This window comes from Microtus oregoni, unplaced genomic scaffold (assembly GCF_018167655.1).
Source record: "Microtus oregoni isolate MIOR12 unplaced genomic scaffold, Mior012 000001F_ref0000356, whole genome shotgun sequence".
In the NCBI taxonomy this organism is placed as follows: domain Eukaryota; kingdom Metazoa; phylum Chordata; class Mammalia; order Rodentia; family Cricetidae; genus Microtus; species Microtus oregoni.
The window spans coordinates 86,756,738-86,900,916 of record NW_024543060.1 but is presented as its reverse complement, the minus strand read 5'-3'; the positions used below and the strand labels follow the sequence as shown (position 1 = coordinate 86,900,916).

The window sequence follows — 144,179 nt, the reverse complement described above, 5'->3', positions numbered from 1 at the left end:
CTCCTACTTGTGACCCCCCCACCCCCCCAACCCCCCACACACTCACACATATGATCACACACATCATCATACACCATGAGCACACATGCACAGACAATTGTACATAGGTGTGCACGCATATGCCCACATGCATACACTCCCGCACATACATGCACACGCAAAGCACACATGTTCACACATGCATAAGCATGCACACAGGGTGGAGATTTCAGATGAGAGCTACAACACAGAGACATAAATACAACTTTCCACTTTCTCCCAAGGTATTTCTCATAATACCCCCCCCCCCATTCTAAAGTTGCTTTCTAAAGGAAGGTGAAGTACCGCTCATGTTCTGGGAGACTGTCACAATCAGTCATGTGCCTATGTCAGTCATAAGGATGCTACGGGCTCTCCCTGGGATTCTAATGAGAGCTGGCTTCTTTCTTTGGGAATTCTAAGTCTCACTATGTTAGCTTCCAGGAAAGAGAAGTAGAAGCAAAACACAAATGGCCCTCAAACGATTTCAACTTGATTTGGCAATGATCAGCAAAATAGAATTTGGCTTAGGATTCAAATATTTGCTACAGGAAGTCGGGTAACATTTGACACTCCTTGGTCCCTGTTACATATCTGTGAAATGGGGGAAGATCACCACAGGGGACTGCTGTGAGAATACAATGGATATTATTCATAAAACTCTTAGAAGACACATACAATGGAGTAAATAGAGAATAATCAATACCTGTGAGCCAATCAATATGCTGTGATTATTGCTGAATATCAATACATTAAGATCAAAGAAAGCCAGTGACTCTCGCATTTCTCAGGCATTAGACCCTGTTACATGATGACTCTTACCCTGACATCCCTGTCCCTTACTATCACACAGCTCACCTTCCCAATTATATTTGGCTTAGAGTAATCCTGAAGTCATTCGTATTCACTCGGCATATACCTGCTGGGCAAGCATGAGTGGCATTGGCAAGAATAATTGTACTTGGCATTTGCAGAATACCTTATACATTTCAAAGTCCTTTTGCATATGTTACCTCATGTGGGATTAAGCATTTGCCATAGATACGATATTCACGGATAATCAAAGTCAGGATTTTATTCCGGTTATTAGATTTGACTTCCGCTCTGCTTCTGAGAGACACACAAATCAGTTTATGTAGTGTAAAGCATATTCATCATCATCATTTTTTAGAGAATTTAGGTCAGCCAAAATTGGGAATTTGGTTAGCATACCTTGGATAAAATGAAGTATCCCAAGAATTGCTTTGCAGAGGGAGGAGGCGGGTGGTGAAAAAAGAAGGGGCTGTGGATGCAATCCAGAACTTAAACTCTTACCAGTGTCCTGATAGGCACTTGTAAGACATGCGATGACTTTACAGAAGCCTGAGAGCTCCCTCTAGGCTGGAAGCTCCTCCAGCCAGCACAGGTCATGTCAGAAGGACGGCCACTTCCTTACATGCTCTTCCTTTACGGAAAGGCTATACGTTGGTGGTGATGCCTTTTTGTTCATGAGAAAAGCAATTTAAAAATAAAGGAGGGTTTATTTTGTCTCAAAATTCAAAGGCATAGTCCTTCTTGGTAGGGAGGACACGGCAGTAAGAACTGGGACAGGTGGTCACATTGCAGCTATGGCCAAGAAGCAGAGCGAGAAGACCACTGCTACTCATTTTGCTTCTGTTTTTATCACTTGCAACAACGGGCATAGGCACAGGGTTTCAGCCTGCACCTGGGTGGGCGTTCCTGCTCCAGTTAAGCCTCTCTGGGAACACTCTCACAGCTGAGCTCAGGAGTGTTCTGGTGGTGATTCTAAATTCGGTCAAGCTGACAGTGGCTACACAGGAGACTGTTTAACAAACGTAAGTTTGGTAACTTAACCGACAGCGGTTAAGTGGCACAGCTTTGAATTCAAATGCTTACCACGTTGTAACTTTGAGCAAATGATTTGTCCTGTGTGATCCTCATGATTTAGATGTGTATTGGGTGCACACACCTCGCAAACACACGATAAGGTTAAATAAGCAAGAACAGGCGTACATGTGGGAAGTGTCTAAAATGGTAAGCTTTGCTAAATGTTGTTCTCCATAATCCTGTTACCAGGAGTAAATTATCAGAAGTAGCTACTGTTTGGGGTCCAGAAGGTTGGGGTGATGTTCTTTCTCACCACAGTGTTAGAGAGTTCCGGAGAAATGCGAGTGGGAGAAGCTTTCTTCTGGGATGAGGCTGGGGATGTACTTTGGGTCTTCAGGAAAGCTGGGGAGATTTGGAAGTTGGGCATTTGGGAGGGAGGGAGCTCATTGCCTCCACTCTAGGAAGTTCATGACCACTGTTATGGAAAGTTGCCCCAGGAAGGGTCCTGCACTGGATGGAAAGTTACAGGGACAGGCACCGTCTTGGGAACTGAGACCTTTGCACAGGGTAGGTTTGCAAGCAAACAGCAGCGCTCTGAATGGATGGCGTATTCATTGCTGTAGGAAGATAATCTCAGCTGGGGAAGTGTGCCTGTGTGTCAGGTGTGTGCATTTGGAGGGAGCTTGTCAGAGAAATTATTTTAGTGTTTCTGTGCCCCACTGGGAGACGGGAAGGAACAGCAGACTCAGATGAAGCCCGAGACATCTGAAGAGATCCTCAGTGATCACTTGCCCATAGGGTAATGAATAAATTCATTCATAGGTTCTGATAAAGGGAAGTTGTCATTATCAAAGGAAATGAGAGTGCTTGATTCTGGTTGATGGGAAATGACACAGCATTCTGCAAGGGCAAAGAGAACATAGCTCTGAACTGAAGTCTCCTGCAGCGGCATAAGGCCAACCAAACTCATCACCTGAACTGTGTAGAGCAATCTTGCACACTATAGAATAAAGAGGAAACCCATGGAATAAGAACACGGAAACTATAAGGAGGAGCAGTTTGTTCTCTGAGCTGTGGCTTGCTGTGTTTCAGTTTTTGTGGTATAATTTGGTCATCTCCTTGAAGTGATTTTGGAAGCTAGAAACTCAGATCTGTTTCTCCCCTGGGCCTAGCAAGATGGCAGCCCTCAGAGATTCTGTAGGTGTTTACGTTTCCAGCTGTGTCAGGACCATGGCTTACCCCAGCATGCAGTTTCCTTAGGGTCCTAGCCTCATAGAAACTAGGTAAGGAATTTGGTATGAATGACCACTTTCTAAATTTGGTATGGTAGTTTAGTGGTGAGAAAGACAATAGCCAGGAACTTTTTTCAATTGACAGTTATGTCTTTGGGTGAAATGGAATCCCCTGCTGTCTTCCACAAACAAGTTCCGACGTTGTTGCATTGATGATCTGTCAAGGTAAGACTCCTTAAGATAGGGACCCAGGAACCGCTCCAACAGAAATGCTGGTTTGGTCAAGGATCCTGTCTCCCAATGACCTTCGGTTCAAGGACAAGTCTAAGCTCTGTCTGCCAAGCAAACACCATTCCATAACTACACAGCATGATGAACAATAAATAAGATGACTATGCTCACAACTCAGGTCTCCTCCCTGCACCCCAGAATTAAAAACAGAATCCATAGCTTTTTGTCTACTTTTCAATAGCCACAGAGCTTGATGCCTTTTGGGCCCTTTTTTTTTTTTTTTTTTTTTTTTTTACAATTTTAAGATGGAAATCATACCTCTAGGCAGGGAGTGGAGACTGATTCAGGACTTTGCGGACAAATCAGCTAACCCTGGTGATGGTTTTGGCAAAGGAGCAAGGCTTGCCTATATCCCATAAGCGACAGAGCCAAGCTTCCCTGTCTCATCTCAGAATCTCTGCTGCCAGCCCACTCAGCAGTACCTGGGCCCAACAACCGTGGCCATATTGAAATCTGATCACTTAGCTCCAACTTCTGGGGTGTCCTACAGATGGTCTTATGGACATAGCAAAGCTAAACTAATGAAAATCCATTCTGAGGAGTAGGGGAGGCTTTTTAGTTCTCAGACAATTAACAAAACCAACAGGCAGCTGATTAACTGTCAGTGCACTGAGCCACTGTCAGGCAGGGATAACGCGCAAAATATTTCAGAGCCTTCGTGAAGAAGCAAAGGTGAAGAAGCAAGCCCTGGTCTAGCTCCAGTGGGAGCAACCGGCTACCTCAAGGCAATGCCTCCCGTCAACTATGTTAGGCAGCTGTCTTCCTTCGGTTGGCTACTCTCAGGCAAGGTTCCCCCATAATCCCCTTTAGCCAATATATGAGTCAGAGCTCTTCATAACGATCCTCCAAGCCATTGATCTACCATCCACTGTGTGTTCTTGCACGGAGAGCTTTGGAGGAGAGTTAAGAGGCTGAGTGGAATATCAGAGCCCCTACCTGGCACCTGTGAGACCTCGGCCAGTGTTTAGGTTTTAAAATTTTGTCTTTCTTATCTACAGATTGAAACTTACTAAACTTACCAGATAGAACAATTAATAAAAATGAGTATCTGGAAAGTGCCCGGCAAAGGGTCTCACCCTTGGTAAGCACACAGAAATAATATGATAAAGGACTTTAGCCATGACATTCTATACCAGAGTACTGTAGAAGACAAAGCAATGGAAACATACAATGACAGCCTTTGGTGACTCTGGAGAGATACAGAGGCATTCTGAGGAAGGATGAGGTCGCCCCTTCTCACTAGGTTATTTTGGAGAAGCTCTCGAGATGGACTGTGGTGGCTGTGTAAGTTGTACTGTGCAGAAACAAGGGGAGGCCATTACAGGGAGTGGAAGAATAATCAGAAAACAAAGTGGGGGAGGGATGAGTCATCGAGTTTGGGAAAATAAAACTTCCAAATAGTCCAGAGCCAGTTGTTCAATGGAAGCCGAGAGATTTTAGAACAGAAGAATATGCTAAAACCACGCCATGGAAGGGGGAGGGGTTTGTAGATTATTTTCTTCTCTTTTGTTTTGTTTTTCGAGACCAGATTTCCCTGTGTAACAGCCCTGGCTGTCCTGGAACTCACTCTGTACACCAGGATGGCCTCAGACTCACAGAGATCTGCCTGCCTCTGCCTCCCAAGTGGTGCTTGTAGATTTTTTTTAAAGAGAGAAGTTGCATTATATACCACTACAGAAAATAATGACAAGCTCATAGACCATTTGCTAAGGAGGTAGGCAGCAAAGATTTCTCTGTTTCTCATGCACTTACAAGTTAAAGGTACTGAGGAACACAAGAACCAAGGTAGCCTGGGTTCTAGCAATTATGATTTGTGCTATAACAAATCATAGCCAATCTCAAGGCATGAAACAAAAACCATTTTCTTAGCTGTAGAGGTTAGTAACTGGGGCAGGACTCAGCTGTGTCTGGGATCTGCAGCCAGGATATCTGGGTTTATTGGAAGTTGATCCATAACTGTTCTCCATGTGGTTTCTTATCTTCTGGTAGGCAAGGTTGAGATTGTTCCCCTGTGGTGATTCCTTACAAAGTGGCCTCTGGAAACCCAGGCGTGTGACTGGCATATAAACTTCTACAGTGTATCATTTCCTAATGCAAGTCCCTGGACAGAACACAATTGGTGGGGAGGGAACTATCCCCACCTCAAGGAGCTGCAGAGTCAGGTTGCCAAGCGAGTGAAATAAGAAATGCTAACTTAGCCAGGAAAGAATACTAATACACGACCATTTTCATAATCTACAAGATAACTATTGGGAATTAACAAATACGGCTACACCTTCTCTACTTACACCTCTTCCTGGTTAAATATTCAAGCAAATACCAGCAATAAATCCCTACAGACGGCTCCCTAACCTCGAATGTGGGGCCGAGTTTCGAAAACTCCCATAAACACAGGGCATTCAGAAATCCTAATATGAGCCTATTGCTGGAAGTTCTGAAAAAGGCTCATGGCCTGCTGACCAAATGTAACTAAATGTGTTTGTGACTTCTTACTCAGGACAAAAAAGCAAAGTGTAATGGGCTATGTGGGAAGAATTGATCCGTGAAGCAATTTGGTAGCAATTGCCAACAGCTTACCAAGAATTAAAGTAATAAGAGAGAACGGCCTGCAATGGTTCGAGAGAATAGCCTCCCAACACCGAAAGAGAGATCATTTAGCAAGGAATAAAGAGAAAGAGTCAGCCAGCCCTGGAGTGCTGAGCCTGGACATTTAGAAGAAAATTCCAGGGATTCTTGATTCCCAAGCTTTTTCTTCCCGTCTCCTCCTCCCCCTCCTCCTCCTCCTCCTCTTCTTTTTGCTCTGCTTTTAATGCTTGAAGAAAATCAGACTCAGCAGCACTAAACAGAGCAATTAAAAAGGTAGTTGGGACCAGGCATAATTTTCCTAAATTGATTTTTCTCAATGCTTGCAACTTGTCTGGTGTTTAGGAAGGAAGTCTGCTTGGTTTGCCCTCTCTCGCTTCACGCGTATCTGCATATCAAGATCAGTATTGCGGGGTATCTTATGAATACTAAATGCCAGACACTGGTTTCTTTGGGGGGAAGGGGCTGGGTGAAAGCATTTCAGTTGACATGTTGGTGGTCTCCATCCAGCTCCTCGTATACTGGTACCCATAGTCCTACTGTGCCACAACAATGGAACTCTTTGTCCGACAGTCTTGGCACGGGCACTAAGGATTAGCTGGGCACTATGCCTCAGGGACTCTCAGCTACAGCTCTGTCCCATTGAACACACAACTAAGGTACAAGGGCCAGCGAGCCCGAGAAGGCTTCATTTGTCACTGCCTACGGCTCACCAGCACTGGGGACAATCTGTTGTGCACTGGGTTTTTATTTCAGACATAAGCTACCCGTGGCTCTTTCCTTGTGACTGAGGGTAGCAACTCCACTATTTTCTTGCCAAGAGATAGTTCCAGTCCACGGGATATACAGCAGCAGACTTTGTTACATGACCCATAGCCAAGAAATTAGCTCCTTTATGGCTTGGCATTTCACTCTAAAAAATGTGCAAGGCTGAAACTTAACGCTGTTTAGTGGAGGATGAGAGAAAAGGGGTAAATTCTATCAGGGTAAAAACCAGTGTATATAGAATTTTACTAGATGGGTTTTCCTCTCTCTCTCTCTCTCTCTCTCTCTCTCTCTCTCTCTCTCTGTGTGTGTGTGTGTGTGTGTGTGTGTGTGTGTGTGTGTGTGTGTTTGATGACCTTAGCCATGATCTAACTCTTTCAAAAAAATATTTCAAAGTACTTTGGGGAATTACCCAGCAATGTGACTGCATTGTATCCAGACTCACGTTAGGTGATGTTGATCCAATCTCTCAGCTCCCGTGTTGCTCATGTGACTTACGAGGAACTGCACTCTTCAAATTACTTCATCTCAGCTGTTTTATAATGAGCAAGTCCTTGATTCAAACCAGGGCTGTCAGAGTCAATCATAGGGTTTTGCTAGTATTCTGGGAGTGGGGCATTATTATTTCATTAAATTTGCTTAAGAGGTGGAATACATTTTGGATTGTGGTTGAATAATTTAATAAATACAAAAAGGAATGAAGGACTAGGAGATGGTGTCGTAAGGAGAGCTCTGTCTGAGTCTGGACACCATAATGTGTGCCTGTGGTCTTAGTGTCCCCAGTGTGAGATGGCGAGATGGGGACAGGAGAATTCCGGAAGACCGTGGTCCAGCTAGCCTGGCATCCGTACTAGCAGAAACAATAACAGAACCTATCTCAAACGCAGTGGTGGGTGCTAACTGGCATCTTGGGTTGTCCCCTGGCTTCACCTGCACTTCCTACTCATACACTAGACACAGAAAAATTAAAAATTAGGAAAGAACGGGAAGAGGATGGAGAGAAATTAAATCCGGATGACACGGTTTGTCACTGGGTTGAGCCAGCCCCACTCAATGCTATGTCCATTGTTTGACATCGTAGTTAAGTGAACCATAAGGTCTGCCTCATCGAGGTGCATCTTTCTCTCTGGAGCTTCTGTTTGGTCTTCAGCCTTTGAAGCAGGTTACTAGAGAAGCCATTGGGAGTGATGGGTTTTCTTGGAAGTTTCCAGAGCTGGGACTAGCTAACTATGAGATGATTCATTCCTGGGTCTTCCTTACAGAAAAAAAAAATGCCTTAAGGGTCAGACAAATTTCCTCCCAGCATAAAGCAAACTCATTCCTCAGAAACTCAAGAAGAGTACCATGTCCCTCTTTCTCTGACCTTCCTAGGAGGAGTGAGAAAAGTTGTTATCTCTTCAATCTTTCTGTTTAAGACAGCTGCCTTCATTTGGTTTCAATTTATTATCTATTTTACTGTCTTAGCTACTGTATTTGTTAGCAGGTATGGGAGTGTGAAATGGTGTGGTGTTTGGATATATATATATATATATAGATAGATAGATAGATAGATAGATAGATATATAGATATATATATATAAATTTTTTGAGAAGAGAAGAGGGTTTCTCTGTGTAACAACTCTGGCTGTGCTGGAACTCACTTTGTAGACCAGACTGGCCTCCAGTTCACAGAGTACCACCTGGCTGTGCCTCCAGAGTGCTGGGATTAAAGGTGTGCGCCACCGCCACCAGGCCTATGTTTGTACTTTTTAACAATGATGGTTATACTGTGTAGCCCAGGCTGGTCTCAAACTTGAGAACCCCCTACTGCAGATTCCCAAACGTTAGAATCACAGGTGTGCACCATACCTGGCTCATTTTTAGTACTTTAAAGTAAGGTGTTTCTACTGCAATCTAATGGGGCAATTTACCTGCCTAAATCCCAAACGGCAGTCATGTGACCTTGGTGTAAAGCTACCTTCCTCGTAAACTGTTTCAGTCCATCTTCAGCTGTTAAAACAAAATGCCTATGATGTTTGTTATGAATTTTGCTGGTCCAATATGATGTACACATCAGATATCACAACTTAATTTAAAAACATTGGAGTTGGCATCAGAGTACCTAAGGTCAACTCCAGCAGCTGTGGAAAACATCAGTGTGGCAATGTATTTCATCTCTAGTCTCAGAGCTAGGGTATAGGGGTAGAGTTGGGCGGGCAGAGACAAGATTTGGGAAGGTCATTGGCCAGCTATTCTAACCAAAAGAGTGAACTCTAGGATCACTGAAAGACCCAGTCTAAAATAACAAAATGGGGAAGCTATTGAACAAAATAATCTGAGGCCTGCCTATAGTCTTCATGTGTGTCTTGCACCCAACACACACACGCACACACACACACACACACACATACACACACACACACACACACACAGAGAGAGAGAGAGAGAGAGAGAGAGAGAGAGAGAGAGAGAGAGGACAAAAAGAAGTACTCAGAAATTAGTAAACAAATGGTCAATGTTAGTAACTGTGCTGATTGAGTGGTTTGGTTTGTCTGTTGTCAAGTTGATATTGTCTGGAGTTATCTGAAAAGGAAGCACAATTAAAACTATACATCCAGCTGCAAGAACGGCCTGTAGCCAAGCTTGAAAGTGCTTCAGCTCAAGCTGGTTGAGCTGGGTCAATCCCAGAACTCACAGAAAAGCCAGATGCAGTATATGGTCACGTATCTGGTACACCTGTGAACCTGTGTACATACCCACCCAACACACACAGACGCACACACATAAAAACTGTGAAACTTGATTTATCTGTCACCGCAATAACATCTGAAGTTGAAACAATGGCTAAAAGCACAGGAGGTTTCAGTTTATTAGTCAAGGTTATACATGAAAGCATTCGTTAGCCAATATTCAATATGATTTTCAGAGGGGCCTTATGTTTATAGCCCAGGGCTGACACACAGAAGCCCCAAGCGCGTATGAGCTATGAAACTCATTTTTCTCTCGTTGTATAGCTTGTTTACCACCTTGGACTGCCTTTTTCCCCTCTGTGCTGTTATTAACATAGTTAATGTTCGGTTGTATTTTTGTTCTTGCCTCCACATTACACACTATTGGAGATTAATCTTCTGGCTGGAATCGGTAAATACATCTGGAAATCTCTAATGAATGCTTGCTGCAAAAAGACAGAGCCCTGTTTGTGTTGCAGCTGATGTTGTGATTTGGCTTGTGAGGTCCTCCCGAGGAAAAGAAGAAAACCCAAAGAAGGAAATGAAGGCTGCCCTAATCCCTTCAGGCTGATCAGTCAGACAGGCACACTACTGCCCCTCCGATCAGAGAGCCATCAATGCTCACCTGGTTTGTCCAGGCAAACCCATTCATTGCCTCTAACAACGTCTTTGCTCCTCCCCTTTCTGTCACTTATGGTGTCTCAAGTTTGATTGTCCAACAATAAATTCTGGGTCAGTTCCCTCCTGTCTTCAGTCAGCATCCTCAACCCTCACACTAATGGGACATTTAAAACTATCTTTTCGTAAACCCTCAGAGATTACATTATGAACATCCTGAGAAGACCAGGATGAAATTCTCTATGCAACGTTTTCTCCCTCAGAGCGCTCTTCTGTCTTTTTTTTTTTTTTTGACAAGAACTAACTATCTTCCAAATCCTCATTATTGACCCCTTCCTCTATATAATGGGCCATTATCAACTTGATTTTAAAGGGTAAATTCTGCCATGAGTTGACCTTTTCTTTGAAGTGACATCTTTTAAAACACAAAGCAAGAGCGCAACTCATCCGAAACAATTAAGGCGTTAGATTTTCTTCATGCTGACGATGTCACCAACGACAGCATTAGCAGACGGCTATTTCTTCACCTTCAATTAAATACTGAACTATTTCCCTCGGAACCTCTGGGACTGTGTTCCTATTAGCTGGTAGAAGTTGGGGGAATGTGTGGTGAGTCTTTGTAGTTTTTTTGCCATTGAAGTTTATTGCCTTGAATAATATTCATTAATCAAGACAGGGAAGTCAAACAGTAATTTGTGGGCTCCCATCCTGAGCACACAGGCCAGGCTCTGGTAAGCTAGTAGAATTGCTGTTTTTCAAGGATCTGTGTGTGGAATGGCCAGTTTACCTCTAAGCCTATGTGGCTAACACTGAGTGAAATAAATGACAGGGATGTCCTGGCCTGTCAAATGCTGCAACTAAATGTTAAATGTTACGATTGCAGAACAGCAGGTGAAGCTCAGTTCCATACAGGGTTAAAGGTGCATGAGAACATCAATGCCATCATTTTGGGTTTTTTTTTTGTTTTGTTTTGTTTTTGCCTGAGAAAACTGGGTTCATGAATTCACAGGTTTTTTTTTTTTTTCATTTTCAGGGTCACACAAATACTGTACCAGTTCTACATGACATTTAAGGTCTGTCTGCTCTCTCCACTCTGTTGGTACAATGGTTCTCTGCCAAGGCTCCCATTGTCACGTCATTCCCCTGCTTGGAAACCTCCTGTGGCCCCCATTGTTTCTAGTGTCTGAGCCATGAGCAGTGATCAGCTGGCAGAATCCCAGGGCACTGTCAGAGATCAGGTTACCTGCAATGAGGAATAAATGGTCAGCTCTGGCAGCAGCTACAGAAGTCACATGACGGCCACGCAGAGAATCTGGGTTCAGCTCCCAACGGCTTTTCTTTAACAAGCTGTTTGACACTGTATGACTGTTCTCCAGTCTAGACCTAGACTTCCTTGGGTTGTGAAGCCACTAAAGATCTAACTGCTGTCAATGGTCTCTCCAACTTGGGGGTACCATGACCTATATCTTTCTCCAGAGCTGCTGACTGAGATTTAGCAGCTGCACCATGCCTATTCCTCTGAGCACTTTCTGCACGTTCCGTCCTTCCAGACACGGAATGTGCTATTCCAATTTGAACGCAAGCATTTTCCATTTCAGGAAGACACAGACACATGAGATGATTGAAATCCCACCAAATCCTCCATTGATTGCACTTATTTCGTCCAAACCTTGTCCACTCGGAACAAACTGCATTCAGATTGTTTTTCCCCTAGCCCCTCTCTCTTCTACAGTTCTCTTCTTCCCCATAACTTAATCTGTTATTGCTGCCATCTTTCCCTTTCTCTTGCCAGTCTCCCCTCCCCCTCCCCTCTTTCCCCTCCTCCCAGTCTTCTTTCATCTTCATATTCTAGTGACCAATTTTCTCTTGTCTACCAACACCAGGCCTATTCTGCACACTGGAAAAGCAGTCAAGCAAGAGTTTTCCTTAGAGTTTGAACCTGTCCAGATTGATGCGAGACAGAATAGGTATTCCCAGAGGCAATTTTTCCCCAGAGCAAAGAAGGGAGCTTGCCTTGAAGAAACAGACCTTGGGCTTTTCCCTCTACCTTAACTGGGTCCTTAGCCACACTGCTCTGTTCATCCAAAGAGAATGGCAAGTGTAATTCTGTAGCTATATATTTGACTGAAATATTCATCACCTCTCATGATGTCTTAATTCTCTAGTTCCCCACTGAAGGAAAAGGGAAGGAGAATGATGAAGAAAGAAGAAGGAGGAGGAGGAAGAGGAGCAAGGAGGAAGAAGGAGGAGAAGGAGAAGAAGAAGAAGAAGAAGGAGGAGGAGGAGGGGGGAGGAGGAGGAGGAGGAGGAGGAGGAGGAGGAGGAGGAGGAAGGAAGGAAGGAAGAAAGAACCAGTCTTATTTTGTGTCAAGAATAGTTAGGAAACCGAAGCTTAAGGCAGGTCTGTAGGCACTGAACTCCACAGAGATTATCAATCATCCAAAGCCTATAGCTTTTGGGATTCCCAAGCCTCTGCAACTGCCACCCTTTTGACCCCTTAGCAAAAAGCTTTTCTCTGCAGGGAGAGATGAAAGAGAAAAGGGGGCAAAGCAAGAAAATACAAAGGAAGAGGGAGATGGAGGGGGGCAATAGAGCAGGAGAGAGTGGATGGCAGAAAAAATAAAGAAGCAGCTCTTGTTTCACTGGGTTTCCAGAAGGTGCTCGCACACAGGACACATGGCAGGCCAGTCAGCCCAAGTCCCAGGGCACGGCTTTTATTAAATGCAATTTCCTTTCTCCGGGCCTCACATTTGCAGCAGCCCTAGTTATGGTATGGGATATTTCATCTGTGTGTGACCTTTCGCTCCTGGAACCCTACTTACAGCCAAGTGTTTATGCCAGTTAACCTCCCCCGTGCCCCCGCCCCCCATGACCTTATGCGTTTCCAACAAGAAAAATACAAACTCACCAATTTGTTTTCTCATTACCCAGAGGACAGACATGAAGTGGGGGAAGCCTTTTTATCTCACTGCACCTGCAAACCTCCTCATTACTCAGCACCGAACAAACATTTGTTAAGAGTTAATACATCCAGTTCTTAGCTTTCTTTGTGTAGGGAATGTCCTAGCGTCCTAGGCAATCTCTCATTAGGAAAAAGAAATAGAACACACTCATATTTTATTCATGGTCTCAGAATCCCAGGGACAAATTTCTAGGAATTTACACACACGGAGAAACCCAAGACAAAAAGGCTCCTATCTTCTTACTTCAAATGCTACCTTCCGACTCCCAGTGCCTTTGAGAAGACACGGGTCCTCTCCCAGGATGGTCCCAGCATCATCGCCATGTCATTCAGCCCAGGTGAGCGCTCAGAGTTTGCCTTGTGGCTTTTCACCGGATCCCACAATTAAAAGAGAGCCAGGTTCATTGAAGCATTGCCAGGGATGCACCCGATGGGTCACATGCTAATGTTGTCATCCATTACAAATACCCTCTCAAGACTGCTTCTGCTTCCTTTCCCAGCTTGCCTCGACAGAGGTGCCTCGCCAAAACGGCACATCAGAGGCATCAGCATAGCTACTCCAGCAAGTTTTAATTTACCAGCGATTCCTATGTCTGCCAGTTTAGAAAGGCTTCAGTGATTTATTGGACCTGAGCAGAGCTCTCATCCATTATACTTTGTCTTAACTTAATCAAAGTTATCTTCCCCGCTTTGCAACACCTCACCCACAGTCTCCACGGCCACGGTGATAAATGTGGCTGCTTGCATCTTTTCCTGATTACGGTGAAGGAAGCCTTGCAAGCAACTTAATACATTCTGTTAATGCCACGGCTCGGGCATGGAGGGGTTGGGGCTGGACTGTGTGGGGATCCAGAAGATGATTGCATTGGGGTTTTGATTGAGCAACGGGATTGATGGTTGGGAAGCGTAGCTGAATTTACAGGGATTTCGAGGATCTTCGAGAGATCAAGGAAAGAAAGTGAGCAGAGACTTTTCCACCTCTTTATCTTCAGCAATATGCATTGTCACTCTCTACTCATCTACAACACACACACACACACACACGTGCGCACGCACACACATGTGCACACACACACATACACAAACACATGCACACACCACACCCTACAGAAAGTATAAATAACTTCGGACAGAGATCACTGTGAACCCTCCCTAACTAGAAAACAGGAAGGTAACGAGGATATACCTGTGTGCATAAAAGAAGGAAATCACAGAAATTAGGTTTTAATTTTTGAAACAAAGATTGCAATCGGAGAACAACCTTGAAATAGCCAATTGTTTCTTTTTCCTATGTGGTAGAAGAGTCTCCCTTTGATTTTTGAACAATGTGTGGTAATTGTGCAGAAATTTCTAGACTTTTCCTGTGAACTTCTGTTAATAGGAAATTCTTTGTAATGGATAATCATGAGTTTAAGTGTGTAGTTTCGCCCATGCCATCTAAATCCTCTTCCTTTTTAAATTCTGTGGTCCGGCTCAGACTTACATCCCACTGTGGTTTGGATAAGCATCCCCCAGAGTGCCAGATCTGTGATGCTCTTGAGAGGTAGTGGAACCTGTGGGAAGCATAGCTTTGAGGAATGAAGTCATATCCCTGGAAACATCATTAGGAAGGGATTACGGAGACGAGAGCTTCTCATCTCTGCTTCCTGGCTGCTAGGAAGTGAACAAGCCTCTGATACCTCACTATGATGTACCGGGTACAGCAGATTCGAAGTGATGGAGCCAAGCATGCATGACTGAAATCTTTTGAAACTTTAAAGCAAAATAGGTCCTTCTTCCTTGGAGGCTGATGATCTCAGTTATTCTGTCACAGGGATGGAAAAATGGCTATCCCACAATTCTGGCAATTAACCCAGTGTCTCCATCTAACCAATCACAATCCCAGAAGAACTTAGACAACAACGAGGACACTAAGAGAGAGTTACATAGATCTAATCTACATGGGAAGTAGAAAAAGACAAGATCTCCTGAGTAAATTGGGAGCATGGGGACCTTGTGGGGGAGGGCTGGAGAGGGGGAAGGTAGGGAGGGGAGCAGAGAAAAATGTAGAGCTCAGTAATATCAATAAAAAAGAAAAAAAGTGTCATTAGATGTGATGGTAATCCAGTTTATTCATGATTCTAAAGAGAACCCTTTTTTCTTTACATTGTCAAGCATATGTGAACCTACTTCCAAGGGTGAACACACACTGATAAATTCTCCTGTTGAGTCTTCATTTCTGAATCGTAGCCCTGTTGAGGAAGAACCTTTTTGAAACCCACTAACAGCTGTCAGTCCTTTCTCCACCAGCGCTGTAACGTTTAGCACAGCCCAGAATGAGAATCTGTAGTTTGTGGTGAATATAGTTCATTCTATTGAATGACTCAGAACAAGATTTTCCCTTGTAGCATAATATTTGTAAGAAATTATGCAAGAAGGTGTCATAGGACACTGAAGGACAAGCTTAGATCTGTGGGTAGCCAAAGACATCTCAAGCAAATGTCTCCTACTGCCTGTTTCTGTAGAACACACATACTATGACTGTTCTGAAGGCTTTTTAAGGGATATAAACAGCAGTAAAAGAAGAATATGCAGGAGAAATGTATGTAATCCACAAACCTAAACAATGTCCTGAATATTTAAAATATTTTGGACAAATGCTTTTGAGTCCTGATGTTATGGGAGAGCAAACCCTTGGGAGTTTTTTAGTGAAAAGCAATATGATCAGGTCTCATGAAACGGGACCGGAACCACAGCTATTCCAGAGGCAAAGCCAGGAGAATCACAAGTTCAAGGCCCATCTGGACATTGTAGTAAGATGCTATCTCAAAGTAAAAAGTGGAAGAGGAGTGGAGATTTAGCTCACTGGTTATTCTACTTTGCTTTCTGTTGCTCAGATCAAAACTAACTAAAAACTTGGGAGGAAAGGGTTTATCTCATCGTATAAAGTACAGTTCATCTTTAAAAGAAGCTGGGACAGGAACTCAAGCAGGAACCTGGAGGTAGGAAATGAAGCAGAGACCAAAAAGGGAGTATTGCTCACAAACGTGCTGACTCTGTGTCTGTTTTCTTCTACAACCCAAGACCACCTGCCCAGAAGAGGAATCAACCTCAAGGGACTGGGCCCTTTTGCAATCAAGCTCAAATCAAGAAAATTCCTGACAGGCTTGCTTACAAGCCAAACTGAAGGCAGCATACTCTCTATTGAGGTTCCTCTCCCCTCCCCCCCCCCCCAGAATAACTCTAACCTAGGTCAAGTCAATAAGAAACTAATCAATGTAATGATAGAGTACTTGTCTCTCGTGTGCAAGGTCGTGGGTTCAGTTCTCAGCAACCAAGACACACAAAATGAAGATAAATTTTGTTGTTTTGGTACCACTGCCCTACAAATGTAAAACCTCACTCCTTTTAAACAAACGTTCTACAGCTGGGTTCCAAGGCCAGCCAAATGTTAACTTTTACCTGTGCCAATCAGAAAACAAACTGGGGAAAGGAAGAACTTTACTACAATAGACCTGATATAAAGTAAGACGTCGGTGAAAATAAGCAAGAAAATGAATGTGTCACATTTCCTTGGAGTATGGAAATTACCAGGAAATAAAAGAATACACTCAAAATTCAGAATGTTTCAAGGGAGCAGCATCATTTTATGCCTTTCTGTGATTTTTATGAATGGTTATTTATTTTGATTGTAAATTTATAGAAGACTTGAGAAGGGAGTAAAATTTTAGGTTGATTGAGGACGTTACTCCTTTATACTTTATCATCTATTGTGCACACAATTCTTAGAGGGAAGCCAGCTATCTTTTTATCTTGTTTTACATCACATTTTCTGTTAGTTCTTTGTGCTCTGTAATTTCATAGAATTCAATGTAGAGGAGTTAGTTTTGTTATTTTTTGGACACTCTTTATTGCGTACTCTTTGAATTTATGTGGGATTTTCTTTTCTTTCTTAGTAAAAAATTCCAACCATTTTATTAAATTTAATGTCACCCTTTTGTCCCCCTTATTGAAACTCATCCTATCTATGGCTCTCGCCTCTTTCTAAGGTTCTGCTTTATCATTCTTTGGCAACCTGGAAAATTTTCCCAAATCAGCCTTCTAGTTACTGATTCTCTTATCAGCTGGATTTCATTTTTTCATTAGTTTTCCTCTAGATTTTGATTTGAGAATTCTGCTTGAGTCTCTTTCAAACCTTCCCCATTATTTCCCATATTGTTCTTTGTTCGGTTATTTTTAGTATGTTTATTTTATTGTCTCAGGTTATAGTCTATTATTTATAGGATCCAAATGGTATTAGCCACGAGAGAAGATTATAAAGCTTATACAGTGGAAAGAATAATGGGAGCAGAAGAAACACAGTATGCTGTCTGGAAGCAGCTGATCATTCATAGATCCAATGATTATTAAAAAATATAATAAACACAAGATAGGATACAAAGAATATTGACTTAAATTTTACAATACTACAGTTTATAATGTAGATAATGAGAAACCCTAGAATGCTCAGGATGGTGACATAGTAGAAAGAATACTTTAGGAATTATTGATGGTTAATTTCAAGATAAAACATCAGCATTTGTCTCTAACACAAGTGTTTTAAGTACATGGAAAGAAATAAAATTTGCGAGATAAGTCATTTTGCACCAGAACACAAATCTAAGGGGAAAGCACCGCACAGAAATAAGACACATATAATTGAAAGAGATAAGAAGACTGCCTGGGAAGCTGTAGCAACTCGGATGTGTAATGGAGAGATTTTATATCAAGGCAGGAGCAATTGGAATAACAGGGAAATAATACCGGCATGATCTTTAGTCTCCTGAACAAATCTTTGCCAAAGTGCAAGGCAGTTCACAGTGGAAAGATGATTCTAAATTGAAAGCTCAGGCAAGTGTGTGCCCACAAACACTACTGTAGATGTAAGATCGTTAAAGATACATTAGGATTTTTTTTTTTTAAATACAAGATACTGGCAAGTGGTAAGGAAAGAAGTGTCATGACACATGGAAAGCATCCCAGACACATGTAACATCATTACTGTTGTCATTTTACCTCGTATGGAAGAAGAGCATGCCAATAAAGATGGCATAGACAGAATAAGAGGAGGTATATAGGTTTCTTGGCAGGCTACAGCCTACTTCCCTTCTTACTGCAGTAGAGGTGCTGTGAATCAAATTTTAAAAGGCATTATGATGGACTTCATAGATTACAACACACGGTTAATCAATTGCTCACATTTAGAGTCTTCCTAGCATAAGACTTGGAATAAGAAAGTTTAAGAGGCGGGACCCATGGCTCAGAAGTTAAGAGTATTTACTGTTACTGTAGTGAGTTCCGTTCCCAAGACCCATATCAGCTGGCTCATGACCACTTTTAACTCCATCCTCATGGAATCTGATGCCTTCCTCTGGCCTTCATGGGTACCTATGCGCTTGCACACCCCCACATTCACACCCACAGACACTCAAAAAGAAAATATTTTTTACTTAAGCAAGAAGACCCTTTTGCCTGCTCTCGGGACTCTTTTTGTCCTATTTGGTTGCCGTATTCAGCCTTGATATGAGGGCTTTTGCGTTGCCTTACTGTGTTTTGTTTTGTTGTGTTTGTCTGTTGTCTCCTGGATGCCTGATCTTTTCTGAAGAGAAACAGAGAGGGAGTGGATCTGGGGGAGAAGAGAGGTTAGGGGCAGCTGGGCAGAGTAAAGGGAAGGTATTCTAGGGTCAGGATGTATATCAGGAGATAATATGTATCAGGAGAGAAGAACCTATTTTCAATTAAAAAAACAAACAAATTTCTACATTCAAAATAGCCATTGTAAACCCTGTGACAGCCAACACTTGCTTTTCCCTCTTATAACTAAGTTTATGAATGTGCAAAACATGGATAGTTATAGTTTAGATAGATTTATTGATTGGGTAGTAATTGGATAGTACATGGAAAACCCATGCTGGGTCTACTCATTGATACACAATTATTAGTTATTTTCATCACCATGGAAGAGCATGGAAACTTTCTATAACCGTGAGGACCCAATAACCATGCAATACTGTGGTTAGTAAAGCAGAATTCTGACTGAATCTGAAGGGCCCAAACATTGGAATGCTTTCATAGTTAAGGATAAAAATAATTTAATCAAGGCAGAAGAAATGAACTTAAATATATTTCTTAGTCTGCCAAATGCTAGGAAATGATAAAAAAGGAGAATATTGCTATTTGCTCAACTTTTGTGGTTGGAAGTGAAAAAGGTGTATGGAGAGTGCCTGCTTCTATTTTCCGTTCTATCACCTTGCACAGAGCACATATTACTTCTCATAAAAGATTCATTTCCACAGCCTGCAGCTCTCTCTGAGTCCGCTGCTGCCTATTCTGTGACGAGCAGGCGACGCTCACCCTGACTTTTCTCAACCTCGTCAGTTAGAAAAACGCAAGCCTCAAGTAGGAAATGCTGAAGAGAACCACCGTGGCTACCGTGCAGCTGGGCAGAGATTTGGGAAGTTCCTGCAAGCTTACGAACAAGGAAACTATTAATTTCTGAGGCTCTATATTAACCTGGCAACTGTATACACCTAGCAGGTGTTGGCCAGGAAGCTGTGTTTCCTCAGAATTAATGACATGCCATTATTGTAGCAATTTTTCTAAGTCCCTAGAGTGTCTGTAATTAAGAAGTTTAACTGTACTTAAAATGATATAAAGTGCCATTAGTCCCATGCTAAATCATTGCAGATTACTGATTTATTCACCAGTGAAATCGTCCAGGTAATTTTCTCTGCCTGAATAATGTAGGGTTTCACACATGAGCACTTCTACTGGATAAAGCTTTGGGTTTTCTATGCAGTTAAAAAAAAAAATAGTAGGGCAGGGGCAGAGGCTAGGGCTGGGGCTCATGGGCAGAGCACTTGACTGGCCTGTGCAAAGATCTGCATTTCATCCCTTGCCGCGCAAGAAAAGAGCATATTCATTAGAAGTCGCACATCGCGATAGAATGAAACTTCTGTCCACTGCCCTCCATCAAAATGAATTTCTTCATGGAAGGCGTTGGACGAGTCTAGTAGTGGCCATCATCTTTGAAGTCTTTCTTTCTATATTTATGTAACCAGGGGACATCTTAGTTCAAATGCATGGCTTTGACTGAAGGAGAAGTTCAGCAGACCCTGCCTGACCTCCTTCCTGCCCCTTCTCCACACTTTTAGAACCTCCTCAGCCTTTAGATCCTTCTAATTTTACTATTTTGGTTCCAAATAATAAGCGTAGCCTGAGTGTTTAGCTCATTATTAAACTTGTAATCTCAGTACCCTTCTCCTAATAACATTCAAAGGAGAAATGTTTTAATAATTGGGGAAAATATTTGGATGAAAATTTATCTTAAGTATATGGTAGACTCTGTTCCTTTAAAGTAGAAATATTTAAGGACAAAGTACTGAGAATTAACATAGTGTTCTCATTTTTCATTGGTTGGACAGAGTTAAAAATTTCAAACAAAAATAATTATTGCTTTTCCTGATCTTGTGCATCACTCGGCTGCATCGATTGTTCTGAGTGTGTGGCTTTTGTGATAAATATGTGATTATAGGGGCAAATCTTACTCCATGCCCAGTATTGTGGGTGGATTTGTCCCAGCTTCTGCTGGTGTGGTAAGAGATACGGTGTTAAATTCAGTTATACCAAAATCTACGATACCATATAAAGGGAGTGATAGGATTTGACTCCAGACACCTGCACTGTGCGCCTTCAGTTCTCACCACTCTTTGATATTTACAAGACATTCAGATTTTCAAATTTCGCCCCCTCTGGTAATGTTTATTCCTCTGACGCCTTCATGCTTCACAATGCGCTGCCTAAATCCTATAAATCTTTTTATCTGCAGAAGCGACTACTTTTGTATTTCCATGCAAATCTGCCGTTTTGACTTGGTGTGTAAAATCATCTCATTGTCTTCAGTTGAAATGGATAACTTCACATTGGTGTAATATTCTACATTGGGACTAATTCTTCCAGCCTGTTAATAATGCTCCGTTGCCTTCCCCACTTTCATCATGGCTAACATGAAGTCAGCTGTAGTCCTGAAGTGGCTACCTTAAATTTAAAGCATCTTTCATATTATTAAGAATAAAAAGCATGAGATAAATCCGGACTAGCTGAACATAGCGGACAATGAGGAATACTGAGAATTCAAGAACAATTGCAGTGGGTTTTTGATCCTACTGCACGTACTGGCTTTGTGGGAGCCTAGGCAGTTTGAATGCTCACCTTACGAGACCTGGATAGAGGTGGGCAGTCCTTGGGCTTCCCACAGGTCAGGGAACCCTGATTGCTCTTCGAGCAGATGGGGGGGGGGGGACTTGATCGGGGGAGGGGGAGGGAAATGGGAAGCGGTTGTGGGGACAAGGCAGAAATCCTTAATAAATAAATAAATTAAAAAAAAAAGAATTTCTGGTTTGAGCCATAAGTAGTTTTCTTCCATTTGACTCATTTGAAATGTTTAAAACTTGTTGACCCTGGGTTGAAAAGAATGCCATCGATTTAGAAAATGTCCAGTTTCTTCTCTTGATGCTTTACATGAGGTCACAGCAGAACAAAAACATATTTGTAAATTATTAGACATACATGTGAACACAGCGGCAATGTCGAGAAAGAAAGGGCAGCTGGAAGTGGAAAGATCAATTAGAAGTACAAGAAGCTGACAATCAAGATCAAGGGCTTGATTTTTTTTTGATGGCTATTTATTCTATTCTACGCATGGAAAGCTACCTGTATATTAATTAGGCATTTGCTAGAAAAAAAAATTCTGCTTCTCTATGGCTTTGGCAGCCATTGGCTTATTTGTCAGGGCTAGAGTGGTAAATGTGACCTATTTCCTAGATACTCTTATTTAAAGGCGGGTGGTGCATTCCTCTATAGTTCAGCTCCACTATGATTTCTGCTCTCTGCAGAGGGCAGCTCTCACTCACTGTAAACTCCAGTAAATAGTGGTCCGTATCCCACTATTCTGTGTAGAACTCAATTTTACCACAGCAAAAAATTAACACGACCCCTCCTGAGCAGCTACACCAGCTCTGCCCTTGGGTTTTCCCAGCTGCAAAAGAGTCATCTTTGATTCTGCCGTTGGCCTACCATCGTCTGAGATGATGTAGACGATGACGCCTTGGTGACGGTCACCTCCTTTGTCCCTTTCATCCTCCTTCCACTCCCTTGGAGAGCATCCCGCTCTCCCTTAGACTGCTAATTTGAGCTCTTCACTTTCGACTCTCCTTTCTCAAAGCTGTCAGTGTTTCCTCTTGCACATTTCATAGAACACAAATTTATTAGCCTGGTACTAGAGGTAATCTATATTATGTTCTGGTTCTATGAAATTCGTCTTGTACCAGATACTAGCAGTCAAAATACATGATTACATTTTGATCTCCACTCTAATTTCATATAAAACACATCCTCTAGAACTGTATTGTCAAACACCGTAGACACCGATCAATCATGTATAACTTCGGAAAACTCTGAGACTAGTACAATCTAAAATGCACTACACATGTAAAATACTGAATTTTGAAAATGTACTATATGAAAATAATGTATTATATGGCAGTAGTTTTACATTGATTATGCATTGAAATGATCCTACTTTGTTATAATAGGTTAAATTAAGAATCATATACATTTTCTTAATTTATAATGCAGATTTTGGGGAATTTTATAGATAAATATATAAAAATATGTAAATATATAATTTTAAAATTATATGCATGGTTTGAGTTTGTGGCGCACATTCTATTCCTATTGAAGAATTCTGCTTTAGTATGACAATACATGGGTAGACAGAGAGTTTCTGTTAAAAAGTATATGATTAGAGAGTTGGATTTGCTTTTGTTTTTGAAAAAATTATTTTTGAATTTTGATTGTCTACAATAAAAACATAAAGTTTAAAGATGCTCCCGTTTCTCTCTAAGCTAACTCTACAGGAAGCCTTCCTTGGAAATCACAATGTAAATATTTTTCTTCTCAGTGGATTTATTCTATCTCTGAGGGTTCTGAAGCTTACTAAGTAGAGGAGAGCCAACCAGAATATACTTCAGGACTTGTGAGATACCTATGTCACACTGATTTTATAATCAATGGATTATAAAATCTGCACTGGAACCAGCAATAGACGATACCTGTGGCCCTGAGCAGGGGCTTCCTCTTAGTGAGGCAATATGCCTATTACCACACTCAAGTCCTGGGTCCTTCACTTTCCATCATCCCTTCTGCAAGGTCTTGTGCCTCAGTGCTACTCAGCAGGTTACAAAACAAATATGGAAAACCAGAGATGCATTTCTGCAACGAAACCTTCCAAGGTAAATTCAGGGAGCTTGGTGTGACAATTACTCCATTAGATTCCTCCCAGTTCATTTACTCTTTAACCCAGTTCTACCAGGTAGGTGCTATTGTTACCCCTGTTTTGATGAAGATGAAACAAATGTGTGCTCTGAGGCCTTAAAAAGTTCACATGACCTTTGGCTACTAATAAAGTACAGTCAAAAGACAGCCAAGCCGGTAGGGTACACAGAAAAATGTGCTCTTTCGAAACTAGAGGTCAATGGATGGATGCGAACATGCAAAGTCTAGCTAGGATTAAACAGAAGTGCACACTTGACTCTGTCGCAGGAGCCTTATATTTTATGATTTTTCTCACCATACAGAGAAATATCTGTAAATAATAGCAAACTAAGTCATGTGCCCTCCACCATGCTAGGACCTCAACAAAGAACTGGTGTCTGACATGTGGCAGACACTAGCAACGTTGAGTGTGTGACTAAATTCACAAATGTCTAAGCAATCAGTTTACAAGGTTCTTACAGAGAGAAACTCATAGTCACTGGGCAGTGGTGGCACACTCCTTTAATCCCAGCACTCAGGAAGCAGAGGCAGGTGGATCTCAGTAATTTCTAGGTCAAACTGGTCTACAGAGTGAGTTCCAGGACAGCTAGGACTATACAGAATAACCCTGTCTCGAGAAAAACAAATAAACAACCAACAACAACAAAATAAAGAAACTCAAAGTATGGTGGCAAAAATTATTAAAGAAAACAACAATAACAGGCTGAGCTGAGACGTATTGCAGAGCCCCTAAATTCAGAGGGAAGGATGGACATAAGAACATAAAGTGCCCTTCAAGGAAGACCCTTTATGGAGGAGAAAGGTCATAGACTCTAATCTCTTGCTTAGAAAGAAAGGTTTCCCACTGAAACATGACCTGAATGCCTTTATTTCAGCTGTCCAGTATCCAGGAGTATGCCCATTTTTTTTGTTTTGGTCTGGTTTTTTATTTATTTATTTATTTTAATTAGCACTGCCATCAGGGAGCTCACGTTATCTTTCAGACTGGAATTCCATCCACGTAGGTTCCCACAAAAGTCAACTATTGTCCTCTACCCCACGTCCCTCTTCCTACCTTGTTCAATCTGTTACAAAGTCCTACCTAATATCACTCCTTGATGGCTTTCTAATCTGTCTCCTGTTGTCTGCATCTCTGTAGCCACCACTGTAGTCGGGCTTCTGATAAATTCTCTCATGGGTGACGGTGTCAACCTCCTAATGGGTCTCCCTGTCCACATCTTATCTTCTGCTTCCACTGCAGCTGGAGAGAGCTTCCTGCGGAGCAAGACCCATCAGTGCTCCCTTTCTCTGAACTGCACACACATAATACATAATGCCTTTGATGGTCCATTCAGGTGTCTTCTTGTGCTTCTTCTTTTACACTTGTGCCTGTGAAGGACCGACTTGATTACCTATCTTGACTCTCATAATAGTGGATGATGCGCCCAAGCTTACCACTGCTACTGTTCTCATGCTGAAGATCCTATATTCCTCCTTTGCCGGATTTCCTTCTAGCCAACCCTCCAATCTCAGCCTAGCTGTGACATTTCTGACATTTGGGGATCAAATCCTTCAATTGAGTCTGAGCACCTTGTGCTCCAGAGAAGCCAGTCTCTATGCCTGAACTAGCACAGCTCTCATCCCACAGGAAGGGTAGAGTGGATGGTTCGGTGGAGCGTCCTTTGTACTCAACCTGCCCTGTAAAAAATATCCCTGCTCTTCACATGCGTGAGCCTCTGATGAGAGATGCTGTGCTGAAGAACTTTCTGGAAGTTAGTGGCCACTTGGGGTCCATAAGCACACATCTGTGGGGGTCCCAGCAAATAAAGGACAATTGTGCAATATTTAGATAACCAGTGCTAACTGAATAGATGAGAAAATGAGCCTGGAACCATTAAGCTACCCCCTAGCCAATCTCCTCAGTATGGATGCTGACCAAAGCATTGCTTAGCTGGACACCTGGAGTACGTAGCGTCTCAAAGGACACAGCAGCAGCCAGAACTGAAGAATTTTTCTATTGCCATTGACAGTTTTCTTGTTTTAAAATTCCTCACTCCAATGAAAAGAAAACAGAACCCCATAATTTTCCATACAAATGACAAGAATACAAAAGTCTGAATGTAATATGAAGTTCATGTCTCATTATGCATTATATTTTAATTAGGTGAAGTGATATGAAAGTTAATAATGGAAACTTTTGTGTAGGAATTGCTATTATTACCAGTAAAAAAATCCAACACTGAAACAAAATTATGGAAGAGAAATATCATGCCTTTGTTTCTAAAAAAAATCTGCATGTTTTCAAAGAGCAAATAATGAAGAATGAAAAAGTCTTTGTTATTCACCGATTTCTGTGATCTGCCAAAATGTCAAATAATCCATTTAATCAATCAGAATATGAAAGACTGTGGCAGACCTCAAGCTCATTTGAGATTACAGCTGTGCAACATCCTTCAGCTCTCGCGTGAAGTTATGTCACAATATCAGTTACTCAATGCCATTTCCCTATAACATAGTTGATGCATGAATACAATGTAGGTTGCAAATTAATTACAGTTGTACTGACATTTGAACCTTGCACAGTTTATCTGAAGCTGTTTACATGAATTCTTCCAACTTTTAATTTAACAAATGTCATTTTTATGGGAAGATCATATCTATTAAAGTGGAAGTTGAGCCAAAATTAAATCTTAGCCAAAATTGCAATTACGAGTATCAGTTCTATTGCTTTGACTAGTTCAAGTTAGGAAGATGATTTTGGAGTATTGAAAAGAAACAAAATCCTTTCCCCCATCCCCTCCCCTCTAATCCCACACCAGTTTAAAGGGGAGCGACAGAGAGGGAGAGCAATGAAAGAGATATCTTGATAGAGGGTGCCATTATGGGGTCAGGGAGAAACCTGGTGCCAGGGAAACTCTCATAAATCCACAAGGATGTCCCCAACTAATACTGCTAGCAATAGTGGAGAGGGTGCATGATTTGCCTTCTTCTCTAACCAGATTAGTGACTACCCTAATTGTCATCATAGAACCTTCATCCAGTAACTGATGGAAGCAGATGCAGAGATCCCCAGCCAAACACTGGGCCAAGCTCCATGAGTCCAGTTGAAGAGAGGGAGGAGGGATTATATGATGCAGGTGGGGAGGAGCTTGGTCTTGCCTTAACCTGATGCGCCATGCTTTGTGGACTCCCTTGGGAGGCCTTACTTACTCTTTCTGAGAAGTGGATGTGGGGTGGGTAGAAAGGAGGTGGGGGGAGGGAACTGGAGGAGAGGAGGAAGGGGAAATTTTAAAAATTAATAAAAAAGAAAAGAAACATAAATTCTTTTAATAACTTATCCTGGGATCAAGAAACTATTAATTTCAATTACTGAACATACTTTGAGTACCTTCTGTAACACGAGGCCCTGCTTGTTGGTGTTTTTGTCCGGCCCAGTTCCCACAGTTATCAGATCCCAAAGAAAAATCACACAGTTGGTTATAAACTAATTGGCCCATTAGCTGAAGCTTTGTATTAGCTCTTATAATGTATATTAACCCATTTTTTTAAAATCTATGTTAGCTTGGTATCTCTTTTAGTGGGGCAGATTACATTCTGCTTCTTCCGTGATCTGGGCGGGACTGGGAGGAATGGGCTTCCTCCTTTTTAGAATTCTCCTGTTCTCATCGCTCCACCTCTCCTTTCTGTCTGGTTGACCCACCTATACTTCTTGTCTGGCCAATCAGCGTTTATTTAAAACATGATTGACAGAATACAAACAATTCTCCCGCACCTTGCTTCTATGGACCAGGCCTCTCTCTGGTAAGCATTGAGGAAAACCAGAGAAAACCAGCAGCAGCCCGTGGTTTGACAGAGCATGAATGCTTACAACTGAAAAGAAGACCACAATCAAATTAATGCCACAAATGAGTAATTAATGAAAGGCTGAGACAAATGTCCTGAAAGAAAAAAAAATAAGGTACATTGGTGGGAGCAGAAATCAGGTGAATCTTATCCTCCGGTGTGGACAATTGGGGAGGAGGGATACGAGATAAGGAACTGAAGTTTGAACAGAGTAACCAGCTAGGAGAGTAAGGTGGTATGTTTGGAGAAGCTTCCGATGAGGAGCAGCTGAAAGACTAGCGATGAGACCAGAATGCCCATCTATGGACCCAGAAGATGTGGAGGTGATGCCTAAAGCAATAGGGATGGGCTTCAGATCGTAACAGACCATATATCCCATGCTGATGTCTTTTAGTTTAGCAGCATTAGAAAAACATCAAAGTGGAACTCGGACCATGTATAAGTTGGTAAAGTGCTTGCCTGGCAAGAAGATGGCTTAAGGCTGATTCTTAGAAGCAAAGTAAAAGATGTCAGGTGTTGCAACGTGTAACTATAATCGTGACACAGACGAGAGGATCCCGGGGCCTTGCTGACCAGTCAGCTGGCCTTAGCTTGCAAATTTCAGGATGGGGGAGGCCATGTCTTTAGGATGACCCCTAAGGATTTCCCCCTGGCCTCCACACGCATCTTTACAGATGTGTGAGCACAGTGCCCTACAGCCACAAACACTGCAATCATAAGGAAGACTTGAACTAGAGAATCCTGGCATGTTGTTATCCAATCTGATGAGCTGTGCAGAGTAGCTCCGGGAGGCTGTAGGCATGGAGGGCATGGAGACCGGAACTGTGGTGTAGGACAGCAACTCTGCCATCATGAACTTGGGAAGACACAGAGGACCCAGATAAGATGTGTTGTTTAATAGATACCAAAGATATTATTTTTAAGGCCATCAATTAATTATAAGTGGATCAAGAGCTATGCCACAGATTATGTCCAGGCTTTGATTTTGCACAATTGGTCTATGAAAGCATACAGAAGATATTTCTTTGGAATATAGTGCAGTGACATGCACATGGAATGTTCTAGTCAGACTGTCTAGAAGGCAGTTGCTTACAGAGGTAGAATTGAGAAGGAAGGCTGTATTAGTCACCTGTCTTTGGTGATGACAAAGACCTGAGAAGAAGCAGCCTATGGAAGGTGGGATTGAGTTTGGTGTTTGGTTTAAGGAGAGATCAAAGCCAATATGAATAGAAAGACACGGGTCAAGAGCTAGTGGCACCTGGTTCAGGTGTGTCTACAGTTGTCTCAGGAGGCAGAGAGGGAAATCCCGGTGCTCAGCCCTCATCTCTTAGTCAAGGAATCCAGCTCACAGAATGCTATCGCCCAAAGGTAGAGTGCCACCTCTACCAGGCGTCTTCTCACCTCAGTGGAACCAGTGTAGAACCTGCACCACAGACATGCTTTTGAGGTTTGTTTCCTGTGCAATTCTAGATTCTGCTAAGTGTGTCATTGCATTAACTATTACACAGACCAAGAAGAAGTTACTGTCGTCAGAGGCCTGAAGGAGATTTTTATGGAGAGAAGATTGATGTTTAGGAAAAGGTCGAGAATCTTGAGAGCTTCAGCTCAAAATAAATAAATAAAAATAAAAATAAACCTACAAAAGATGTGGCAAGCCAGCTATGGTGGCTCACCCCAGTAATCCTGGCACTCAGGAGACTGGGAAAAGGGTATGGCAGCAAGCTTGATGTTTGCCTAGTCTACAGTATGACACTCTGTCTTAAAGGGAAGGATAGGAAAGGGAGGGAGGAGAGAGGGAGGGAAGAAATCTATAGCTACATGGATCAGAAAAAAAAGATAAAACATAGTTATGGCATTAGCTTCAACATGACACAGAAGAGAATATATGTGTTTGGTTTTTTGTAAGCTATGGATCAACGGGATAGGTTGTTACAGGGAGTCAGCAAAATGAAGACTTAAATAGCTCATTAGATTTAGCTAACACGGAAAGCGGGATGTCTTTACGGGTATGAGTCATATTTTATGGGCAAATTGGACTGAACAGAGAGTAAGCAGAAAGTAAGAAAATGGAAATGAAGGTTGCAATCACAACACCAGCTTACACTTGTCTAAAATGTTCTGAGTTCCAGGCACTATTTCAACTCATTTTTCACCAATGCGAGAATCCCCCTAGGATTCTTGAGGTATTAATATTTTTCCTTCTGGAGGTTAAATTATTTGGTCAGGGTCATACACAATGACAGTCCTCAGAAGTTTTACATGTGAGGAAGAGAGATTTGATTAGGAAAGTGGCTGAAGTCATCAGGGCAGCTTTGGCTTGATTTGTGTTTAACCTTTAGAGGGAAGCCCTTGGCTTGCATATGTAGAGATAGGAAATGTATATCCTAATCCCCTCAAGGAAGGAGAGATACGGTTTCTGCTTTTACATCCGCCAGGAGAAATGAAGCTGTACTTCTCTTATGCATCACCATGATGAGGCATCTGGCCCTGCTCAGCGACCCAGGGAGGATCAATCAACATGGAAGATTCTTTGTGGAAAAATTACCACCCTTTGGCTACAAATTCCTTTTGATTTCATTTTTACACCTTTATGTGTATGTGCGTGTGTCAGGGGGCGGGCAGGAATCAGAAGACTGAACTGCCTTGAATCCTTAAATAAGGTATGGAAATTGCAACACAGTGGGTTATGGACTCTGTGCATTCTAGTTTCTCAAGTAAGAAACCATTGCCTTTAAAGCCAGGGTGTCATGATTCGGATCACAAAGGTCTTCCAAAAGCTTAAGTGTTCATGGGCTCAGCCCTCAATGAGGTGGGGCCTTTGGGAGGTGGCTGGATCACAAGTAATAACCTGGTGGATCAGAATCAATGGATCAGCCCAGGTATGGACTCATAGTCTAATGGGCTATTGGAAAGCTGTGGTAGCTACTGTAATCATCTTGATAGACTTGAGGATGATCTAAAACATAAGCATCCAGACAAATCAATGAGAGGATATCTAGGTTCAGTCAGCCTCTGGCCATGCCTTTGAAAGATTATATTGACTAGGTTTCTTGCTGTAGAAGACCCACCTCAAAAGCAGCCAGTCCTGTTCAGTGAGTCTGAGGACAGATCTAGCTGAGCTCTGGATTCTTCGCTCTTGCTGCAATATTTCCAAGTGGGCCTTTTCTGCCCTTGAGCTTCAAGTAAGTTTAGGTTCCTCAACTGAATGGCTCTCTCTCCCTTCTTCTCTCTCTCTCTCTCTCTCTCTCTCTCTCTCTCTCTCCCTCTCCCTCCCTCCCCCCCACCTGTGTCACACACACACACACACACACACACACAAACACACACACACCTGTCCGCACAACCATACTAACCCATAGTCAAATCATTCCTCATGGCTTCTGATGGGTACACCTGCCAATCTGAGTCATCTGTTCTACCTGGGCTCTTACATTTTCTTTAGAGGCATTAATGCTGGCCAGTAAACAATATTGTGCTCTGGGTAAACAGCTCAGAATTTTAGACCTCTTGCATTTCATACAACATGTCATGAGCATCCTTCATCTCTCAGCATCAAGAGATAATTCTTTGGACACTTTGACACTCATTCTCATAAGGGCAGGGAGCTATTGACATTTTAGGGTGGCGTTGTATACTCCTATTCTTTTTAGCTAACTCATGGTTTCCACCATTTTCAAGCACTGCTTTCCTTAACTATCCCAAGTCTATGGCCCTAAGTTCTGTCAGTAGAATGGTGACAAGCTACAAGTCCTCAGAAGGATAGTGTGGGGATGAGGGTTGGAAGCAGTGCTGAAGTGGAATCTTGGGCTTCCTTTGACTTCTAAAATAATCAATTATTTCTAGAAAATTTCTTAAATTGAAAAAATAAGGCAAAATGACTCAAAGGAAGTTCAGAAGATCTGGCTAACTTTGTAGAAATCAGCCCAATGTTGACATTTAAGTAGTCAATGGAGTCCTCTGCATTTTACTTCTCTGAAGAGTAGGGTTAGCGTATCATATCTAGAAAGTAGCTTGTTCACATGTGTGAAGACACACACACACACACACACACACACAAATGAATATAATGCTTTTTAAAAAAAATCTTGAGGCAACAGCTATGTAACCCAGACTGGCCTTGAATTTGTGAACCTGTGGCCCTCCTGCCTCAGCCTCCTAAATGCCGGGATTACAGGCCTATGACACCTACCTACCTGTTAACTTCTAATTTTGAATTTATTCCAAGAAGGACATGGATAAAATCTTGAATGGGTAAAGATATAGTGGAGCAAGGGTCTTAGGTGGGAAAGCGAGGTTCTATGTGTGACAAGATGCACACTTAATTCATGCAGTGAGAACTGTGCTCATTTCATTGTGGCACTAAATAACCACAATATCTGGAGTCCTGAATGCTAGGAATTTTCAGATACACAGTAACTCCAGCCAGTTTTTGTCTACCTGATGTGGATGTGATTCTCGGCTTTGGGAAAGAACAGTCATCAACAGAGACAGATTCATTCCTGATCTCCTACCACTTATGTTCTGCTCTGGCAGAATAACACAGAAAACAAGCAAACAGGTAAATATGTAGCAGTAGTATACCAGAGAAAAGTCGGTTTTATCCATGGAAAGGAACCAATCCGGATAAGGAGTCTGGAATCCAGAGGAGGGGCAGACACAATTTTATAAAAGGCAATCAGACCAAATATCAAGAGATTTCTGAAATTTTTATCAAAAGAGTCCTGAGGCAGTGAGACATCATGAGACACATAGGTAGATGTCTCAGAAAATTAATCAGGGTGAGAAACCATACCATCAAAGGCTCTGAAGAAGAAGTCAGTTTGGTATATTCCCAGAATAAGATAGCATGAATAGATGAGCTGGGAGAATGTGGTAGATAATTCAGAAAGATGCCTGAGAATAGGCCATGAGGACCTAGGTGTGACTTATAAGGACTTGGAACTCAAGCAAAGACCCATGAGCTTTCATTGTGAGGACTAATTTTAAACTACAAATTGCTTGTGTATTCTCTGCTAAAACATGCACCTGTGTAATTACATGTCTTGCCTAAAAGCATTTGGCATTGCTCAAACACAAGGATGGGAGGGAAGCTGACCGAATACAATAATGAGTGTTACCTTAAATCAACTCTGCTTCTTTCTGATAAGGACTAGAGGCCAAAGGCAAGGCTGGAAGGCCGGGGCATTACTATCTTTACCTGTGGTTGAACTACCACAGGTCTGTGAGTTTCCTTCAGAGGAGATTTATAGGGGAAAAGGTCATCTAGTAGAAGGGTAACAGATATTCTTAAACCTGGCCCCACTTCACACTGCGGCCATCAGCATTTTCACGCCAATGACACTGGAACCTGTACTTTCTGTGACAACCCTCCCTAGATTCTAAGCTTTGGTTTAGAGATGAAAAACCTGGATTTCATGCCCAAGGTTCATGTTCATTGTTACACACAGTGTTTCTAGGTCCTTGCTCTCCTGTGTGGATCTCCATCTCAGTCTGGAGTTTCAGATTCCTCCTCTGTAGGTGATATTGGTAAAAACAATAGTAGAGAGTAAATCAGTGTGTGTGTGTGTGTGTGTGTGTGTGTGTGTGTATGCATGTGTATGTGTGTATTTTATGAGGCTCTTTTCTGCTATGTGAAGCATGGGGTTAGAGTTTGTTCTACTAATCAAAGGAGAAGAGAATTCTGGACTCTTTATTTCATCTTCTTAGGAGATCCCACAAACCCACGGATTTGAATGTATTGGATAATGGCAACTTTCTTAAGCTACCCAAACCCAGAGCCCACGGATACTTTCTTCCATTAACTGTCATACAATCATTAGTAAGGTTTCTGATGAGCAGGACCATCTCATGGAGGGGCATGTCAATCACTCATGCTTTCCTGATGCATGATGTGCCTGCTGCTGGCACTAAAACCCTGGCAAGGGCAGGGGGATATGTATCTATTCATTACCAAATGAGATTGCTTCTCTTTGGAACCTTCTGCTCTATGGCCCTCTTAAATGGTCCTCGGAGACATATTGCCAGTCCATAATCCCAACAGGCCAGTGACAATAGAGAAGCTCTCCTTAAAGACAACTGTCTTTACTCCTCCAAGTATTATAGTTTAGATCTAATCTCATAAAAGGAAGGAAGAAAGAGGAGAGAGAGAGCGAGAGCACATGCACACACAGGGGCACACAAACACATGGCTCTCCTTGAACTCACGGTACTCTGACAACTCAGATTCATCCTATCCTGCAGGGTAACAGCTAATTGCAGCCCACTGAGAGCCAGCAGTCATTAATTAAGCCGACAGTGTCCATTCAAATCGGCCCTCTGCTTCTAATGATACTTGTGAAGATTTTTACAAGTAAATATCTTCTCTAGGGTAGAATGTTTTGCATGTTGGAAAAATTTTTCAAGAACCATTCATAAAGCCTTTCCATAAATTCTTTAACAAGTGAATTTCAAATCTTTGACTCTGACCTATGGAAATGTGACTGTTGCTCTACCTTCTAACAGATACCCCGCCCCTCAATTCTAGGGAATGTCCCTCATGTCGAGCGCCATATTAAGCTTGTCTGTAGGATTCATCTTGAGTGGCCAAGTGCTCCTAAGCTCTCTTCAAATGCAGGTCAGTATGGACAGGGGTACACGTTTTTCCTCCTTTAACAACCACGTTTCTCATGTGACTTAGTCTTTAACTCTTTGAGTCCTCATTTAATTCTTAGGATCTCTTTCCCCTCCTCTCTTCCCCATTTCTTCTTTTTCCATACACTGGCTTACAACTTTTTGGACATCTCATAAATGTTGGGGCCATTAAATAGGAACCGCAAGATGGGTAGTCATGAGATCTAAAGGGAAAACTTGATGATAATAAAAACACCCTGGATGCAAATGAGGTAGTTCTGGCTCTTACTAGATTTGGCTTTGATAACAATGCACATAGATCACTGTGGATTTTTTTTTTTTTTTTTGGTCTTTCGAGACAGGGTTTCTTTGTAGCTTTGGTGCCCGTCCCGGAACTAGCTCTTGTAGACCAGGCTGGCCTCGAACACTGGCCTCCAACTCCCAGAGATCCACCTGCCTCTGCCTCCCGAGTACTGGGATTAAAGGCGTGCGCCACCACCGCCAAGCTCACTGTGGAATTTTTTAAAGTGTCATTATGTGTGTTCTTTTCCTTACCCACAATTATTCTATGGACTTTGGTGCCTTTCAAATTCTAATTTTTTAGTTATTCTAAATAACTAGATAAATGATCATCAGACTTACAATTACCCCAGCAATTTCCCCCCACTCACTGACAGGCTACGAGGAATAAGGGGATGAGTCCTTATGGCACGGTCAGGGAATCTCTTCTAAGACGTATTTGTCCCCTTATGGAAGTCAGGGATTTATAAAATGCAGGACACTATCTCGTCGTATAGAGGAAGCAGAGAGACACAAGATTAAAAACAAACACAAATAAGGTTTTATTAGAATTCTCTTTTAAAAATCCAGAATGAATATGCATTTCGATAGTCAATGCTAAGCAGTTCAAGCAAAAAAAAAAAAAAAAAAAAAAAAAAACAAAAAAAAAAAAAAAAAAAAACAAAAAACGCAGAGAGCAGAAAGGGTGAGCATAGTTTGAGAGTGCATCTGATACAATCCGGGTAAAAAGTGAGGAATTAAACCATAGGGAAAGGAGTCTTTCCTTGAAGTCGTTTCTTTCTCCAAGGTCCGGCTTAGATCCTCAGGTGTTGTTCTAGACAGACTAACATCTGAAGGAGGAACGGGTACAGGACAGGGAGAGAGAGGAACAGGAGAAGGGAGGAAGGGAGAAAAACTAATATTTCTATGAGCTTTTTAAAACAGAGTCAAGGTCAAACAGTTAGACAAAGTATAGAGCTGTCATTTCATTTAATCCTGATAACGAGACTGGTCCCCCCACCCCCCCATTCTAAACATATAGAAGGAGTCCCAATGTTTAACTCACATGCCCCAGTCACATAGCTGACTTGATGAGGATATCAGAACCCCATCCCCTCCCCAAAGGCTCAAGGGCCCCTCCACTACACCACACCTGTAAAAGGAAGATGGCTCTCACGTGATCTTTGGATCTATGTATGGAGCTAGCCCATTCGAGGTATACATTTTCTTAATTATTATTATTTTGGAGATTGGGAGTAGAGAAATCTGGACCACATTCCCAAGAGGACAAACCTGGTTTGTCTATTTCTTCTTGGTTTCAGAAGAAAGACCTCAAAAGTTGTCAGGGGGAAAAAAAGAGTCACGGAAGGGTTGAACGCTGCCTACAAGGAGAGTGGGCTATGACGATTTTCCCAGAGTTCGTTCGTTAGTAGGAAAAACGGAGGAGCAAATGCATGAGAGACAGAAATGCGCCAAGTCAGATGTGCATGTTACTCGGTGGTCAGGAAGATGGAAAAACTCTCGCCACATCCATTCCTCAGCTGTCAACGCCTAAAGATGAAGACACTCAAGGAACACACCGACAGGGTAGCAGAGCTGTCCACTAGCTCGCGTCTCCAGCACGCTCCAAGGCTACAGTGCTCTATCCTGATGATGGCCCCTTCTGAGGTGATGCGTTTTCACAATGTATTTCATGGCTTCCATCCCTACATGAGACTTCATTACAATCACATAGGAATAAAAAGCCATAAAGCACTAGAGTGAATGGATCTTGGTCGGATGTGAAACTTATTTTCTTCACACGCCTTCACAACCATTTCTAAGCCAACCAATCGTTTCATGCTACATTAGAGAAGATTTTTAGGCTGCGTTGTAAGGGACACGAAGCACACTTAAATTGTAACATCGCAAATTAACAAGATTTTATCCTTCAATGACATTCTTAGCTACGAGGACCATAAACAAGACCAGGAGACACTCAGTAACATTCAACCATAGAATGTCATCAAAAACAAAGGACACTGGGGAGAATTCCTGGAGAAAAGCTCATCACTTGGACATTGAACTTGGAAACACATAAGGAGAGACAGAAGACAGACAAATCACTGTACAAACTGAAGCCAGGAGAATTATTTCAAACCTCCTGCTTCTCCTTTCTTCCACAGGATGCTTTCTTACACACTCACTGTCTGTGTTCAGATGTTTTGTGTGGTACCAAGTGGAAAGGAGGATCCCTAAGACCTGTGTGTGCTGTGTCATCAATAAGTGACCTACATCCAAATAATCAAAAAGAAAAAAAGAAAAGGGGGATGGAGGAAGGGAAGGAAGGAAGAAAGGGAAGGAGGGAGGGAAGGAGGGAGGGAGGAAGAATAGAAGGAAGGACCAAACTCAGCATCAATGGTCCACAAGAGCTACCTGCCTGTCTGTAGCCATTCACAGAGGTTGAGGGCATCCCCACCCTTTTCTAAGGAAACAAGTTTCCAACTAAGCCAGAAACAATGCTGGGTGCTAAAGCTGCTCAGTGATCTAAGTAACACACATCCAAACTCCAAGAACATTTCCCGTGCTGCATTTAAGTGGCTTTGTCCCCGGTATTATAAAGAGACTTACGCGTGGCTGAACCAAAACCCCGAAAGCTTGATGTTTGAATTTTCCATATTTTTCTAGCCTTTCAGAATATATCTGAGGTGCCTATCTACCAACTCCAGAAGCAGCAGCATTCCACCCTATCACCAACTGGCCTCTGCATTTGAAAAAACAAAATGTGCCGTTGGAATTCAACTACTAACCACTTAAGTTTTTCCTTTAGGGGTAAAATGCGACTCAAGCTATTTCTACCTAGAAATCACTATAATGAAGTTTTGGTTTCTATGAATCGCAAGGAGCCTGGGAAGAGTTAAATGAAAGGAAGTGCATACATAAATTCAGTTATCATGCACGAGCATGCAAATAAATGATTTACGTGCCGCCTCTGAAACTCCGGTTGATGTTCATTAATCTCAGGTTGCACTTTTGGAAGGAGAAAGACATGCTAATTGGGTCCAGATTAATGCACTCCCAAACCTCTCCAATTTGTTTTTAGGTGAGGGTTAAATGATATGTCTTCAAATAAACACAGCTGTTCTGCCTCCACCGCTACCTCTGGGCTTCAGGTCCTACCTCCTTCCCCAGCTGGCGATCCCTCTGCCTCACTCCACTCCCAGGTGCCTCCACTCTCCAACACCCACCAGCTGACTCATCTTCTCTACTGAGCCTCTTGTTCTCTTATAGAAGGTACCAAAGAGGCCTGCCTTGTTTTTTTTGGAAGCACCCGGAAGAATGACCCCTTTTCTTAGCCACTTCAGTACCTTCCCTTTCATCAGGAACCCCCACACCACACAAAGGGGATCATCCAATCTTGGACCCAAGTGCTGCTTAAATCGTAGCACCAAACACATACATCAGTGGGAACACAGCCTGGCATTTTCTGTTAATGCATTCTTTCTACGCGCCTTTGCCTTGGCCCTCTACAGCAGGCTAGAGGGGGTAGTTTGAAAGACTCGGGCACAGGATTGCTGGGAGCCAAAATTGCTTAAGGTTGGCATGGCGATCCTGGGACTTGCTTGTGTGGGCAAACAAAGACGGAGACCAACGTGGTCTTTCCTGCATTCTTTCTCTGGGACTCACAAAGACCCTGGCCTGTCCCTGTCACTGCTCCCTACCAAAATTAGCCTTAAAAGAAGAAGAAAAAAAATGCTATGATTTATTTGTTCGCTTACTTGATGAAACATTAATTTGACCCACAAAAGAAATGACATATTTGGCGTGGGGGGTAATCATGAAAGTAATGACAGTCTTGGTAGAGTAAATAAGTATTTTTCTTGGATCTAATCTTTAGAAAAAATGCAACCAAGAAGAGCTGCAGTCTCCTGGGAATGAAGTCAGGGATTTTTTTTTTAAACAAATAAAAATCCAGGGGTTAAAGCAGCCATCATCAAGGAGGAGGCTTCAAACTAATTTGACACTGAAAGTGATGTTCAATTTGAATCCTGGTTGTTTGGTCACGTGATAACTCCTACCCAATTGGTGCCCTCCGTCTTGGTATGACTTGAAAACAATGGGATACTTTTTAAATATATATATATATATACTTTTTCCAAAAATCAAACGAAAGTCTCTTGGGTCCCATCTTTTGGGAGCCTATCATTTGGCTAATTCTCCCAACGTACATTCACGACAGAGTGGAGACAAGAACAAGAACACATACATACACAGAGACATAAACTACTGAGCATGCCACACAGCACAGCACTGCACATGGAGACAGACGGCTGGGGACAGACATGGGGCTCAGAGAGCCTTGCCACCTAAATTGAGTTTTGCATATTTATAAATGTAACGTTAGTCATCATAAATAACAGCAAGGGCGAGGCCGATATTAAATCTGTCAATGTCCTCACAAACGCCCTGAGCGTTGCTTGGATGGGAAATACACTTAGGATCATATTCGCTCCTGGAAGAGAAAATGATTATACGCTAAGCAAACCCTAAGTACAAGCTACAGATATTCACCTCATGAAGCCATTCCTCAACTAGCCCCTTGGCACTCGCTGGAATTAATCGCGGCACGAACTCTACTTTCTCATTTTCTGCTGCCTCCATGTGGGTAATTTCGTCCTCATGATTAAAAGTGAGCTTGGCAGATCCTTCAAAACGTGGTTTTAGGTGTGGTAGGGCTCCAAGTGCATCCTTTGTCTAAGGCAGGATTCTAAGGACGGGACCTTTAGACGGGCAGGTCTCGACAATATTCACGTACCTGAAAAGATCGTATGCTACTCTTTAAAGGCAGACTTTATAGATATCTTTATAGAGACATATTTTTGTACAAACACATGTGACTGAGAGATGAAACAAACTGTTTACCTTTGAAAACAGAGGCAGGGTTTTCTCTTCCAAATAATCGCTCCAGCCTTTCTGAATGTCATCCAGAAGCGAGTCTGCCTCCTTCAACTTATCCAGCATCTGAGGTGGGGAGATAACCCTTGTAGTATTGGCCTCCTTCCCTGGCCCCTTCATTATTCGCCTCCTGGTGGGCGAGAGAGAATACAGTGGCTGTAACAACACTACTCCACACAACAGGCCCGCTCTCTCTTTTAAATTGAAAATCCCCTTATTACAAAACAAGGGGTGCTCTTTCTCCTCTACCTTTAAGGAGGAATGCCACATTCATCGCTTCTTACAAAAACCGCAGCTGCTTTGTAAGCTACAGATAAATAGAATGTGCTGGGCGGTAATTCAGCTCCGTCTGAATGCATTATTTTCCAAGACACTTTGGCAAGGGGCTTTTTATTACAAACTGGAAGGAACAAGGAACGTCCTTTCTCTCCTAATTATGAATGTGTTTTGTTCCCCGCTATTAACCTACACTGTCAGATTGATCTTCTTTTGCTGTAACCAGTTCAATACATCAACATTTTTTTTTCCTTTTCCTGGAAAATTAGAGGGCTAATGATTAAGTCTTCATGAACTTTAATGATGAAAATAAAATTAACACAAGAGAAAAGCAGATGTGCTGAAACCAAACGTCTACAAAGGGCTGTCCGCGGAGACCAAGGGAACAAACCTTGTTTTGACGCCCAAAGTTAAGAGCAACAGGCTCGAGTTGCAAATCTGAACTCATTTAATTGTAAGAAAAGTAAGACTTTGCAGCCATCTTGCCATGTTGGCTCATGTAGAAAGCGAGAGGGGACAGGCGCACACCTAAGAGCGCTATTTCTGCACAGAGTGTCCTACGCACTGTCTGTGCTGATTGCTTCCTAGTTCAGGGTGGGTGACAACTGGACACGCTGACAGCTATTCTCAATGGATTAATGAGCTAAAGCAGGAGAAACTCTGGCAACGTGATCAACATGAGCCTTCACTGTGCTGTTTCAACCTCGAAGATAAACATGGAGAAACAAAAAAAATCGTGAGTTCCTAATACTATCACCAAAACCAAACCCAAAAATAGAAACACCAAGAAACTCCATTAACCTAGGTTGTGGTTCAATTCTGATCCCAATGCTGCTATTTCTGAATATAATATTACACCCAACCATGGCAGAAGTGCTCTCAGTCTATAGGGATATATTGCCTTGCCAAGGGGGAGGATCCCGCAGGGTGACAGCGGGGTTCCAATTAAGGCAAAATAAATACTGCTGGAGCCTGACAGCAAGGGGAGATTACCAGCCGATCACAGCACATGGGCAGGTGTGCAGCTCTGAAACCACAGGCTGAGCCTTGTTGTCAGCAAGCAAAGGGCTGAGGAAGAGCTGGGTGTGACAGGCAGTTTGAGAGTTGATTTATTCCCGTTTGCTCACATTATTTTGAGTGTTTCCAGGAAGGTTGATAGTGGCAGCCAATGGGGATCTTGTGCAAAGTGTACAGTCTTTCCTGAACCCTGGACCGAGACTGTATGCTTATTTAAGAGACCTTAAACCCAAGGGGAGAGAGAAGGAGGGAACAAGCGAGGGAGAGAGACACTTTCAAATTCTACATTTGCATTTAAAACTATGCTGGCTCTTTCTATGTAGATCTGACATTGTTTTTAAAGGGCTGTATTTGTTTCCAGTGAAATGGTGACTGGATTTTCCAAGCACTCTCTTTAGAAAGAATGTGTGTGCAGTGAGTGTTGGTGACAACAGCCTTCAAGATCCAGCCACTCTGATTAAATTTGAATCAGGTTCCCATCTGATGTGCCTGGGAACACACAATGTTCTGGGCAGGTGCCCACCCTGGCTTATAAACCTAAGCGATGCCGTGGCAACCCGAAGAGTCCCAGTTCACCCTGATAAATAATGGAGCCCTGTCCCTGAGCCACATCTTGGAGCATATTAGACATTGTCATAATAGGAAAATTGAATCCCTGAGTGTCAATATTTCCATTGAGCGGACAGCACAGTAATAAGCCTGGCTTTGCAATAAAGACTGTTTGTTTTTGTTACAGAGATGTTGGAGGCAAATAGAAAACAAATTCTCAGTTGTATGATAGGCAAACATTATTCAAACAGAAATAGTTGTTCTAGATAGACAAATAGATAGATAGATAGATAGATAGATAGATAGATGATAGAAACACAGACAATGGATGGATAGATAGATAGATAGATGGATGCATAGATTAGATAGATAGATAGATAGATAGATAGATAGATAGATAGATAGATAGGTGATGGATGGCTGGATAGGTAGATAGATGATGGATAGATAGATAGATAGATAATGGATAAATAGATGGCTGGCTGGCTGGATAGCTAGCTAGATGATGGATGGATGGATAGATGTATAGATAGATAGATAGATAGATAGATAGATAGATAGATAGATAGATGATGGATGGATAGCTAGATGATGGAAGGATGATGGATGGATAGAGGATGGATAGATGGATGGATGGATGGATAGCTAGATGATGAATGTATAGATAGATAGATAGATAGATAGATAATGCCACACTCTTGCTTCAAATTTTTTCCCACACTCCTACCCCCTTTACCCTGGGTAGATATCAACACAAACAGAGCTGGGCAAGTGAATGCACTCTTGGCCACCATTAAAGCTGGTAGCTCTACTGAAGGCAATTCTCTGGCAGAACCAGCATGGGAGCCCCACTTTAAAAAAATGGGATGCTTCAACATTCTGGCTTTATTCTGTTCTCTTTTTGGAAAAAGAAAAAAGGGAAAGAGGCATAAGACAAAGAAAGAAGAGGAGATGTGGGAAGAAGGGAAAGAGGGGGACGGAATCAGGAAACATGGATGTGCCGCTCAGAACAGCTGAGTGACTTTTGTTCTTTTCCATGTAAAAATAATCCTCTTTCTGCTCCTCAAAACAAATTCAGTTGCAAACTCCCTAGGCTCAGTTCCTTCCCTTTGTGTGAGACCGTTGTCCCTGTCTTACCATCTATGACACGCTTGACAGTTACCTTTTATGAAACAGTTAGTATTATCCTTGGCATTGTTATTTAGGCTTCCTTTCCCCTGTGTGCCTCTTCCTCTAAAAGTTCCCCCCAACATTTCTAAGGACACCCAGTCAAGTAGACGAACACAGTACAAATTCACCCGCTTTAAATCTAATCAATTCCAAACACTTCTCTATTTCAGTGGCAAGTCTATTTAGTGACTTCATTTTATTTACCAGTCCTGAAGATAGACAAGAATGATGTCTTAGGAATGAGACAGAGGCATGACTCAGTAGAGTGACATGCACTCTGTGTTCCCATAGACAAGGCACAGCCAAGTTTCTAATGATGGAAAAGAAAGCATCCGTGGGGAGAAAATGGGTTCTCTGGGCTGTGTTATTGCTGCCTTTTATCCTCCAATTCAGTGTGGTGTGCATGCCTCCCACATGGCTAGACACACAGAGACCCACATGCACACCTACATTTACACTCTTTGGGTGTGCATTAGCTCCCCTCCGGAAATCAACCTGCTTTAACTACATGTGAAAACCTTTACTCTCCAGCTGGTGATAAGACACTAGTCTTACTTCAAATAGTGGGTGGATAGGAATCCTACTTTTTTATGTCATCTCTTCTGAAGTGCCAGCTGACCGTGTCCAGGTTGTCAAAGGACACTGAACACCACTACTAAGAAGAATTCAGTTCCAAATGACAAAATAGCAGCTTGCACTTAAACACACTCTGAAGACCATGTATTTATTTTATGCCCCTCCCCAAATTAGGCATTGTTTAAATGGAAAAGAAAGCCACATTATGGATAATTGGATGATGAACTTTGGTATAAATCCACGTGATCTAGTTTTTGAAGAACAATATCCTTTGCTCGAAATAGGAAAACAGATCCCTTCATCCCCTTTCCTGAAGCCTGCTTTCTAAATAGGGTTGTCTGGAACCACACAGGTTTATGAAGCCATAGATCTGATGTCATCAAGCTCAACAAACTACTATACAAGAAAGGAGAGATTCTAAGATGGGCAACTTGAAAAAAGCTGAACTCCTCCTGGTGGCTATTGGTCCATGGACTCACCTCTGGGCACCACAGATCATTCCAGCCAGAGTCTACTCTCTACAGAGAGCAAGAAGGGACAAGGGATGGGATGATGGAAGAGAGTGAGTTGTTGGATCGGGAATGTCCTACAACTCCAGAGGCCCATACCATATGGGAAGCCATGAGTCTGAAAGCCTCTGAAGCTCTTGACTTCTTGCCAAGGCTTCTGGACATCAGGAGCTTTCAAGAGGTTGAAAAAAAAAAACACTAATGTCCCCAGCTTCTGTTTTCCGTTCTCCTTTAAGGAGAACAGTGAAGAATGGGACCACTCAGCTGCCTTTTTAACATGTCACACTTGGGTAATTCCTTTCCTTGCCAAAGAGCTTGTCCGTTCCATTTGGACTCCCGGAAGAAAAGCAAAAATCAATCAGAACAAAAGAAACTCCCATGATTTTGCTTCCTTTGTATTTTTTTTTTAAAGAGTGCCCACAGTGTAGTTAAGTTGAAAAAGTTTTTTTTTTTTTATAAAGCCAACTGAGGGAACAAATCACACAGGTAAAAACCTGAGATTTAAGAAGAGAATGAAATTTAAAAGCTAATTAAATTCAACAAGGGCTTCTCAAAGGACTACATAATCAAATTCGTCTCAGGTTAACATTTGGTTTTTGAAGGGGGCAGTATGTGGAAATCCGACATGGTTGTAGATTCCATATTGTGATAAAAGAGAAAAAAAACTGAGATGGAGTGGAAAAAAAGATGAGATGCATGGATTTCTGTACAGACTTGATGCCAGGGTCAGGATGCAAGGAATAGAGAAGTTCCAGCTCCGGAGCTCCAGAGGAACTAAATTTGAAGGCAGACGGTAAAACGGATTGAACCTTATTACCTCGCGTCCCTGAGAAATTCCCGAGACAGTTGGATGCAATTTGAAAAGGTCAGAAAAATATTTCCCGCACACCACTGCTTCATGCTTTAAGGGTGTATGAGCGTGAGATGCCGACTCTCATCATTTTTTATTGACTATGCTTTCTAGAGACGGACAGACGGTCTGGGAGACAAGACCACCAGATAAGAGAAAGGCAATCTTACAAATGAAAACCTCTCTGACTCTGTTCTCTGGCTGGTGACTGTGAAAAATTCCAAGTCTTGCCCATTTGAAGAGAAATCTCTCCATCTTCCCTCTGCGGGCTGATGAAACGGAAGGGCAGCACCGGGAGGCATCAGTGTAACTCGACTGTGGCTGTTTCCCAGTAATTGCTATTTAGTTCACTTCTACTATATGCTAAGCACAGGGAAACCTATGTTTACTTCGGGGAAATGATTAAGATGAAATGCCAGGGAGTGCAACCGCGTGCGAGCACCAGCTTTCTGCCGCTATATATGTGGAGAGTGAAATTAAACAAAGCATAACCAATCTCCATTGACAAGACTATTCTACTAAAGATTCGACTGTCATTAAAATCTTCCCCAAGACAAAGGGAAAACGAAGATTTCTCCCTTTAAATGAGATTGGTGTAGAATAAGAACCTTTGTTAGTGAATATATTTGTGGGTCTTTTCCCCCCTGCTTTTCTGCCTCTCCTTTTTTGTGGGCATCCAATTAGAAGTTAAAGCTGACTTTTCAATACAGAACGCCACGTTACTTTACAGCGCTGCAAAGTTTTAATTAGCATCTGACTTCTCTTTCTGTGGGGAAGTGAACCCAATCCTGTTTACTCTTATTTAGAAGCAGAGATAAACTTTTTTAAGGGCCCTGAGACCTGTCTGCATGCCTTTCTAAGATGTTCTGGACCCACGGGGGCATCTTGATGGCTCACTAGAGCCTTTCATCCAGCAGACCGTTGTTTCCTAGGGACAGCCTTCATGCTGATCAGTTAGTTCTATAGCCCCGTTACCCACAGACCACCACAACCAGCAACCAAGGGGGCCAATCGCAAGGAGGCTTTGCATAATGTCAAGTGCCCTTCACAAAGGGATGAAGCAAGCTCATTAGTTGGACATCTGGATGCTTGGCAGCGAGGGCAGAAAGTTCTTGGTTGTAATTGCCTTTCTTTCAGGATCACCTGAATATTTGGTATTGGTTAGTGATAAGCAATAAAATATGATGGCATTTTTAAATTTCTACCTTGTGTTTAATAAAGTTCATAGGTCACACTAGACCTTTGTGATATAGGCCTCCACTAGATCATGTTTAACATAAGAAACTTCCTACATTTTTCTTTTTTACCATTTTCCTTGCAAAAGAAAGTGTTTGGCATCCATCTCCTTGCACTGCTAATATCACTCGAGAAAAATCCAAGTCTCTTACCTGTGAATATCATTAATAGCCAAAAAGCAAGTTTAATAGCCAAAAAGCAAGTCATTCATATTAAAATAGCAATGATAACAGAAGATAATATTTAATAGTATTGTCTATTGAGCATCTACTGTGGGGCGCATTCAAAAAACACATTGTCCAAGTCCTATTGAGTTCTCACAGATAATTTCAGCAAACTGAACTCAAGAATGGGGCTGGGGAGTAAAAAACAAGGCCTTCTTGAATTTTGCACACAAATGGATGGAAATAGAAAACACTATCCTGAGTGAGGTAAGCCAGACCCAAAAAGAGGAACATGGGATGTACTCACTAATATTTGGTTTCTAGCCATAAATAAAGGGCACTGAGCTTATAATTCACGGTCCTAGAGAAGCTAAATAAGAAGGTGAATCCAAAGTCAAACATATAGGCATCCTCCTGAATATTAACCCTCATCAGGCGATGAAAGGAGACAGAGACAGAGACCCACATTGGAGCACCGGACAGAAATCTCAAGGTCCAAATCAGGAGCAGAAGGAGAGGGAGCACAAGCAAGGAACTCAGGACCGCGAGGGGTACACCCCCACACTGAGACAATGGGGATGTTCTATCGGGAACTCACCAAGGCCAGCTGGCCTGGGTCTGAAAAAGCATGGGATAAAACCGGACTCTCTGAACATAGCGGACAATGAGGACTACTGAGAACTCAAGAACAATGGCAGTGGGTTTTCGATTCTACTGCACGTACTGGCTTTGGGGGAGCCTAGGCAGTTTGGATGCTCACCTTACTAGACCTGGATGGAGGTGGGCAGACCTTGGGCTTCCCACAGGCCAGGGAACCCTGATTGCTCTTTGAGCTGATGAGGGAGGGGGACTTTATCGGGGGAGGGGGAGGGAAATGGGAGGCGGTGGCGGGGAGGAGGCAGAAATCCTTAATAAATAAATAAATTAAAAAATAAAAAAAAGGAAAAAAATAATAAATAAAAATAAAGAGTAAAATAAAAAATTAAAAAAAAAGAATGGGGCTGGGGGAGGCCAGGAGATTTGAACATGTGAGGGTATTCAAGCTGGGACTCAGACCAGGGCTTGTTTATTTTCCCAAAGCTCGAAGCTTCAAACCATGTTCCACAGGCAGGGCAGAGCCAGGAAGGCTAGTCCCCAGTCACACTGCATTTTGCACACCCTGAGGAGTGTGCTGAGCCAACTTTACTGCTCTCGGCAGTGAAGCCAGGGCCTCTGAAACTTTACCTCAGCTCCAGCAATTGTAGACAAACTGTGTAGCTCTCTCTGTTTCCCGTGCTTGTGGAACTCAGCTCACAAGGAATACAATACAATCCTAGCAGTGTTCTTGATCAGGGTGTGTGGTTCATGGTTCAGAAGCAGCAGCTGCTAAATGCTGGTGCCTAATGACACACAGATTGTTGTTCTTATTTGGGTTATGTTTGAGTTATTCACTGAAAACAATCAAGTCGATGAGAAGAAAGGACTTATTCGCTGAAGCTATATTAGGGCTCCTGTGGTAGTTTCATAAATCATTCTTGAGTCCCAACTTTCAAGGGGAAATGTGCAGCTATTTTGTGATTGGGTAAGTAGGTAGAATAAAATGATAACAATGATGGGTCACTGGAGTTTACCACATAAAATAATAACACGGGTCTTTGACTGGAGCAAAATGCATTATACATTGTCAGATTGCAACAGAATACTATTTTATCATTACTGGACAAACATTTGTTATAGCTGCTTTACTAACATAGTCCCAGCAACGGTTCATCTTGTTTATAGAGATTATGGCTAAAAATGTAAATATTGCTTGGCTGTCTGGCAAACGTTGTTCTTGTAGCTATCGTCACCTGCCTTTTGTTGGCTTCCTCTCTCTCTGTACTCCATTTGAAGAGAGTTTCCTTAAGGTATCAGGTCTCTTTCTAGAAAGGGACCTTTCTTTCCCCAAGCCTGAAAAGACACTTTCCTACTGAACAAAGGTACCTTGGAGCTCAAGGGCCATTAAAATAAGCCAGTCAGTAGAAGATATTCCAAAAGATGGGTTGCAGTTCGGGCTAAACGCTGTTACTCAGAGTGGGAGCATAGAAAATACAGAAAGGCGTTCAGGCACAGCTGGTGGAAGGTGCAGAGAGAAACCGGTGAAGAAGAGGCTGATCACAGAATGAACTGGAATCTGCAGGATGGCTACCCCCTCTTCCCTGCAGTATTTCAGGCTCATTGCTTTTCTCCAGTACAGAACAAGACTAAGAACAATGTGGAAAGTGTACTAGGACATTCTGGTCCTCCCAAAGTGCTTGGAAACAAAAGGAGTTCAATTTCCACCCAGGAAGGAGTGTAAAACTCTATCCCCAATTGTCTACATTCGATACGTTTTGTTGAGGAATTATGTATCAAGCCTATTTATCTTCAGAAGAGGAACATCCTGAAAAATGTTATAAAGACAAGCTAATCGAATAATTTCTATTCCAAATGGCAATTTGCTCTTAAAACAAATGACAATTTCACAGAGAAAATCTCCATCATGAAAGTACTGTAAGAAACATCAAGCTAGCTTCTTGCAGGAGTTTTTGTCCTGCTTTTATTTATTTATTTCTACTTTTCCTAGTCCTTCCTGTATGCACAGTCTCAACTGCAGGCATCAACACTATCACAATTAACTGTTTAGAAATAATGCTAAAAAAAAATGATGGCACACAATTAAAACACCATACTACAGCAAGAGAAACAATAACCCATCCCAGGCATGGCAGAGAGATAAAACCAGCCCTTTCCTCCTTCCTGGACCACACAGAGTAATTTAGTGGTTTCTCAAAGTATCTTATTAGATTTCTATTTTAATCATACTTCCATTATTTCAATGTCAGAATGTTAAATGCTTTGTGTACCTGGCCGTCCTTCTCAAGAGGACTGTGGTAGGATGAGAACCCGAATGTTAGCCCAGTCCATTTTCTGTGAATTAGCAGGTTCTCCAGAGCATATTATTTCTTGTGTTGGGAAAAAAAAAAAAAGAGCGTGGCTTAAATTTTTCTGAATAAATTTTCAAAATCAAATTTGAAAGTTTTTCATGAGAGATGATCCTCCCTGGTGGGTGATGCGAAGCATAACCTGAGGGGCAAACATGAAAATAATTAGCATAAAATGTATTAGCATATAGATGCCTTTGAAATAATAAACAGCAGAAAACCCCAGTGCTTATCCCCAAAAGAAAGGGATGAGAAGATACGAAATTAACGTATTCTTCTTGCGTGACAACTTTAGCTTGAAAGCCAAAATGAAGGTTCTCATTCCGTGATGGCTGCAATGACCAGGGAGATGGGGAAGTGACTCCCAGCCCAGAACTCTGATTTCTTTGCTTTATTTGGCCATTATCACCATATGAATACTCTTTACTTACCTTTTTGCTGGTACTCCATACCACTTTTCTTCAATTAACAAAAACTAAGCCAAATATCTTCCATTTACTTCCTTTATAAGCCATCAGGTACTGAGATGTAAATCTTACATATTTTTTTCAACCCCCTTCTCTTACCTGCCTTTCCCCAGGTTTCTTGACGGCATACCTAATGCTGGAATTGGTGATTCTGTTACCAAGAGGACAGGGGAGCCTAGCTTGCAACTGGGATAATAGTCTCTGTTTTTATTAGCAATGGTCCATGAACTCAAGCTAATTCTTTTTTATATCTTTAATAGAGGTTACTTCTGAGACAGTAGCACGGTATAGGCTGGCATGGTAGCAGACCGTGGTCTTTGTAACCAGTCCCATTTTCAAATCAGTTGAAGCTCACATTGGGAAAGATGTCTTAACACGACTAGCTCAGTCATCCCTTTTATAAGACAGTGGTAAGCTTTACACATCAGAAAGCCTTTTATGTCAGGTGTAGGGTACACAGGCAATCTAGGCACTGTATCTCTGTTTACCTTCTTCAGCAGGTGATGAAGATTCCACGTTTTGTGATTTTAGAGTTTAGCAAGTTAAATGCCACTTAACTTGTGTGTATTTAATGACATTAAGGAAAGATACCATAAAAGACAATGGATTTATCACAACATGAACGACATGACATTATACAAATCTACTACCCTCTCAAAAAAGAAGTCAAAGAAATAAAGATCATAAAGCTAAAATTTATCCCGTAGAAGCAGGAATGCGACTTCTAATTGAACTTTGTAACAACTGGCAGAAGTTTAGGTCTCTCTCATACAGTGCAATAGAAAGAATTAAGGATTCGCTAACCATGCTTTGCCTAAATCAAGGGACACAGATAAGTCCCTCAAGCAAGAATCATGGTGCAGAGTTGAAACACAATGGATCCGTATCTCAACTGTAATGTATTATTTTGATTTATTTAGTTTTGAGACAAGGTCTCACTGTATATCCAAGGCTGGTCTGGAGTTCTCTATCTAGCCCATGCTGCCCTTGAAATCTTCAGCTTTAGGGCCATAGGACTGTACCACCATGCCAGGGTATTCATCTCACTTTGCCATCAATTTGGAACCTCCAGTGGATGGTGACTGCTTCACAAAGGTGAGTCTTGGCCTCCTGACATGAGGAAGGGGGAAGGAGACATACATTGCCAATAACAAGATTCTACAGATGGCGGAAGGTCAGTCTTGGTATATATCTCTGTTTTCTGCACAGCTCTGGTTTCATGCCATTCACATTTGAAAACTGTTGCTAGGCAGTTAATAATTTTAGATAATCTCTTACTATCATTCATAGGCTCACACACCCTGTGAATGCTAGTAACAGATTATCTAAAAAAGAAACCACGAAACCAATCTCATTAATAAGGGATCTAGAGAATATGTTTTATAGATATATGTATAGGTATATATTAAGACTTGTGCAATGAAACCTACAAAATAGCAAAAGAAACTGAAGGAAGCATCAGATTTTCCATGTCCTTAGACTCATGTTATTAGAATGCACATACCGCCCAAGGTAATCTACAGATTCAATAAAAATTCCTATCAAAATTGTCATGTTGTTTCCACCAAAATAGAAAAAAAAATCCTTAAAATTCATAATGTAGTAGGAAAAAAAACCTACATTAAAAAGAATAAAGCTATTGGAAATATCAGGTTCCCTAACTTCAAAATATATAAAGCTATAAGCAATCAACACAGCATGGGGCTGCCATAAAAACAGACATTTAAGCCAACGGAATATACTAGAAAGCCCTGAAATAAACTAACACTTTTAACAGTCAATTGATCCTCAACAAACATGCCAAAAATACACATTGTGAGAAGATTGCTTCTTTAAAATATGATGCTGGGGCAATTGGGCATCTAGGTGCAGGAGATGAAATTGAGCCTCTTTCATTGCATATAGAAACGCTAAGTGGATTAAATTCCTAAGCGTAGGGCCCGAAGCTGTAAAAGTACTGGAGGGAAACAGAGTCACATCTCCCTGACATTGAAATAAGTCATGATTTTTTATTTTTATTATGTATCTATCCTTGGAGAATTTCGTATATCTATACGTGTTCTGATCAGATTCACTCCTGCTATCCCTCAGCTTCGCCCAGACCACCACTTCACATTTCCCTCCCAATTCCTTATCCTCTTCTCTCCATACCCAACATAACCCACTTAGCCCAGTTAGTGCTGCCCATGTGCATACGGGTATGGGTGTGATTGCTTTATGACCTGAAACAGAGACACGAAAAAGAACCAATAGAAAAGATAGCAAGCTAAATATCCACACATCCAAAGAGCCAATCAGCAGAGAAGCAACAACAGCAACAAATGGGATGGGAGGAAGTATCCATAGGCTACATGTCATGCAAGTAGTTAGTACACGAAGCATATAGGGAGCTCAAACGACTCAACAGCAGGAAAACAAGGAACCCAAATAAATAACAGGCAGAAGAGATCAAGGAGATGTCTCAAGAGATATCACACAGATAACCAACAGATATATGAAAAAGGCTCACCTATTACTAACTACCAGAGAAATACAGATTAAGGCACACTGAGAAATGATGCCACCGCTTTAAGAATACTACTATCAAAAGATAATGCACTGGCAAGGACGTGGAAAAATGGGAAGCTTTGAAGGCCATTGGTGGGAGTGTAACTTGGCACAGACAGTTCAGAATCCAGCAATCCCATACTGGGTGCAAATTAAAATTAAAATAAAATTCGCCTGCTGGTGAGTTATCTAGAAGTAAATGTTCATTGCAGCATTTGTCACATGATCCCAGAGACAGAACAACTTAAGTTTCAGTCAACAGATGTGTGGATAAGGACAATGAGGTGTAAACAAAAGCTGCAATGCTATCAGCCTTGAAGCAGAAGAAACTCTGACCTTTGCAACAGCATGGAAGAAACCAAAGAACCATGTGGGGAGGGAAGTAGGCCAGGCACAGGCAGAACCCTCTCAGATGTCCAGTCTGAAATGCTGAACCCCAAAGAGGACAACATGGTACAGGGGTTGGGGATGGAAGGAGGAGTTAGGGAACACGGGGAATGTGTTCAAAGGGTAAAGTTTTATTTTGGATAAATACGCTCCTGAGCTATGCATTGAATAAAGGGACTATAGTTTACAATAGCACACAGGAATTTTTGAAAACTCACTAAAAATAGATTTGAAGTGCTCCCAACACACATAGAAACATCTGTGGGGTACTATATTACTTAACTCAGTTGAGCAGTTCCCAGATGCATGCATATTTCAAAACATCATGCTACATATTTTACATATGAAACCTTTCTTCAATTACATTATAATGGATGTGCTTCTTATCCCAGTACTCAGACAGCCAAGGCAGGAGAATGGCAAGTGTGTGGTCAGTGTAGGCTAGGAAGGATAACACCATCTTTTCTTTTTTTTTTTTTAAAAAAATGTTTTTAACCTTCTACAAGCAAAAGTAGTTAGCAGAAAATTATTATTTTTCACATAACATATAGGATTAGGAACAAAAATTGCTAACAAAACAGCCTTGTCCAACCACCCCTGGAAGAAGTCATTCAGGGAAGAAGGTGGCATCTAAATTTGGGGTGCATGATGAAAACATGGTAGATGGTACTGATGAAGATACATCTTCAGCTCCCCTTGAATCGGATTTCATGCTTCCTTCTTCTTCAGCACCCACAATTACACCCCTTAGAGACTGTGCAGATTGCCAGTGATTTTTGGAGGTTCAGTTATCATGGCGATGATAAATGATTATTAAATAAGGACCGGCCGATGTCACAATACAGAGAGAGCCTAAGGTCTGCAAGGAAATCCATCATGTAGTAGAAACATGGCTTTGTTGATCTGACCCTGACTGGGAAAAACCATGAAGTTATCTCGGAAGTCATCCGTAAAAGGATGTTTTGCATTTTTTCTTCCAAGGTAGACGAAGATCAATACATGTCTAAAGATACATCATCAGGGTTTGTTACCAAGTACTTGATATTGTTCAGAAATCTCTAAGAACAGCCTCAGTTTGGGGGAGTAGGCATTATGATTCCACAACATAAGGGGGTAGCAAGGTGGCATAATATGCTACTGCATTTTCTATAAAAGGGCAGTGGGATGCAAATCCCAAATAGAGCCATTTCATTTTGGACTTTATGAATCTGATTAGCTCAGGGGAGGAATGGGTGTAAAAAAACTTGCTTTTGGCATCTGGAACGATAGGCAATCATGAAAAGGGAATGGACTGGTGACATCATGCTGCTGTGCTAGGGGTGGAGAAATACAAGGGAAGGGGGAAAATATACAACAGGCAAATTTCTAATTATCCTAAAGACATGGCATCCTTGACCCTGCACCTTAGCACACAATGTCATTCTAAAGACGCTATAGTCATTACATCCCATATACCCAGAGTTAATGTTTACCTGCTTCTAGGAAGCTTACAATTCTGTTTTGGCTTCTCCATAATTTTTTTTCTGGCATTCAATGGGGACAGAGCCTATAATACCATATCCGTTCTGTGCTAAGGCACCAACTAACTAATTTTGTAAATAAACCTAACGAAACCCAACTGGCCTGGCACATTTGCTTTTAAATGTGGTGTGTGTTAATCTTCTATTTAAATCTCATTGCTCTATCATAATTTGTGTCACATGAGTCTGAGTCACCATGAGTAAGCTAAGATTAAATCCTCAGTACCAAATTTTCCATTCAGCCTGACAATATGCTTTGGGCTTGCTAATGGACTATTTTAACCAGCACAGAACCCCACAGTGCTAATTTATAGCATTAATCATGCCGTTTTTCTTTTCCCACTGAAGAGAAGGTAGGCAGGGAGATCAATGAAGGAGGCAATTCAAAACAGGGGATGTGATCACCTCTTCAGATGACTGCATCTCAGGGTAAAAAATGGGACTGATTCTCCTTGCACTGTTTGGTTGAACTGAATAGCGTATTTCAGAATGGGATGTGATAGGTTTTGTTCATTGAAAGGGCGGGTGAATTCCTGATATGAATATCAGGCTAATGGATCACAACATGGTTCTGTCACACAGTCCCAGTGTTTCAATGTCCCTGCACAGAAAATTGGGAAACTATGGCCCCTACTTCAAAGGTTTCTATTTGGGTTAGGGGTAAGGGGCTGAGAACAGTGTCTAGCATACAGCAAATATCATATAAGGGTTAGGTGGGCATCAACCTTGTCCTAAAACACAAGTCTATCCCTTACAATGAAATTTAAAAAAAAAATCTCTTCCTGCTATGTTGCCTTCAGCATGATGGAGAACAAAAATACCATTTCATTATCCCAGTCATTGCCAATTTGCTCATTAGCACATGCCAAGCGTGAGAAAGCTAAATGGCATAAAAATATTTGCCCTTAGAGTTTACATTGTAGGGGTATCATAGACAATAGATGTATTTACGCCATGAACTGGTGACTGATATGGAAAGCAAACCATAGGAAGTCAGAAAAAAAAATGCTTAGATGCCATTCATTGGCCCCTACATCCAGTCTATTTGACAAAATGGCTTAGCACAAGGCCCTGTTTTCCCCTCAAGAAAAATTTTCATGCTGACATTCTAGGTAAACGCTTCACTGACGTCCCAACTGCTTGAACGAAACAGAAAGAACCCAACATATGAGCACATCCAGGCAGACATATGCACACTGGCTCTCTGAAATGGAATTTTGTGTGTGCCATTTGTAGAATGGCGGATTGTCACTTCCATCTGGTCTCATTTCCCGAGCACGCGAATGCACCCCCAGGATGTAAACCCTAGAAGCTAGGAAACAGAGCTGAAATACTCAAAGACATAGGAGGGGATGTTTTCCAGAGCTGCAGACCCCCAAGCGAACACGGTGGTAACGTCATTAATTCCTTAGCCACAGCTGGGAGTCGCGGGGGCTGAGCACAGAGGCCACGGAGCATAAACGACATTCCATGGCAGACCTCATTAAAGGGGCTTAAGACAAGCTTGACAAGTTAATGACAAAAAATCTAATTTGGATTTGCTGGACATAACCTAGAGTGAGTCCAAACACACTGCAACTCTAACATGTACACTGTCAAAGAGGGCCACAACCCAAGGTCAATTAGTCCCACGGAGTTCATGAATCAAAGGCTGTGGGTGGATACAGTCCGATTCAATCACATTGAATAGAAAACCATGCCCTGGGTGTTTTGGGTTTGAACTCTGGTCCTGTTTAAACTGCACAGATGCCATAGGTCTCTAAATTAACAGTAGTTACTAAGGAGATGTCCATCGGGCTGCATATATTGAACAAAAGCATGGGTAGCTCTAGATGCCACACTATACAAAACATCTTTGCTATTCTTTTCCCTTTCTCTAAAAGTCCTTTCGTAGTTCTACACTCTAGGACCATGGAATATGGGTCCTGTTACACAGCACTTATTCATGGCTATCTTATGATTCGCTGGTCGACCTAGTACATGACTCTCTCCATTCTTTAACTACCTTTCTATCCCCAAGTATATGTGCCTCGCCATGGAAGAGCTCCTTACACACATTCTTAATGCCCATGTCCATCTTATCACAGCCAACCCAAGCTTACAGACAGGAGCGCAGAAGAGCCCTACAATTTACACAGCCCCTAGTTGGGACAGGAGCAAAGATAGGAACCTTGGCCATCTGTCTTCTAACCTTATGTATGTGTCTGGCTACGAGGAGGAACAAAAGCCTGTTGAATGGCTGTCACAGTGAATGGATGCACATCCTAATATCCCAAATATTAAAAGGGGCAAGATTTATAACTTTAACCTCCACGCCTTTGAAGAATAGGTACATAATCATAGCTTAGTTTAGAATGTTTAGAGCCACAATGCCCTCAACCTGCTATGTTTCTATCCTATCTTTCAAACTATCTCATGGATGAAAGGTGTTTGTCTGTTCCTCTCCAGTCTCTTCTGGGTCTCAGGAAGAGCATGCTAACCCTTATCTTCTTGCCTCTATCACTAGAGTACTGGAGCCAGAGGCATGGCTACTACTCCTATGGTATGCGCTAATCTCTCAAGAAATCCAGAGACACGTCCCTATGTTTAGATCACTAGACATCTGTCAAGGTTGAAGGGAGATCTCAGTTTCTGGTCTCAGGTTTTCCAACTCTCACCCACCCACTTTCCAGTCAAGCCCTAATAATAATACAAGTAGTATATATTCAATCACCATAAATAATATGAGGATATTTTAGTAAATGTATATTGAGGAGGAGAAACTAATATTTTTTTGCTTGTCAAAGCCTGGTTAATAGTTTGGATTTCTCAACAGTCTCATCCTGGGCCCTTGGATACAGTGTTGGTTACAGAGACTATCCCACAGATACACAGACCTATGTGCTTTTATCCAAAAAGTCCAGGAAAAGATGCCAAGTGTATCTGCCCTCTCTTCTCCCCTCTCTCCCACTGCAGTAACTGTCCTGAGGTAAGCCGCTATGCCCTGTTTCTAAGTGTGAAGGCGATGTTCCTTGCCCTGTTCTGCTGATGGGAAACCACACAGAGCAATGTGTACAGTACTGCTGTTGAGCTGTGAAATGTCAATAGTTAGAACTTAACAGGAAAATGGAACGGAGAAGTATTGTGGATGTTCAAAAGGCCAAGTATTTCATTTTAGCCCTTGCCCTACATATTTGTACAAACACATACACTTTAAGACATGAGGCATAAATATCTATGAAGGCAAGTTTAAACAAGCTAATGAATGCCGTTTTCAAGTTTTCACCAGTGCTTCTCTCTCTCTCTTTCTCTCTTTCTCTCTCTCTCTCTCTCTCTCTCTCTCTCTCTCTCTCTTTCTGTGCGTGTGTACATGTACACATTTGCATGCACGTAAGAGGTCAGAGCTTGGCATTGGCTGTCTTTCTCAGTCTCCACCATGTTACTTAAGATAAGGTTTCCCTCTGAACCCAGAGCTCAGGTTGGTGAAGCTTCCTGCCCAATGAGCTCCAGAGATCTGCCTGTTTCTGCCTCCCCAGTGCTGACACTACTGACGTGTGCCAGCATGCCTGGCCTGTGTGAGTCTAAGGGATCCGGAATCAAGTCCTCAAGCTTGCCTAACAGGCTTTACTGACTGGAGCATTTCCCCAGACTTGTGCCTATTGGTTTCCAGGGAGCTACTGCATTCAACATAGTGACTACAGTTAGCACTTCCTCATGATACTGGGTATTGGGTTAAAGCGCACATCATACAAACATGGATGACCAACATAAAGAGTTAGTTTGCAGATGGGTAAGCTAAGGTCGAGGGGAGTTAAGAAAATGCCCCAAAATTAAACCGTCAGCCAACCCTAAATTGAAGTACCTGTGCACAGGGATTTGCTAACCAGTCCAAGTCCCTTTATCGCAAATGGGCAGTAACCCCAGGGAGGACATGCTATGCTTATCTGAGAACCAGTTCAGAGGAACCATATATATTGTGAGATGTGAGAGTTCCTTTGGCCAGAATACAAACTCATCGAGACTTTACAGCTTCAAATAACCTCAAAGAACCAGGGGCTCTGGACGTTTTCCAGTGTCCTTGGGAGGCTTGCATCCCTAGGTTAGGGCTACAGATCCTGTGAAACAGTTACTCAGGGTGACAAACAGGATTAGTGGCCCAGGTTCTTAATCTGGTAACAGCCAGTCTTTCCAAGGGCACTCAGGGCACCTACTGTGTGTATAGCATCTCTGGGGAATAAGGTCGTGTGAAGGGAGTGAGAAAGCTCCCCGAGGCAGCCAGTTTCCTTCGGGGAGTCTTCAATCTACCCTTTGGGAAGGGATCCTGAATAAGTAAAGCAGTAAGAGTCAAATTAATCTCAGAATACATTAGCAATACTTACAAGTATTAAAAAGTACATCAAAATTTCTTCAAAGGATTAAGTCCTTCAGCCTTCAGCTCAGTCAGACCTGCCTCCCCCCACGCCAATTAGAGTTCAAAGAAAAGATTCATACACCTCATTTGGAGATCAGTTGAACCTTGGGCACAAGGGCTAAATCCTTAATAAGTCAGAAAGATAGATATATTTATTCTTAAAATTAACTAATTTTCACACCAAGGTTAAGTGATTTGCCCCAAGACAATTTCCTGGAAGTCTGATAAGACACCACATCCCCATCTCTCATTTGACATCTCTGACCCCATTCCCCTTGTTCAAGTGCCCCTGCAGAAACACTTACATGTATCGACACAAAACACGCCCATGCCTGCCCACGGGAACAGAAAAGAAGAGAACAGTTTTCACTGAAATATTAGAATCATTAGATGATTTAAAATGGGCTAAATTAATATGTAAAAATTAGCCTAGAAGAGGCTAGATAAAAATGGGCCAAACAGTGTTTAAATGAATACAGTTTGTGTGTTATTATTTCGGGCATAAGCTAGCCAGGCAGCTGGGGTGCTGGGGACGCAGCCCCGCCGCTCTTATTACTACAGTGGCAGCGAGAAGTAGCCCAGACACTGTCCTGTAGGGAACAGAACTGAGTTTAAGGGGGCTGCTTCCTATGGCTGTGTCTTATATATAGTCCTGAGGTTTCCAGCAGTTTCTGTAGCACACCCAGGAATACAGGGGTAAAAAAAAAAACCCTTCCAGATAATTGAACGGTTTGGCCAGGTACAGCATTCAAAGTCTTTGCTTATGTGGTGTTTCTAAGCGCGCGCACACACACACACACACTGAGTCCATAGTGCTGAACTTTTTGAGATCATCTATACAACATGCAGTAAGTTGCCTTCAGCCATTGGGAAATAGAACCTAAATTGTTTTTGTTTTACCACAAATATGAAAATCTATAGCAGGAATCGTTAGAAGGAATAACAGTGATCATCATTATGACATGTATGAATTTCATTTTTAAAGGGACGGAGCTTATCCACATTAAGCAGACAGTAAACAGTCCAAAACAATTATATGCTAGGATTGGTACTGATACGGAAAATGAACCGTTTGATATGCATTGTCTCTCCCCCACACATACCCTGCATGCTTTTTATTTAAGCTCTGTAAAGCACTTCGAGTTTTCCTGGCCTAGTCAGCACCACAGTTACATTTTGATAGCAAAACTGTAGATAGGAAAGATTCCTTGTTTCAGATTTCTTATTTTTCCTATTAAATTCCATTGTAATTTTGTTATGCCTCAGTCGGTGTTAGAGAACCCAAATTACGCAAAACTTTGGGGATAGACATTAGCATAATTGGAATAATTAAATTTTTGGCAATTATAATTCTCACTTAAACCTAAATTAAATATGCCAAACTATAATTATGTTCAAATTTGCATCATGAAAATTATCCCCATTTTGCTCGTGGCATCTTAAAATATCTAACAAGAGACCTTAAGCCCTTCAGGTTGAGTCAAGAGGCCTTATCTCCGCCGCCTTTGGGAGGAGGAGGCATCATGCATTAGACGCAGTCATTTGGCCTCTTGGGAGAGAGAAAGTGGTCCATTATTTCTTCACTGTGACATGTAGGGCTGGTACAATAATCTTCAGGTACCTGCGAGTTACAGCACCAATAATGAGTACAGAGAGCCAGAGCAGACGGCAAAATGAGAATGTTTCCTTTGGAGAGAACCCTTAAGCAAAGCAGGCCATGTTTTAGGACAAGGGTAAACAAGGGTAATGAGAAACAAAGACACACACATGCACAAAGCTGCAACATTTTGAACCAGACACAGGGAAAGAACCACAGTTTCTTAGCTTTTTAAAAAGGAATGAAGACAGAAACCACGTACAAATAAGGAACATTCATCCACTTTTTGGTCCAGAGGATGCATAGGCATTTTTAAGACTTCTAGGATGGGTTCTTTATTACTTATTTGGGATGCAAAGATAAAAGCAAAAATCATACAGTGTAAACTGCGTTTTTAACTAGCCTTTCTGCTCTACAGTTACGCGAACCAAATGGTGTAATTAAACTTACAAGATGGTAGTGTATCTATCTTCATCTCTGGGACAGTAGGTGGATATAATCTGTGGATATATTGATCAAGAAGTAGATAAGGCCCTTGTGCACAGGGTTGGCGCACTGTCAAAACCTACAATGAGTTTCTGACAAAAACATACGAATGTATCTCCAGTTGAGCTAAATATTCACATTAATAAAGGAATAAGGCAGAAGAAGCCTGGCTGACATCCCATCTGCTCTGATGAATTAAATTTAGCAATCATATGTAATATAGATGTACTGTGTGAATATCATACAACCCTGACACATCCAGGCTTTCATTAGAAAGCCCCACAATGTGACTTGAATAACAATCTGGCTTGGCTAATTAGTATTTTCACTTCGCTATACTCACTTCCAGACATATTGCTGTTTGCACATGGTAATTTAGGTAAACAGATCCCGTCCACAGCTGCATCAATTAACACTGCTAATCAAAACTGAATTCAGGTAATTAGGCACATTTATGCAAAAAAAATGTGTAATTTTGGGAGAAAAGCTAGTTTCTTCAGTAATATGTCAATAAGTAAAAAAAATCTCATTTTGTTTATGTAAATGAAGAATGAGGAGAGAAAAAAATCAACATTAATATATACATCAGGCAGACAGAGTAAAATTCCTAAATTAAATCTCAGTCTTTAATTGGCCTGTATTTTCAGAAATTGTATCATATTTTTTATAAATGTTTTCCTCAATGTTTCCATATAGTGAGGTTGATTCATAGCTGCCTAAAAGTGTAATCACCATCAAGCGAGATGGAAATGGTTAATGAATCTTCACAGATTCCTACAACTGGGGGGTGGGTGGCGGGGACCCTGCTCACACTTGCTAATCCATCTTGCCTCCCATCCCCAGGCAGGACTGACTCTTGGTGACTCACTTCACCACACGCTGAAACCCTCTCTGCCAGGAATCCTTCCACAGTTGGAGCCACGACAGCACCCTCACACCCCCATTTCTACGCCGGCAATTATTCAGAGTTCCTAGTTCTACACAATGGCCTCTAGTTGGGCTACGAGCTTGTTTTCAAAATGGCTGTGACGAATTGTTTGATGTTTGCTTTGTCTCTGTAAAGACTTAAACCAAAATGATAAGTCTGAGGAACTACTCTGAGCTGTTTGGAGACACTGGTTGGATTTTTTGGCAAGTAATAAGTGAGTTGACAAGTGACTTACATTAAGAACCATCTAATATGGGAACAGTTTAGGACGTATCAGCCCACCGGCCTACCCATCTATCAACAGGCAATCACATCTATCCCTCTTCCTTCTCTCTCAACGTCTTTCCTTCTTCAGAGTGCGGTTTTGCTTTCTGCACACCTGCCCTTCCTAATGAAGTAGGGCTGCAGCCCCCTTAGCTTTAGTTGAAGCGGAAGAGGTTCTGTCAATCCAATTTAACTAACACTTCCTCAGTTCCTGCCATGGGCCAGGAGCCTCTTAAACCTGGAGGGAGGAGGCAAAGATGGACTTAGAATACTCACACTCTTTTGGGCTGACTTCAGACAGTTTACACCAACAGAATCAACTTTCAGAAGGTAGAGAAAAATCACCAGGTAACACTGTATCTGTGCATTCCAAAGCCAGAACTTGCCGGGATAACCTTATGAGATCTGATTTTTGTCTAACTCAGGATATTTTCTAGCTTTTCCCCTTAATAATAGATTAGGAGTGGGAACAAAAGTTCTCTTGCTAAGCAGTACGCTGTCCTTTCTTCACTTTGTAGGGTTCCAGCACATTTTTTGTGGCTGTTTATTTTTAATATTTATCAAAAAGATGTTTTTTATGTAGCCTTTAGATAAATTTATCATAAACAACTGGACAATTTCCCACAACCCAGAAACCTGACAGAAGCTATCTTTGGGATGCAATTTCAGTAATGGAAGCTATCAAATAGAAAGGCACATTTACCAACGGAGTGTCCGCGTCCAATCACCAAGAGGCACATTTACCAACGGAGTGTCCGCGTCCGATCACCAAGAGGCACATTTAAAGAAAGTGCAGCAAAGACACTCCCTAGTTAAACCGAGTTCTTATAAACCTTAAATGAAAGAGAAGTAAGCATAAACCTTTTAAAGACAGCTTTTCGTGTGTTTGTGTATGTGTGTGTATGAGTGTACCTTCCTTGGGAGTCAGACCTCACTCACCTTCTGCTATTTTCCCTTCTGCAGCCCCTAAGCTTGCTAGTCCAGACCTATCCTGCCTCTACCTCCCTCCTCCAGATAGGGGAGCTCTGCTCTTCTGGGATATGTCTGCTACTGGGTCAGACCTTTCAGTGGATTCCAGAAACCGAAACTCAGGATGCCATGCTTGTGTGGCAATCTCTCTACCCCCGAGTCATCTTCTCAGACGTCAAAGATAATTTTTTTAAGGGCTTACTAGTTATTTGTCAGCAAGCTGAATAGTGTGATAATTTTAGTACAAATTGCACACACAGTGTCAAACGGACCACACTCACCCAACTTCACTAGGTCAATGTCGTGTCAGAGTTAGTATTAAGAAAATAACTGTTCTCATTAATCTTGAAAGTTAATTGGTGAGGTGTTTGTCTTTTCTTGAGTACTTTCTTCCTTTAGATTATCTCAAACAAATGATAAGAAATATTTCACTTAACTACTCTTAGCCAGTCATTTTCCGCTAGCGTCTGTTGAGAAGAGCATCTTGAAAAAGCTGTAGGTGACAGCGTTTCAATTACAAGAAGAAAATTCTGAAAACCCTTAAATCTGCAACTTTCTGTCTTTCTTTTGTTAGGTGAAATAAAACCACTCACGAGAGGCATACTCTCAAGGTTTGTGAACTTAAGTTGCTGACACAATACGCAGCTAGGGACAATGAGCAAGGAATTAAATGCCATCAAGGGCTGCTTTTTAAAAGTCTGATTTTGTTCGAAACAGAAGGACCCCAACACGAACATGTAGCCCACACAAATATCAGACGGGCTAATCTTGGCTTATTAATGGCAAATGATTCTATTTCACGACTACAAGGGAAGGAGACAGGTTTGGGATTAGTTAGATAAGAAGGGAACTGGTCGTCAGAAAATAAAGGAAACACACACACGTCTTTAAAGCACAATGAAGCAAAAGAGATGATTGGATTTGAGACTAACCAACATAGAACTTTCACCAATTCCCCTATGTCTGAAGGATGAATAGTGTAGCTTGGGGGGTTTTCCACAGCAGTGGCTTGTGGTGGTGATTGTTAAAAATTGTTTTTGAGTAAGCAAACAAGTGTTACTGTGGGAGGGATGAAAGAATGAGTTTTTAAAAGTTTGGCAGTTCAGTGTGCCGAAGCTAAAGCTGACTTGACTATCTGCATCTGATCCAAGAGCAAAGAGCAACTCATGCGTCTACAATTTCTGGTGAATATTTGTCCCCGGATTAAGAATCGGAAATCATCCCAACAGCAAACATACTCTAAGTAAACACATTGTTAATCTATGCTTCACGGCATTAGAAGTCTCTGGAGGGGGCCAGGGTCGTTCGTTCCGCCTGCTGATTCCTCTCAGTCTCTCTGTCCCAGGTGTTACTGGTGTGACTTGCTTCACAGGCCTAGTGTGAAAGCCTATCTTTGAGAACGATGTTAAGAGCCCACATGAAAAGCTGGTGCAAAAATAAATGATAGCTCCTCGGGCTTCTTAATTTTATAGTACAATTCATTGGGCTTTTCTGCCTTTACACACTCAGAGCGGATTCTTGGATGAAAGGAGGGAGAAATGAATTGCATACCCTATGAAGGGAACCTTTATTACCATTTTAATAGTTCACAGACCCATAAAAGGAGGACACATTCACTGTGTGGAAGGACTCAATACTAAAGAGCACTGGCTTAGTAAGAAGAAAAGCAGTGTGATCCGGGGAAGGAAAATCATTTTGGGAGCACCCTGAATATGCAAACTTTTCACAAAGGCTTCCAGAAGATTTACCAAAGGGAAGTAAAATGCAATCGTTATGTGAATCTCCATAGAGGTGGAGCTTGTCTTTCCTGTAATGGTTTGGGGCTCGGTGAAAATACTCAATGCAGCCATGGGGTTTAGGAGATCATGGGAGTGAAATTCCAGACATCAGAAATCAACTTTCAGGGTGCTTAACGAGAAGCTATGGTAGAAGGCTCATAGTCTGGAGGAACCACTGTATAAACTTAACCCTGGCCTAGCATGAAGCGATCATTGTGGGTTAGGACAGAGATAGGAAAGTCAGTCTACTTATTGCTTTGCTATGGAGAGCATTCATAGACAGTTGTATAGATCTGGGCTTCACACTCCATGCCTTGGGTGTGGTAAGGGTTTTGAGGTTTTGTAGCAGAGAAACAGTACTTGTGATTTTCCTTCCATGGCTCCCCATTATATATTCATTATTTCTTCATTTTTTTTTTAATGCTTGATCAATGCTCTCGCCAGAGCTCTGATCCTTCCCAGACAACACATCACTGGGATATGTAAAAAAGAAAATTAAAATACAAGGGTTTTATTGTTATTACTATTTTAATGACTCAGGGCCTACTTGAAGTTTGCATTTAAATTAGACAGACTAATTCAGAGGAGGTTTTTAATTTTCGAAGGTTAATCACCCCAACAAAGGTCAGTCAAAGTTGAGTCTTCAGTAAGATTGCTGCGGGCCCAGTCACCTGCAGGACGTTTATTGTGTGAAGGAATGTGTTTTATTCATTACGTGTCTCTCATCTTCTCTTCACATGACCACATTTGACTAAAAGTATTGCATTTTTTTGGAACTCTGACAAAAGTTCATTTCTTTGTCTCTTAAGAGAGAACTTATTCTTTTGAAACAGCAAGGGAAGTCAGGCCTTCAGCTGTGACTGACTTTCCTAGCCCTTTCTAATCCCCGGAAACCCCTGATACTCATCAGAGTTCTCCCAGCACCAAATCTCGAGTACACAAAACAATAAGGTGTTGGTTAAAGCAGCCCTGTGTGTTTAGGGGCCTTAATCCTCCACATTGTCTCGGGCTAAGATGGTCATCTCCTTGTTTCTGCTGATGGAGCTTAGTGAAAAGCAGGACTATTGATTTGCTGGAAGCACACGTTAATCGTGTTTGAAGACCAGCAGACTCGTTCTATCCACTAACTCAGTCCGTGGTATGTACTGAGATACTCAGTGTCTGGCACATGGAAGATACGGGTGAAGGGTACTCTAAGCTAAAGAATAAAAGGATCTTTATTATGACACATTTGTGCTGTGAAAAGGATCCCTAGAATATAATAAAACAATCAAACTCTCCGCTTCCAGCCTTTCTGACCGGATGCATGGAGCTTTAGTGACGACTTGAGAATCCTTAAGTCAAACTATACCACAATTTGGATAAACAGTGTTTAAAATTATTTGCATACTTAAATACTTCAAAACTCATAATTCCGCAGGGGTGATTCATTTCTTACGCTGATGATATGAAATTTGATTATCAAATTTTCTCAAATGAATATATTGAGAACATAATGCTTTCTAAGGGTTAGGAATAATATCATGAAAAAGTTGAAATTGGGCACGTTTTGAACACACATACTATGCATTCCTTTTTAAACATGTTATACAGTTGAAACACTGCTGTGAGCACAAAAGACACCCGTGGCAGGCAAAAGTCAAAAGACTGGTCATGAGGAAACGGCCTGGATGAAGGGAAAGTAAACGAGCCTTAATGTGTGTGCCCAGTTCTGCTGCACATCAATCACCAGGATACTATGGCGGTGGTGTGACACAGCATAAATCACCCAAACTTGCCTCCTGCGTAGTCCTGAGACCCCCCTCCCTCCTCTGGGCTCAGATCAAGTGCGCAGGCATGGTCGCAGAGGCACACACGGCTCTCCTCATCAATATTCACATGCATTAATTAACGACAGGTGAAGGCTATAATTCGAGAAACACCCCAGAGCTTGAATATTCAATCAAGCCTCAGCAAATCACGGTGGAAAGGAAACACAGGTAGGACAAGCATGGGCCAGACTGACGACCGAGAGGAGGACGAAGGTTCAGGAAATAAGAGAGGGCTCCTGCTTTGTGTGTATAGTGCCCACTCCTCTCCAATTTGAACCCTTTTTCAAACTAAGATAGACTTTACACATTCTATAACTGTGTCTTCTGCGTTGAGACGTAAAAGGAGGCAAAACAACAGCTTTCATATGGTTAAGCAAAAACCTATAGTGTTCCACAATATCAATATTCAATTACTATCTTTTACCAAATAGTTATTCTGAAAATGATCAAAATCAGCCTGACAGAAAAGGCAAACTATTCTTCTATGATCTATATCCCCAGTAGCAAAAGCATTCTGACTATCGTTTGGAATTTTCAGATTTCTGAAAAATAAAAATCTTAAAGCTATCAGCGAATGTGATACAAATAATCAAAAAATATGGATCTTTTAGTAATACATTTCAGTCATGAAACAGGAAGGAACCCACCAAACTACCACACAAAAATCTTAACACGAGAACTCTGGATGTAGAATTATAAAGGAAACCTACCTTTGGCTGAACAAGTTTCACAATTTTTTCAGCTACATAGCTTGCCGTTCCACCTGGAGCAGGAGTCAACTCCGAGACCCTGGTGATCTTGATGACAATGCCATCATACCACTGGCAAATTTTTCGATTAAACTTTGCGGATGTAGTAGCAAGTTTGCTAATTATGATATTAGCCAGCTGGCAGGGACAATCAGTCACCCACTCTAAGGCAGCCAGACAAAGAGACACCTAATCATTGCAACCAGGGCAGATAAATTTTGTTCCCTTCTCGCAAGTGTCACGGATCCCATCCCTGCTGACCCTCTCCTCAGCCATCGACTGTCAAATTTAGATTCCGCAAGCTCCCCAGCTTCCCTTTATCACTGCCTCAGATCTGAAACTCCTGGTTATCAGGGAGACACGCGTCACTAGCTGTCTCAGCGCAGGAAAGCAATCAGGTGAATACGACTTATTATCTTGCATTGCTTTCCGAGGACTGACAAGATTGATTTGAGACCAAGAACGCACTCAGATCGGAGACACGTAGTTCCGAGTTCAGACAACAGGCTGGCTGCAAAGTTACAGGAGACGGAAGAACCTCAAGCCTGGTGCTAAGGCTCCAGGATGCTGCACATTTATAGAGAGATTTAAAAGCCCCTAGCAGAGTTTCCTTTCTCAGATGCCCTTCTGGTTTCCTTTCCGCTTCTATTCTGCCCTAAGAATGCGTCTAAGAGCTCTGCCCCTGGAGACTCAGGCTTAGATCAACCCTGGGGAGGCTATGTTCTGATTGACGTCATCTGTGCCCACTCTCTTTGCGTGTGGGGACATCACTACAAGAGGATTCTAAGTAGCCACACTTGGTTGATTTAATCTAAAAACCTAAGAAAATAAACACAAAGATCTTTAATAATTTAAAGCTATCCAGTGGAAATACGGAAATATATTCATTAGGAGTACTCTCTCTCTCTCTCTCTCTCCTCACTCTCTCTTCCTCTCTCTCTCTTCCTCTGTCTCTCTTTCTCTTTCTTCCTCTGTGTGTGTGTGTCTGTGTGTGTAAGGGGGGGTTCAAAATCTCATCAGAATTAGATAAGAAGGTTTCAGAAATTTTTAAAATTTATGTATATATTCATGTCTATGTTGATCTAGGCTTCTTCTTGAGAGCAATATAATCTTTAACCTTGATCTCTTGAGGCTGGCATTTAAAGAAAATGAATCATAGAAGGCAAAAGAACAAAGATGCTGGAAATGTCAGGGGATGGAAGTTTGTCTGTCGTGGCTCAGTTTCAAGGAGAAAAGCTTTGATGATCAGTTTCAATAAGTTTTGCTTGGAAGTGAGCTCTTCTGACCGTGTTCACTACGGCAGATTTGGCAGCTACTCGAGGCCTTAGCACAGTGATAACTCAAGCTATACACGTGGATGAGGAGTGGCTACCTGGTCTATGCTTATATCTTAGGGTTGCAAAACTCCACTCCTTAGGCCCTGTATTGATATATTGATAAACGTACATTAACTATTCATATATTTATTTTTAAATATATTTTTTGTGTTCATTTTTATTGTTTTTTATTATTTATTTATTTTAAATTTATTTATTTATTAAGGATTTCTGCCTCCTCCCCGCCACCGCCTCCCATTTCCCTCCCCCTCCCCCGATAAAGTCCCCCTCCCTCATCTGCTCGAAGAGCTATCAGGGTTCCCTGACCTGTGGGAAGTCCAAGGACCACCCACCTCTATCCAGGTCTAGTAAGGTGAGCATCCAAACTGCCTAGGCTCCCCCAAAGCCAGTACGTGCAGTAGGATCAAAAACCCACTGCGATTGTTCTTGAGTTCTCAGTATTAAATTAATAGAAAGACTTAATTCCAAGGGGGGGGGCTGAAATAGGCATTTTTAAAAGAATGCCAAGTGCATCAACAATTCTCCCATGAAATGATTCCAATTCAGGACGTTACAATTTATCTAAAAGATCTTGACACAGACTGAAAAGATTTTTCTCTTAGCAAATTCAGAGAATAAAATATACTATACGCAGGGTTTTTTTTTTATGGCAATAAGAGAAATGGAATGAATTTTATGTCTCTAAAGAAAGAAATTAATTATTAATAAATAAATCTTGGCATTTACTCATACGTAAACAGGATATGATTATGAAAAAGACTAGAAAATTGCCTTTTTAAAGATGAATACTAACTTCTTATGATAATACTGAAAAGTCTAGAAGAGGCAATGCTGGATAGAAATCATAGCCATCCTTTATAGTGGGGCATTGGTCAAGTCAGTGTTGACATATGTCCCATGTAACTCTCCTCTATACTCTAAATTATGCTAAAGATAATTAATACAGCCATATAAAATGTCTGTATGTCTCTCATTCTGACACCATGACTTTTTCTCTGACTATTTCAACCTGTGGGTAGTTGAATTCACAGGCACAGAACTGGTGGGTGTGGAGCATCGCGTAGGCCGTGGTGTATGAGAAAGCCTTGCCCCTTTCGGCATCGTGACTTCTCATTCTCAACAGCAGAAGACCTCAGCTACCAAACAGCACAGTAATCAGGTTGACTACATGGCAGGAAATTGGGATTAGAGCAGATAATACACATACAATCCCTTGCATACGTCCTGAACTGCATTACATAGCTCAATTATTTCTCTTATTATAATTACCGTGTAAAAATTATTTCATGTTTCCAAATTTTCTATCAATCATTATCCAATATCCATGAAGGTAAATGAGGCATTTTGAAACAAGGAAAGTGTGGTAACTTCAGTGCAAAAGGCCACACACAGATACGACCAAGACTGCAAAACTTGCAAAACGTAACAAAAAATCAACAATACAAATACTAATAAAAGCCCCCAATACTCAAATTATAACTGGACCTAGAATACATGTTATCAGATACGCAGGTTACCTTCAAAGGACTACATAGGTTTGAATTCACTATGAAGATTTCCAGAAACATGGCGGTTACACCAAGGATGTGACAGAGAGTGGATTGCAACGGGAGAAGCCCCAGGCTCTGGCTTTGCCTGGAATGCTCATTACCTAGTTTGACATTTGCTCAATTCTGCTGCCCATGGCCACAAAGCCTGACTTGGAGCAGAGCCAACTTGTGCCCCTTATCATGATAAGGCTATTGTTATATAAACATGATACATGGTCATGGGATGTTTTAAAGGTTGAACCAATCAATGAGGACCAGTCAAATCTCCTTTTGAAAATACTCTCTTGGCGTCCACAAAGACCACCGAGCTTGACTCTGCTGTGGATGTTCTTGCCAGTGTGCCCTGAATCCTCTTCCACTGACTCATGGGACGGCTTTTCCTACCCAGCCCTCTCATGGCTTGAATAGGTTTAATTATATCTCACATATATTTAAATTTAATTTCTGCCTTCCAGAACATTAAGCATGTAAGCCAATGCCCGGAATTCCCTCCTCTGCTTGCCTTAGTCTCAGGCGTCTGATGCCCTGTCTCCTTTCCATTCTTAGATCTTAACTTATTATCTCGGAGACCTTGAGAAAATGATTAAACCTCATTAGGACTCTTAGACAACAATAACATACTGTAATACCCTGACAGAGGTGGCTCATACTACATGCCAGCTGCTGATCATACAGTCGGTGCCTAATAAGTGCCCCATCGCTAGCACAGCAGCAACAGAATCATTGGAAACCAACATGCTTTTTGAAGGACAGCATAGGCTCTAGAGTCAAGCTTCCTGAGTGGACTCAAGGCCCGGCTTTTCTCCACTGATAAATCACAACAACGAGTGTTAATATCCACCTCAACGAGGAATAAGAATTAAAGGTGTGATTGCAAAGTACCACATGGTAAACGATGTTGCCAATTATTAGTGCTCTGCCTTCTAGGCTAATTGGTTAGTTATTTGCTGTCGTTTAACTCATTTCAGTCAAAACAAATAAGGGCTTTGAATGTGAAAACCTGGGGCTATATACATAGTGATGCCATGCACACACACACACACACACACACGCACACACACATGAGTGTGCGTGTGTATGTGTGTGTGTATGGCATGTGTATATGTAATACATGCAATATATCTACCTGTGTTTACATATGATTGATGATGCATGAAAAAGATCCTAGATGTAGCGCTATTTGTAATAGAAAAAGAAGTACTATAATGATGTCATGAGGTTACTAGAATAAGTGGAGAAGTTTTGGGATGAAGTGTTCCCTATGACTCATTTTAAGCAAAGAAAGGCATAGAACCATATATGTTGGAAATCACTCTTCTATATGATAAGAATATTATATTTAATTTATATGCTGGGAGATTATCTGTAAATATTATGCCAGGAATTTCTCGTGATGGGATGCCTTAATCGGAAAAGGTCTTGGAATAAAAAGAATTTCTTTTCACAGTATATAGTTTTCAGCTGTACAAATTTCAGATATATACTTGCATGCACATATCTTGTGATAATATATTATAGTCGCATACACACATACTTGCAGTGTTTTTATAAAAATCAACACATATAAGGACTTTGTAAAGAAAGGGTTTGGGAGGAGAGGTTGCAAGGGTGGAGGGTGGATTTTGAGGGACAGCGAGATGAACTGGTTAGGATATATAAAGTGAAATTCACAAAGAACCGATAAAAAGTTAATAAAAGAAAGTTTGTTGTTCTTGATTGAATGGGTAGTTGATTTCAGTTTTTGTACAAATAATTCTATAAGTTACCACTGTCCCACAGCTAGGAATGGTCGTTACAGCTTTTGTGTGCCTGGGTGATGAGCAGGGAGACCACAGAGCCTTTTCTGTCCCTCTGTGCCACAAGACCTTGCTATGTCCCCTGCTGCCAATCCTCATCTCCACACAGCTTCCAATTGGTAGCAGGAGATGATTTTCTTCATCTACCAAACGTCAGAATGCTGACCTGCCTGCAGCCTCTCCTCCGTCCTGCAGCGTCTTCTCTACCCAAGAACAAGATCTCATTCAGAGGGAGGGATTCGAACTAAATTCCATATTTTATCCAAGTCTAGATTCATATCAAGTAAGGCGCTCGCTTCTCATGCACGGAAATACAAATGTTTGTTATCAGAGAGAGAGAGAGAGAGAGAGAGAGAGAGAGAGAGACATCCAGACCTCTAGATGACAGAGGAACATGGAGTTTAGGCCTTCTGCTGTGGCAAATGAAGCCACTTAGCACAGGTTCCCTGAATGTAATAAAGTGTGAACTGTTAGCATATAGTTGGACATGAGTTTAAAAGCCAAGGCATTCCTTGGCATCCCAAGTATACAAATCCGACAATGTAATGCTCATTACAAACAGCATCTCAAGGACCCCTGGTGTTAGCTAAGAGTCTTATCAAGTGTCACATTTCCCCACATATGAAAAGAATGTGTTTCTTAATTTTTAAAGGTGCAACTATCAATGTTAACCTGTCTATCAATGTTAACCTGTCTTGGGACTAGCTGGTGCTAGCCATTAGAATACCTAAATTAGAAAGGGGCAATGGTCTTGGGTAGCCCATGGCTTCAGTTACCTCATTGTAAAACACGCACAGGACTTAAAGGAGAAAGGCCATTGCTAATTGCATTAGTTCAGAGGCTAGATGATATGGCCAACACCTGAAGATACTCACTAACTGAAGGGTGGTCTCATCAACAGCATGAGCACACTCCTTCCAATGCATTCTGAACAGTAGTGGGTAGAGAGCGCCAGCTATTGAGTTTAAAGAGTGCTGTTGCTTTTAGCTTTTCACTCAGAGAAAATTTTATCCAACAGATGGATATAGTCCCATGTGGCCAGTGGCAGTGCATATTCCATATACCTATTCTCAAATGTAAGTGGCAATGGGAAGTCCTGTGAGTATCATTAAGGCGTGGATTTTGATTCAGTGGTTTTGGATGTAGCTTGACATTCTTCATTTCTACCAAGGTCTCGGGTGATGGCAGATACCCTGGCTGGTGGCCATGGAATACCAAAGCCATAGTTTACTTTGGACAGCACAGAATATACGGCATGCCTGATAACAAACATGTGAACATCAAGGTATAAACTCATGCAAAACCAAAGAATATCATTTTTTGAGAAATATCATTATTTCATTTTGAGAAATACCTCCTTTCTCACTTACCTTGCTGAGCAGAATTTCATCGTTTCCAGTCCTGAGATTCAACACAAATGTGCAATAAAAGCATGATTTTTAGTTTATTCTTCATGGCAACTCCTGGAAGATGCAAAGGAAGGAAAAAGAAATGATGACCTAATTCCCAATGAGAAGAAGGGTCACATCTTCCAACTGTTTTTTTTTTTTTTTTACAAGTAAAGACACATTTTCTTTTAACCTGGATCTATTTTCTTTCTTGTAACACAGGAAGACAGTTATAGATTATATTCATCATGTTTGGCCCAATAACAAAATATGGTATTAACACAATCCCTTCAAGAAACTCTTCGTGCCGGGCCGTGGTGGCGCACGCCTTTAATCCCAGCACTCGGGAGGCAGAGGCAGGCGGATCTCTGTGAGTTCGAGACCAGCCTGGTCTACAAGAGCTAGTTCCAGGACAGGCTCCAAAACCACAGAGAAACCCTGTCTCGAAAAACCAAAAAAAAAAAAAAAAAAAAAAGAAACTCTTCGTGTGCAACTAAATATTCATGTCTTTTCCTTATATAGCTACCTAAAGCTAAATGGTTTAATCAATAAGACCATTGTAAGCGGATATGGCATAGTTTGTAATAATTCTGGAAACATCTGCTGAGCTTCAATGATTATTTATTTTCGCCAAGAGCTAATTCCCTTGAATTGCTTGAGGATAATTGTTTTAAAAAGAGAATGGGAAAATAATACTCGGAATTTAAAACTCTAGCATTCAGGTAAAAATCTTACAAAAGGATATAAAATTTAGTCCTGTGCTGTGTGTGTGTGCGCACGTGTGTGTGTGTGTGTGTGTGTGTGTGTGTGTGCTGTGTACAAATCTAAATGAATGTTTATGGGTGAGGGTAGGTGTTTGCAGGTGTAGAGAGGTCAGCAATGGATATCAGCTGCCTTGATTGATTTCTCTACCTTATATATTGAGGTGGGCTCTGTTGTTTGATCCCAGAGCTCACCACTTCAGGTAATCTACCCAGCCAGTCTGCTCCAGGGATCCCTGTGCAGGGATCCCCTGTCTCTGCTTTCTGAGCACCAGGAATACAAGTAGGTCTTCACACCCACCAGACATGTATGTGGGTTCTGGGACCTGAATTCCAGCTCTCGTGATTGTGTTGCAGGTAGTTACCAACTGAGTTATCTCCCCTCTCTCCTCATCATGGCCTTTTAACTGGCAGTTCATGCTCACGGTCCTAAGAAGGACAGTCACTCAGCAGACTCTGGGACCCGAACCTGGTCCTCTGCCAGTTCATGAGGCAAAGACATTCAAGGAGTTAGGCTAGAGCTACAATGCGAAAGTCATAGACAGAAAGGAAAAGCCAGGGAGTCTATGCAAGGGCATCCAGGAGAAAAATCCTTCGGGAGAAACTATGTCTCCATCTCAACAACTGGTCTCTCTACACATTCTCTGGAGATAAATGCAAAAAAGAAAATAATAATATGGAGACCTGGAGTGATAGAGGTCAATTTTTCTTGCTCAGATGCTACTAGGAACTAATAAGAAAGCAAGTGAGGAACGAAGTAGGAGAATTGATAAGCACACACGCCAACAGACAGCACTGTCAGCAGTTTGAATACAAACTCCAAGGTGAAAAGTTATGGTCCCCTAAGCATTGCATCAATAGTCTCCATGGCCACCACCACCACTCCAACACACTTTCAGGAACATAGAAATCACAAGAAGGCACAAACACAAAACCAAATGATTTTAATCTGTCTTGACCTATTTCATGTGGGAAAGGCCAAATAAGGCCTTTAAAGAAGTCCACATAGCAGAGAATCTCCACAGGCTAGAGTATGGGCATTTTAATCCACTATTAGAAAAGCATAGAAATCAGGTAGGTGTGTAAGTTATGAAAGCAAGCAAGCAAAGGTGAAGGAAACCAAGTGAAACACACCGAAACAACCCGTCTATGCTCGACTGGGTTCTAGGTCTTCTCTCTTGAGTTGAAACGCTAACTGGCTAAGTAAATAAAACTGTATCCCAGTGGGTAGCAAGCTAGACATCGTATAGATAGAAGAGTGAAGCTTATCTTTGGTATGGGACTCTGAGCAGTTGTGCTACAGAAAGGTTGGGCCACCATTCCCATCTCTTTCCTGTGGAGTTATTCTAAGCCTCCATAGGAGAAACAAAAATAGCCTTGAAAAATCAGAGTTCAGAGTTGGATATCTCACAGGAGCTCCAGGGGGGACCACAATGGAGCATGCTATATAAACAATATTGTAATTACAATGATGAACCTATTCTTTATATATATGTGTGTATATATATATAATCTGTCAGTGTATCTAAGAAAAGCATGTATTCTGACAATCCACTAAGTGCTATTCGTCGATGTAGTTTACATATGTTTGGATAAAATCTGTGCTAAACAGAACAGACACAGCAGACAGCCATGTCCCCATCTTCCTCTCCAAGAAACATTTGCAAAACTCTTGAAGGCCTCTGGCTTTTAGGAGACATCAATTCCTTGCTCGGTTGGAATTATTCTGACAGCTTTGACATTACAATATCATCACAAGATCATGGAATACTTAAAATTGAAGACCCTTGAGAATTAAAAGTAAAAATAACAAGTCTCCCGAATGCTTGATCAATATCAAAGTAATTCACATCAAAACTTGACAACTTAGAGTTCAATTAGCCATCACTCTGTGTGCTTTTAAGGGCATGCCTAAAAACAAATGACCAAATAATTCTAAATAACTCTTTTCTCAATATGTCTCTATTTCTGCTTCATACCAGAGCATACATATTACATTTTACATCTTAAAGATTTTTTTAAATGGCATCTGATCCAGAAACTGATTTCTCTGTATAATTTGTTCTGATTTTCTCTGGAACTCAGATTTCCTTATTCTCATAAAAGAAAATGATGTTTTCAATAACTTTTGGTAGAATCTCAAAGTAGGTTCTGCTCCCCCCCCCACAATATGGTCTATTTATAAGTTTTTATGCTATTATATCAACTTACAAAATTGCAAAGACTGATAATTGTCATTTTCTTTGCATTTGACCCTACTCCATCAGATACATACATATTAGTTGATACCTGAATACTCTTAAATCTGATAGTCTTGTCCAGAGTAGTTAATTGTGTTTTTCTAGGAAGCTCACCATGGCACAAAGAGGTTTTAAAAAAAGAATGTTTTTTTTTCTGAGTTTTAAATAACAATCTTTGTTTGTTTGTTTGTTTGCATAATTATGGGCTTACTTTAGAACTCCTAGCTAGAATCGGGAGTTTGGAAGGAAGAAAGATGAAACAGATGCAATACACAGCTAAGATCAAAGAGCTGCATCAATTCATTCCCAGAGTCAAAATCCAGCTGAGCCTCAGAGCTCCGCCGGCATAATAAGAAAGGTTGAGTGAAACATAGGGATTAAACAGGTGGGCTGTGTCCTGCAGAGGCAAGGGAGGGGAGCCCCACAGAGACACTTGTAAAGACACTTTGGAAGCTCACACCTGCTCCTTCCCAAGCACGCTACAGGACACTAAGGCAGCAAAAGACACCCTAACTTTAAAGAAAGGAGACTGCGGCCAGCATATGGGCTTTCTTCTTCCAGATAATTTCTTTCCCAGTAAATGACAAATTAATAAATTGCTTCCATTCCTCCAAGGTGACTTATCCAGTGCTCAACTTTAAAAATAAGGGAGGAACTAGATGATGTAATGTTTCCGGGGCCTGGAAATCTCATTGGGGGATGCCTCCCTCATGGGCTTTGTCTTCCTCAAATGAACAGAGTTTTCTTTCTTAAGTCAGCCTTACAAACACTGGTCAATATAATTTAATTTTGCAGTCTCAGTATTATTTTCAGTCACATGAACAACCTCTCAAATGTTTTATAAATCCAATGCCAAATTCTTTTCATGTCAGCACACATCATGTAACTTCGCTCTAGGCACTAAAAATAAAGTTCAGGGATTAAAAATACTTAAAAGAGTCTGTTCCTGTGTCATTTATTGCAATGTCCTTAATACAATGTAAGCTTGTAACTACTGATGAATTATTCTGAACATTAAAACAATCTTCTTTGAAGAAAACTGAGTTAAAGTTAAGCAAGCTAGGTCTTTAGCAAGATAGATTGACAAGGGTATGCCAGTATTGTTTTATAAGATATATTTCAAATCATATCTATAAACACTAACTTTGGTGCATATTAACTTCCTCAAGCACCGAACATTCTGAGATTTAAAGATGCAGTTAATACATTCAAATCAATGTCAAACATTAGCATTTATTGTATTCACCTAAATAAGGAACATCCAATTAGCAGCTAGAGCAATATGACCTCCCTGGTGTGGGGTTAAAGTGCGGGCTTTGGCCTGCTGTTGACCTTATTATATATTTCCTCATTCAACCACATTTGTAGAATGTTGACTGCATAAGAAAATGTGAGGGACAAAGAGAAGAATCATACATGAATCACAGGCAACAAAGAGAAACCCTGAGTGCCACATATATGCAACAAGAGACATCTGTGACAGTAGACCACTGTGGAAAACATACAGAAGTCACATGGAAGAAGAAAGGTTAGGATTTGGATTTGGTAATGAGAGACAGGGAGAGAAGAGAGTCAGCTTTCCTAGGGGGAAGGACCAGACATGGACTGGACTGGACTAGACTGTGAGTGAGTAAGCAGTCCTATTTGACTATGGAGTAGGAAAAAGTGCCCAATAAAAATGACCACAGAATTCAGTATAAGAAGTCTTCAACACTCTATAAGAAAATTAAATTTCTTTCCCAGTTTTTCTCAAAACTCAGACTTGAGAATCACCTGCCAGGCATTCTGCTCAAACTTGCAAGTGAGGAGACCCATTTCAGATCGTGAGATTTGAACACATCTACAGGACACATTATTTTAATTTCTGTGACGTAGCAGGAAACCCTAAGAGCATTTTGGAAGATGAAAAATAAAGGAGAGATGACAGAGACACTGGGCAAGACGTTTAAACCTCCTTATTTTTACTCAGTAACAACAACTATTTTTTTTGTCAACAGTACACATCAATCATTTCACTTTTCTTAAAAGCATAATCCAAAATCTCATCAGGTTATCCCATGTTTGAACGGTTCCGGATTACTTTTAAGAATGACTTTGACATTCAAGGGGTGTCAGCCGAACCCTTTGATTTTAACCAAATACCTTCTATTCTGCTTCCGATAATCTTAACTCAAGTGCCATTTTTAGGGGTATAAATGAACTCTGACCACTCAAACAAATACATGTTAGGTTGGGTGACCATTAGATAACACAGAAGGGCACCAACAACACTGTTCCGTTGTAACGGCGTAAATGAATGCAGACAGAGTGTAAAAATATATATATAGCTTTAATGTAGAAATAGACTTACAGAACCACCGTTCCCGCGGAGACCAGGAAAGCAGAAGCAAGCCCTTGGAGCTTGCTCGCCAAATTTATAGGCAGACATTAGCCCGAGGCGAACACGCCCCCTAAGGGGCGGGACTTATCCCTACATCTCCCCTTTTTGTCTAAATAAGACAGAACTAAACCAAATACAACTACATACAATAACAACAAATAATAAATATAACAAACAATATTGAGAACAAAAGCTTTGCTAAACATTCTATCTCAAGGAGTCCAAATAATGTAAAGAGTAACTACAATTATATAATCTTCAACTCAGTCAAAGATCTGAGAAGGGAATAAACACTACTCAACAAACGAGATATATCCAAAATGTGCAACAATTGACAGAGACAACTGACTACCTGGGCAATCACCCAAAGTCTCGTTTGCAACGTTGAGTCAACCAATTTTGGCTAAGGCCTAACATAACTGACATACCATTATTAAAGGCAAGGAACTTTTCAAAACTATCTTACCCTGTCTTGGCAGGATATGACAGTCCTGTTTTATCCATTGATGCATGCTCTGTATCTGTGTCAGTGGTTGAGGTATGGGCATTTCTTTGCCCAAAGGCCAGTTCTGCCAAATAGAAAGGCTCCAGGTGGAGTGTTTTTGGTGCTCAACATTCTCTCGGGAATAGAGCGGTGTTGCCAGGAGCAATTGTGTCTCACTATCACGAAACTCTGAGTTAGATTAAAGGCCATTGCTTTGTCCATATTGGTTTCTCAGTCAACCATTTTAGAGGCAAGGCTGTTGGTATCTCTGAAGGGACATCAATTGTTTGTTCTTGCACAGCCCTAATGGCTGGTTTTCTCTGTTTGTAATATCTTTTAATATTATTTTCAGGAATATAGGCTCTAGAAGTCACAGGAATGTTAATTTCGGTATTCCATTGTTGTAATAGGTCACGACCCCATAAATTCATTGCGATATTGGCTACATATGGCTTTAATTTTCCTATTTGTCCCTCTGGCCCTATACATTCAACCCATCTCGTGCTCTGCCTTACTCGAGATAGGGTTCCAATTCCCAGGAGCTGAACATTTACATTCTGAAGAGGCCAATACGGATGCCAAGATTCTGGGGTAATGATACTTACATCAGCACCTGTGTCCAGCAGGCCAGTAATAAAAATGCCATTTACAAACACTCTCAGTTTAGGTCTTTGATCATTTATAGAGGTTTGCCAAAACACACGTAACTTATCTTTCTGATCATTATTGCTTGTAACAGTAGGCATGGGGCTTCCTAATTGTCCTGATGAGGCACGTTCTCTGCAGAAACTGGAAATGACTGAACCATGTTTGCCATGGGGGCCTGTGAGGCCCCCCTCTCACCTTTCCCGTCTGTATCAGGTTGCCTTGTCTATCTCTTGTAGACCTGCATTCATTCGTCCAATGTCTGCCTTTTCCACATCTTCTACATAAACCTGAAGGCTGAGTCCTCCTATTTCTGTTATTTAGAACCACCGTTCCAGCGGAGACCAGGAAAGCAGAAGTGGCCCTTGGAGCTTGCTCGCCAAATTTATAGGCAGACATTAGCCCGAGGCGAACACGCCCCCTAAGGGGCGGGACTTATCCCTACATTCCGTGGCTTCAAAAAGAGAAGTAATATTCACTACTAGTGAAGAGTCTGGAGAGGAACAAATGAGATTGAAATATATCACCTAACTTCTAAGGTAAATAGTGATGTGTTCTCGCGGCTATTGATGTCTAAGTCTTAGTTTTCAGAAAATGCTTGATTCATGGTGGATACAGAGAACAGGACACTAATAAGACTTCCCACTGCAGTTTATATGCTGCAATCTCATTTTAATTTTTTTAACATGAACAAAAGCTCTTTTTTAAAAAGGGAAATTAAAAGGTAAAAAAGAATGTGTTAACTTTCAAGTACTTTAAATATGTATGGCTATTTGAAAAAATAAAGCTCGTCAAAGATCTCTAAAAACTCCAGACAATAACATCAGAAAGATGGTGGTTAGGAGGGAAATCCGGCACCTGTTCCTCCTGCTTAATTAAGTCTCATATTTTGACACAATTACAGCCTTTAAAAAATCACTTAGAAAAGTTAATGGATACATGTACTGACTTCTACATTACAAAGAACCTTTTATCTTAATTAATCTATCAATCTTTTCATTGATAGAAGAGAATTTCGGTTTGCAATTCTCAAGAAATAGAATTTGAAACAAACACCTCCATATGGTGGCTGACTAATTTCTGCCATGTCATCATTTGATGACTAAGGCCATCCTTCACCCATTCAGTGACTTAGAGGGACGAGGGTTCAGACTCTCATAGAATACTGAAGCTCAAACAGGAAGCACTTAACAGAAATTCATTATGAAATGGATGTCCCAGAGATACTACTGAAATCAGTAACTCAATACTGAGCAAGAAGGACCCTTGTCTATATTCATCACAACAAGGCCTACAGCATCATAACTAATTTATGAACTTTTAGGGTTAGAAAAAATGCCTTTGAGGATTTAAATACTTTCATGAAGAATTTAATTCTATGGTGAAATTCTCAATTGTTTTCTTATTTGGATTGTCAAGCAAAGGATTTTAATCAGAGTTAATTCCAATGTTAAGGAACATAAAGAAAAGGCTAAGTCTCAAATAGTTATGACATCAATTAAGTCAATTTTTCGAACATTTTTAGTATGATAACACAACTGATATACACATATCTCTCAATGACTGTTTGAGACAATGGACAGTTTTGTCAGGTCTAATAAGGAAAAATTGATGAAAAAAACTTATGATTTCAGGAATTCATATCAGCACATTGCCTCAACATTGTTATTTTATTTACGTTACTTTAAAAGTCATATTTTAAAATGTGGGCATACTTGAGCAAGTATTCTTTTATTAAGTTATGGCACAAAATTATGCTCTCATAATTACAAAATTAGAAAGTTGAAGAAAATGAAAAGGTAATATCAAAGATGTCTCTAGACCTATGAGAAATCACCAACTCTAGATTCTGAACTACCACAAATGGAAATCCTATATCTCCCCTGTAAAATTGACTTGACTTTCAGAAAGTCTTGGAATCTAAAGAAAATACCCCTGGTACTTCTCCCTGGGCTTTCTGTAGGTACTTAAATACTTTTCAGCTTACTGAGGTCCTTTTATTCCCACTTATCCCACTCCTGGGGCTTATCACTCTACATCATATATTGATAAATACTAGAACTATACCATGCAGTATCCCATAGCACTCAGGAGTAGTCCAAGACTCATTGGTTACTCTGTATTTTGTTAATGGAGAATTTTCTGAAAACTAAGGCATAGTCAGAAACATGTGCAGGAACACATCACTGTTTGCCTTAAAGTTAGGTGACCTATTTCAATCTAAGTTGCTCTTTCAAATCAGTGGTTTACCTTGAATATCATTTCAGAGTAGTACAGATATTTTTTTCCTGGAATTTGAGATTGTCACTGCATGAGTCCTAACAGTGTGTGTGTCCTCGTGTCTCCTTACCTTACCTAGGTACTTGTTAACGGTGTATTTCTCTAAGTGAAGGCTGATGTGAGTGTGTGCTGTCTATTGTCTGTCTGTTGTGAGCTTTCATGTAACTTTGAAGTTGTTTTCCTAGAACATCTGTTTAGTTCACCATCAGGAAAGTCTGTTCATTTTGCAGATATTTGGAGACTTATACTATATGTTGTATCCTATATTGGGCATAATACTAGTTGATAAAGGTAGAAAATAGATAAATAGGTACAGTCCTAAACTGTCATAGAATTATTTTTATTTATTTTTTTGTGGAGATAATAATGCTAAGATATCTCCTGGCAATATTTCTACCTCTACCATGTTTTGCTTCTAGTCTCTTCATTTCCCCCAGTGGGAAATAAATACAGAATTCAAGCCAATAACAAGGTATGCATTTTTGTGATATAAACAATACCTCTTAGATGTTATGTTAAAGAGCACTGAGCGGCAGGGCAGAATAATTAAAACATCTTAATGCTTGGGCTAGTTCTATTCTAACTATTAAAAATTGGAGTGAAAATTAAACCAGTTGAATTTTAAATAGAAGTTACATAAATGTCATCAGAAAAATTGACTACTCCCCATAGGTTTGTAACATTTCAAATTAACTTTCCACTGGGTATAATTTACTTCTGTTCTAACTCAAGTATGCCCAAGGAGGCTGGGTGGGAGTTCATGTCATAGTTTGAGCTTTGAAGGCTACAACTACTAACTTGTTTAAAAGTTTGGACAGAACAGCACCTTTTAAAATATTGATATTTGTCTCCTTCTGCATTGCTTGTACTGCTGCAAAACTTCTCATCATTTTGCCTTGAGATGCGATTTGTACCTCATCATCAACAGAAGAATTCATTAATGTCATTATTAATTCATATTTTATTTCATTTCTGTAAGGCCCATGCTGGTCCCACTGAGATCAGCTCACTCACTGTGTGTGTTCTATAAAGTATAATCAATCTCTATTATGGTCATGAAAATGGTATTTGTCACTTTGCTGAGAAAAAAAAATCAATATATCATCTAAGGCTGAACAGGCATTTAATGCAATGAATTGAAGACTATTAGAGAAATTTAGCTTGCCAAGAGTTTAGGACAAACTAATCGAAATCTAGAAAATTCACTGAAAGGCTTGCTGATAAAATCCATGGATGTGCCATAAAAATTAATACTGGGGAATTAGAATAAGCTGTCATTTCTAATCCCGACCCTTCCAAAAAAAAATGGATTCAGACAGTCAATTCTCAGAGGGTCACCGTTTAAAATTGAAAAAAAAAAAAGTGAAATTCATGTATCGCATAGCGGTATTTTTTTTTTGTACAATGCTGGTAAATAAAAGGCTACATTTTATATTTCTGTAAAATCTACTGGATAGAGAAACAATTTTAAAATTGCAAAGCCTGAAATGTCATCACCTATTGGCATATTTTTATGTGAAAATTTGTTGCCTCTGGGGGCTGTAAAGATGGCATAGTCACTAAAATGCTTTTTATACAAGGATGAAGACCTGAATTTGAAAAGCGGAGCCTATGTAAAAAGCCCTAGGCAAGGGCACTTGCCTCCAATCCCAAGAGCTAGGTGAGAAGAAATAGGCAAATTCCTGGAGCTCACTGGCAGGCGGTAAAGCTTGCTTGGTGCGTTCCAGGCTGGCAAGAGAATCTGTCTTAAAAACATTAAAAAATGCAGATCATTCAGACACTTGAAATTGTCCTTTGTCTCAAGTAGGATGTTCATGCATGCATGCATAGACAAAAACATCCATATACACAAAATTAATCAATTCATCTATGACTCAAAATTAAGTAATTATATGGTCTCTCAGTTTTGAGAAGCTACACAATATAGAACAAAAATGGCCTTAGAAACTTGGAGACTCTCAGATACACGAGGCCCATTTTCTACTCAGACATACCGTCGACCATGTTCTGGCTTCTACTCAATTACTGTCAACAAAAATGACGTTGGTGACATCTTCCCTTAGACATCTTCTTTACAGAATAGCTCTTGTATTTACAAGACTCTTTGTCTTAGGCTTAAAATAATTTTACCATTAAAAAAACAGTTATTCATTAATAACTTCATATACATTATAATTTCAGAAACTGGATCTGTTACTTGTTCTTTAGATCGGACCATCCATAGTCAAGTACGATTTCTCCTGATTCTTGGCTGAACACACTTATCAAGCTCCCTACCCACTATTTACAGACAAAGCAGGTTTCTTATATTCTGTACTCAGGTCCTTAAGAATTCAAATAAGGGTTTTTGAATGTGCTGAATATTGTCTTTACTCGTTTAGATGAAGTGTTCCAATAGCTAACATTTTAGATTAAAATATATAAGTGGTAAGGGGTTGAGAATGAAGGAATGTTTTGGTTTGAAGCATGATTAATAAAAACGCAGGGTCAGAAATTGGGATTCAACCTGGAGATCCAAAAAGCAAAACAGCCAGCCATTGGCTCTTACCTCAACCTCAGACTGAAATGGCCATTCTACATCCTGGAATCTCAGAAGGAGACTATGTACCTGAGAGCTGTCTCCTCCCATTTTATAATCCTCTCTAGGGCTGGGATTTAAGACATGCGCCACCATCATTGACGGCATGCACCGCCCAGTTTCTATGGCAGCTAGTGCAGCTACTGGGATTAAAGGTGTGTGTCATTATGAATACTGAGATTAAAAGTGTGCTACCATAATCTGGTCTGTAGGGCTGACCAGTGGGACTGTTTTACTCTCAGATCTTCAGGCAAGCTTTATTTATTAAAATACAGTTGAAATGCCACCACACTGGTTGAGCTAGCCATCTATCATGAATTCAGTTACTTTACATTAGTCAGACTCTAGAGCTGTGGTCTCTACCTTCCTGATGCTGTGACCCTTTACCACAGCTCCTCATGTTGTGGTGACCCCAACCATAACATTATCTTCATTGCTACTTTACCGTTATGAATCATAACAGAAATATTTGATACATAGGATATCTGATAGGTGACCCCTGTGAAGGGCTGTTCGACCCCCCAAAAGGGGCCGTGACTCACAGACTGAAAACTGCAGCTATATAGTTTTCAACTCCAAAACAAGCACCACTGTCACTAGGTTAATTAACACTGATTTTAATCTTGTTGTCATTAGTTATTCCCCTCGATCTTCTCAATAGAAGCCATTCCTACAGGAGACCATGAGACGTGGAAAGACAGGGTTACATCATGGAAAACATGCAAGGTCAGGTGTGTTAGGATCCAAATCCTACATTGTTTTCACTAGATCATACAACCTTTCTTAGAGACTTCTATGGTGCTGTGGGAAAGAGCAGGGGGAGAGGCTTTTCTAAATAATTTATATCTGTCCTCATGAAGAGGTGACATACAGTTCCACAAGATTCAAATGGAGAAATAGAAAATGCTGCATTAATTAAAAACACCTATATACTTGCCTGGTAGAAATGATGCCAATGGACCCGTGAGGAAATAAAATATTTAAACTTATTTTTTCATTTCACTGCAGCAACTTAGCTGCCTCTTTTGTTCAACTGTGGTGCTGGTGGGTGTCACAAAGAGAGAACATCCCTGATTAATATTGATTTCACCTATTCCTCTGCAAGAAGTCACTCATGGGGTGGAAAAAGATCAAGGAGAGTCTAGCCAAGGAATTTGAGCAACTGATATTTTGGTGAAAATGTCCCTCTCAGATGAGACAAATGGAATAATCGGGTCTTTGGAAATTGGTATTATGAATATGCAATGTACCGAGCTTTCCCAGCGATCATGGAACTTTTTCTTATTTGATAACTGTGAGTGATAGTTCCTCTTTATCTGTGACAAAGCTGTGGGGGCTCGTTTCATTTAATGACTTGCTCAATTGCAAAACAAATAAGTGACTCACAGAAAGCACTTATTGGAAGACAACAATGAGAACCGGAGATCTTATTTCTCTGTGCGCTTCATCTGCCTCTCACTTTTATGAGCAGAATTTCGTCAATCACTGGCACTCTCAGAAAATGCTTCTGGTGGAAGATTAGCTAGAAATCTCTACCAGAAGTCCGTAGCTGATTTCACTTATGAAGTCATGGGGGAAAAGATACATCCAATTAAATGAATTTCTTTGTATTCAACACTATGGAGAGTTATATGAATTCACCCTTAAATATGTGTCCTCTATTTTAAGTCTTGGAGTAGAAATGAGTACACATGTATAGTAATAACGCATTAGCTCCTGATTAACTTATCCACAAAGTTTTATTGATTACCCACTTCGTGTCTGCCACTATACTAGATGGTACGGATTTGACTAAAGGAATTATGATTCTCCTCTTTGGGTCACTGTAGTCTAATTGGTAAGTCAAATCTAAACGCGAAGCCTCAGTCACACGGGATAAAAAATAGCATTAGAGACCCATTTAAGTTCGCAGATGGCTGCGGAATCTAGAAAGATATCTATACCATAGCAGGCTCTCAGAGAATACTAGTTGACTGTCTGAACAAGTCAATGAATCATTCCTGTGCCAGAAACACAAAGAAGCAGTTTCTGTGCCAGTAAAAATACCTATGGTGGGGGGCATGGGAATGGAGGATAAGAAAGTAACACCTGGTCTTAGGAGCATTTATCTCCAGAATAGTATGACCTCATTCAATATGAGAAAGGAAAGAACAGAAGGGAAAGGAAAGAAAAAAGAAGGAGTCAGGTAGAAGGCTGGGAAGGAGAGATGGAGGGGGTAGAAATGCCCCTGGATTGTTAACCTATGGGTAGATGATTATCAGATCATTTTTCCTATAGGGCAGGCTCTTAGTTGGAATCTGGAGGAAAGCACGGGTATTTTTATGCATATCTCACTGAGACTCCGAGGTGCAAAGTGGTGTGCTTGGATTTAAGTGGTTGAGGGCAGAATGGGACCAGCAAGTTCAGCATCTCCCACGCTGTATCACATCCCACAGAATGTATTAATGGAAAGTCTTTTTATACACGAAAGCAGACCAGCCAAATTTTGATGGCAGCAAATTAAAGGTTCGACTTCAGACGGCAATGGAATAGAAGCTCAAGAATCATCCCTGTGCCCACAGTGGAGTCTTCATAAATAAATCCGTAATGATCTCTCCCCAGAGGTCAGCCCCTTTTATCCCATATCAGCTACATACAATGGGAAATGCGAGCAATTACAGAGATAGCGCCTACCATAAAGGATTAATGATTCCCCTAGTTAAAGCCCTATTCAAAAGATGAACTTTCTGAGAATTCATTTCACTATAAAAATCTAAGGAAAATTAAGGCAGAGAGTCTTGCTTTGCCTTACACAATGAAGAATCTAGGAAAAAAGAAAAGTTGATTCCTGTCTAAATATTTGCTGTCTTTTAAAGCTGCCTTGGGATAAATTAAGTCTTTCTGCCTACACCTCTGAGTCTTCAGCAGAGAAAAGTAGGGCAAGCCGCGAGTATTGAGTCTTTGCCTACCATGCCCTGTGCCTCGCGTCTTTCGTGTGTTTATGTTTTGCCCCACTGTCCTTCTGCCAACCTTCTGGATGAGCATCCTACTTTGGGTAAACTAAACAAAGCCCTTCTCGACCCCTGATGCCAAGCTACTCAATGATGCCAAGAGGAGTGAAGTCCTAGCTCGAGGCTGCCATGACAGAGGTCTAGCCTCGGGTCCTAGTATGACACTATGCATCCCCATTTGCATCTCCTCCACTCCATCCTCTGCCCTGGTCTTCAAAGCAGATGCTACCGCACATATCTGTACAGCTCTTTTCAGCACTCTGATGACCATCTTACTTCCACTGCCTGAGGACCAATGAACCCTAGAGGTAGATTTCGATTCAGTTTACCCACTGATAAATTTAGCGTCTCTTCTCCCATCTTGGAAGAGAGAGATGTTTTCATTTGCTTCTAAGGACCCTCTCTGAGCTCTAAGTAGCCATGTAGGTAATGTGTGTATCTTCTGCTTCTATTTCCTTGTAAGTGCCTCTCCCTAGAGCAGCCTCGCTTTCTCAGAAGGCTTCCTTTGGTCCTGTCAGGCCTTGTAGGGACCACTCCCTCTCCTGCTTTTACCTCAGCACCAGACTGTAGAAACTGTATGCAGCCTGCTGTGCCTGACTCAGTTTCTCCATTGTGCCATCATCCCTTTCTATGATTCACTCTTTCTGAGATAACTAGAAACTTCGTTTTTCTCCAAAGCTTAATGCAACTTCAAATCATCTTTCCACCACTTAAAACATAGTGAACCTTGACCCTGGGGTCTCTCTCAGCAAAACATCCACTTTCTCTTGGTTCTATGTCATAACTCCTGCCTTTTTGGCTCCATCCTGTATTGGCACGCTCTTCTATCGATCCCTTAAAACCGACAGGAGTGTCAAAATTGCAGCTGTGGTGTGGCACACTTCCTCTTGTTCCTATTCATTCTCTTAGACTTATGGGTCAAGGGGCGTATGACCAGCACCATGTAAGCACCAACTCCTCTACCCAGTAAAGAGTCTGAGAAGCAGAAATGACAAAGGAAAGGTTATGAGCTGATAATGTGTTAATGCCCCGCTGTGGAGGCTGGCAAGAGAGGCACATTTTAAGAACACTGGTCTCTAAAGTTTTGATGAAGCTTCATCATGAAAATGGATGTCTGTGCATTCATAATCAGGTCCTTACAATCACTTCCAGTTAGCTTAAAATTCAGTATAGATTGAGCCATAATAATGAACAAGTTCTGCATTTCTCACTCAGCTTGAAAATCCTAGCACACCATGAAAAATAACTTCAAGCGTTGTGGTTGAGGGTTTGTGGTTAGAAATACCAGCCACATATGGAGCACCAAGGAAAAATGAGTTTCAGGAGTTTCCATTTGACGTGGGAATAGGGGACAGAACAGACAGGTGGGATGAGTGAGAGAGACGTCACAAACCAAGGAAGTGTACTGGGCTCTGATCTGGAATCTGAGACAGTGCGTGAAGGAGGCACCTGAATTTTTTTAATAAGTGGCACGTTCAGTTCTAAAGTCAGCAAATTTGACTCTAAGGGCTGCATTAAATTTTATAGATGAGGAGGAAAAAGATGAGAAAGTAAGCAGATTTTCATGAGAAAAATATCTTAGCTGTCTAAAGAAAAGGAGCATGAAATCTGCCACCCACACGACTCAGGATTCTAGATCCATGTTCTTTTTGTATACAAAAGAATATAGTTCATTACTATGACATTGACACTCAGTTCAAATGATTGGGAGTATATGACCAACTTTACCCAAGAGCATAGTCTACTGGTTTGTTGTAATTCATATTTTTGTGTCTGTCTGTCTGTCTGTCTGTCTGTCTGTCTGTCTCTCTCTCTCTCTCTCTCTCTGTGTGTGTGTGTGTGTGTGTGTGTGTATGTATGTATGTATATATTTTCAATTGGCTCATATCATGTTGGTATTTGAACTAGACAGATAAGTAACTGAACAAGTTTACATAAGTAGCTTAATTCCTAGTACTAACTTAAAATCTTTAAAAGCTTCGGCCCAAGACAGTACCAAGGCTTTGTTTAAAAAGCAAGGCCACTTTACCAGTGACAACCTATCTTAACAGAGAAAGAGAAGCTGACATTTATCACAGACTGTTCATCAGCACCAGCTCCTGTATAATTCTCTTCATATAAAGCACATGGCCTTCTGGATGGGGATGGGATATGGGTCACAACCGAACTCCTGACATCTGATATCGACCCAGCCCCGCTCTTGGCACATACAGAGTTTTGCTGCCTTCACAGATTAGCTGGCATTTCCTGCAGTGTTGGTGTTTTTGACTGATTCATCAATTCTGTGTGAATCCATGGATGCCTCACTTGCCAACAAATATACAAATGGCCTCACCAGCTTGTGTGGGCTTGTGTGAAACATCTCTTGCTGGACCCTGTCTGACTTGGAGTTAGCAGGGAGAACTTAATGTTTTCTTGATGTTCGTATTTACTGTCTTCTTTTCCTCTCTTCCTCTGGGGAAAAAAATGTTGGGAATGGAACCCAAGATCACTGAACCACAATTTTTCCAGACCCCTGAAATATTTTTTTTTGAAAAGTAGGGAGAAAGAAAGAAATCTACATAAGCTTATGGTTTTTACGTTAAATGTTTGCTTACAACAATGGACTTCTGATGCCAAATGTACAGTTGACTTTTAGCTACACTAACTACTTAGGTGTCTAATGGAACATGGTATAGAGACGTAGGAAAATAACACAAAAACTCAGCCACTGTGCCAAGAGACAGCCCCAGGAAAAGAGGATGTGAATGACGAATCCATGGGCGGTCATCTATCACTTGTTAATTTTTACATATATATATTTTGGTTAAATGTCAATCTTTTGATGAAGCATTTCCTGGCTCTGGGACAGTAGATCTCTTTCTACAGCAAGTGCTCTGATGCTCTAAATCTATCTTGGTATCTCATCAAGCACTCATCTGTGGTGGTGAAAGTAGGTGTTCACAATTGTGTCTCAGAGACCTAACATCCTCCCCCAATCACGGTACTTAATATAGACTGGGTGCCCCATAAACAGATGGTTAGTATATTATTGTGTGAATTCAATTTTAATCACAGATTAGATCTCACAATAGAGCAATGCTTAAGAAAAAGAATGCATATCAATTTCAAGGAACTAAAATGGCCAATGTAATAATCAGCAAAGGCTCCATCGTGAAGGCTAACTAACATCTCTATATATCTTTGGCCATCAATTTTATTTTTTCTGACTGTAGAGGAAGCTCTATGCTGACATGGTTGTAACACATAAAGCATAATTGAGGAATCTAAATGGAGCCTCTGATCAGCTAGCTGCCTCTTCCTTGAAGTTCAACTTAGACTCACAACAGACTTGGGATGGTGGCACATATATATAATCCTAGCACTTAGGAGACAGGAGGCAGAGGCAGAAATACTGCCACAAGTTCAAGGCTTGGTCAACATAGCAGGAACCTGTCTCCACAAAGCAAACCAACAGAAACAGGAAAAAGAAAGGTTCTCAAAGCCAGCATCAGTACCACCAACCCAATGCTACAGAAGTCAGGGGTGTGCGCAGAAGGGTGAGCAAGGTAAAAGAAGCCAAGCTTTATCTTGAAATCTAGGGCAGGGCGTGTTTCTGCTAGATAAACATAAACATGAGACTGACTGTTTTGTTTGCCCAATCTTTTCTTCTCATCAATTTTCTGCACATAATTCTGTAGATGGAATGAACATTGGTACCTGCCCTAGTACCTGCTTCCCACAATTCCCCGGGAGAGACAGGTTTCCTATCTATTTACTTTTATATTGACTTCAAGATTTGTTTCCGGGAATGGTACAGAGGGAACAGAGGCCAAGATGTCTTGTTTTGTCTAGCAAGCCACAGAAGGAGAGAATGTCTCCCATCGCTCTAGAAAGAACCTACAATGTTTGCTATCCTGTCTTTGTTATCTGCTTCTTTGAATTTCTTGAATCTCTCTAAATGCAGTGGGAAAGAATGTTAATTAATCAACACAACACTGAGCCTGTCCTCAGAGAGGAAGGCCGTGTACCTTCAGTACAGTGGGATCTCTATTATCTCAGGGGAACTCATTTAGTGGGGGCTTCATTCCTTGGTGACTTGAAGGATGAGGCAGCAGGTTTTCATTTTAGACACATACCACACAAAATGAGTTTAATTGTTATGGGTATATTATTAAGACATTCTATTTAACTTTGATTATACAAAAATGCAAAAAAAGTTTTGACAGTGACATCTAATTTATCTTTATCTATTTCCCACCTGGGTATAACCCAAGGCCTCTGCTGTAAATATTAAAAGTAAGTCCATTGGGCATATTACCATCTAAAGAATGGCATAGGTGTATCTTGGGGTAGATCTCAGCTTCCTGAGGAACTGGTATCCAGAGTGGTTGTACCACTCGTGCCAGAAATGGAGGATTCTTCCCCTTTCCATACATCCTCACCAGCATGGGTACCACTCCTACCAGAAATGGAGGATTCTTCCCCTTTCCCTACATCCTCACCAGCATGGGTACCACTCCTATCAGCAATGGAGGATTCCTCCCCTTTCCCTACATCCTCACAAACATGGGTACCACTCCTATCAGCAATGGAGAATTCCTCCCCTTTCCCTACATCCTCATCATGGGTACCACTTGTACTGATCTTCATCATTCTGACCCATGTCAGATAAAATCTCAGAGTCATTTGGATTTGCACTTCTCTGATGACTAAGGATGTTGAGCACTTCTTTAAGTGCTTCTCATCCATTTGTGTTTCATCGTTTGAGAACTCTTTGCTAACTGTATAACTCATTTTTTTAATTGGATTATTTGTTTTCTTGATGTTCAGGGTTTTTTTAGCCTCTTATTTATTTTAGATAGGAACCCTTTATCAGATATATAATTGGTAAAGATAAGGACATGGGAAGGATGTGGGAGGAATTGGGGGAGAGAAAAACAGGATCAAAATATATTGTATTATTTTTTTCATTAAAACATTACATATATAGTGTACAAAAGTTATTATTCAATTCTTTAAAATTGTTGTCATTTTTTTCTAGTAATAATCTCTGGTGAATTAGAGACAAAAGGAAAAATATAGAAACAGTGAAAGGCCCTTCCTAAGAACTCCAGGATGCAGAGTGGCAAGTGAGGATGCAGAGTAATCTCTTCCAGCTCTTACAACGAGCCAGGTGGACAGGTGACTGAAATGCTTGGTGACCTCAGCTGATGAATACACAAAAGGCTATCTGTATATCAGAGTCCTGGGCACATCTGGTCCTGGCATCTGTTTCCTCAACTGTACAACAGACAATAATACAGATGCCACAGCAGCTTAGATTGGGAATTTAGACAACTTGTATAAACTGGGACCAATTTAGGTGCCTAGGAAAATCCCCAAATCAGCTATTATTATGACTACTGTTCTTGTTGTTATTGCTATATAACAATGATGATGATGATTATTATAAGTATCTCATATATAGCAAGTATTCAGTAGACATTAACATCCTTCTCTTCTCATTTGTGAAGAACATTCTGAAAGCAGCATGGTTTGTGGCTTTAATGCGAGCCTGGGCACTGACACTGGGCAGGCAATGAACAGTGCTCTGGACCCTAGTGCACCCGTCTGTTCACAACTGGGCATTTGTCCCGTCTACGTCTGTGTGCTAAGGAAAGGAATTAAAGGGTAGCCATTGGCAGAGACCACCCAAGAGTTTGTCTGGGCCATGTGAGGAGATAAAGTTTCTTAGAATTTTACAAGCTACCAAATATACTGCATTGGGGCTGGAGAGATGGCTCAGTGGTTAAGAGCATTGCCTGCTCTTCCAAAGGTCCTGAGTTCAATTCCCAGCAACCACATGGTGGCTCACAACCATCTGTAAAGAGGTCTGGTGCCCTCTTCTGGCCTTCAGGCATACACACAGAATACTGTATACATAATAAATAAATAAATAAATAAATAAATAAACAAATATACTGCATCACCTCCAAGTTCTTTCTTAGAACAAAACTACTTGAGAGACTAATTGATATAGGAAAAGAAATATTTTTTTTTTGAGACAAAGTCTTACTGGGTAGTCCTGACTAGACTGGAATTCACTCTGTAGACCAGGCTGGCCTCGAACTCACGGAGATCCACCTGCCTCTGCCTCCTGAGTGCTGGGATTAAAGGCTGTGCAGTGGTGTCCTTTAAAAGACTACGAATGATGTCTGCACCACTGTGGTGTTTACCAAAGGCAGTGATCTGATTGGTTCTTATAAACCAGAGCCAGACCCCTTTATTCCTACCCCATGGATAAACAAGGTGATTAGTAAACTAGATAGGATTTTCTCTCTTTAAATTCTTCCCATTGCCCAGAAGGGCTTTTCTGTGGCATCCTGTAAAATCCTGTGGAATCCTAGAATTCTTTACTTACTGCACGCACATACAAGAGAAATAACAAGGCTGTTGAAACATGAGCCCCTAGTGAGGGTGGAGCTTGAACATGAACGCTTCACATCTTAAACCTGCCTGCAAGTTGCATAAAAGTCAAAGGATAATATTCTAGAAGAAAGTATCAGAAATGGCATCTGATGGATGCAACGCTTCCAGCCTAGAATGCAAACCTTTGTGAGAGAAACACAATGGGCAAGTAAGAAGGAGGCTATGGATAGGAAATAGGCAGGAAAAAAAAACCTATGTATCCAAACGAGAAGAATAATATTGGGGAAACTGTTCCAAAGGCTCTCGCTTGTGTCTGAGGCATAGCAAGATTCAAAGGCCACAGTCATTAAAGAAAAACTGGGGCTTAAAACTATGGAAGAGCTGATAGACATTCCTAAATGGCCCCAGGCTTAGAAAGAGGCTGCCTTTGAGGATGTTGGACAAACCCCAAAGAGAGCCCCAGCAGGCACCTTCAGCATCTGAACTAACCTCACCCCATGGCCCAGTTAACCATCCTGACTCTGGGGAGAGCGCTCCAGAGGGCAGGCAGAGATTGCACAGTCTGGATAATTTTTCCAGCTGCTGCCTGTGCCCCAATCTCCTTGGCTCAGGGCTTGATCCCTGATAAGAGGTCAGAGACCTTTCTATGGGTGGTACAGTACAAATGCTTTCAATCATTCTCACCTTTGTGCGGGCAACCTGCAGCACAAAGGGTCTGCCAGCAATGAGGGAAAGGAAGGCAGGGCGTCGGGCATTGTGACTGAGTAAGAAGAGAACGCACCTGCTCACTGGAAGATGCCAATGCTGACGTCAAGCAGTGCCTTTTCACGATTCCCTCTGAAGACTAGCCAGCATGCTTTGAATAATAATGTGCTATGCTGAAAGTGTGTATATGGGTTGTGTGTGTGTGTGTGGGCAGACACGCAATAAATGCTAGCTCCATGGAAGATGATTATTGATGCTTGGGATCTTTTACCATACACTAAACATGGTTCTTAGGTCCACTGTGCTATTTAATTTCTGTTACCACACTGTGAGGGCAAGGGTAAATATCCTCAGGTGAGGAAGAAGGTTGAAAAATTCTTTTTAGGGCTAATGAGGGGAACCGGAGTTCAAACTATTCAAGTCCATTCTAGTTTAACCAGGACATGTGTGTACTAACATGAGCAATGTTCTCTTTGGGTCTCCCTTTCTCTCTCCCTCTTCCACCCCCCCCCCTCACTCTCTCTCTCTCATACACACACACAAAAAACAGATATAAACACATATGCACATACAAACATACACACACGCACACAGACAGGCACAAATACACACACATATGCACACAGAGACACAGACAGACACACATGCCAGCATTCTAGTCCCATACCCCCGATTTCAAATTTCCGTTCTTCTGGCTTAACACAATCCATGCACACAAAATTTGAACCAAGGAATAAAATGTAGCAGTTCATCTTCAGAGGGAAAACAAGTGGAAAGAAAACGGAACCTTGAAGTGTGGAATGTTTGTCAAAGATGGTGATAAGGAGCCAAGAAGAAGGTTCCATATCTCAAAGATACTGACAACAAAACTGCAGTCTCCTAACGCCCAAAAGAACTGCTTTGGGTTCAATGATTTTTTTTCCCTTTGGCTTTTCAAGATGGGGTTTCTCTGCGTTGCTTTGGAGCCTGTCCTGGAACTAGTTCTTGTAGACAGGTTGGCCTCGAACTCACAGAGATTCGCCTGCCTCTGCCTCCCAAGTGCTGGGATTAAAGGCTTGCGCCACCACTGCCCAGAGGGTTCAATAAAATTTTGCACATTCACAAGGATCTCATTTCTACTTTCTGACGCTGATCACCTAAAACCTCCGGGGTAGAAAACCGATTCAGGTGCGCGATGGTCGTTTGCTAGTCTCCCACCTGTGGCCCATTCATGGGTCCCAACCCCGTGTTTCTCTAGGCTGCATTTTTCAAACCTGAAGAAAGTGTCTGAGGTGTGTGCTAGGATGCTGGGCATTAAACTACCTGGTGGAACACAGGAGATACCCCCACAAAGGTCTATCACAGTCCAGAGGGGAAGATATGGCAAGTCTATTTCAAACCCCAGCTTTACTTGAAGAGAAGCACATTGAAATATTTTTTGTAGGCGATGAAGTACACGTGATAAAATGAGAACAGAAGGCCAAGTGTATGTTTCTAAAATAAAATCCAAACTTCAGATCTAAAATGTCCCACTTTGGGGTCACATGCCTGGTCGCTGAGGTCTCCCTCCCCTGCGGTTATCAGGACTTCCTGAAAGATGTGCAGGATTCAATAAAAGCATAGGTGCCCGTATTTGCCCTGCATCATGGACCACTGAGATTAACAATTAGAACAGAACCATATTAAGGTGGCCTGTTATCTTTATGCCACTTTAGACAGCAATGGTTCATCTTTTTAGCTTCAAGTTCATTAAGAGTTTATCATCCTAGTGGGCCCTTCGGGGTCGCAGCAGCTAAAGGGCCCTCTTCCCTCTACTCCTTCTTGTGACAGATTCACTATGCTCTTCATTTTACTCAATGATTCGATCCCAAAACAGAGACGTTTTTCTAAAACTTTTTATTTAACCAACTAGATAATAATAAAATAATAATAACTTTTGAAAGATTGCCATTGTGTTCTACCACTCCAAACCCTGCCCTCGCATATAACTACCCTGCAAAATTATTTTAAAAGCCAAGACACATCAAATGAGCAAATGGAAGCCCTCCTCCTGACAGCAGAGAATGAACCCACCTAGCGCTCTAGAGTGCAGTAGAGCTGGCCTTCCCTACCTTCTGAGTGGATCAATATCCAAGGTGGTGTTGCCACAGGCAAGCAGAGAGGCAACTCTGAAAAACTTTTAACTTATTGATTCTGAACCTTACTTTAGAAAACAAACGAGTGTCCAGTACGCCTCGTGGGTCCTCCAGGACATTTATAAATAGAAAGTCTTTGTCAGCCTTGACAACTTGGCTAGAGGACCTGTCCGGCTACTCAAGCAGAAGAAACCACATAGCTTTGACAAGATTCTAGGCATAGTCACGGTGTGGACATCCAGGGGCCTTCCGTTCATAATTTGCCTTATTAAACCTCAGAGAAAGGCTCCGTTATTTTTTCCACTGCACCCTTTTGTTAAGATATGACTTGATCCGAAAAAGAACTATCTACGGGATGCTCAGAGAACACAAAGCGAAATGCCAGTCAAACTCCAGGGTAAGGTAGCGTGTGAGCAGGCGCTAACTCCAGTGGAAATGGCTCTGTAAAACTGACATCACTAGCTGTGCGAACTTTTCCTTCTTAGTGAGTAATGTCCCTACCATAGTTATCTGACATAGTTCAGAACTTCAATTTTCCCACCATCAGTGTGACAGTGTGAGCCTCATCTGCCCCAGGTGACTCGGATATAAAGATCTAACCTCCCTTAGAAATACAATCGGCATGGATGGAAACTGATATTATTTATCCAAATTTCACCAGTCATGGGGGAATGCCCTCTGTCTGCTCCTGCACGGGGTGAAAAGTTTGTCTTACCCCACAAGCTCGCATTTGCCTGGACTTAGAGGCCCTTAGCACAGCAGACTGAGAAGTCCCATGATCAAAGATCAACATATGATTTGCTCTATTATGTTTGCTTGATTACATGAGCTTCACTCAGTATGGAAGGTGGCTCATACCACTTAAGAAATCATAATCAGGTGACTAGAACACAAATTTAATCTCACTGTCTCATTCTCATCGATCAAATAATAACGCACATTATGTAGAGATATGCATATGCAATAAAAATTTTTACCCTGCACATTTAGTTTCTAACAACCCAAGAGTTATCATAAAAACACTTTGCAGTTCTTCCACTATGTTCTGTTTAGGTGGTGGTCGGATGGAAGCAGACCAATTCCATGCTGTGTAGAAGGGGGCACCCATTGGAGTTGACAAAATCCAACACAGTAATCCTCAAAAGTGAAATTTCTGTATCCTGTAATCAGGAGTTGCCAGGCATCTGATTAAATACCCCAGGCATTTGATCCCCAACCTACTTCCATTTCTTCTCCTGACCGGCAAGCCAGAAAAATTAAATCAAAAACCTGAAGAAACAAAATGTGTATTTTAATACAGAAATGCTTTTACCTGCCGTCCCGCTGTGAATGAAATGGGCCGAGCTCTCGAAATGTTCGTCAGCTTAACTCGCAGCTGGGGGCACTGGGAAAATGTAGCCAGGCAGCCTTATTGCGGCTTCTGTCCTTTAACTGCCAAGTGGAATACAATGGAAGCATCAAAGAGAAACGGATGAGAGGGGAGTCCAGAAAGAGCCCCGAGGAGGATGAGGAGCAAACAAAGGGAAAGTTTCTAAGTCAGGGACATTGTGTCTGCCATTTGCACTTCTCAGATTACTTGCACACTAAAGATGAGCTTGCCTCAATGAGTTGCGACTTCCCCCAAATTGTTTAGGGCATATCCAACATGAAAAACTTATAAGACATGCTTAACCTTAATCTAGAAGAGAAATGGTTGCATTGCACTGCTTAGATAGATAGATAGATAAATAGATAGATAGATAGATAGACAAATAAATATTCAACACCTTATGAGATTGACAAATATTCAATATCTTATGAGATTGTTTTTGATAAACATGAAAAAATGCTTTTCTTCTGGTCCATACAATACACATGCCAAGTGAAGAGAGCTAGATGCTGGGGCTTTCTGAATTGTGTGCACAGGTATCTAGAACTGTATCCATGTCTGATTTCTGCATCATCTCACCCTTGGTGGCTGTCATTTTATCCTCCTAAAGACACTCCATTATTGCAACAGTGTACATGCGGTTATTACTCATAACAAAAAAAGAAAAAAAACTTTAGTTTCCATTTTAACCTCTGAGCACTTGAAAAATGCTCTTGTCTTTGTTCACATCCAAGAATGTGGGCACCACTCATTAAAGCCCAGCAAGGAACAGAAAACAGCATGCCCTTTCCCACAAAGAGCTCTAATGTCTACCATTTACACCTGACTTATTTACCTGCATGATATTCTGAGTCATAATCTAAAGACGATGGAAAAGAGAGAAAGCCATTTGGTTTATATAGAATCATAATCATTAAATGGACTAAACATTTCCAAAGAGTCGCAGTGCAGACCGAGCAGAGGGAGCGTGATGGGACAGCTTTGAAAGCAAACGCAGTAACATAGAGCTTGATGAAAATCTTACCACATCGAATGGGAAATTCAAAGATTTTCACTTCCAGTTATTTTATTTATATTTCTGAGCTCTTCTCATCCGTTGTCTTGCATGGAGCAGGGATGTCGGGCACAGCCAGAGTCAAGACACTGTCTACTTAGCCCGAGTTTGAGCAGTGAAAATACACAGCCTTTCGTGTTTCAGACAGTTTAAAAGTGTACGCTAAGGAAAAGAAAATGAGACTGTTTTGACTGGCCAATTTAAAAAAGCAAAACCAATGCCAGCTGCCAACTGCCAGCTGCCTACACACACATTTAATCCCAGCACTCGGGAGGCAGAGACAGGGGAATCTCCATGAGATTGAGGCCAGCCTGGTCTACAGAGCAAGTTACAGGACAGCCAGGGCAACGCAAAGAGCCCTGTCTTGAAAACAAAACTTAAAACAAAACAAAACAAAAACAAACACAAGTGAACAAAACTAAAAGATCATCACATTCATTTCTATGAACTGGTAAGCTTTTTTTTGTATTTTGACATTTTATAATCAATTTCTGATTGCACAAATGAGTATAACTCAGATATATCTCTTTCTCACCAGATTAAAGTAGTAATTTGGCCATTACGTGCTTTGCAGCCTGCATAGTCTTCTTGGATCATCAACTCTGCTCAAATTCATTATAAAATAAAAAAAAACAAAACTCCCCGCGCCTCTTCCCATGAGAAGAAGACACCACTCCAGGAACCAGGCCCCAGGGCAGAACACACCAGTGCCACCAGGGACAGGTGAGCTTGCCGGCACGTAAGCCAGCAGTTTAGCTGCTACAATTATGCTTTGCTTGGAAAACAAGCTGCACATTCTCCGTTATAACTCGCAAGAAACAGGCAGGCTGAGAAGCAGGTTCTACCGGCACACAACACCCTCTACTTCTTGTATCCAGTTCACGATAAATCTCTTACCTTGTCGGGAGAGGGAAGAGCAGCAGGCTCATAACAGAATGAGCGATGCGTAAAATGTTCTCCAGCTGACTTCCCACGGGATTTATACTTCCCGAACCAGGGACACCTCTGCCTTCGCAGATGGAATGCTAAGCGATGCAGGGAAGCAACCAAGGTGGGAGGAACAGCTTTGCTTTTTTGTTGTTGCTTTGTTTTGTTCTTTTTCTTTCAACTCAGAGATCCAGAAGAGGCTGTCATGTAAACACGCAAACAAGTGAGCATGGTGTAGAAGCCGCAGTACAGGTTCGATGGGGAAATAGAGTTTGAGGATGAAGGTTGGTGACCGGCTCCTGTTTTAACTGAGGTGGTGTAAATAAGGAGTTTGCTTTTCTTAGAAACGGATAGGACGTTACATTCATGTCAGGAATTTAAGATGGAGACATCCATATTACATGATAAAAATATTTCACCAAAATACTTCTAGCTGAATCTAAGCTACAGATAAGAGTTCAAACAAACACACTTTTAAAGTACCAAAGATATTTAAAAAAAAAAAAACAAATCTAAAAAACCTGAATGAGACCAACTTCTATGCTTATTGAATTTCCACACTTATTTGTTTGGCAAAATTACTGCATTTTTTTGGGAAGTAAAGGGGTCATTTCATACTTGTTTCCAATCTAAAATCAGTCTCTGTTCCTTGGGCCATATTTCCTCAGGCACGAGAAAGAAAATCAATGTCCCTACTCACCTTTGGAAGAATTTCACTGCCGAGTCACCACGGTTCTGTGGGATCCAATAATCCGTGGCTCAGCATCGATTTTCCTGTGACACCCTGTAGAAACAGCCTCTCCTTCCTTTCTAACGAAATCCAGCGGTAAAGACTGTGCGGCTGCTCAACGAATTAAGCGTGTGGGCTCTTCGGCACAACTCGCGCTTCTAAAGAGACAGGGTTTATATTTTCAGAAGCTGTTAACGCTGCTTGCTTCTCGCGGAACCACTTAGCCACCATTTAAAGATAATGTGAGCATCTATTTTGAAGAGAATTGGAAGGTAATATTTCTCTTAGGTTTCTCACGGTTAATTCATATCACCAGTAACACTTTCTTTTTTCCTGAGGAAATAGACAAATGATCAAAAGGTCAAAGTACAAGTCTCAGGGTTTTTTTTTTTTTTTTAACCCAGCTCCCAAATCGAGTTGTTTTCAATATGTGAAAAACTAGCCTCATGGTTTTAATATTTAAAACTTGGAAGCTTGGTGAGCTATAGAGGGTCTGGGAGGGCCTGGTTTGGAGTGTATCATATCCTAGGAGAGAGGGGTTGTGTATTAAGGCTTATGCCCCCACCTTCCCCACTTTCCTTGGTGGGTTAAGTGCATGAAAAGAAAAACACAGACAATGATTCATGTTTCCAGCATCCTTCACGTACCCGACTGAAATCTCAGGGTATCTCAATGACACTGGACAGACTTCTCTGGACAGGTCAGGAAACACTCCCTGCAGGCAGCCTGGACGGGGTGCAGTGTTGCTGGTCATTAGCCACGTCCTCCCTGACTCTGCCAGCCTGTGAGCCTGCAAAATCAAAGTGTGGGGTTTGCAAAGGCACCCCCGCTTCATTTGTGCTCCCCAATAAAACAGAGGGAGGAGAGCACAAGGCAGGTTGTTTCTCCTGAGGTAGGTGACATCTTGGTTAAAAAATGACATGGCCAGGCAACACTCTGACAGATATAAGCCTGCAAGAACCTCCCTGCCACACATAGTTAAGCTCGCGAAACCTTTGATTTGATGGCGCCTTGATTAGCTTCTGCCGCACTCAGTACTACCCCTTTGAAGTTCATTATAAATTATGTTGCTCATCCCATTATCGCCAATTTAGGATCCGCTTTACTAGAAATGCCGTCATCTCAACCATTCATCAAACCTGTGCCCGATTCTCAGTTAAAGGATTAGACCAAGTCACACTCCAGTTCTCAAGGCAGAAGTTCCATTGTTTATCAGGCCATGTCTACACTGGCTGAGCAAAGCGCTCGGTTCAGAAGGAGAAGCGCCTTTGGCAGCTAGAGTCCACATAGCTGACCCATGGATGATGGCGGGGCGCTCCTTCACCTGATTACCCACGTGTAGTGAAGTCGCTAAGCGTCACATGAGGGTGACCCTAGGCAGCGAGAAAGCATGACATGGTTGTTGTTCTAATTTATTGATAGGGCAATCATCTAGCGTTCTATTCAGGAAGCTAGAAGAACGTGTGTATATCCGGCACACATGATGGCTATCAATACGGAAGCAATTCATGGCTCTGTAGTGAGCTTAACCGTGCTCCATCTTTCTAAGCAAGACAGCAGTGGCGCCATCTTTCCTAAGTAGTTAGGATTAAGTTCAAAACCCTACCTCTTTACACAGAAAAATCTTCACAAAAGACAATGCTGATCAGAAAGAAAGGAAGGAAGGAAGGAAGAAAGGAAGGAAGGAAGGAAGGAAAGAAGGAAGGAAGAGAGAGACAAAGGTAGTCAATATTTGGTGCTCAATATTTATACTCTGATTACTTGTACGGTCAGAATTAGTACCGAGTCTGGGTAGATTCTATTCTGGTGGCGGAGCAGCATAGAATTGTCCCGAGTGCTGAGATTCTTTACAATTTTTTAGAATAAAAAGAGGCTTAGCAAAAATGTTCAACTAATAGCTATAAAATTATAGGCTTCCCCTTTCACCCACCCAAACACACTCCACCCTGTGACATAACAGATCTAATGCAAATCACCTTTGGAATTTTGCCAACCTTTCCCATTGGTGAGCTGGTAGAGTCGGGCCAAGCTTCCTTAAAGGCATAAAGCCTGCCTTACCCTCACGAAAGCCCCCTAAGGAATCCTGGAATCCAGTCAGATTCTTTGGCAAAAACAGAAGACTTATATCTGTGAAAACCTATCAAATCTGTAAGTTATTGGATGACCTACGGTATCTTCCCAAGATGAATTGTCAAAACAAAAGCTCTATCATGGCTTCCTAATCACTTGACCTTTGCAGATAGGAATACATCCCGCTTTCTAAGATGTCAAGATTCAATATTTGGTGTATGTGTGCTCATGCTCAACTCTGTCTGAGTCTATAGAGGTTAGAGGTTCACATTAGCTCCCTTCCTTGATCAATAGCCACCTTAGTTTGGAGAGAGAGTCTCTCACTGAACCTGGAGCTTACTAATTTGACTAGACTAGCTGACCAGCAGTCTCAGAGACACCCCGGCCTCTCCATCACAGGGATGTAGGCATAGGTCCCACACTACCATTTTCCGTGTGCTCTGGGCATCTGAACTGGGGTATTTGAGCTCACATAGCAAACACCTTGTTGACCGAATCATCCACCCAGATCAAGATTCAGACTCTCAAAATAAATTTTCAGTCTCTCTGATTTCAGTTTGAAAATCATCTCATTTATATGTGAAGTTAAATCCCTTCCAACTAAGGGCAAAATTGTAATTTTACCCTGTGGCATGCAACATGTTGGTTGATCACCTTTTCACTTATCATTCCAATGAGATAAAGCTTCTCAAGCTTCCTAATGCTGTGACCTTTAATACAGTTCCTCATACTGTGGGGATCCCCACCATGAAATTATTTCATTGCTTTCAATACAGTTCCTTATATTGTGGTGACCCCCAACCATAAAAATATTTCATTGTTTTAATATAGTTCCTCATGTTGGGGTGAGCCCCAATCATAAAAATATTTCATTGCTTTAATACAGTTCCTTATGTTGTGGTGACCCCCATCTGTAAAATTATTCCATTGCTACTTCATCACTGCAATTTTGCTGCCGTTATGAGTTGCAATGTCAATATCTGATATGCAGGATATCTGCGATCCCTGGGGGAGGGGGTCTCGGCCCACAGGTTGAGGACCACTCTCCTAGATGATCTTAAAATTGTCATAGTCACTGAAGTGCATCTAACAGGAGCTGCATTTTCATCTTCTCCTATATAAAGTCCAGAGAGCTTCTGAATACCTAAAGTCTCCATCACAGCCAGTATCATCACATCTGTGGAGCAGATCATGAGGCGGAGAGGAAAGCAAACACCTGTACAGTGTACTTAACTCTATAGCAGGCACTAATCTGTATCCACAACCTCTTGAGCTCCACAACGGCCATGTAAAGTGGGCACAATTACCCTCTCTCTACAGACCAGACAGAGTCACAGAGGCAGCAAGTCATTCGCCGGGGATCACACAGCTTCCAGGTGGTGGAGCTGGGGTTTTAATGCAGGCGGCGCAGTTCCTGCAGTGTCTATGCTTATACTGCATGGAAGTGTACGGGTCTGAGCCATGCATGGGGCACTGAACTGCAATCTCCCGATTCCTGGAGACTTAAGACCAAAAAGTGATCTCTCTGTGCCGGCTGTTTTCTTTCTATCTGAATGTAATCAATTGGCTTGGAACTAAACTTCACTCTGATCTACACTGTCCACCCGGCTTATCTGCCTATTTCTCAATCATGTAAAATAATAATAATAATAAAAAGACTGAATAGAATCTTTGAGAAGACCACTGACCTAAAATATCAACTATGGAATCAGGTTCCCTGAGGTGGTATCCTGGCTCTGTCTTTGTAAGCTGAATGTGTAATTTTATTTCTTCATGAGTTGACTTCCTTGCCTACAAAATACAAGTAAAAATAACACTACTTCCAATTAATCTATGCTAAATACTTAACCCAGTGCGGGGTACATTGGCGAAGACTCAGCTGGGGTGACTTTTCAAAGCTGTCCTTTGGTTAAAAAAAAAAAAAGTACACATTTTAGAAAATGCAGATATGGATGGATACAGGATCAACATGGCTTTAAAATCTGCAGTCTCAGCCATAGCCCCGTGTAATTTAATCTGCTTCCTTTTGAAGGAACATAGGCATATCATGGAATATGTCAGGATCACCTACGGATGCCAGCTAATCTCACAAGCTAGTGGAAGCCACGCCACTAAGGGAAGGGGAGGTTTGAAGTGCTGTGACAAAATGGCTGGCTTAATTGTGTTTTTATATCACAAGCCAGATTTCAACACATAGTCACACAAGTCCATTTCGTCTGGATAGTTATGACACAATTTCATCAACTATTCAATCTGAGGCTGGGGAAACGCTCTGTGTGTCCCTCATACCTCTTTCCACTTTGCCAGTTTCCTTTCTTGAAAGCCTCAGCAAGTGGTTCTCAGCCTTCCTAATGCTGTGACCCTGTTATACAGTTCCTCATGTTGTGGTGACCCCCCCCCCCAACCATAAAATTATTTTTGTGGTTATTTCATAACTGTAATTTTGTTGCTATTACAAATTGTAATGTAAATATTTTTTTGGAGAGAGGGTTTTGCTAGAGGTGTCAAGATCCACAGGTTGAGAACCACTGCCCTAAGTGCTTACACTTCTTCGAGGCCACATTGATGTCTTGGAAAAGACTGCCTAGGGACCTAAAACAATTTATATCCCAAAATAAGAATAGTACAAGTTTTAGGAGAAGCTGGTAGGTTCAGTGCCCATTTACATGACACTGTACAGTACACGAGACACAAAGAAAATGGAATAGACAGAAATTTCTTTCCCTTTAGTTATAAAATGGACGTCACCACCGGAGAGCATGAAAAGCTCAGAGGCCCAGCAGGAGACCCAAAGAGAAGCTATTCTGGGTCACTCCCCGAGGATGCACTGAGGTGTCTATGTGGCCTGCTTGCTATGGGATGAGACAACCAATTTCTGGTACCCAAGAGGCTGACAGTGAGAGGCCCCTATACTTAATTTTGTCTGCCTCAGAGACCAGACATTCTCTGATATACCCGAGGGAAGGGGAACCTTGATGTACAAAGCAGCATCTTGGTCCAGAATTAGGGTTTTGATGAAGGGATACATGAACAGCCCCATTTGAGAGGAGGGTAGAAAAATAGATGGAGATACAAAGACCAGCCAGGCTCCGTTTTGATCCTGTAGGTATGTCTGCGCTAATTCTTCCCCCACAACATCCAGGCCTCTCTTCAGATAGAAGGGACCTGTCCCCTCATGTTCTAGGAGACTCTCATTGTGAAATGAGTCCCAGCCTCTGCTTTTCGAGATGAGGATGGCGTGTCCCCAAAGTAGCCAGCTGCCAATCACGGGCAGTTCTAAAATTAGAACCCTTGGGAGGTCAAGAGCAGTTGAAGTCTTAGAAAAACATTAAATGTCTTGATAACAACTCAACACAAATGTCTTAACCTAGCAAGAGAGGGCAGCCAGCATGATCTCCTGGAAATCATCTACAGGACAGAAAGAAGTAGCTGTCCCTCGGGTGATGGGCAGCCAAGATGACGTGCAGAGTGAGAGGTTGAGCCATCCAGTCTGGCCTTGTACTTGTTAAGATCAGTCATCTGTATAGACATAAGTTATCATTGTTTTGGCTCTGAGATGATGGGAGCGGAGGCTCTAATTTTCTTCCTCTGAGCATCTCTAGGCCAGGTACATCATGGCCTTTTTTAGTATCTTCCAAAAACGCTGCCATGTACAGCTCCAAACAAGGCAACTTCATGAATCCTCTCCCCTGGGTCCTATCTCCTCACCCAGCCTCACAAGACCATTAAATGTTCTTTTCAGGTTTTCTTACCAAAATAAAATGTATAAATCTTACTTTCTTTTGGAATTTTCTTCTTTTTCTTATTACCACCTACATGGAAACCATGGAAAGTCAATTACAAATTTTAACCTGTCACTTGTTTTAAAGATTCTATTTATTTCACACCATGTAGCAGCTTCAGAATAACCTCCATAAACACCAAATGTGTAGGTGTTCATCTGTGTTTGGATGTATGGGTCTGTGCATGCATGTCCCAGTATGTGTATGTGTGTATGCATGCCCCTGTGTATGTGAATGTATGTCTGTACATGTGGAAGTTCAAAGACATCTCAGGCCATTTCTCAGGTACCATCCGTCAAGTCTCTCATTGGCCTTGAACTCATGAAGTAGACTAATTTGGATGGCCATTAAGCCCCATGCTTCCTCTTGTCTCTGCCTCCTCCACAGTGTGACCATAACCAAGTGCCAACATACCCAGCTTCTTATTTTCTAATATGGGTTCTGGGGATGTAAGAAAGGTCTCCATGTTTGCAAAGAAATGACTTTAGTGACTGAACTATCTCCCCCACACACACACACACACGAAGAAACATTAAAAATCACCAAGGGGGAGAAGAGGCTCCGCTTACCTATGCTCCTCCTCCCTGGCCACTCTGCGGGCCTGTTACCATTTCTCATTATTCATTTTTTATGATTCCACGCACAAATTCAACCCAGGTGATTTGGCTCTTAACAAAATGAATGTGAATTAATTCTCAACATACATTTTAATGAGACAACACTTCAGGAGCCCTCAGACGTGACAGATGCAAAAGTCACCTCTTTCGCGGCTGATACCAGAATTACTTTTCTTAAGAAATCTTGCTTGGTTTGACTCTGCTACTTTTCCACTCGGAAACCATTTTCAGAGGAGCAAAGTCCAAGGAGGGGAAGGACCAGGCTGCCAAGTGTCCAACATCCTCACTCCAATGCCACTGCCATACACCTCTCATTCCCCTTTGTTCTAAGAAGTCCTATAGTGTGACATCAAGCTTGATCTTGCCATTTTGCCTGACTGTTCAAAATTATGCTAAACCCTAGAATGATGGCAGGATTTCGTTATGCATTCTCTCTCTAATTAAATGGCAGAGTCATATTTAAAGAATGACGATTTCTGGGGCCACTCATTCAATTCTTTTAAGACTGATATCATGTTAAAATTTCATTCCCCTAATCTTCTCCAATTCTATTCCTGCTCTACTTGACATGCCAGGAATAATTATAAGGGCTTAATAAATACAGAAGACATTTATTTCTTTTTAGAATTCCTGAGCAGAGAGGCACAGTTTGCTTTGTTAGCATCTTTGCACTAGCGGGCAATTTGCATGTGAAATCAGCAATCCCTCATGAAAACGGAGAAGTTCTTCTGCACAGTGTTTTGGTCTCTCTAGCTGATGGTGGCTTCCCGGGGACCATCCGTTCCTTACACATAATTAATAGCCCACGCCTGACTTCCTCGGAGATGTCCCTCACCTTCTCATGCCACTGTGCAGATGAGCGAGTTCAAGGCAATGCTCGGTCACGTGTTCATAGCAGGTCAGCTTGTTTAAAACCCGGTTCTGATTAGAGTGAAAAGCTGATCAGGAAGCCTGTGTTCAGTTATCTCTTGTTTCACACTCCCCGGGAAGAGTGGGCACCGTCTGTTCTGTTCATTAGACAAAGGCAGGGGAAAAAAACATCTATTTTGTATCCAAGGTAAATGGAGAACTCTTGCCCCAGTATTTCCTTTCAATGCTTCCTATTGTCATACATGAATTAAAAAAAAATAGTGATTACAAAAGGCCCCTGCCGTGTCATGGTCTTGTTTCAACTCTGAATATATAAAACTACCTCCACACAAAACAATGCACTGGGCGGGGCTCTCCCATGGTGGGTACACTCTAAGGGAATATTGAGGACGATGTCATTGAACACTGATCATCGAGATTACAACCAGGTGCCTCAACCTCTGGTTTGTCAGGTGATATTGACTACTCTGACAGTCCCAGGGAAGAGAACTACCAGGCTAGCCCTCATGTGAAGAGAATCAGGGCTGGCGGAAGCTCCCAGCATCAATTCTGCACGACTAGTTTCCGCTGTGCCTGTGGTTTGATGGGGAGAGTTTTTGACTTGTGTGGATAGAATCATGTTTCCCTGTCACTTCTTCGTTATTTGGCTTTGAGCAACGTATGTTTCCCGGGGATGACTTTATACGAATGCCGGGAATAATACCTCATGGATCTTGTATGATATCCGATCATGTATGTGACACAGAAAGCATTCGCTCATGATAAAGCATCATCATGGTGCGCACTCAACATGGTTTCACTTCGGGAAGGACGTATGGCTAATGAGCAAGGGAGTCGGGATGACTGACATTAACAAGAAGTGGAGGCGAAAGTCATCATAGGATTTGACTGCATTCAGCACCAAGCGTAGGGCTTCCTTTCACAGAAATACTCCTGGGAGAAACATCTAATCATGTGAACCAATCACATATATAGGGGACTGATTCTCAGGGAGTCACGGTGCAGAAAAATCCTTGTATATCAAAAAGACATAAATGAACACCTCTTAGTAATTAGGACGTATTTCATTCTTATGGTACCTAAGGGTCATAATTATGATTATCTGGGACTAATTTACAAGAGAAATGGATGGGGCCCAAATGACTCTATGACATAAGTGAGAATAAATTTTTTGGAATTAATCCATACTATCCATTTTTAATGTTGTCACATGTCTCCATAAAAAAATAGCATGACCTCAATAATTTGCAGTTATGTGACCTCAGGTTTTTAATGATCTGAGTTATCTCTAAGTAGGAATTAACTTCAGTGTGCAAATTTCCACACATCACCAAGCAGGAGAGCCAAACCCCGGGCCTTCTGGGAGATGCGCATGGCCGGTTTGCTCCAGGATCTATGATCTGAGGTACCAGGTTTAGAAAGAGCAGCAGGAAGTCACTGCAGGGCTGGGACACACGGAGGAACTAATAAGGTCTGTGCTGGCAGATTGACAGACTGTCAGAGGATGAGAGGAATTAACAGCCCAAGAGGACTTTGTAAGTTATGAGGCCCTAGACATATGTAAGGCGTTATCGTTACTAATGATAACCTTAGCCATTTACAATGGATGAGTTTTATATATATAGCTGGAAAGGGAAGAGTTCTTTTTCAAACAAAGACACATTTTCTCCTTCGTCACCCGATTCTTGCTCTCTCAGCTTATCTCCCAGCCAGCCTGAGTGACACATTAGTCTATCCCCGCGTCCCTCTGTTTCTGTCATAGTTTGACACAGTGGAAATAGATGGGAAGATATTGCAGAGAATCATGCTGCAAGCAAATTCTGCAAATTTAAAAATAACTGGCTCTGAAGACTGGCGTATAAAGGTGTCTGTATGCAAGGGGCTAAGTGTTCTTTGTTTATGTGGCTGGAAGCATGTAGCAATTATTACAAGGATAGTAGAATTTTCCGGAAGCTCAACATCTGTGCACTATCTCCACTTAGATGCCATTTTCACAACAGATACAAGCCAGAATGACCTCCATTTGAGAGCTCGGCTATTCTAATTGTCCCCTTCAGATACACAAGCCTATATATGTACATAATCACGAATGTGTGATTGCATAATTGTAAAGCTATGTAGTTATGCAGAAATATACACCACCATAAGAAGAAAAGGTACATGCAGGAGAGTTCTGTAAACGTCTACAATGTCACCAACAATCATTTTGAACCATATAAACATAAAATTTGGTTAATACAAGCAAATAATCATTTCCTCCCCAAAGGAAAGAGGATTTAAAAAAATTTCTTTAATGGATTAATACAAATGCATTTAGTATACCATTAGAGGCACAAGGCACCCAGTCCACAAGACCCAAGCAGGGACGAGCAAAAATCTGAAATAGTGTTATGAAGGGCAATCTTCATACAAAGAATAGAAGCATTTAGAGAAATCTGCTGGTGTGAAATGATTGCATTGCAAGAATGAGAAGCCATAGGACTTGCAGTCAGAGAAAACTGAGTGTAACCTGACTCTCCTGCAGTCTGGCTTAGGGCTGTTCCTGCTGGTCACACAGCTCTGTCAAGAATACATTTGTACCTGATGGGGATAGAAGTGGTACCTTCTCTTGCCCTCAGCCACTGCCCTTCACAGGATTTTCCAAATATCATCTGGGACAAGATGTCCATGAGGACCTTCAGCTCAGTGAGCAGAAAGCAACAGGGAAACCACCTGGCTCTGAACCCAAATTCACAGCAAATGAGATCTGTCTTCTTGTTTTTAACTGGACAGGTTAAAGTACTGAGATAAAATCTGTGACCTACTTTTTCTTTAAACCACCACAAAAACAACAAATACAAGAAAAAAAAATTTAAGTCCCATCGTTTTTTGTTAAACCTTAAGGAACTCAAGTGTTTATTTTGACTACATTCTTAAGTGTTAAGGTGAAGTAAATGTCTGTCTTCAGTTTTTATGACTTTAAAACCCAAGCAAGAGCTACTAGTGGAAGCAATGAGTTAAATGAGGAATTGGTAAACAGCATCCAGGAAGCCAGATACAGGATGCTCTGTGTGTGTAAATAAAGCTTTATTGGGACACAACCAAACTCATACATTTAAACATTTCCCCTGCTTGCTCTAGAGCCACGGCAGAAAAGGCAAGTCTTCACTGGAGAAACCATGTCCTCCATGAAAGTTAAAATACTCACTAATTGAACAGATTCCAATATGGTGATAAAATGTTGATGCTATGGCAAGAAAAAAAAAACACTGTGTCTAATCTGCATGTTGGCCTCCTCTTTTGGGGAGTCCTGTTTTAAGAGAGACTTCTAATTGTACATTCTTAAGGCGTGGGTATGTGTTCGTTTCTTCTGGTACACAGAAAAACAGAAAGAGGCAATGAATATATTACATTATAAAAACTCGGTAGGGAGAATGGGAGTTTAAATCTGAATTTACATGCCTGTTGGTCCTTGACCAAAGTCTTCCATTGAAGGTGCAAAGAAAGGCCTGGGTTGAAGAACTGCAATCCTGATGGGCACTATTGGATGTGTCTCTAAGTGCTTCTAATATTGTGAATAACTTCCCCAGTTCCTGAGTGCCCCAATTTTATCCTGAAAAGAACCTGGCCAAAAGAGAAATTATAATTGCTTAAGCTAAATTATTGCAAAACATTTGCGTGGATGGAGCCATGCAGGGTACTGCCAACGATGCTCTGATTTTGTTCCGCCTGGCAAGTTGGCGGAGCTTGTTTGGCATTTCATTAACAAAAAATAAACCTCACTTCTCTTCCTGAGAAAATAGCATGTGTAGTATTTTGGGGACAGCCACACTCAGTGTGCTCCTTTTTAGTATAAAAATATATATTTCTGAAATGTGGATGAATCAAGCTTTTAAAAGCGTTTCTCTGGCATGGTAGCTGGCCACCTGGGGAGATCCATGTTCTAAGTATGTTACTGAATGAAAGCGTTAGAAAAAACACCTTTAAATGTTTAAGATTTGCCAAGAAGCAATGGTTGACTCTCTCGAGGAGACTGATCTGTAATCCAGAAAACTGCACCCCCTGACACCTTAATTGTGATACTCTGTAAGCCAAAAGCTAGTCTTTTTGGCATCTCTGAGACTAAGACATTTATAACATGTCGTATGAGTGCTTGGGTAGAAGGTCACAATAAAGATAATTGTAACATTTGACTTGTTACTGCTATTCATATGGGCTGAAAAGAAAAATTAAAGATAAACCCATATACAAATAAGTCTTCTAAAATGGCTCAATCATCAGTAGTGGAATGGGCAAACATTTTTTCAGTGATGGGCTAAATTCTTATTTAGGAAAATCTTAATTTCCGTAAAAGAAAGCAAGCTGCTCACAGCTATCAACACAAACGGGAACACCATCTAATTGATGCACAGGCTAGCTTAGGTGCAGTGTATGGGTAAGGCTTCACATAGTTAGGAATGGCATGGGGACAAAATACATAAAGGACCAGGCCCTCAAGAGTGTGACCAGAGTGACAACTAAAAAAGGAATAGGAGGGCAAAAAAGAGGGGGTGAAAAGGGAATTGGGGACCCCACAGACAGCAAATAAACACAAATAGCTTCCATACATGTAAGACTCTACTGTTGCATGTTACTCGAGTCCCCTCTTTGAAATAAGACTTGAGTTCTCAGAGGAAAACAAAAGCCTAGAAAGAGGCAGGAAGTGGTGGGTTTAAAGTAGAAGGTAGGTTGTGGCTACTTTGTTTGTATCTGTCAGGGAGGGGCAACCCTGGGAGCCTTTGGACTTGCCACAGCAGATCTGCTGTGGGTTCTGCACTGGATGGACTTGACCCTAATGGATCAGACGTTCAGTAGTTTAGATGTCCCAGCAGGAGACTAACCCCAAGAAGCAATAACTATGAACTATAACCGGTGATGATAATGAGTGACAATTGTAAAGGGAATCAAGAAATACTTAAGATGGGAAAAAAATTAACTAGTTCTAGCCCTTGGCCTGAAGTGCAACCAACAAAAATGAAAACAGGAGAGTAAAAATGACTATTGTCTCTCTACTTCTGATGAATTAGACAATAATGTCTTAAAACCAAACAGAGACTGTAGAGAAACCGGGGGAACCATGGTGAGGCTAATTTGTGCATACTGGGTTGTGGGTGCCTGATGTGCAGGGTAAGCTGCTGGCAACTCAACTCTGAACTTGATGAGCCTTGTAAATCCTAACAGAGGACGACAGCACAAGGCAACATGTGTATCGTATGAGGATGAACTTGAAGGAAGGGAAGAAGTCAACTCCATGACGGAGATGGGTGAGGAGACACCATTTGGTTGGTCTGGTACTGCGAGAGACTGGGAAGTGGGTTGAATGGATCATTAGGACCAAACATGCAGCAAGAACTAGAAAGGAACCCAGGAGTTCAGTTGGAATCTGCAACCCAGAAAGTCTTACTTAGTTCACTGATGCATTAAGAATATGCAGGCAGAGAAAAAGACATATGTCACATATACAGATATCAAGGTGGCATACTTAAATGGGATGGAGACACCACGGTGAATACGGAGAGGGACCCTGATGGTGGAAGGACATCACAGACAGAAGAAACCCTGTGCTTGAACCATTGATCCTCCACGCTGAGTTCTAGCCCAGACCTCAGTTCCATCAGAGAAACCTTAGCTTCCATGGGGAGCTTTCCTCCCTCTTCCTCTTCCCTTTCCTCTATGTTTCTTATGACATCATATCTGGGGTACTTTCCATGCAAGTTGCCCTAGGCCTGATGGTAGTATTCAGGCTCTTCAGCAAGCAAAACCTAAAACAAGTCAAATCTGGTATTTTCTTATCACCTAGCAAAATGAGAGAAAGGGGAATTTGTTTCTTAAATAATTAATATCTTTAAAATTATATATCTTCTTTATTTCATCCCTATTTAACTCCTGTCCACTATTACCAGAGTGTTTATATTCTACAGTAATTCATTTAATAGATATATTAGTACATTATGAAATATCCAACCGGAGACCTGATTTCTTGATGAATAGGAATTATATTCACCTGTATTTTTCTGCATTTTTTAATCTCCTATACTACAACAAAAAGTACAGCATATTTCAATGAGATTTATCTTATTATAAATAGATTTTTGAGTTTTCCTAGGTCTGCCACCACTTAGCCTTGGGACCCTCTCCAAATCCAGTCTTCATTATAACTATCAAATCTTATTTTACTAACAGTTCCCCCTTCCAGAATTTATAGATAAGAGAGAATGATGGTAAATGGCTTAATGATGCATTATAGGATCTAGTAAACTAAACATAAAGATGTTTCATGGGTGGGAAGCAAATACTCAGCAAGGCGATGGGTCAAAAAATTATGGCGTATGCCTCAGAAGAGAAATAGCTGATAATAATTAGAAAAGATAGCTCCCTACACTGGCTTTTCTTTTTCAAATGAAAAGCTCATTTGAATCTCACAATATTTTTCTTTCCTTTCAAAGTCGACTACCAAGGGCTTGATGACAAATCAAACAGGATTGTTAGAGCCTCAGTGTGCATGCCAACAACTCCAAAAGCAACATCAGCAGAGTGACAATTTCTGGAGACAAATGATTCATTTCTGTCCCTGCTCTATTCACTAGAACATAACCGCAGTGGAGATTCAATCTGAGCTCCAGTAATGCAGAATCTATGGACTCGGTCACCACACAGACAGTGTTTCCTCCTGTAGAGTCTCCACAGACAATACTGGACAAAATGGCCTTACACAACTTTAGAGTGTGGGGGGGGGGGCAGACAATTAAACACTGATTTTAGTCTTATGTAAATTTGAGCAGCACATAGTTGTGATCCTGGAGATAAAATGGGAGAAATTAAATTACAAAGAATTACCCTCCTGCTTTTTCCTTTGTTCTGCAGACCAGCAGAAGGAATCATGATGGTAAATAGGGTGGTCCTTTTTCTAGACCGTTCTGGAATCTGCAAAGCCTCAGCCAGCCTTGCTCTCTAGAGCATTTTGGAAGACTGCACAGCCTCAGCCAGCCTTGTTCTCTAGAGCATTCTGAAAGGCTTGGTCTCTAGAGCATTCTGGAAGACTGCATAGCCTCAGCCAGTCTTGCTCTCCATGGGCAACTTTTTCATTAGAAAAGAGAAGACTACAAGCATTTTTTTATTCCTTCTCACCCTTGCCTGTTTTGTTCCCTGGTTCTACAGTGTCAGATCCTATCAATGTTTTAAGTGATTTTATCATTTCCAGTTCCTGAATTTAACTCTATTTATCTTATATTGTATCTATCGTCTCAGGTCAAAACTTACTGATCCCTCATCTGGATGCTTTTGGCCTTTTTTTTTAAAATCTGTTTATAAGGGTTTTTTGTTTTTTTTTTGTTTTTTTTTTTTTTTGCCATCTCATCTAGCAACCCCACTCATGAGTATAGAAATTATTCACTTATTCAAGGGGATAAAAATCAATATGTTGAAGAAATGTGGGCACTTTCTTGATTGTTGGAGGGCTATTCTTGTGAATGATAATAAAATAACAAATATGGATAGTAAAAAAGTCTGATCTACTCTCTGAGGGTTAATAAACGTCTTTGTTTTCTAAGGCAACTCTGTCGTCTGTCCTCTGTAGAATTGGTAGTGTTATTCCCTGGGATCTCTCTCTGGCTTCTTCCTTTGCTGTCTAGACTGATACTTCATACAACTGGCTCTCCTGAATTCCTAGTGATGTGGCCAATCCACTCTGTCGTATCCATTTTAACTCTTGCACCTGAGGTATTTATCTTATGCCTACATCATAGAAGCATTCGTCTCTCACTCCTATACCTTCTTCCAGTGTACATCCCAAGTTTGTGATCCTATCTTCAGCTTACCAGCCTTCTCCCTGCTCTGCATGAGCCAAGACCATTATCTGGTCCTTGATAGAAGAGCCAATATGGTTGGAAATGTCTGCAAAGCAAATATCCTTGGGCTGTGGTTTCTTACATACACATCCCATTTTACACTGCCCCCTTTTCTAGTGCTTAAACTGCCCATAGTGTATGAATGCCCCAAAGCTTTATGACTTTATACTCTTCTCTCTCTGCAAAATAAGTCTCTTATTTCCATCAGTGGATTTGAAATCTGAGTGCAGAAATTATAGCTATGTATCAACCTTTTGGGTATTTTTAAATATGTATTTGTTATTGACTAATACTTATAGTCTTAAGATGTAGACCATCCAGAGATGACAATGAAATTATTATGCAAATTTGCCTCTTCTACCATGAAGGGCATTAATGAACAAATCCATCCTGGTAGGCACATAGCTGGTCTCTATCAGCTCCCCCATGGGACATAAAAGTACTAAGACTCTTTCACACCCAGTTCTCTGTCCTGTGGTGCTAATCCGACCAGAGACTTGCTTTTGAAGTCAACTGGAACATCACGCATGGGTGAGCTCTGGAGAGCACACAAAAGCAAGAGAAGAAAACTGACATGTTATTCTTAACTAAAGAGACTGTGCTATTTCTGAGTTTCTGTACACACTTGGGCATCCCACAGACTTCAAGAGCCTGCAGATGAAGTAGGAGAAGCTCGAGTTTAAAAAAAAAAATCCCGAAAATGGGCAGCGGATAAAGCCACAAGAGAATGAAAGTTCTAAATTCTAAGTAAATCTTCATCATGTTTCTTTTTTTTTCTTTATCAAGTCATCCAAATCACAGATAGAGAATTCTTTAGAGCTATCAAGACACTCCTTAGGAATGTCAGGCTCTTTCTCAAACAGCACTGACTACTCATCTTGGGTACAGAAACTGCCTTAGAGGCTCCCATTCAACTCCAAGCAGTGGACATTTATCCAGAGTCGTTACTGAGGAGTCGAGCCCCTCAAGCTGAGAGTTGCATCAGCTTCTTCACAAAGAAAGTCATGAAGTAGCTCTCATAGCACACAGCCCTCCACAGCCACTCAAAAGGCACACTTCAGCATCAGCATGCGACGTGGCCACATGGGTGAAATACACATTCCAGTCTTATGCTATGCTATTAACACTGCAGCGTAGCTTTAATCCTATACACAAAGGCTTACACTAAATGGTGGTTTTGCAAAAGTTGATTTGTGTTTGTCTCTTTTGACCCCACGTGTCTTTTTCTGAATGCAAAGCCCACTGAAGAAAATGAACCAGCCAATAAGAACTTAACTAGTATTTATCTGGCAATGTTTTTCTTTACCTGTGCAACCCTCTATATAGCTACTTATAGATGGTAGACAATAGCATTTACCTTAGATTGCATATGGCTGTGCTACCTGACATGGAGAAAATGGGCAGAAAGATGGTAACAAAATCGGTAGCATGGGCTTCTATCTACAGAACAAAGTACATCTAGATGCTGAGTCATGGACCATGGTAATGGTAGGTCTGGAAATCCAATTTAAATTTGTCTGATTTAGAGTTTCTGGCTTACTGATTCTCCTGGAATCTCAAAGTGAACACGAAGAAGAAACATCAGCTCGGCAAATCCCCAACCATCATCACACAAGGTTAGAGGCCTTCTAACAAACATCTCCTCAAAATGTGAACTCACATTTAGAATGTCAGACATAAAAAAATCTACTATGCTCAACCAGATACTAAACTCCAGTGTAAAAAAAAAAAGGGCAAAAAAACATCATCGGTGCTTTCATGTTCAGAGAAAATGAACTTGCCTGTAAGAGTCAGAAATGCATTGATTACTGGCAAGAAATGAATTCACTAGAGGGCCAAGAAAATTGCTCAGTGCTCCTGGACATTGATGCAACACTTTAACCCTATTGCTTATTTAAATATCTCAAGATGAAGCCTGGAAAATTGTATTTACCATTAAGAGGACCATTACTCAAAATAAGTCAGCTACATTATCGGGCTAAAGACTCTGATGGTGATAAGCAACCTATATCAAAGTTATTATGAATAAGCACATTGGAGACCCAACATAGTGATCCACTATCTCCTGGGGGTGGGCAATATGAGGATGCCTACCCTAAAACATATTTGCTTCAGCAGTATAGCACCAAAATTAAGGATGAACAAGAAGTTGAGTAGCCCACAATCTAGTGAGGCAAATTAAAAATGGAAATAATTGAGTCCATAATTGAACATTTGACCCTTTTCTTCAAGTTTTCCTCTGTCCCGATTTACAAATTTCAATACCTAGTATATTCTCCAGTGTGTAGTAGGTGGGTGTGCTCAAGTTTGGGGCTTATTTTTATTTGCTTCAAACCCTATGTCTAAAGTTTGTGTGGAGCATGCGGTCAGACACAATGCCTCTTGTCTCTAATGTTTATGTTGTGGGGCGAGGAGACATGAAGAAAGAAATCATATTGAGTGATTTCTTAGCCATACCTTTCAGATTGTATGAAGTTCAAAGGCGCCTTCTGCAAACAGCTATCAAAATGAAATATAGCTCAAGGCAGATAGGAGTGAGTGAGCATCTTTATGTGGGAGGCCCAAAGGCAATCCCAGGCATCGGCAGAAGGCATGCCATGTCTCTGTTGGAAGTATCTGTTTAGACAAGTGGACAGTGAACCTTGTCCTCAAGATGTGGAGAATCCAAGGCTGTCAGGTCTTAGAGGATGCTGCAACATGTTTTGCCAAGCGGTCTTAGCATCCTTCAGTCTGATTCTTCCCATGATGGCCCACATATGCCCTATCATGTGAAAGGAATCTTAAGGAATTTACCCTTTGTTTGTCTCTCCCACCACCCTGCATAGAATGATGCTTGCCTTCATCTGTTTAGAGAGCAACATATGCCACCCATAGGAGATGAGTCACAAGAATGACTGCATAATTTTCTATCCAATTCTTCCCTTACCTGAGGGAGCAGTAAGGGAATAAATAAATCAATCAATAAATACAGGTCTTCATTCAAAATTTATAAAAAAGAGGACAATTAAGTCTTTAGTGGCTTTTTGGTTTTTAATTCAAGGAAGTAAAAACTTTATTTTTAATGAAATTTTAAAACATTGTAGCTAATTTTGTTTTTCTGGAAAAATTATGATTCACTTGCATAGACAGTCATTGTCTTTTTTTCCGTTACATCCTAAAATTTTATATTTAAGATGAAAACCAAGAAATGAAACTTAGCTTTTAATTATATAGTGTTTTTAATCTAAGAGGAGTGAAAATTGCTTATTATTTCTGACAGAAAATGAAGGTGTGGGTAGGGTATCATACATTTATGGATGCTGGGGACAGTTTCACAAACTTCCCATCACAGACTATGATCCTGTCTTCTCAAGATGGAAAGGAAATCGAAGTGTTTCACAAGATAGACACAAAAACAATGATAAAGAGTCCTTTAAACATTTCAATTGACATTTATGCTAAAATCTCTGAAATATACTTAAAGTAATAGTCAATTTTACTAACCCCTTCATCCCCAACATCACACACACATGTGCATGCCCCCCATTTTCATTATAAGCCTCTAATAAAACACAGAATAGTTTAATAATTTACAACATTACATAATCTTTGGAAATTTTGATTAAATCGACATCTTGTGTTTTTGCTGGTGAAATCACCGAATAATCCTCAAGTCCATTTTTAAGACTTAGCCTTCCTTTGGAATAAATACGTGCATTGCCTCACAGATAATCTGAGCCAATATTCTAAGCCTAAAAACTACATTTGATAGTTAATAAAGCTTTGTACCTGTAAAAGAATAGCTTTTCCCTTCTTAGTGCTGAAGTATGATTGCTGGAGAGTCATTTCATTATAATAGACAATTAGTTCTGTACAGTTCTTTTTCTCCCTCCAATTATTACAATTGATAAAAAAAAAAGATCACATTTCCTCCTTACATAAAACCCTTCATGTAGTCTTAGCAACCGTAGTTAGATGAGATAATGAAGGGAGGAGAAAAGTCAATGGGCTAAGAGAGTGAGGAAATGCCTACATCTTCCAAATTTATAACAATCCTGGTCATTGAATCAAAGACATACCATTTGAGTTACCAAGGCCCTATATGACACCATTTTGTCCTTACTTGAAATGTAAATACCGAGTTCTCCAAATTGTAGAAAAATGTTAAATTTTAAAAACTCCATAGCCACTTTTTTATTGTAGTTAGCCAACAAAAATTTAAAACCACTGCAGAGATTAAGTTTAAGATGTTTATAAATAAATGTTAGAGATCCACCAAGAAGCGGGTGAACTCAAATGGGTAGGATGTCACTGCATGGAATTATGGGATAAAGATGAAGAGTATAAAATGGAGTCAAATCGTTTTGGCTCTTTGAAAACACTGGACTTAAAAAAAAGCAGACTCAGTCTTTAAAATGGTAGCTTCTTCCCTCAGATAGTTTTATTCTATAGCATTTGGCACTTAGGAAACACGAGCACAAGCCTGAATGAGAGTCACCATGTGCTTCCGGTTCCACCAGGTATGTGTGCACCTTGTAGGTAATTGCCTTGCCACTTGAAACGTTCACCGCTCTCCATATATCTTTTAAATGAAAATTAAAAGCTGCTAACATGAAACTATTTTTGTAAATGTCACCACATGGAATTTCTTTTAAAGATCAACAGCATCATCACTCAACACGCCTAAAAACAGAATGGTATTATTCGTGCGTCACTTACAGTCTTTCTTCTTCCTTTCTTCTTCCTTTTTTTCATCTTAAGTCCACATCCAGCCAATGAAGGAGAGAGTGCAAGGTGGGTTTTCTTTGTGATCTTTTGAAAAAATTAGTTAGAAATAGCCTATTTCTAAAGTACATTCTTTAGATGTGTACATTCCAATTAATGGTCAATGTATCCAAATTTGTGTGCTTTGAGTTCAAGACAGAGACAATCAAAATCGTAAGGGACTTCAACCAACTTAACTCACTGGGAGTGCACTGGGAAACTGGCTAATTGAATATTTACTGTCAACTGCATGTGGTCTGTCCTTATGGCAAAATCGCAGGGGCTAAATATTGTCTGCCATCCGCTGCTCTCGATTGTGCATCCAGGTGGCAGCCAGATACCAACAATTAGACACTGTAGCTAGGTGCCAGGGCTCATGCCTGAAATTCATGTCAAAGTGAGGGAACCATAGGAAGTTGGGGTTAAAGGAATTCCAAGCCATCTCTTGCCCTTTATCAACATCACACAGTGTATGATAAGTGTATAGAGCCCATTTTGTTTTTGGAACTCCAGTGGCGTGTTCAGCTGCTGCTATTTCAACTGGCTGAAGAAATATTCCTTCCTTGTTTTGTAAAGTAAGGCAAGCTCAGAGCCTTAGGGCCAAAGCTTAACCATCCCTACTTCAGAGAACAAGCAGTCCCCAAAGTACAGAGCAGTTCCAAATGCATCCATCCCTAAATGTCCAAAAGGTACATCACATAACACTATGCTCAAATATCCAAGGAAAATTAGTACATATTTTAAGTATGTATGTATGTTTGTATTATGTATGTATTATGTATGTATGTATGTATGTATGTATGTATCTATCTATCTATCTATCTATCTATCTATCTATCTATCTACTATCTCCCTGAAACAAATTCTATATTTGGATCCACATATATAAATCTGCCTTTCACAGGCAATAGAATAGCCCCAAAGCAGAAGTCAGGCGTAATATCTGCTTTTAAAAGATGCCCACTGGATTTGTGCCTAAAATAACTTGGAATGAGACAGCACAGAAATACAGATGTGGGTACTTCTCTACGTGTGTGAAGGCTGCATTTTTTAATTCAATTGAACAAAACCATAAATTAAAGTAACCTTAGGAGATGATGGTTAATAAAGAATATTTGCATCAGAACATTGAAGATTGGGTTTAACTTTTGTTGAATGTAAAATCTAGTATGAAGGATTAACTAGCAAATCTTAATATTGGCTAAAGAGAAAGGTCTTGGGTGGAGTGAGGGTGGGGTGAGGAGCAACTTTTATAAGGGTGAAATATGTCCCGCACACTAGAAGAATAATCATGTATAGAGTAAAATCATGAAACCAACAACATCAGTATGTGTCATCTCTGCTGTGGACTCAGAGACGGAGTGCATCAGCATGTGTGTTTTCTCTTAGAAACTACAGATGCTCATCCCTTCTCAAATGTATACGTGTTGTTTTAAGATGGCAGCTTATCCCGAGAAGAAAAGTTGCAGTTGATAATTACTGCATTGTATTCACCTGTACCATCCTTGATGCGATCTCTAACCATGATACAAACATATGGAAGTTTTAAAGATGCTGGGTTCTGAATGCAAATCCCCCACAGTGGTCCCTGCCTCTTTCATCTCTCTCACCCTCCCAGTGTGACTGGGAGATGTGCTATGTGATGGGAGATTGCTCAGGCACTGGGCATTCTGTTAGGCAGGAGGGCTCTGAGTCCCAAGCTTCCTAACCCTACACTTTCTTTCTTCCTCAATTTCATTGCTGTTTTCCTGAATTCTCTGACAATTTGTCAGCTGGGTGCATCCACAAACACTGACACCAAGCATGGGAGAAGCTTTTCCCAGTCTGATTTCACCTTAGTAGCCGGAAAAGCCAGGGGTCAAATGATCACTGCCGAGTAGAGCATTTGAGAATTTCGTTTCTAAAATGGGTTTCTTGAGATCCACGAATTTTTTCTCGGGCACCTGAAAGCAGGGGAACAGTTTGAAAGGGCACTGGAAAATTGTTTGGGGTATAGGAATAATGAGAGAAAATTCAGGACAAGCTTAACTGGCTTCATGAGGAAGATGGGCTTCTGGGGTAGAATCCCTGTTTAGAAAGAGGCAATAATGCAGTTGCAAAGGACTGAAGAGAGGTGCTAAGATGTAAAGAGGGAAGACATTTCATAAAATCGCCTTCCTTTGCCTCAAGGAAATCATTGGATGCTAGGGAAATGTCACTCTAGCTGGGAGGTGCCTTCACTCTATAGGCAGAGATTGGGGAAATTAAGTCCAAGGGCTTTAAAGCCTACCATAGCTACACCTTTATTCTGAGTGTCTTGAACAAGTCTAAGCCTTTCCCGGGGCTCAATAATATTTGTTGAATGATTAGAAAAATTAATAGAACCTGAAGAACTTGGGCTTTAAGTCATCAAAGCTGTTGGCTAGCTTTGTGACATCGGGGGAGGTTATCTTACTTCTCCAAACCTTCCTTTCTTCATCTGAAAAAGGAGTGTGTGGAACCTTCCTTACGAAGTAGTTAAGAAGATTAGATAGTAAGAGAAAAGGGCACTTAGAGCCACATCTAGCATACAGTGAATAAATGTTAGGTATTAATAACCAGACTTAGAATCTCTTTAAATAGTAGATTATAATTTAAACTCTCGTCATAGTGTAAGAAGCATTGGAAGAGGAAAGGAAGAGGAAATTTATTGAGTGTGTGCTGTATCGCAGATCTAAATGTTGAAGGGAGGGATTCATTGAGATGATATGTTTAAATATATATTCAATATGTTTAAACACATATGACAGTAAGATGACTCCTCGAGGTGCATGCTGATTGACCTATCTATGCATTCTTAACTATGTGTGTGCGCATGTGTTTGTGTGTATGCTCTGCATGTGCCTGTATGTATGCATGTGTGTGCATCTGCTTGTGTGTGTATGTTTGGAGTGTATGTTTGTGTGTGTGTGTCTGTGTGAGTGTATGTGTATGCATGTGTTTGTATGTGTATACATTTGTTTGTGTGTGTATGTTTGTTGTGTATGTTTGTGTGTGTCTTTGTGATTGTATGTATATGTGTGTGTATGTTTGTGTGTGTGCATATATTTGTGTGTGTGATATATTTAAATTATTTAAAACATCAGCATGAGAAATATGTTCCAAGATGATATGTGTACATCCACTAAGATCCCTATAATAGTGAAAAACAGATATATACTGTTGATAACTTGATCAATAGTGACATGTCAACATACTATAGACACTAAAGAATGTTTTCTGAAGGCATGAACATTTATGATTCACAGTGGGAGCGGGCTTTTAAACATATGTCTGATTTCCATGTTTGAAACTTCTAGCAAATTGGATTCTACAAATACTTTCTGAAAAATCAGTATTTTTCAAAAAGTCTATAGCACACTATGTTCAAATCCTTATGATTTAGATAATTAACTATATGCCATATGTTCCTATTCACTACGTGTGACCTTATCTTTCTGTCTCTAAGGAAACCCCTAGCCTGGTAATTTATTTCAGGATTTGCATTTGAACTGTGAACTCAATTGTCAGAAACATGAGGGAAATCCGAGGGTTTATACACGACAAATGTTCTGTGGCTAAATAATGTCAAGAAACATCAAGGACGTCAATATGCGACGTGGAGACATTACTCAGGATGCAAAGAGGTTCTGTCTGCTATGGTGCATTATTAGAAAATCATAAAGTCTGGCAGTGTTAGAAGGATTCAAGGTCATTACACATGTATACAGGCCATCTCCTAAGAAATGGATCAGGAAAAAAGAATAACTTAATCAGATTAGAAACACCATTAATACAATCTTTGCATTCCAAAGTCTGAACATTTTTTTTTTTTTAGTAAGTGGCAGACAATTAAGCTTTGAATACAAGTTTTATTTTCTTAAACCATTCTAGTATCTTTGATGGCCACACAAATTAAAATCTGTTGTGGGGTCGAGAACATGATTCAACACAAACCTGTAGATAAAACTTTATCAGGAGAATCCTTGCCAACCTGCTAGAATAGTTACTTGGGCTGATGTCTTCCCTAGTATCCCAGAACGCCCATCCCCTGGTAGGTAACATTCTAAAAGCATTTTACTAGATAATATTGTTTGGAAAAAATAAAGTAGCTTAAGGAAATATTTAATAAATTATTCAAGAACCTTCTTAGTATCAGGGAAATGAATCCTAAGGACCATGTGATTAACAATATCCCAAGACCAACTCAGTCCTTTTGATAATTTCAACACAATCTCTAAAGAGACAAGTTTGGGGTTAATTTTCAGCTCGAACTCTTGACAAATAGGTTAGGTAAATAGCTTCCAAGACAATACAACTTTCTAGAAGACAGGTAAGAATACTGGTACATCATAGGACAAAAGACAAAATTAGAGTTGTCAAGGAAAAAAAAATACTCTCTTAGTACCCAGCTGTACTTATAAAGATATTTGGAAAAAATATTATTTACAAAAATAAAGCAGATGCCAAGATATTTCCAAACATATCACAAGAATGGAATAATTTAATCAGATATGAGAGTTTAATTTTACTTTGATGAAAAAATGAAACTAATGGTGTATTCATTCAGCAGGATTATATTCCGACTTTAAATATTCACGCACATCAAGTTAAATTGTATTTTTAATTCCTAATTAGCATTTAGAACAATGCAGTTTGGAAGCAATTGACTCTGTGTAACTTGCACAGGAAAAACTGATGGAAGGATTTCATTTGAATTCCAAGACAACTGATTCACTGTGTCACAACTTCTTTTCCCAAAAGGTTTTATTCTGCAAAAGCTAGGTGATTAACTCTACGTGTGTGTGTACAGCTCCCGAAAGAATTGAAGTGCCAAGGCGTTCCTGGTACCATTCGCTGGAATCTCATTAGGTTGATGTATCTGCATTTATCTATCAATAAAAACATATAATGTCTGCATATGTATGTACATTATTTCTTAGTCTAACTTAAAATTTAAAAAAAAAATGTGCCCACCCCAGTCGTTTCTTACGTTTGCCCGGTCTCCCTTGTCTTGCATGCCATTTTCTGTCTGCTTTTTAAAGCACAGGCTATCACCCTGAGAACTCCTTTCTTTCAGAACCAACAGATTATCCTTAGGATATGACACATGAAAGCAGATGCAAGCTGGGAATACTCACTGTTTTAAGAGTGGAGCTCAGATAAAGGCAGCAAGACTTTTTCTGAAATAACTTTTACATAAGGGTAAAAATGATTCCTACAGATAACAAAACAATTACCAGCCAACATTAACAGCCCCAGAAAATGGGAAGCTAGAATGAGCAATAAAAACATAGCATTTGGAGTGAGATATTAGAGAGTGGCTATTAAAAATATCTTACTCAATTTCTATTACACCTTAAAACGAAAGTCATCAAAATGTCATTACAGGCCTTTCCCCCAGATTCTTTAGAGTGGATTGAATCGCTCCTGCAAATGGACTGCTATCCAGGACTGACTTAAAGTCCTCTGAAATCACAGCAAAGCAAAACACAGCGTGAAATTTATGACATCTTATATTACAACAATACCCTCCTATACGTACCAGGCTGTATTTGTCTTCAGGTAGCTACAATTAAATATGTCTTATGAAATTAATGACTCCCAGAAGATGCTGCCTTTGAGAAGATCTGCAGCCAGAAACCCCAGCAAAGGGAGCCAGAGTTTAGCTCTGCAAAGCTGAGGTCCACAAAGCATGCATAAAACAGTTTTTTTAAAAAAAATAAATAAATAAATAAAACAAAAACCTTGTGGGGAAAAAAAAGTCAGTTATTTCAAATTTTTTTCAAGCCACCATGTATTACTTAAGCAAGGCAGCAGAGAACTTTTGAAAGCTTCTCAGCTAAAAGCTGAAGAGGAGAGGAACAACTGCAATCAAACAATAAGGGCATCTTTACCCTGGCTTTTGGAAACCTAGGAACCCTGTAAAGAATGTTCAAGCCAGAGGAGATCTTTAACATGCTGTAGTTCTGGCTGAAGTTTACTAGCTCTAACAATAAAATCTACACAACCTAAAGATCATTTTTTTTTTTTTACTGACAACACCCCCCCCCACCTCCCCATGAGGGTGGACACCCAAGCAATCAGCAGCAGCTCTCCATTCCCGAGGCTGAAAAGAAACACAGAAGGTACCTGATTGCACTTGGTTAACAAAAGCTGGGCAGTCTTTGGCAAATGACTGACAATAAAATTCTAACCGGTTCTCTTCTAACCTAACACGTGAAATGAAAACTATTCAAAATTTAAGCAATCATATTTAGAAAGCAGTTTTCCAACACTCTTGGCAAAAAAGCACATGCAATATTTGAAAGAAAATAAAACGTTGATTTTTTTTTTCTTTACCTTTCAGTTCGAGGAGGGCGTCACTTCTCCTGGATCCCATTTTCCGGAGGATAGTCAGTGCTGGCCGGTTTAGAATAAAAACCATTAGCATATTACTTAAAAAGAAAAAAAGGGGAAAAAAATCTACCAAGCCGCTTTAAGGAGAAGGAAACTAACGAGGCTAGTGGCAATACAAGCCTTTCCTGATTCTTGTTTCCCCCTAATCATCTTATTCACAGTGTCTGTTGCCCGCAGCATCCATCAATTAGCAGTTTTTAAGGGAGCAGGACCTTATTCGGTCTCGTCTGCTGCACGGGGCTGCGTTCTCCATAGTCCCTCAATCACCCAGGCTCCTTTTTAACAAGGATCTAGAAAGCAAGCGACTGAAAATCCTTCAATAGCACACAAACACTCCGTTCCTGGGAACTGCCGATATCGGACTCAGCAACTTTCCCTCAAATAGCCAGCCTAAGAGTCCAGGTCCCTAGCACCAAGTCACAGCTCGCCCGCCCCGGTGAGCTTTAGAGCTTGGGCAAAGCGATGCTCACGGAGTCAGGGGAACTAAGGCTGATTTACTGGGTCCTGGCGAAAGCGGCTACCGGCGAGGCGGCCCCAGCTGAGAAAGGGAGAACAGCAAGGCACCCTTCCTGGCTCCCTCTGTCCACCTACCGTCTCATCGTGCTACTCACAAATGAAATGCTAATAGACGCGAGGACTGATGCCAATTTCCTGCACTTTGCTCAGCGTTTCCGCGGCCCCAGCACAATAAAAGATAGCTGTTTGTGGAGAATGCTCTGTTCCATACCATTAACTCCGAACAAAACATATTTTTAGTGGGACAGCGGTGTTTACTCGTAAGAACTGATGAAATGGTCTGCACCATACATCACCCACAGACAAAGACGTTCAGCTACAGTTTGGACATAAATCAAGGTACATGCTCCTCAATTAAAAAAAAAAAAAAAAAAGACCGCTTAAGTCCCTCAAACACAGAGATTGAGGTCAGGCTGGCCATAGCAACCACAAGCAGAACTTGGGCTTCCAGAAGGACCTAGCAACCGATAAATGAGTTCAGATCTCTTTTCATCTCCTCTGGTGTGAAAGCCAAAATTAAAAAGATTAGATCACCCTGCACCCATCACAAAAGGTACCACAATGAAAAAGTCATTCCCAGCCTCTGACTCGTATCAAATAAATAACCTTCCTCCTTGCTATAATGAACAACTTCCAAAGTAAATTGAATCTCCATAGCCCGCTTTCCCTGGCCGAACAGTATTTACATAACAATATATCACGGGAAGACCTGAATAGATCTCGTAAATGGAATCTGGGGATAAAAGCATCCGTAGCCCAGATTACTGTATGTTCAGAAGGCTTTGCAGTACCCCATAGAAACAGTGTCTTGTACCACGAACACAAACAATGTCTTTAAATTGTGGGAAATACAAGTTCTTAGGTACCTTTTAAAACGCCTGGACTCTCCCAGTGAACCACCTTGGGGGGGGGGGTGGGGACGGGTCAAGAATGAAGATAAAAAACCACTCGCTGCCCTTAACCCACGCTCTCGACTTCATTCTGTGACAAAGAATTTTCACCTGTGTGGCTCCTCGCCTCTTTGTTCATACTAGCAATCTTTGATCCCAAAGAGCTGCTGGACTTTTTTACATGGTACTTAAAATAAAAACACGTTTGCCGATTTTTTTTTTTTTTAGCATGTGTCTCATTCATCACCTGTTTCCTAGAAAGTCCCTGACACCCTCCATTGTCATGACCATAACGCCGGCGAAGTTTTAGGAATGTCTCTCCACACAGAGTGTTCATCCTCAGCAGCCTGAGACGAGATGTCTCCTGGTCACTCAACAACAAATTCAGGGCTGGTCTCCAAATCACATCAACTCCCAGAAACTATTGTACCCTGCATAGGCGTCAAATGGCATGTATTCAAAGTAAGACAGGCAAGTCTATGGCAAAAACCTAGCAGCCTAATCTTTTCGTGGAGGCTCCACGTAGATGTTACTATTTGAGCTCCACAGGGAATCTCATTAATTTTTAAAACTCTCTGACCTCAGTACGGTTGAGTGTGAAAATAATTACGAATCAAGAACGAGAGCCCATCACTTGAATTCTGCACAGCCATATGCTCCGCCTTGCACAAAACGTTACTATCGTCAAACAGAAATTCTTTTTTTTTTAAACAGATACAGATTTAAACAGCATGATAAATGTCACCACACAGACATAAAAAGCAGCCCACCCTTCCTCCAGCCCTGCTCAAACCTCACCTCTCAGGTTTTAATAACACAAAGACCTGTGTGAACACAGACAGGTTCTATAGGCAAGGGACGGCCAGGGAAGATGCCCTCTTAAAAAAATATCTACCTATAGAGACTTCCTTTTTGAATCACGGATGTCTCTCTCGGTCACAAAGATACAGAAATGAAAAGATTGCATATAAATGTTTTCTTACCTAAAACTTGGTAGAAGAATGTTCTCATCATCCTGGTCACCTCCTCCGGTTTCCCCTCTTGCCATCATGGGAATTGACTCGGGTGTGTTGATTACTGTGTGTCTCAGTTAGAGCTGTGACACACTCAGCTGCCTGCATTGAACCTATGAGGGGAAATGAGAGAGGAAGGGTGGCGGAAAGAAAATGAGAGGGAGAGAGGAGGGAGGGGAGGAAGAGAGGGGGGGGAGAGAGAGAGAGAGAGAGAGAGAGAGAGAGAGAGAGAGAGAGAGAGAGGGCACTAAAGAGAGACTAAGAGAAAGCCAGCCAGCCAGCCCAACTGCTGACTTGAGACTAAGAACCTCTAGCCAAGTGAAGCCATGACAAAGATGGTCAGAGCTTTGTCCTGCATCAGCAGTGTAGACAGCTAGTTTTTTCTTTCCCCCTCCTCTGAAAAGTAGGACTGTCATTGGGGAGTCTCACCAGGAGGGCGCAGACAGAGGCAGCCCTTCTCCAGAGTGCTAGCTCTGCCCAGCAGCCCGTGCAGAATACAGGTACCTATTGTTCCGGAGACAGATATGTAGCCAGCCAGTCAGCCTCCGACAGATCTCAGCAAACCAGCGAGCCTGCCTTCATTTTAACTCCTTCTTTCCTAGTGCCTTTTGCTGAGAGACTCAGGTCTCCTCATCACCCACAAGAAATAACTGGGGCTGAGGTGGATGGTCTCCTGGCAGGAACTGCTTCTTTTACAGGGAGGGACTTTAGCTACTGGTCCTGAAATTTGCATTTGATGGTAAATGTCTTCTCTCTCTCTCTCTCTCTCTCTCTCTCTCTCTCTCTTTTTTTTTCTGGGAAGAAATGAAGTGTTAGGTGATAAGAGGAAGACGGCACGTAAGAGAAAACCCTTGGCGTGCAAGGGTTTTCTATTTTAAAAAGAAGATGAAAATCAAGGTTATTTCAACTACCCTGGCCATAAAGATGTATGTCCCAGCACAGATGAAGCCCCTCCCTCCCTTAAACCAAGAGAGTCCCAATCTTGAGCATAGGGGTAAAGCCCATTTAAGACATTCCCTATCAGAGCCAACCCCAGTAAATCTGTTTCCCTACAGCTGGACTCTTTTTGATCCCCCGTCCTTTTAATAAACACTACTGCTTTTTCAAGAATCCCCCCAACTATCTCTCATCTCCAGTTCCTCCCCAATGCCTATACCACGCAAAATTAGAGAAGCTCAGAGAAAAATGACTTATTTCCCCATTCTCCTTGGTAGGGCTGAAGATCCAGACAGAACATTTGATTCTCCAAATTCCTAGACCTCAGCGGGCCACACTGCATTCTAGTTTTCATCCACGTAGTGTATTAATTGAATGTTTTTCCTTGATAGGGTGCAAACGGAGGCTTTGCTCCTGATCATAGGACAATGATGGAAAATAGAGAACAGAATAAGAGAAAACGTATCTTGTCACTGAGTCAAGATAAGAGGTGACTGAGAAAAAGACCCACTGTGTGCCCTCTGCTTTCTCCAGAACGAACACCATACATTGTTGTCAGAGTTCCCTCAAGGGAAACGGCATGGGCTGAAATAGGAGGGATGCTGCCGAGAGCAGAGATGGTTAAGAAATCTCTTTGTAAAATCCACACTCAGGCATCACTTTACAAAGCCAGAGGGTAAACACTAAAAGCAGGAGGGGGGAGGTTCAGTCATGCATGGCTGTTAATGGTAATGAGACATGTAGAACACAGATATGCCCTGCCGAACAGCTTCTCCCAAATACTTGGGGTTTGTTTTGTTCATTTTTAAAAAGCAAACTAGTACTAGATGACGTCAGGGTGTTTTAGGAAACTCTGCATGGGGATGGGTGAGTGTTTCTTCTCCCAAATTCCAGCATTTTGAAACCACTTTGGGTCATGCTGACTTGACTAGGTCTCTGAGCAATTAATACAGGCTTTGGAAACCCAGAAGTGAAAATTGCTTAACTTGGTGACATCTGAAAAGGCTGCCTTGGGCTCTCTGCTCAGACTTCTATCAGACCCAGGATGCCATCTGATTTCATCTGAACAAAGAGCAAAAGTATAAACGTTTTCTTACTAAACACACCAACTGCTAACGTCTAAGCCGAGGATAAAACAAGGGGACCTTGCAGCTCTTTTCTTCCCCGTGCATAATCTGATTCCCCCCCCCCCCAAGCCCATCTTAAAGAATGTGTTCTCTGCTCTGCCAATGAAAAATCTTTGCTATGACTATCCCAGTAACAAAATAGCAGAAGCCCATTCAATGAGAGCAAGGAAGACAGGCTATAGAACCTTCAACAGGAGAGCCCTAGATCTCAGCAGAGGTGACACCTATCCCTAGCTCTTAGTGCTGCCCCTAAGTACAGAGGAGGCGTGTAGCCTCTCGCTCCTGAGCACATGAGAAGACTTAGGAGTAAGTGTGTTTAATTAGAGCTGTACCCAGGCCCTATCCAGATGTTGCCTTTTATGCCCTCCCCCTTTTGATCTTTCTGTTCCTCTTCTGTGCTCATCAGAGAACTGAGCTTTGGTGTGCCAAACTGGCTTTAAACATTCAGCTCTTAACAGGTTTGAATACGGACAGTTCTCACAGTCAGGGGGCACCATTTTCTGGGTGCCTATGAAGAGGGCTATCAACATTAGTGAGAGTCATGTGCACAGGGAAACGCAGAATAGGCATATTACAGGGAGCATAGGTGCATTACGTGTGTCTGCTGTGCTTAAACGGGTCTCGGTTTGTGCATGGCACACATTGTTATATGCTTTGGAGTAGGGAAAAGATCTTAGTGGCTTTTTTTTTCTTTTTCATGAAGTTCCTACTAGGATGCCTATGTCACTTCCAGGCCATCACTATAGCCCTAAGCTTAGAATTCACTGCCGTCCCCAATTTGCCAAAGAAGTCACCTCAAGTAAGACTCCAGCAGGATGTGCCAACTGCTCTTTGAAAGGAAAAACAAGCTGCCATGTGCTGGCCTTGTAAAGTCTAAACACAGAAGAGAGTGAGGTTCTACCCTACCCAGCAGCCAGGGGAACTCTGGGTCCTTGGATATTAGGTATTAACTCTTTGTGTCTATATAGCTTGGTCTGAGAGACCCAAATGGAGTTTTCCAGAAGAGATGCAGGAGGAAACATAACATCTTCATTATATTAGGGAATCTTCCAATTTTTATACCCCCCCTCAGGATATGCTACAGTGTGCTTCAGTTATTCCCATAATAAACCCCAGGCTCCTGTGACTTCTGAGGGATCCTTCAGGAATGCTTTAAGTAACTCAACTGCAGGAAAGTTAAAAATAGTCTCTCCACCAAATTAAACATTATCTAAGTTCTCCGTGCAGCTATTAGATACACAGAAAATCACCTCTGAGCACCCTCTACAAATGGCTTAGATTACATATTAAAATTCTAATTAAAAGTCCCCGTCTTATCTACACTGGCTGATTTGAGATTACAGAGTAAATTCTGATTTGGAGTAAAACTTGTGAGGAATGGTGATTTCTGATGGGTGCACACTAATGGCAAAATTACAGAGACTTTTGTAGTAGAATATTCAAGCAATGAGCAAATCCTGGGACTTTCTTTAGACCATGGCTCCTTGGTTTCGTAAGATCTCCTGGTGACTTTTATTCCCTAGAACCTTGCTCTCTTGAAAGTTAGTGAACAATCATCAGGAATGCTAGCATTTCTTCAAAACACAAGGGGGAAGTGTTGGCACAAATGACATTGAAAGTGGAAAAGAAATAGAAACCCAACTATGTACTTCCGGAAAGATGTGAAAAAGTATAAACCAAGGCATTGCAGGATTTCAGATCCAGAACGTAATAAATATTGGTTATCCAGGTTTCCACTTAATTCATAGCTAAATAAAAATACTGCTTCTGGGAGTTTTGTTTTAAAAGATCATGGATAATTTAATGGAAAATATTAGGAGGTACCTGACATCCCCTCCAAAGCATGTAATCTTTCTAGTAGGAGCAAAATTACACATTTTCCCTTGCTATTCTTTCACTATCCCACGAGTTGATCTATTTTGTGGTTTAGCTGCCATATACTTTAATTGAGATAACTACTTGGTTTTAGAAAAGCCCTGTGAGGTAGTTTTATTCAACAGTTAGTAAGCAGTAGGATGCTTTGAAATAATAGCAACGCACTCTGCCTTCTTTATTCTACAGTAGCCGTTGGAAGTCAAGTCAGAGAACACACAGGCCCAGGGAAGAGAATGCTAATATTTTGAGTGGCAGCGGAAAGGGAAGCGTTTGCATCATCACATGTGTAAATGAAGCACTATATCATTCTGTGTCCCCGTAAATGTGTTCCCAAGTACTCTCTGACTTCCAGCACAATGAATAAGAAGTCAACATGAACCTAACTGATGAGAGTTGATACCCAATACAAAAGCATTTCACAGAAGTTAGGAAGCTCCCACAAGGGGATTAGGCAAGGGGAAAAAAATGGAAAAGATTTCACTACATTTACTTTGCATCTTTGCATAATTCTTTCAAACATAGAACATTCTAGAGCAAGCATTTCCTTCAGGAATTCCAACTGAAGTTTTTCTTAAGAGATACCCATCATTCTATAGTCAGAGCTTTGAGCCAGGACCAACCTGGCTTCTCCAAGAAAGGACTTCCCAGTCACTGGTGGCATCCTGATAGAGCAGGCGCCTCAAGGGAAATGTTCCCATCTTGTTTCTGTCCTGTGCAATCTTCACTCATGCAAATCTTTGGCTAAAAGTCAGGATAAGGTGTGATTTATTAATACGGCAAAGTCATTACAATCTCTACCAAAATGTTATTGGACATTTCCCTTGCCATTACTGTTTAAAGGAGTCTTTAAAACACAATTTTGTTCCCTTCCACCCGGTCAAGTTTTTCTCCACAGATAATTGACTTTCATTACATACACAAAGAGCGTCGGTGAAGTCAGGATGCATGAGGCATTTAAATATTTCCAAATGAAAGTCTGCCCGCATCTCTGTTCGGGTGCCCAAACATACTCTCATTGGAGTCTGTGCAACTGATCATTAGGGCTCCTCGGGTGTAAGAGGAAGGCCACATGCACAGCCGTGTCCGTCATTAGCAGAGAAGGACGCATAGCAGTAAGTGGGCTATCTTAAACAAGTGGCTTACAGAGCCACGTGTCCTCCTGGCTAATCGTGCCAGCCTCCCTCCTAGAAAAGTTCCGTCTTGTTCTCTGTTTCTTTACTCCTACGTACCCTTTTAGCATTTTAAGGTTTGTCTCCGGATGCTCTCATCATCCAAAGTGTGTTTGAGATGCTAATGTGTTACCACTAATTGTTTGTAAGTACCTTGAAACATTAGATTAGCAATGTTTATAACGGTCTAAATACAGCATGACAATATGAAATCAATCAATTACCATGTCCATCAGCCTCCGACATTTCAGTGTGTCTCCGCTGTAGTAACAGCGCCACGAGCTTTTAACAAGCAACAGTTACTATTACTAGAGAATTGAACTCATGAACTAATACTCCATTGTAAACATTTGAGAAATGAGCCCAGTTGCTATGCAATTCTGAAATAAACTCTACTTACTCGAATATCTATCGTCTTCTGAATTAAGAATCTATTCTTGAAGTTGAAGAATTTCAGTTTCTGAGAACTTTTCCATGTCCTCTTGACCCCACGGATCCTCTTCCACTGGAGAACTCTTCTCCAATAAAAGAGCCATATTTAAATAACAATTTAGCTCCTTTATGAAAGTCATCAAACTTCCGAAAACCGACTTTTATTCGGAAACTCCTTCGAGACACAGGTGTCTGCTGCTGTCTAGGGTCAGCTTCGTGTCACCAGAACTGAGTGGTCACAATTCCATCAGGTTATTTTACCCCTCCCGGGACAGGAAGTAGAGAGCAAGGTAGAAATGCCTTCTCCACGAGAGTGACTTCCCATTGGATGGAGAGGAGAGGGCTGGTGTGTGTTCAAGACAAGAGCAAAGCCTGATGTGCAACGGAAGTACAGCCTTCTGAGTTAAGTTTGGGTACCAGGCTTTATTTCTCAGTGAAGAAAACAAAACAAAAGACAGAACAGTATGAGTCTGTATGCTGGACTCCATGGAGCCGCTGCAAATCCAAAGGAAATAGAGAGAAAAGGAGAAAAGCAGGCAAGGAAAGAAAAATGAATGTTCTAAGCAAATGAGTTTCTTCTCTCGCTCCTGCACGGTGCTCTGAGCCCCCTAGTCCTTGCTGCAGACCAGGGCAGGTCCTCTTCCTGTTGAATCCTCACTGTTCCCAAACACAGGACGCTTAACGGAGCGGAGGTCGGGCTGTGTGGACTTGGCTTTGGCCGTGACAACAAATCAGGACCGATAGCATCGTAGAGATTTGTGAATTTTATACCCATAGTCCCAAACATCAGACATTTACTATATAAAGAGAGCTTTTAGATCCTTCTCGCAGTTTCCATAGTGACTTCGTTTTTTTTTCCCCTTTTATCACAGATTGGCTGAAGCACCGCTGCCCTTTGCGCGTTAAAAGGCTTGTGCTACCAACTGTCGATATAAAAGGTAGCCGAGGCAGAGACGCAATACACGCTGCCAAAAATAATTGAAGCAGAGACACATCGCTGGAAGGTTCCAGAAGATCCCACCCCCCACGATACCCTATCAATGTGATAGCACAGCAGAAAACTAATTTTGCCTGAATTCTCATAATTATGCTGAGTTAAATGCAGTTGTAGCTTAGGCAGGGTACCGTACATATATTGAAACAGTCGACATATAAAGCATAAAAGACTTTAATATCAACTTACATGTCCCTGGGTGTCTGGACATGTTAGACATAAAGGTGCACAATGAAAACCTTTTGTTTTAGTGACTTTAGTTTTTACAAGCAATGTGAAACCTGGCATTGATTCTTCTCGCTTATTTCCCAGTTCCTTGATTTCATGCGTACTATTTGTCTTATCCTTTTAAACACATATCACTCTTTTAACCCATGCAGACTGCCCCGAATCAAACAGCAGGAATCCGTGCAGGAAGTCAGGGACTGCTCTTAGGCACCCACGGCAGCAAGGACTTGGTTATTATGGAGGCCCTCTCAGTTCACATGGTTCTTCCGTCTATTACAATTGAGGATTTAAATAAATTATAAACATCACACTGATGTCTCTCCTAGTCCTCATCGTATTTAATAATGTTAGTGCCTGAATGACCCTAGTCGAAGGTTGCTATGCTCCTCAGAGAAATGTCTGTTCTCTAACTACTTATTAAACATATTGAATTCTCGTCACAGAGCTGTGGATGAACGACAAAGAAACTTTCAGCTCCAAACAATGCCTTTTCAGATGATGAGGAAATGAATACCGCTGCTGCTGATTGCCATAGCGAGTGTTTTTATTTCTATATATTACTGTATGGAGATGACAATCAATATGAGAATAATCGTCACTATTTCTGTGAAAGTACTAAAGATACATATTATTAAATGCTTCAGATTAAACGCTAATGTTTTATAGAGGCCTACGAGCTTCACTTTATGGTTATTACAACTTATACTTTTTCTTAATCACATACTTTCTTTTTGCTAAAAGTTCCGAGGAGAGTTCAGCCTAAATTGGCTAGGTAATATCTGAATTCTTAGATAATAATTAATGAAATTGTGCACCACAGTAAGATTAGGCCTACTCTTATAAAAACTATCATCCTGGAAAATAAGTATAAAATGTGTTTTGAAAGAAAATATGAGGACTGGCATGTACTATGGGAATTCTAAGACACAGCAGGGAAGGCAGACATGGTCTAAAGACCCTATTTTGGCAAAATTCTTTGAAGGTCAAGAGGTAGTGACTTCCCATACTTCGGCAGGTAGCATAGCTCTCTGGATATATAAAGCAAGAATTAACACTAAGATCTTGTGCCAATCTGCGGTGTAGTTCTGAAGTTCATGGTCTAAAGTCAGAGTCTAAGAAGCACTGGAATCTACCAATCAAATTCCTAGTTCAGTCATTGAACAATTTCTTCTTAAACTCGTTATGCGGCAGACTCTTCGGGGAGTGGGGAGCATGGTTCTGAATTCTTGAACAAAATACCCCACCCACCCTTGCAGTCACAGAACTCCAGTTTGGGTAGGAAATGATGGGATGATGGAAAATCAGTTCGCTAATGAAATATTACGATTTTTAAATTAAAGAAAATAGCGATGTCTTTGAAGCAGGCATCTGTAATCTGGGATGTGGGTTGTGTGGGAGAAATGTTCCAGACACAGCAAGATCATTCTGTGTCTGAAAAACGAGAAGAATATAGTTGCAGGTCCGGGGAGGGAAGCAAGGTGATGGCTGGGCATTAATAACTAGGGTCCAGGTCAATTTGTGCCAGCTGCATGGGGATGCCATCGAAGGGTTTTAAACATGGGGAAGAGACAGGCAGAATTTAATTTTAATGATTGTCCTACACCCCCTGTGTAGCTCAGAGTAGAGCAAGATGAATGTAGCACTAAGTGGATAAATCTAGAGGGGACTATGAGAGCCCATAATAGATGCTAAGGACCAAGATGGTGATTGCTGTCAAGACAATGAAGATGAATTTGAATAGAGGGTAGTAGAACCATCAGTATATGGAGCAGGACAGGCTGTGGGTGGCAGCACTAGCTTTGAATAGGACTGGGGTAGCTATGGGTTGAGGAATATGGAGGAAAGGAATACAGATGGCCTGTTTTGAACATGTAAATTTGTATAGTGCCAACATAGAAGTAGTGTGTATGATATGTTTTTCTTCTTGAGAAAATGGGCAGGTTCTCCCACAGAAATTCTGCCCAGAATCCAGAAAACGAGTTAAAAGCTAGAGATCTCAGAAGGTCGACATTGAAAGGAGTGGGTAGACAAAGAGGAAGTGGAGAATCAGTGGCCCTGGCGCCTCAGAAACTCATGAAAGAGCCCATCTCAGGAGGTGGCCCGCTGTGGATGGTTGCCGGAGGTCAAGGAAGAAGAGAAAAGAGCCCTGTGGGCTGAGCCGCGTGGAGTTCACAGGTGGCTATGTGGGGTGCCAGAACTGGCAGTTCCATCAGAGCAGGCTGAGAAAGAAAATAGCAAAGTAAGAGAGTAGAGATTTTAGAGCCTACAGATATTTGAAAGGCAGCAGACGATCCAGTAGCTGTGGGGGACATAAAAGATCCTTGTGCATGTGTCCAAGGCACAATCTTTTTTGTGTGTGGTAAGACAATATAAATGATGACAAGATTCAGTTGTCCATGAAAAGGGGTTTAAGATGATATTTATTAGGAAAGGCAGGATAAAGGAATAGCAGAATCCTTGGCAAGGGAAGGAGAGGTAAGATACAGGAGACAGGCAGAAGGATCAGTATTTCTCCATTGGAGGAGAGAAGAAAGAGAAGAGAGAAGAAGCAGGGAAGTCATAAAGTTGGTCAAGAAAAGGGGTCTTGTTTCTGACTTTGTTTAACGGAGACCACTGAAGCGGGGTTTTGGCTGTGGTGGAACTGTGCAGCTCAATTCTGAACACCAACGCCAAGGACCAAGGTTGGGCTAAAGTGAAGGGAAAACGCCAAGAAAACATGAGGAATGGGGGTGGGATCTGGCCTAAGTAGATTTGACAGTAGCTAAAGGTAAAGCAGCGGGGTCAGATAAAATATTAAGCGTAGGATAAGTTGACTAGATATGGAGGTTTATGACTATAAGGTGAAGTATGACTGTAGATTCATTTTGACTTGTTTCCACCAATGAAATTGAGTTTTTTCTTATTTTGTTTTGATTTTATGCTTGTTTGTTAGTTTTGTTTTTCTGTTTGGTAAGAGCACACACCAGCCTGGGGCTGCAGCAAGAAAAACAGTAGGAACATTTGCTGGATACTGGTGATGTTGGGGAGGTAAGAAAGGAGCGAAGAAAAGCCTTTCCAGGGAAGAAAAGTGACCAAGGCCAGTGGTTGTAGGTCTCGAAGAGATTGAAACTGAAGACTCTAAACACAGAGATGGGAGGGAGGGAAACGGATGTTAAGGGTGATGGCTGTTATAACATCTCTATTATTTGTGGTTTATTGCAGCCACGAGAAGGGACTATGCACTTTGCATGCAGATTTCAGAAGGCTCTAAGTAAATACAGCTGAGTGTCTGTGTCTTAGGAGGAATAACAAGAAGCCAGTTGCCTCAAGGGCAAGAGGAGCTCGGAGCTCATTAGAACCTCAATTCTGGACGATAATATAGCTGATGAAGAAAAGATGCCATGAGGAATTTGAAGGCAGCGTTACTGTTTGTCAAGGTGTACTTCAAACAGGTGTGGATGATTAAGAGCATGGAAAGAGCCAGAAAGACAGATATTTTCCAGGGATGGGGAAAGCAAGAATGCAGAGTCAGCCAGGAAGAGAAGACAGAGTAAGGTAAGCTAGGCAAAAAGCCTAACAAATAAAAATGCTTTTTCTTTCTTTTTTTTTAAGCCTGTATTCTGAGAAAGAGCAAGGAATCGCCTCACTATTCGGAGCGAACGAGGTCATCTGTTCATTCATGCAGCCATGTCAAGAAGTTGACACCAGTCTCTGATGTGTGCTCTCTCATAAAGTTGGACGGCACCCAGAGATACAAGGAACAAATATTTCAAGACAGTACTGACAAGTACATAAGGGGCCCCTCTGAGATAGGCCATGCTTATGACAATTCCCATGAGCCACTCCATCTTACCTTAACCTCCACGTGTGGACACAACTGTCATTTCCATTTAGAAGTAGACTATTTGAGAGACCCAAGACAGTGTTGGTCACCCAGATTGTTCAATTTCTCACAGCTTATAGAGTTGAGACTGGGTTTCAGTGAAAAATATTGGGCTAGAAAATCCTGATCTTAGGTTAAGAAATGGATCACTCAGTAAAGAGGAGAACCTGAGTTTGATCCACAGAACCTACCAAGAAAAGCTTGGTGCTTGTATGTAATCCTAGAGCCAGGGACATAAAGATAGTCCATTACCTGTGACTCCATGGCCAACCATCGTAGCCTGCTATGTGAGTTCCAGGCCAGAGGGAGACCCTGGCTCAAATAAGGTGGGTGACTCCTGAAGAGGAATAGATGAAGCAGACCTCTAGCTTCCACCGAACACACACACACACACACACACACACACACACACACACACCATTTAAATCTCTTACCCGAAAGTCTGGGAGCTAAACACTCTTCAAAACAAAGAAATATTTTATACTTCAGGGTTATACGAAAATGGATATATTGTATTTCATAATGTCACCTCCATAATCTGAGGCACTAATTATTATGATTATATCACTTTTTGTGTGAAGTATCATATTTACTATACATGAGATAAAATAAAGATTATAAACTTTACCAACAAGCTCATGCTATTTCTTGAGGCCAAAGCAGTTTTAAGGTTGGGCAGTGGTGACACATACCTTCAATCCCAGCACTTGGGAGGCAGACACAGGCAGATCTCTGTGAGTTCGAGGTCAGCCTGTCTACCATGCAAGTTCTAGGACAGCCAGGGATGTTCACTGAGAAACCCAGCCTCAAAAAATTCAAAATAATTAGAGGCTTTGTGAAATAATTAAAAGTCAGGGTAGGTGAAGGAGCCCTAAGATTATTCTTGATTCTCTTTGGGCCAACAGAGGAATGGGGAAATACCCACAATATGGAAGATGCTAAATAGCACAACCTCATGATGGAAGGGAAGACTCCTTGACTGAATACACGGGTTTAGGCAAATAGCAAAGAAAGTCTAAAGAATATGATGCCCAGATTCTTAAAGTTGTGTGACCCTAAGCCATTCTTCTTTTGTTCTTTGTCAAGAGTTTTCTAGGCTAATATCATTGTCTTACATCATATCGGAAGAAGCTATGAAAGCTCAGGGTGGATTCCTCTGAAGAGCAGAGAAACCTTTGCCCTGTCTTCTCTTGTAAATGAGTGAGGTCCTTAAAGAGCACTGTGCACAAATGCAGGAATCCAGGTTACCACCAGGGACCCATAATCTCATTCAGCTCAGTAGAGTTAAATTGGGACTAACTTCAAACTACCTCAATTATATACAGCAGTCGAGATCTTTGGACTAGAAGTTGGCAAGGATAGGACCCCATTGGCAATATGTTTTCTTCTAGAGTTTTTTGGAACCTGAGTACATTGTATACAATAGACACCTACCTGTAACGAGATGCCGAGCATTAGATGCATGCACCAGGAAAACCCCTATGAAGTGAGGTAGTTGGGCATTGCTCGTCTGTTTGCTGGCACCTCCTCTAAACCTATCACCGCTAATAAAGAAACAGACTAAAAGAAAATGGCTTTATTCAACACCACTGTGGGGCAGGAGAAAACAAAAAACCTGAGTTCCTATCCCCAGTCTTTCAACAACTCCAGAGCATCCAGAAGCCAAGTCAGGTGCTGGGAAGTTGAAGATCTTGTTCATTATCCTACTGAACTCAACTGCCTTTCCCTCGGAGCTGCAGCATTTCTAATGGAAAAATCAGCAATTTGCGGGCTTGGAATATTTCAGCTTACTATTCTATATTCCTTTAGTGTCACCAAGGGGCTGTCTCCTTCTGATGGATTCAATCTGCTTCATGAGGCAGACTGATTTTGACTTGCTGGTCTGCACTAAAAAAAGAAAAAAACAAACAAACTAAAAATTGTTGTTGTCCTGGTTGATAGTCAAGTCTTTTAAACTGACAGAACTTTGAAGTGAGTATGCAAATACTGTCCCCATCAACACATTAACGGAAGTTGGGTGTGCTCGGAGCTGCAATTTTCCATCCTAAGAGCGTGGACGTTTGTCTGTCATTTACAACAGCTAGCACCATGGGGGTCATTTTATAAACCACTTAAATACTTAGTACGGGGGTGGGGGGGATCCGTTCATATTCCCTGTCAGGTAATACTGACATGATTTATTTCCATGGTGTTTTGTGAAAGCCCTCAATAGCCTGCCTCTATAGGATGAAAAGGCCAGCTTCTACCAAGGTGGGGCAAGTGAAGTGGTGCCATCAACCTTAGGACAAGGAGGGCATCAGACTGAAGCATGCACCTTTAACATGCCCACATTGTTGTAGCATCTTTTCCTTATGATCATAAATTAACTATTTAATATAATAATTGTACATTATCTGCATATTGATTCACCGGAAAAAGAGGTTGTCTAGGAAACAGGTACCAATATTCTAATTTAGCTGATACAGAAACCAAGATTCTGGCTGTAGAATGGAGGCACAGTGGGTCAGGACTTGCTGTGGATCCCTGAAGGCCTAAACACCCATATAAGCAGTTGAGCATGGTTTATACATGCCTGCAATCTCAGCACTGTGGAGGACAGGGACAGGGGGAATGCTGAGCTCAGCTGGTCATCAGTGAGACTCTAAAGGCATGAAAAGAAGCCGTTCAAGGGAATGAGATGGGAGGAATAGAGCACGATTTTCAGTGTTCTAATCTGTTCTCCTCACATGCTTACAGGTACAGGCACTCAAGACACATTTGTGCACATGACATAAAACACACAGAGACAGAGAGAGACAGAGAGAGGTGAAACCATAAGTTTGTTAAGCTAATAACTAAAAGGGGCCTAAAAGTCAACATAGATCTGCTAATGCCAAAGCTCTGTGCATTCTTTCAGCCATTCAAGTACCACCTCTCTCTCACACACACACACACACCACACGACACAAGTTTATCGACCATGGACTTGGAAATTGATATACATTTTTGACATTATTATAAAATCCATTTATTCTTACGATGCTCCTCTTCTCCATCTAAGCCAAGCTCATTCAATAACCTTGACATACAGTAGGTGCAGCCTTGCATCAAACCTCTCTCTCTCTGTCCAGTTTCCTCATCTGTAGGGGGAATGCAGCTGGACAAATTACATAATTCCTTCCATCTCCAACCATTTTTTCTTCCCTTTCTTCTCTCGCAAACTCAAAGGAGCCTCACAAATTGGCTCCATCATCAACCCCAACAGCACAGGAGAAACACGAGCCATGAATGTTCTGAACAGATGTATGTGGTTCTAGAAGACGACAGCCTAGATCACAGTGCTTGAAAAAGTTTATTTCAGGCACTCTCGGGCTGCTTGATTTAGTACTGAGCCAAGGAGTGAAGTAAGAAACGTGTGGGAATTTTTTATCTGTTTCTCATAATTATAATCCAATTACAACAGAAAAGGCCAACGACATCCCCAGAAGCCCATCAACAGATTCCTCGCACACTTTTTATAACTGAAGAGCTTAGGTAGTTCGGATGCAAATTCAAGACTCCTGGGTACCTTTTGTATTCAACCTACACAGAAAGTAAATATGCAAAACTTTACAGCATCAAAACTTTTCCTCAAGGACCCTTAAATAGACTCATTTCTTTCATTTTTCCTTTAAGAACATCTTTGATCTTCTTCGTATTTTCTCAAAGGAATGGCTGTTTTGCGATTAAAATAAGACAGATGGCTGAGATGGGGTAGTTCTCATTGACCGTTTCTTACCTAATCGTTCCATTTGTTCATTCAACCATTATTTGTTAAGGACCTCTTCTGTTCCAGACACGGTGATAGGCGCTGGGAGTGGAGTATTGTGCAAACAGGCAGACTCACAGAGCCCTGTAGGTAAGAGAGGAGATTTGAAAGCTGCAAGGGAAAGGCAGATTTAAAGGGAAGGGAGGCTAACAGAGCTAGTCAAGAAGGCCAGGGAAGAATCCTTGATGAAGAGACAGGCAAGCCAGGGGTCTAAAGGATAATGCTCCTTGAATAGGAAGAGATGAAGGGCAAGTCCCTACACGCGAGAAGAAAAGTTTGTGAAAGGTCCTGGGGTGGGGGCATATGCCAAGTATAAGGGACATAAAAACAGGACAGAGGCCAGATGAGAGATAGAGGTGGACAAGCAACAAGAGGCAGGGCACAGAAGCCCAGCCTCTGTGTTAAGAGTCCCAATGAATGCTGCCCAGTGGGCTGGACCCTGACATGTCAATTAATAATCAATACAGCACCCCACCCCACCCCACAGGCATGCCTACAGGCTGATCTGCTCTGGGAAATCCCTTAATTGCCCTTCTCAAATGATTTCAGGATTTATCAAGTTAACAGTTAAAGCTCACACTAGCCTTGAACTTGGGACCCTCCTGCTTCAGTCTTAGAAGGACTGAAATGACAAGCTGGTGACACCATGCGAGGCAAGTCCATGGGTTTGATTTGGTTCTGAAAAGTCATGAGTTGAGCCACTAATGAATAATATGATAAAGGTTAGATTTTATTATTATTATTTTTTGACACAAGTCTGGGATTGTGGGGAGAAAAGGAAGTTAGCATCATGAGCACAGTTGGATCTGTCTCTGATCAAGGGAGATATTTAAAAGTTAAAACAAAGCATGCACAATCTTCTAGGAAGAAAAAAGTTCTAGCTAATTAATGTATGGTCTCTGGGTCTCCTCCATACAGAACCTACCCACAAATAGTGGTCATGAAAAAGAAACCTATTTCATGATGAACTATTAATAGCACTACAATATACATATTGTAGTATGTATATGCTACAATAAAGAAATTTAAAAAGAGAAGCCTAAGTATAGTGATAGATTTTTTTTTTCCAGTGTAAGGGATCAAACCCAGGACCGTATGATAAACT

General features: G+C 41.3%; 1 long non-coding RNA gene across 5 annotated transcripts; it reads right to left on the bottom strand.

Moving 5' to 3' along the window:
* Positions 1-34,762: 34,762 nt before the first annotated feature.
* On the bottom strand, positions 34,763-128,774 carry LOC121456119. Of its 5 annotated transcripts, XR_005975596.1 has the most exons (13): positions 128,635-128,774; positions 126,189-126,248; positions 100,550-100,692; positions 99,873-100,060; positions 99,143-99,372; positions 98,216-98,407; positions 97,135-97,253; positions 72,238-72,330; positions 48,214-48,312; positions 46,574-46,728; positions 38,970-39,132; positions 38,619-38,862; positions 34,763-34,918 (listed from the first exon to the last, which is right to left on the bottom strand). It is a non-coding gene; the product is annotated as an uncharacterized LOC121456119 (long non-coding RNA). The 5 variants fall into 5 exon arrangements; XR_005975592.1 differs by lacking the exon at positions 46,574-46,728 and having other exon boundaries at positions 48,214-48,433; XR_005975594.1 differs by lacking the exon at positions 46,574-46,728.
* Between the last annotated feature and the right edge of the window lie 15,405 nt (positions 128,775-144,179).